At 39.7% G+C, this 144179-nt stretch overlaps 5 protein-coding genes across 9 annotated transcripts in view; 4 read left to right on the forward strand and 1 right to left on the reverse strand.

The window, feature by feature from the left end:
* The first annotated feature begins 12413 nt into the window (after nt 1–12413).
* Nucleotides 12414–95832, forward strand: LOC122651984 (ABC transporter B family member 25, mitochondrial). Its single transcript, XM_043845594.1, has 20 exons — nt 12414–12961; nt 13134–13364; nt 13488–13674; nt 13907–13968; nt 27758–27801; nt 33603–33705; nt 33811–33918; nt 34085–34168; nt 34304–34364; nt 35052–35197; nt 35310–35426; nt 47030–47115; nt 65696–65784; nt 73894–73949; nt 74826–74906; nt 75077–75142; nt 75231–75323; nt 76696–76760; nt 95344–95479; nt 95624–95832. The coding sequence occupies exons 1-20, from the start codon at nt 12638–12640 to the stop codon at nt 95765–95767; spliced, it is 2283 nt and encodes a 760-aa protein (XP_043701529.1). The 5' UTR covers nt 12414–12637; the 3' UTR covers nt 95768–95832.
* A 5491-nt stretch (nt 95833–101323) lies between these two features.
* LOC122652493 (fasciclin-like arabinogalactan protein 8) lies at nt 101324–101935 on the forward strand. Its single transcript, XM_043846249.1, has one exon. It carries the CDS (start codon nt 101382–101384, stop codon nt 101859–101861), a length of 480 nt encoding a protein of 159 aa, XP_043702184.1. The 5' UTR covers nt 101324–101381; the 3' UTR covers nt 101862–101935.
* A 7129-nt stretch (nt 101936–109064) lies between these two features.
* LOC122652566 (RNA-directed DNA methylation 4-like) lies at nt 109065–110149 on the reverse strand. Its single transcript, XM_043846350.1, has 3 exons — nt 110006–110149; nt 109804–109884; nt 109065–109246 (listed from the first exon to the last, which is right to left on the reverse strand). The coding sequence occupies exons 1-3, from the start codon at nt 110118–110120 to the stop codon at nt 109137–109139; spliced, it is 306 nt and encodes a 101-aa protein (XP_043702285.1). The 5' UTR covers nt 110121–110149; the 3' UTR covers nt 109065–109136.
* Nucleotides 110150–112804: 2655 nt separating this feature from the next.
* Nucleotides 112805–128598, forward strand: LOC122651463 (RNA-directed DNA methylation 4-like). 5 transcript variants are annotated; one of them, XM_043844857.1, is made up of 11 exons: nt 112805–112838; nt 113076–113201; nt 113318–113398; nt 113958–114052; nt 114271–114342; nt 116880–116924; nt 120111–120268; nt 120346–120464; nt 127833–127914; nt 128034–128104; nt 128187–128598. In XM_043844857.1, exons 2-11 carry the CDS (start codon nt 113087–113089, stop codon nt 128435–128437), a joined length of 1089 nt encoding a protein of 362 aa, XP_043700792.1. In that variant the 5' UTR covers nt 112805–112838; nt 113076–113086; the 3' UTR covers nt 128438–128598. The 5 variants fall into 5 exon arrangements, with proteins under 5 accessions (XP_043700792.1, XP_043700791.1, XP_043700794.1 ...); XM_043844856.1 differs by having other exon boundaries at nt 112808–112838; nt 116883–116924; nt 120346–120465; nt 127831–127914; XM_043844859.1 differs by having other exon boundaries at nt 112810–112838; nt 113958–114046; nt 116883–116924; nt 120346–120465; nt 127831–127914.
* Nucleotides 128599–130372: 1774 nt separating this feature from the next.
* The window catches only part of LOC122651465 (alpha-ketoglutarate-dependent dioxygenase abh1-like), a 109434-nt gene continuing 95627 nt past the window's right edge, over nt 130373–144179 (forward strand). Inside the window, exon 1 of the mRNA XM_043844860.1 lies at nt 130373–130539. Coding sequence (XP_043700795.1) covers nt 130501–130539 — 39 coding nt within the window. The 5' untranslated portion in view covers nt 130373–130500. The remainder of the gene's footprint in view (nt 130540–144179) is intronic.

Genomic DNA, 144179 nt, shown 5'->3' on the forward strand with positions numbered 1-144179 from the left:
GGGAGAAGAGATGAGGGAGAGAAGACTTAGATGTATAAATGAATACTTGTGCGGTAGAGTTGCAGGTCAACGATATGGAGGCAACTTCAAATTTGAGGAAGAAGAGGGCAAAGTTGGAATTTTCCACTGAGTATTAACAGGACATTAGAAGCGGGCAAGGGTGAAGATTCTTTGCACTCAGGGCAAAGTTGGTATTTAAAATGTATTATTTAACACCCTCCACTCACCATCCACTTAAGGGGTGTGGCTGTATAATTTAGAAACACAGGGGATCGTTCTGTATTTAATACAAATCTCAAGGGGTGGTAGTATAATTTTTCCTTAAAAGTTTAATTGATACTGTTGCGTCAAGAAATCGTCGAGCGGTCCTGCGAGTGCTGTCACCTGCAAGTGGACCAAGGGGTCAACAGAGAGAACCGGTGTGGTTCCGGCCTAGGGCTCTCCGATGCCAAAGTTAGATCTCCTGAGCAAATAGATGAATAGTGATTATTCAATATGAGTTTAGATGTCCCCCGATGGGTTTGTGTACCTTGCCTTTTATAGTAGTGTATGGCAGTGTGGAGAGTCCCAGTTTGATGGCGAGTGTGTCGTTGAGTGGATAGAGGCCCTGGGTAACAGGGCTCTATCCTGATTGGCCATCTCCCCGCGGGAGGGAGTGTCCTGGTGGTATCAAAATCCTTGGCGGATAGATACCCGCGTTTGGTGATAACGTCATTGGTGCTTGAATTCGTCTGGGTGACATAACTTCTAAGCGGTGGCCTAGAGTCCTGGTGGTGGCATGAGTCTGTAGTGACACGATTGGGTCATAGACGAGTGGCCCCGGTGTCCATGTACATCACGTCTGCGTCCACGATGCCGCGCTTGGGTGTAGGCCACGCCTGGGTGTAGGCTGCACCTGGGTGTGGCCGCGCCTGGGTGAGGCCGCGCCCGGGTGGGACCCCCGATTGGTTCTCCTTGGTTCTGGAGCGGGTCACTTTGTGACATGTGGTAGTCGCTGATTGGTTCGGTGAATCTTGGATGTATCAGATACGTTGATGCAGGCAGATTGTGATAGCTACTCACTCTTCTTGAACACTGTGACAATGGAGGCTTTACTCATGATGGGTAGATTGGCTTTGGGGACGCTCTAAGCCTCTGACCCGTTTATTCTTAATGCATCACTGAGAAAATACTTACCCATAAGGCTTAATTTGAAGTAGTTGTAGACTTGTAGTCGTTTCCTTTTAAGGCTTTTGGGGAGTGGGGGTTGTTTTATAGGCTTGTTCTAGCTTCTCAGGCCTAAATTCTATGGCCAAATGTTCTATGTGCTGGGGTGTAGGCCCAGACATATGGGGGTGGGCAAAATGATCACCTTGCCCCCTGAATGGTAGGCCCATGTGTCTGGGCGTAGGCTGCGCTACAACACAAAGAACATCAGCCCAAATTCTATTTAGGTGACTATAGTTTTTTTTTTGTTCGACAAGGGTTCTATGAGCCACCAAGGTTTCTTATGTCCTCCTATTAATTTTTTACGAGAGAGGAAATTAATTAATCGAAAAAAGATCTTTATCTAGGAGTGTAGCCTATGTCAACACTCTCATGAGTCTATCTCTCTCTTCCCCATATGAAAAGAGACCTCTGTCCCCTTGTTTTGAGGAGAGAGATAGACACATGGAAGTATTGGTGTAGGCCACAATCCCGAACAGAAAAATGTTTCCTTAATTAAGTAGGGTCTTTTCTAGGCGTCACTATGCCTAGTGATGTATAATGTTTCACTATTTGTCACTTAACAGTACAGGTTAGTGAATTCATGTAATAGAGGACCCACATACATCTCAAGGGCAAAATTTCAGTCCATAGTAAGTAGGGAAGGTTGCTCAAACTATTATTTAAAGTTTTAGTAAAAATACCGAAATGGCATCAAATGGAGATGAATATAAAGAACAATCCAATGCACAAGGCTCCCACTACTGCAGGGTTTGGGAGGGGCAAATGTACGCAACCTTACTCCCTACTTCATAGGAGAGGTTGTTTCCAGGTTTCGAATAAAATACAAAATGACATATTTTGTAATTTTGATTATTTCTGCTCATTTTAAGTTAAAATTATCCTCTATCACATGGACTAATTCGGGTACTATCATGTGGCAAATAGTGAAGCATTATACTTCACTAGGCATAGTCACAAAAAGAAACCCCAATTTAAGTAATTTTATGTGGAAGAGCATAGGAACCTCAACGATTCTGAGAACTTTTATTTATTTATTTATTTATTTGAACATCAAAATGAAATAAAATCTTTACTTGGTGCTAGCAAAAGGAGTGGAAACAAGCAAATCATCCTTTGATTGTTCATAAATTATAGGTATCTTAAATCATTGAAAAGGGTAGTGAATCTTTACTTGGAACTAACAAAAGGAGGACCGGAAAGAGGCAACCAGCAAAAAAGCGGGCAAAAAACAATTTAAAAGGGTATTTTTGGGAGTAGAGAACAACCCTTAGGTGTCAGAGGTAAAGATTGATGGTTTTAGAAGTCAAATCCAATTGAGGCTTCCAAGAAGAATGCATGAGGGGGAAGTTCCATAGTACACACTACACAGTAACTCAGTAACCAGACTAAATGGGCTAGAAGGCGGGTGCGAATAACGGGCTTCGTCGAGTTATTATTCACTCCAATTGTTAAGTCTTTGTGAAGTATCTACTGGACCCTTGCTCGTCGCCCCTCTTATTGATGCTTCCACCAATGCTAGTAAAAATGGTTAACTGCTCATCAATGCGAATTATCTACGACCTCGTGGACCCGTTCAGGTCCTATCAATGCACTATCACAGATAGGTTCTCTACTATGTATTGACTCATAAGCAACTAGTACTAAGAGTGTGCAACATGCTACATCCTCCTCAATGTCATCTAATTTATCATCGTCCATTTGCCCATTCCACGCAGTTTGATTATCAATTGACATATATGTTGCAAATTTAAACTTCATATCAAAACTTCAAACATCATAATTAAAATTAAAACTTCCAAGTCATCATCAACAATCTAAAATACTGTTTAAAAACACACAATCAAAAGTATTGTTTAACAATAAACAAACCAAAGTTATTGTATCATAAAGAAAAAATTCAAACATTCAAAGCATATTTAAAAGTAAATTGCATCTGTATGTGCGACAACAGATAAATGCCTCTCTCCAATTTGGGTCTTTCATAATCTTGGTTTGGGGATACTGAAGACCCCAAAGATCATGGGCGAATTCTAATGTAGTATTCCTCTCTCCTACTTTGCTACATTTATTAAAACCATCTAGCAGTCTTCCATGCTGAGTGGGCCAACCAAATAGTGTGACCTTATAGGGTGTTCCCACTAAAGTTGGACAAAGTAAGTCTAACCCATCTATGTTATTTATAGAAAAATTTATACGTACCTCCCCTGAGGTAAGGCCTAATTACAGATTCAATCATGAGTTTTTTATATTTACACATATCTCTCTTGTTTTTCAAAATAATTAGAGTAATTTATATATACCATCCTTGAGGTTTAACGAAAGTATAATTTTACCCCCCAGTTTTGGATAATTCTGCATACCCTCCTGAGGTTTACAAACGTTAACAAATACACCCATTCCGTTAGTTCATGACTAACAACATTAAAAATATATTGTAAACTGACAGAATCACCCTTACAAGAAAAAAAAAATAAAAAACAAACCTGCAACTCATCTTTCCCAAATTGATTGGGGAAGATGAGTTGCAGGTATGGGGTTGGAAAATCTCAAAGACGTATTGAGATGTTCTTTTCTCTCTCTCTCTTGTGTACTTCTTTTCTCTTTCTCTCACTCTTTCTCTGCTGTGCAAGCTGGAATTGAATAAAAGATTTTTGGACTCATCCACCAAGTCAATTGGAGACGCTTGCTTCAACATCTCTCTTTCCCCTACCCTCGCGTCTATTGTTGCATACCCTCTCTCTCTCTCTCCCTCACTCTCTGCGCTCTGCATTTCTTGTCTTTCGTTTGCTTCTCTCTTTTGAAGGTAGATTGTCATGTGGGTTCCGACATTCTCCGGAGCTAATCGTCCCTGGAACAAGGGGTTCTTTGAGAGGTCGATATTGTGAGTGAGCTAGGTCTCTGGTATCACATTACAGAGGGGAAATGGTAGAAAGAAAAAAACAAAAAATGGCACCATCGTTTGGTTTCTAGGCGAAAAAGAACCATCGTGGACCGTCGGTGGTCGTGAAGATGGAGAACCCTAATTGATCAATGGTTGAGTTAGAGGGTCCTTTGGAAGAAGACTTCCTCCTTGGCGGAGGCGGGAGTGACAAGGTTAGAGGGAGGAACGCCGAACAGCTCACTCTGGTTCTTCTCCTCAGAGCTCACAGGGCTGCTGGTTGTCTCACCTCACTCGCTTCTGCAATGTTCGGTATCGCTCTCGCTGTAAGGCGCCGGTTGGCTTCAGGAAGGACAGATTTAGACATTGGGAGCGAGATCGAGAATGATAATCCTAGAGTGAAAAGGTGAATCAATGCTTTTATCAAGGCCTTCTTGTGGATATCCCTATTATTGTTGGGTTTTGAGATTGCGGCTTACTTCAAGGGTTGGCATTTTGGGGCTCCCAACTTGCAACCGCAACACCTATTGTCGATGCCATTGGGGGTCTGTGGTATTTTCGATTGGTTCTATTCTAAATGGTGCCGTCTGCAACTTAGATTGGCTGAGGTCGAATCTACTTATCCAAGTATTGGACGATTCTGATGATCCCAAAACCCAATTGTTGATCAAGGAGGAGGTTCAAAATTGGTAGCAGGAGGGTGCCCCTATCGTCTACAGGCATTGGGTCATCAGAGATGGGTACAAAGCGGGCAATCTCATCTTTGGTCGAGCTTGATCTGTCTAATGGTATTGAGCTCACGGATTCTGCTGCAGCGGCTATAGCTGAGGCAAGGAATTTGGAGAAGTTATGGCTGGTTAGGAGTAAATTGATTTCCAATTTGGGTATTGCGGTTGGGTGCAAGAAGCTGAGACTGATCAGCTTGAAGTGGTGCTTAGGCCTTGGGCAGACTCTACTCCAAATCGCTCCGGATCCTTCGCTCGTCGTGCCACTGTCTCGGTTTCCATGGTGTTCCCATACCTGCAACTCATCATCCCCAATCGATTTTGGGGAAGATGAATTGCAGGTTTGTTTTTTATTTTTTTCTTCTTGTAAGGGTAATTTTATCCGTTCACAACATATTTTTAACGTTGTCAGTCATGAACTGACGGAATGGGTGTATTTGTTAACATTTATAAACCCAGGGGGGTACGCAGAATTATCCAAAACTAGGGTTAAAATTATACTTTCGTTAAACCTCAAGGGTGGTATGTATAGATTACCCAAATAATTAATAAGTAAATCCACACCGTTAGTTGCGAACGATAAGAGCGTTTTAGTCATTTTATGACCAATATACCGTTGATAGGGTAAAGATACTTACCACCTAGACCTTGTGTATGGCAAGAAAGACCACTCCAGGTCTCAAGGACATTGGATTTGTTATTGGTGAAGCTTGATCTCAATCTATAAAGTGTTGTGGTGATTCTTCAGTTGGCCGTTTCACCTTCGAAACGCGCCAGAATGGCCAAAGAGTGCTTACATCAGTGCCATTGGCATTGTGTCCTATAGAGCTCGTCGAGAGCTACGATTTGATATGTATTTCGACCTATTTCGGTTCAAGTGCGAACAGGGTGAATTACAGGTGGTAAATTTGTACTTTCTGGGATTAGGTTTTTTTATATAATGTTGTTGAGAGACGGGTGAGAGGGTGTTGTATTTTGCTTCACAGATTAGTGGATTCGTATTGTCACTCGACTATGGACGTAGCCTTCCTTCTTGGGGGTGAACCACGCAAATCCTATCTTGTGTATGTGTGTGTTTTCTTTTCACTTTACAATTTCTTCTGCAAAATCCCCATTCTAAACGTTGTTTTTCTAATAATTAGATGCTAATTGTGAATTTGTGATTGCGCTAATTGCCAGTACTGGTGTGATAACTATATTCGATTTTGAAACCATTCCCACTATCCACTATTTTCCAACTATTGTAATACTTCGATCTCTCTCTCTCTCCAACTATTGCACCAAATGGATAGTTGAGATCCATTCGTAGCTCAAATGGCAAGCTTGTGCTCAATACAAGGTAGGTTTATATCTGAAACGTTACATCATTAATGGTAAAAACAACTCTTAAAGTCACCAAACCAACCTCTAAGCAAGCAAAACCACTTTGGATGAGCAGAGGAGGAAAGAAAGATGAATAAGAAGAAAAATATTCTCTAAAACCCATACCAGTACAAAATTAGAGAGGTTGATTCTTGTAAATAATTTTCAAGTTGTTGCCGATGAATTGTGGTGGTCACTCTCAAACAATGTGACAGAAATTAGTGGGTTGGTGTTGGACCAGTTCTTTGAACTCTCTTAGTACTACTTATCTTATCTTCTATGCTTGACCAAGAAAAGTAATTGCCAAATACGACTTTTATTTTGAAATTGCCGGTTTTATGGCTAATAAACTATAATTAATCACGGCACCCAAAAAGACAGAAAGGATCAATCAAAAGTTTAATTGATGTACACGTTGATGCAGCCAGATTGTGATAGCTACTCACTCTTCTTGAATAATGTGACAATGGAGGCTTTACTCATGATGGGTAGATTGGCTTTGGGGACGCTCTGAGCCTCTGACACAATTCTAGTATTGTTTATTTTTAATGCATAAGTGAAGAAAATACTTACCCATAAGGTTTAATTTGAAGCAGTTGTAGACTTGTAGTTTTTTCCTTTTATGGCTTTTGGGAAGTGGGGGTTATTTTATGGGCTTGTTCCAGCTTCTCAGGCCTAAATTCTATGGTCAAATGTTCTTTGTACCAGGGCACAGGCCCAGACACATGGGGTAGACAAAATGACCACTCTATTCCTTGAATGACTAGTCCATGTGTCTAGGCACATGTTACGATGCGACATAAAGAACATCAACCCAAATTCTATTTAGGTGACTAGTTTTTTTTTATGTTTGGCAAGGGTTCTATGAGCCACCAAGGTTTCTTATGTTCCCTTATTAATTTCTTAGGAGAGAGGAAATCAATTAATGGGAAAAAAAACTTTATCTAGGAGTGTAGGCACTAGGGGTGTAAATGAATAACCGAAATTCGTTTTCGAATCCATCCGAAAGCTAAATGGATGCGGATATGGATAGGTTATAGCTATCTGAAAAGCTATATTTACATGTAAACGGATAAAATATCCGATCCGTATCCGTGTCCGTATCTGTTTGGCACTATCCGAATTCGTCCGAAAACTAATTGGATGCGGATGTGGATATAGCACTATCCGAGCCAAATCCGATCCGTTTACATTCCTAAAGTCTATGTCAACACTCTCATGAATCTATCTCTCTCTTCTCCATATGAAAAGACACCTATGCCCCCTTGTTTTGAGGAAGAGAGAGATAGACACATGGGAGTGTTGGTATAGGCCACAATCTCGAATAGAAAACTGTTTCCCTTAATTAATTAGGGTCTTTCTAGGCATCACTATGCCTAGTGATGTATAACTTTTCAATATTTGTCACTTAAAAATACATGGGTTAGTGAGTCCATATGTTGGAGGACCCACATACATCTCAATGGCCAAATTTTAATCCATAGTAAACAAGGAAAGTGCACAAGGCTCCCGCTATTGCAGGGTCTGGAAGGGGCAAATGTATGCAGCCTTACTCCCTACTTTGCAAGAGAGGTTGTTTCCATGTTTCGAATAAAATACAAAATGATATTTTATAATTTTAACTATTTTTACTCATTTTAAGCTAAATTATCCTCTATCACATTGACTAACTTGGGTACTATCATAGTAAATAGTGAAGCATTATGCTTCACTAGGCAGAGTCACAAGAAGAAACCCCAATTAAGTAATTTTATGTGAAAGAGCATAGAAAACCCAACGATTTAGACGACTTTTATTTATTTATTTATTTATTTGACCATCAAAATGAAATAGAAACTTTATTTGGTGCTAGCAAAAGGAGTGAAAAAATGCAAACCATCATTTTATTTTATTTTTGGTATAAAGGCAAATCATCATTTGGTTGTTCATAAATTGTGGGTATCTTGCATCATTGAAAAGGGTAGTGAATCTTTACTTGGAACTAGCAAAAGGAGGACCAGAAACAGGTAACCAGCAAATAAAAAAAAAAACAATTTAAAATGGTATTTTTGTGAGTAGAGAACAGCCCTTAGCTGTCAGAGGTATAGGTTGATAGTTTTAGAAGTCAAATCCAATTGAGGCTTCCAAGAAGAATGCATGAGGTAGGTTCCATATTATAGAGTAACTCTCAGTAACCAGACTAAATGGATTTTAAGCTGATTTGTTTATTGGGTATAAACATGTTGAAGAGATTGAGAGATCTAAGCTTCCTTGAATGGGCCTTACGAACTAGAAGGCCCATTTATAGGATCTTGACCCTCAATTGTTGACTAAAACCCACACAAAAAAATGGTCAAATGGGCCCAACAACTGCCCCAAACGTCCAATTAAGTGTCCTACTTGGGCTCTTGCCAAAGACGTTGTGGCCTGGAAAAGCAATGCCAGCATCGTCATCACAGCTACAATTTGGCAAAGGATGGTGGCTGAACCCTTCCCACATCCCTATTCTAAACACTTTTTGAAATAAAAAAAAGAAGCTACTTGGTCGCATGGAGCCTTAGCCCAGTCATTAGGGTGTTCAAAATTACAATCCAGCATTAATGAAATCAAAAATTTTATCCATGTTGATGTCTTTGCGTGTTCTCTCATTGGCGCCTGCCCTGGTGCAAGGGTCATGCGACCAGACAGCGATCTCTTGACTGTACTTCGTTTTTTTTTTTGGACTAAAGATCAGTAAATGGTATTAATCAAAAAATGAAAAGATTACATGATTAATGTTTAGGCATTCCCAGACGAAAAAACAAAATTACAAAACTGAGGTTATCATAAGCAAAAACTCGTAAAAACCCCTAATTGAAATATACTTTTACCCATCATATCCCAAGGTACATTAGCTCCTACAAAATTTAGATGTGTTGCCCAAGATTCCCATGTTTGAGATTTTGCAGCATTCTTAGCTAGAGAAGAGAAGCCCATACTTGTTGGAATTTTCATAGAATTGAGTTTGACAAAACAGGGAGCACTACAGATTCAGAATCAGCTTCAATCCATAGGTTAGAAATATCATTTTTCTCGGCCAAGTAAACACCATAAACTAAAGCTTAATATTCAACAAGAAAATTTGTCAGAGAATCAAGGAATGAAGAAAAAGAGCAAATGGAATAACCATCGTGATCTCTGATAATGACATATGCACTCTGCTATACCAGCTGGATTACCTAGAGAGCAACCATCAATATTAATTTCATGTCAACCTTGTTATGGTTTGCACCTAGGAACCTCTTGAATGGTGGTGCAACGCGCTAAAAGCCTCTGATTGATATTGAAATCTCTAAAAAACTTTAGGGAGAATGTTCTCTGTGCTGCAGCGCAGGCTACGCCCAGGCACAGGGGCCTGCCAATCAGGGGGTAGGGTGGTCATTACGCCCACCCCCATGTGCCTGGGCACAACCTGCACTGTGGCATAGAGAACAGCGCCCCAAAACTTTAAACTCCATAATACATTTGCAATTAATATTTTTCACCAAGATGGATGCATAACAAATCTCTTATCTTATCATCTTCTGAATTTGTTGGAAAGGATTCTACCCAAAAAAAAAAAAAAGAATTTGTCGGAAAGGAGATATTTTTCGATTATAGACGTGGTAGTTTCTTTCCATTCAAATTACAATATGATAGTAACACCAGCCCTCCAAACTTCCCTAACACCCAACAATATGATAGTAACACCAGCCCTCCAAACTTCCCTAACACCCAATCATTGGAATTCACAATTCAAATTTGGTTAAACAAATAAAAAAAAATGAGGAAATTACATGCACTTCCCTTGATGTTTGAAACAATTACAAAACACCCCCTAGTTTCATCTTTTACGTGCATCTCCTTGGATTATTGGGAAGCTTACAAATAAGCCCTTATCGTCAAGTTCAAACCGTTAGTTGTAGTTAAACTTTTCAAAAACCCTATATTACCTTTCAATTTTTCCCATAGACCATTTTCCCCTTATTCTTAGATCAAATCCTTCTGCTCCTAATATGTTTAAAAAAAAAATTTAATTTCATGGAGTGCCATGGCCGCCCAGCCAGCAAGGAGTAGCGTGTTCATCCGCTGTATCTCTCTCCCTTTTATTCTTGGATCAAACCCTTCTTCTCCTATTAAGTTTTAAAAGAATATATTTAATTTCATGGGCTGCCATGGCCACCCAGCCAGCAAGCGGCAGCAGATAAAATGGAGTGGAAAAAGAAAATATTAACTAGAAGAAATGGAGCCATGGTCGCCAGAATGAAGTTCTCCGGCATGAGGTAGCCCATTGAATAAAGAGACCAACAGATGGGACCTTCTTCTCTCCCAAAATGAAAATGGAGCCATGCCAGAGAACTTCATTCCGGCGACCATGGCTGTAGCCACTTGAATAAAGAGACCAATAGATGGAATGTGAAATTTATAAAGAACCACAATAGTGTTGTGGAAAAATAAAATCTTAACTGGAAGATATGGAGTGGAGAAGAAGTACCTGAAGCATGGAAAGCTCAAAACTCTAGTAGTTCCCAGTGTTCAAATTTCTTCCTTTAGAACAACATTCTGAAACTGTAATCGTTCAAGACTGAGAACTGCGAGGAAAGGGAACATTCTGAACATATTAGTTTCTGTGCAGCCATGGTCACCGGAATGAAGTTCTCTGGCATGAGGTAGGTCTTCGCTGGGGTTCGCGATGCCGTAGGGCATCAGACAGAGCCTCAATTGGCAGTGGAAAAACAACATAAACCCTTGAATTTTTCATTTTGGCGTGAGGTTGAAGACGGGGATAACCCCGTCATTAATGGTTCAGGTGTTTGAATTTCACAATGACATACAGAGAAAGAAGGGAGATGGAGAAACTAACCTTCACAGAAGGGTGGCTGGGCCAGGGGATGTCTGCAACCTTCGTTAGAGATGGTGTGAAGGCAAAACCCTAAATCGATTTAGGAATTTTCGTTTTGGGAGAAAAGAAGGTCATGAAGGGTAAAAATGTAAAATAGTACTTAATGTAAATCACTAAAGTATAAAAGGTAAAACTATCTTTGTTTACTTTCAAAACTAACAGTTCCATGGGGGTTATACGTAAAAGCTGAAACTAGGGGAGTGTTTTGTTATTGTTTCAAACACAAGGTGGTGCATGTAATTTGCTCTAAAAAATGATGCAAAACTAAATGCACAATTGGTTCCTTTGTCTTGTGTTTCTGCATTTTCTGATGAATCTTGGTCAACAAGTTCTTCCAAAGGCGGTCGAGGGGTTCAAATGTTAGATAGTTCGGGGGGCTTTTTGGTTGCTCGGTGCAAAGCTTCTTGGGCTAGTTCTGCCTCTCTCCTTGAAGTTGAGGCTGTCTGCGTTGCTATGACACTTGCTTGTAGTCTTCAAATTCCATGTCTGTAGGTCTTTTCAGATTACCGACTTATCATTTTAGCACCCTAGGGCCTGAGTACATCTTTGGATTGGGTCTCTTTAGTTGTTGTGAAGGACATTTTGTGTTTGTGTAATATTTTTTCTTCTATTTCTTTTTCCCATGCATCTCGAAACTGTATTAGGGGAGCTCACCTCCCAGCCAAGGGAGCTTCTAGGTTTTTCGTTGTCTCGCTTTGGTTGTTTTCGCCACCTCCTCAACAACCTCCTGTGCTTATACATTTCGACCAAAGTTTCTCTATTGTTGATTTCATCTAATAAAATTCTCTTTGTTCTTGATATGAAAAACAAAAAAAAGAAAGAACGCTCATTGGTGCTGTGTGGGACCATATACCTACACCCAGACATAGCCTGATGTGAAAAGACCATCACACCCCCTAGAAAGGTGGAAAGGTCCAAGGGTAGGACAATCTTTACGCATCGGGCTGTGCCTCGATGTAGATACATGTCTATACACAACACCTGTTCCTTTTCCCCAAAAAAAAAATATAAGAATTTTTTTTTGGTAAGAATTATATTTCACCCCATTTACACATGAGACCTAAAAGTATGAATACCTCCTCTTGTGTAATTTACCCATGTGTCAGATTATCCTATCCCATATTCCGTTCTAAACAAACGGACTAAAAGTGTGAATCTCCTCTATACTCATTTACCTCCCACTGCGCCACCACGAATCTAGCGGCTCTCTCTCCGTCTCCCGTTAACATCGCGATATGCTCGTTCTGACCAGCCAAATAATTTATTTATTCATATCTTCGCAAACCTATTTAATTTATTATTACCAGTCGTAATACTTTTTTAGGGTTCTCATATGTTTATTTCTCTGTTTCTACGTTTCTGCCAAACCTCTTTTATAATTTTCCTCCACTCCTCATCGTTTCGATCATGTCCTGCACTAAAAATTGAAGAATCGTAGTCGATGGCTACTTCTGCTTTGATCGGGGAATATTTCCGATAATCGCCAATTGCTCTGTAGCATGTAAATTCATTTAAAGTCCAGTGATAGTGACTCTGACTCTGCAACAATTGCTGGAAACGAGGATGCTAGCTGCTTCGAGGTGTTTTAGGGTTTCTGAGTTCCTCCGATGCAGAGGCCAGCAGAATGCGCAACTTGTTTATAGGAATTCAATGTCTTTAATCTCCATTGATCCTCATTGGAGTACTACGTGTCTCAGATTTTCTCGGCGGCAGTGTCTTGACATTAGACCTCAATGGCTGAACAGTGGAAGTCATACATTCGACGGGAAATCTTCCTTAAGGCGCACCCCGTTGGATGTCGGGTGCAAAGGTGGTTTCTTTAAACACTTGAATGGGTTTTTGTGGGATTCTGCGTCTCCCAGAAGGACTGGGCCTTACAGACAATCGGTAATTTCAACCTTTCCTGATTTATTATCTATTTTCCTCATCCTATACTTGTTCATGATTTGTGTTCTTGAATTGCATTTATTAGTGAACTGAACACATTTTGCTGCGGACCCCATATTGTGTACATATAGGACTGAACCTTACAGAGAATCCACAATTTTGTTATGGACAGAGCTATTTGCACCGTGGGCATGTGTCGTTATCAACGTCAGCTGGTGACTTGAGGGGAGCAAAGCAGGTTGGAGAGCAGGCACAATCCAACAAAGTTGTAAAAAGACCTCCAGAAGAAGAAATAGCAGACATAAAAATCCTGCAAACTCTTGCCAAGTATTTGTGGCTGAAAGACAACCTTGAATTCCGTTTGAGGGTGGTAATGGCAGTGGGTCTTCTAGTAGGAGCAAAGGTTAGAGCTGTTCTTTTAGTTCCTCCTCCGTTATCTTCTCTCAAGAGAATATGCTTGCTTTTACTTGGTTTTAGTTTAATCTCGGAAGCTGTTGCCTAATGACACCTTGCTCTCATCCCTCAGGTTCTGAATGTTCAAGTACCTTTCTTGTTCAAGCTTGCAATTGATTGGTTATCAACAGAAACTGGAACTGGCAGTGAGCTTGCCTCGCTTGCAACTGCTAATTCTACTTTTTTGGCACTTTTTGCAACCCCAGCAGCTGTTATGATTGGATATGGAATAGCAAGGGCAGGGGCATCGGCTTGCAATGGTAGTGTACACGAAGTAATCTTTGATTTGGATCAAGATAATTCTAACATTTTAATGTGAAATACTGAAAATACAACGTGTTTTTTTATCCCAGACATAGAACATTTGTGTTATGCTTCATTTTTTTCCACGGATATAGCGTTGTATAAAATTCTTGTCTTCTGCCTCTGTCTGGTCTTCATATTCTCTTGACTTATCATATGCTAATTATTGTACATATCATATTCTGGCAGAATTGCGGAATGCTGTATTTTCTAAGGTAGCGTTTCGGACAATCCGCATAGTTTCTAAGAAGGTACACAACTTTCTTTGACATTTCTTTTTGTGGAGTTTTCTGAAGCCAAAAATAATTTTCTTGTTTGCTAAATGTTATTTTTGAGTTAAAGTGTAAAACTGTCCCGATGTTATTTTTGGTACAGTCTGCTTTAGCCGTGCTCATTGGTTTTACCATTGCAACAGGTTATATGAATTGTTAATGTTGCTTGGTTACTTTTGGATTTGAGTGCTTGCTTATAAATTGGGAATTCTTATTGCCATATAGGTATATTGCTATGCCAAGTATTGATGTAATGTTGAATAATAGCCACAAGCAAATTGCTTCAAAAAATACAACATAGCAGGAGGTCCAAGTTTGACCAAGATTCAACCAAACTGATTTAGAAGCTTCAGTATAAAATGGAATCACATTAAATTGTAGGGACAGCAACCAGCTGCTGATGGCAGAGACCTGGGATGAAATCCTGCCTCACCTGGTGATGCAGATTTGAAGGTCTATCACAGGAAATCAAAGAGGCCAGCAGCCTAGTGTGGTCTTAATTTAATGCTGTTTTGTTTACTTAGATTTTTGGAAGTGTCTTTTGGTTCAGACTCATCGACCCTTGGTTCAATCCCTGGTTCATTTAAGTTGCATGTTATTTGTTTTTATTTTCTTTTATTTTAAGTTGGGTTCACATCATCTATTGAAGACAGTATAGGCTTGTTAGAAGTATATTTCAAAGGTGATTGTGTTATGTACAGATGGGTTGGTTGTACTTGTGGGATCTCCCACACCAACTATAACTCTGACTTTATTTGTCTATAAAAGCAGTCAATGGGCTCATTCCATATGATTTTTCAAAAGAAAACTGCAGCTTTGCTTGCCTCTTCTCCATTTAAGATCTCTTGTGTTTGATCAAGAAATCCCTTGTGTGTGATCAAGGTAGATTGGTGTCTGATCCAATCGAACACCTTGCGGTGTGAAGCCCGGTTGGATTGTTCTATTGCTGCATTTATTGATTCTTCTACTTGTTATTCTACCATTAACAAATTAGTTGAGTTTTGAAATTTTCTGCAACTTTTGTTCTACCCACAATTCATATGCAAGGGTTTTTTTGCATGAATTCTGAATAGAAGAATCCAGCCATTAGAATCTGTCCGTATTTTGACCTAATGTTCTTCAATCCAAAATATCTCTATTAAGGATGAGAGTCCTACTCAAACTCATCCAGCTGATAATGCACAACTTATTGCTAACCACGGCACCAACTCACCAAGTCAGCGGCTATCTCTAATCTGTAACCACTAACAGATCTCTCTCTTATCTCTATATGGTTGTATCCTATCTTATCAACTCTTGTAAAACCTCTATCGTATCAACTCTTGTAAAATCACTTATAAATACAATACAAACACCCAACGAGAATCATCGTGGGAATAACCAGAACTCATATTTTTACATGGTATATTAGGAATCAAGACCACGAAGTATGTGGAGAATGACATCCGATTCAGAAACCGGATAAGCAGCGGCAGCGAGATTATCGACGAGACCCTTGATGTGTTGGAGATAATCGGCCATGCTCATGGAATCTCGTTTTAAAGTGGAGAGTTGGAACTTCAATTGCATGATGCGAGCTTGGGACTGAGACGTGTAGATGCTCGCTAATGTAGACCAGGCAGCGTGGGAGGAAGTGAGTCCAACTATGTGCGCTAAGGCATGCTCAGTGAGAGAGGCAATGATCCAACTAAGGATCACCTGATCTTGGCGTCACTAGAGGGTGTAGGCCGGATTGGGAAGAGCCGGCGAAGAAGGAGGAGATTCAGAAGAGAGGATATTAGCAGGGGGACAGGGAAAGCTCCCATCAACGTAACCGAAGAGGTCATGGGCTTGAAGAAGGGGGATAAATTGAGATCGCCATAAAATATAGTTGGTGCGATTGAGTTTCACAGGGAGAAGCTGCACCACATTGGAGTGTGAAACAAGATTAGGAAGAGTTGCAGAGGATTGAGAAGTAGTTGTTGAATCAGTGGAGCCCATGATGCTGTTGGAGAAGACGTTAGTCTTGGGACTCTATGGATACCATGCTTTATTGTGACAATATTGGCGCCACCTACCTTGCTGCCAATCCTTTCTTCCACGCCCAAACCAAGCACATTGAGATCGATTACCATTTTGTCCGCGAACAAGTTGCTACCGGTCGTCTTTGCATTCGCTTTGTTGCCAGTCCGGACCAACTCGCCGATATCATGACAATGGGCCTGCCTGCTCCTCGATTCTGTACACTATGAGACAAGCTCACCGTTCGGATCCGCCCGCTTTGCTTGCGGGGGCGTATTAAGGATGAGAGTCCTACTCAAACTCATCCAGCTGATAATGAACAACTTATTGCTAACCACGGCACCAAGTCAACGGCTATCTCTAATCTGTAACCATTAACAGATCTCTCTCTTATCTCTATATGGTTATATCCTATCTTATCAACTCTTGTAAAACCACTTATGAATACAATACAAACACCCAACGAGAATCATCGTGGGAATAACCAGAACTCATACTTTTACAATCTTGATTCAATTTTGGCAAGATTCTGACCTGTCATTCTGGAATAATCCATTTTTTCCAATTCTGCCCCTGTTTCTTCTCAAGCTACTGATTTATACCCTGTCATATTGATATCGGTTCTGATTTGCTGTTCTATTTTATTTACTGATACAAGATTCATATGCAGAATTGATTGGTAGTTCAATGCCTAAATTCTGGTCTCTGTTTAACCTCTGAAATTACTGTATTACCCTTTTCCTATTAGTACTAGGATTACCCCTTTATTTTCTGTTTTGACCAACAGATCGATCTCCAACTTTCAGCAACCATTCCTCCTCCTAAATACTGAACTCGATAGGAGTTTCAGACTCATTCCACCATCTGATTTTGTTATCTGTGAGTTCTCTTAAATCTGGAAATTATTCTTTGTGAAAAGATCTTTGTTGATGAAAAAGCTAGAAAAACTTAAATTAAAAGAAAACTTTATACATCATATAAGAAAGGGGGGAAAGGGGTTTTGGTTCTAACTGACTGTAAGATGTGAAAAGATCTTGGCTTGGTATTGTTATGTTCTTTCATTAACAATGCTACATTACCTGTGGGGTTGGGTTGGGGGTGCTACGGGATAGGGGAAGTTTCCTTGTAATACCAAAAAATAGTAGTGGTGATGGTATAGCGTGGAATAAAGTGGCTAAAAAATCAACTGGAAAAGGGTAAACGCCTGGCTATGGTGTACAAGGAAAGCTGTAATTCTGATATAGAATATACAGAAACCAAAGGAAAATATGGTCTCAACATCCTGATGTATGCAAGGCCTACTTTTCCGAATCATAATGGATAGACAATATAATTTACTAAAAGTTGTTGACTGTACTCTAATTAGTTAGACTGTTTAGTCTTTGACTAGGATGCTTAAAACAGAGTCAAATCCATCTAGTGTTTCAAGAAACTATCATTATTTAAATTTTGTAGCATGAGCTTAGTAGATCCTTATTCTGATAAGAAATGGGCTCAGAAGTATTAGTTATCAAGCACAATTAGTTATTGAAGAGAAATTCTTAAATTAAGAAAAAACAAAATTCCACCAAATTCATAACTGACTCCCTGTCTCACCTGCTTGAACCATGGCTTTCAAACCTTAATGGGATCACAAGGAGCTTTATATGAACTTTGAAGTCAATAAAATTGATTGCCAATATAATCATGTAAATTTTATTGAATTGGAGCACTCCAAGTAGATCTAACCCACAACCAACTGGACTGTTAGTAGTTTTCCATTTTCAGAAAAAAAACCTCCTGTCTGATAAGCAAGGTTTAAAATCTCGTTTCGTTTCTGTGTTTCGGTCTGACCGAAATTTTCGAGATACCAGTCGAAATATGGTGTTTTTTCTATGAGTTTTGCTTGGCCATTTGTGGGTGTAAAATGCCGAAAGGACCGAAATGAGATGACCGAAATTACCAAGATTTCTGAAATTTCCGAAACGAGATGACCGAAATTTCCGAAAATTTCCAAATATTGCATTTTTTCAATTCGAACTTGCGTTTCGTTTCGACTCAACCGGAATACTCGAAATATTTGAGATTTCGACCGAGACGAAAAGAGTTTTTGAACAATGCTGATAAGTTTCACCAAAAATCAGAGAGAAGTCTAAATGTTTGGAGATTTAGAAGGTGCCTGAGATACCTGGTTTGTATTTCCCTGTGTTTTCAATGCGAACCAAACTCAGAACCAGTATTCCTTTATGGTTGGTTACCCAGGCCTAGGGAATAACCAGAACAAATTTTAAAAGGTAATAATGTGATTTGATAGAACATGTATATAACATTGCAAATGCAATCAAATCAATATTCAGCTGTAGTTGTGGGCACTCATCTTGGCTTAGATACAGCCAAATTCTGTAGGTGCCAACTGTTAGAAGTAACCGAAGGAAACAACAACTAATGCCTGATTTGGTATGATTTCTATTTCGGAAATTTGGTTTGATTTTTGCACTTTATTTCAATGAAATAGAAATCAGTGGAATAGAAATTCTGAAATAGCAGAGTAGCTGTTTCAGAATTTCTATCTCATTTGATTTCACTCTTGCTTTTTAATGAGCACATGGTTAATTTGATGGGCAAAGTAGTAATTTCATGTTAAAAATAAAACACCACCCTTCTTCTTCTCCTAATGGTCTCACCACCACCACCTCACCGCCACCATTGCCAGCACCACCCCGCCACCGTCACCACACTGCCGCCACCACTTCCATGTTACCACCGTCGTTGCCACCATCACCACCACCACCATTACCATTACCATTACCACTGTCGCCACCGCCACTGCCACCGCCACCGCCACCACTACCTCGCGACCACCATCATTGCCACCACTTCCACCGCCGCCAACACTGCCACTACCCCACCACCATCATTGTCACCACTTCCACCGCCGCCAATGCTGCCGCCATCACCACCACCACCTCCACCTTCTTTCCCAAAGAAATATAGAGAATCTATTCTCAAAAATTGAACTACCAATTGGATTTTTTTTTCTTTAAATATTTCATAACCAAAACAATTTCAAGTTTTTGACCAAAAATCTATTTGTTGACTATTTCATGAAATCGATCCGAAAATGAAATAGAAATCATACCAAATCTGGCTTAAATTTCAAAATAGAAGGAATTAAAAAACTCTGTATGCCTTCTTGTTTTGGCCTCTCTTCCTTGTGATTGGACATTGTACTTTCTGTCTCTATTGCTTTTGATATAATAAAATATTCTTTGTTGCTTATTAAAAGTAAAAAAAACCACTAAAATTTTCTTAGGGTTTTGTTTGTTTTGATGTAAAATGCCTGGAAGTAAAATAAAGTAAAAGAAATATTTCACTTTCCTATAATTTGTTTTACCTTTATTGGGCATATAGTAGTAGGTTCCACTGTAGAACTATGTGTCCTTTATGTTTACGTCTGATGAAACCTCTATTGTTGAGAAAAAATATATTCCTTTTGTTACTTTCGTCTGTTTTACATCAAAACAAATGGAGCCTAAGTACCTACGAATGACCCCTAAACTTATTAAAGAAATTTTTGCTGACAAGAAAAATGCCCCGTAGTACTGAATTTGAATGATCAAAACAGTAGCCAAACAAGATCTTTTCACAGAGAATGAAATCCAGATGTAAGAGAAAACAAATTAAACAAAATCAGATGGTTAAACAAGGCTGAAACTCAGATCGAGTTTAACAATTAGCATAGGGAAGATTTGCTGAAAATTTGAACCTAATTGGCTGGCCAGATCAGCTGATAGGCTAAGTCCTAGTAGCGATAGGACTAGGGGTAAAACAGTAAAATAGCCAATTGAATTAGGGTTTGAAGGTGAAGATAGGTTGCTGATTTGGGATAGGAAATTAACATATAATCAGTTGCTAACTAGGTTCATAAAATCAGAAGCAGAATTCAGATGTAAAACAGGGTTTAATAAGGTAAAGGGAAAAGTAGACATTTCACTCCAGCAGCCAATCGGCTGGTCAGAATTGAGTGAGATTTAAATCGAGTTCTTAAGTTACAGTTCTTAAGATTCAATCCAAATTTCAGCCAAATCCAATGGCTGGTTTGCTTAATCTCAAAAAAAATGCTACATATGATCTTCTAGAAAGTAGGGTTCCAGTTGCAGGAAAATAGAAGAAAACTTACTTCTTAATGGATGAAAAAGATGATGAAATAATAAGAACACCCGAAAATAACACCTGGGCTTCACACCACAAGGTGGTTCGATTGCATAAAAATCCGACCTAGCTTGATCATACACAAGGGGTTCCTTGATCAAGCACAAGGGATCTTCAATGGAAGAGAGCAGCAAAAGCAATAAAAAACTTATATAGACCACTCAAAAATAGACTCAAACACTAAAAAGGAAAGGCCTAACCCATTCCTTAACTAATAAGGTAATCTAAACTGACTAGGAAACCGATAGTAAAGGAAATTGACTCAAAACAGGACTGGACTTATAGAATCATAATGCAGTCTAACTAAAACACTTAATGACAACTAAAATAAAGAAATAAAGCTGCTAACTTAACTAATCCTGTATGCCTAGCCTATACCCATATTATAGGCCCATTGAAGGGGTCCATTACAATGAGGTTATTTCTGGAATTTTAAGCCCAACAATATATAATCCAACCCAAGGCTTATTTCCATTAAAATAAGCCTACGTAGGTGATCTAACTGCATCACTAGGACTTAAAATTCCAGAAATAAAATAAAACGATAAACTAAGGCCTGATTTGGTATGATTTCTATTTCAATTTCAGGGGGTGATTTCTATTTCAGAAATTGTTTGGTTTGATTTTTGCACCTTATTCGGTGAAATAGAAATTCTGAAATAACCAAGGAGCTATTTCAGAATTTCTATTTCATTTGATTTCACTCTTGCTCTTTAACGAGCACGTGGTTAACTTGATGGGCAAAGTAGTAATTTCATGTTAAAAATAAAACACCACCCTTTTTCTTCTCCTAATGGTCTCATCACCACCCCACCGCCAACACCACTGCCACTGCCACTACCCCGCCGCTGCCACCACCACCACCACCAACGTTCCCAAAGAAATATAGAGAATCTATTCTTAGAAATTGAACTACCAAATGGACTTTTTTATTCTTAAATATTTCATGTTGTACAACCAAAACAATTTCAATTTTTTGACCAAAAATCTATTTGTTGACTATTTCATGAAATCAATCCAAAATTGAAATTGAAATTGAAATCATACCAAATCTGGCCTAAACTACTTTTGGATGCTTGGACTAGCTTGTTCTAAGTTCTTCGACCTCTGCAGTCATGTCTTGCATGCTTCTTTTGTATACTAGCAAAATAACCCTGCCAAAGAAAAACCCCAGTTCTTCTGCAAATCAAATCACTTATATGAACCACTGGTTGATTGATAGGACCATGCGTCTTAATACGAAGCCTCTTATTTTTTATGCTCTTTTGAATGGAATCCCTAGTAGATGATTTGGTGATGCAGTTACAACTTACAAGGGTGGACCGACCTCAATAGGGTTTATAGGGGTTTGTTTACTTGTTTGGGGGTTATTTTTGTCATTTGCTATTTTATTATTATTATTTCTGTTAGCACTCGTTGGGTTGAGTTTGATTCAAACTCCACCTCCAAAGTAGAGTACAATTTGGAATGGTTTGAGACTCTTTAAATGTATGCATGTAGTTCATTGAAAGACAATGAAGTGAATTTAGATTTGAGTTTGATAGCTGCTGATATATTTTGACTGCTGGACGTGCTGTTCCTCCCCCTCTTCCTTCATCGATCCAAACCTGTTCTCCTCCCACGCTCCCAGGTACACTCTTATTCACTTCTTTCTCACTGAATCTCCTTTTCCCTTCCTCTATTATTGCTTTGGTTTTTTCCTTTTCTTTTCTTTTCCATTTTACTACTGTTCATTCACTCTCTTTGTTCTCTGTACCCTGTTCTAACGGTACCATCAGTCCTATTTTTGGTTTGACCTCTCTCCTCCCAACCCTTTCTTCCTAAGACTTTGGGATTAATATCACTACCCTAGGGGGACCTAAAACCTAGAATCCTTTCCCACAAATCAACCCGTATTGGAACCACAACCTGCAACTAGGCTGGTTCTAACTTCTAAGTTGTCCCCCTGAAGCAAGTTCAGTAATTTAATAACATTCTCTCTAATGTGAAAGTCGATCTTGAACCAGGGAAACCAGCAGGAGATCGATTGTAGCAGGATCAATAAAATAAAAGAAAAAGCTCAATAACTGAAACTGAATTTTTTATTGCTATTTTCTGTTTACATATGAAAGAAGAACATCTAAGTAAAGGAAAGAAGAATAAAGGGATATAGAAGGGGGGATGGGATCAGCTATCTCAGCTCATCATATTCTCACCCATGGTATCTCACCGTTGCCGGATCTCTCAGCTTCATCAATAACTCTTTTTCTTCAATCTCTGTCCCTTTTCTGCTCAGCCACATACATGTATTTATAATTAAGCAACCCAATCCTAATCTATGTAAGAAACTAATTAATAAAACCTATAGAAACTAGACTCTAACTAGGATTCCTAACAGAACTAGGATTCTCAACTAGGATTACAACTCAAATAGTAAACTATATGAGTGTCTAATAATAAAAATAACACCTAAATCGACTCCTCTAAGCCCGCAGTCTATATCATGTGAACAGTGTTGTGAGGACTGTTCACGTGAACAGTAACTTTTTCTTTCTTTCTTTGTTCTTCATGCTTCGATCTGCATCACTCTCCTTTACTATTTGGGTGCCCAGTGGTTGGGTTCATGAGGGTTGGGAGTGTGGTTTCTTAGTTTGAAATCTCTGATCAATTGGTGTTTGTATGGGCGAGTTTTTCTCACCTGAAATTGAATCCTTCTTCCTCTGGTTGGTTGTGTTGTAAGAAGAAGGGTATTATTACATAATTGCACATAAGGCCCTTGTTTATGAGAATTATGTAAAAGCCCTCTCAATCTGAATTCAGTTTTAACTTCTTCTATTCTTTCCTGAAAATTCAGTTTAGCCCGTTTCATTTAAATTAATCACTCTTCTACTCCTAGATTCTGTTCACCTCTTTGAAAGGTCTCTTAACTGTTTTTAATATATACAAAACTGCCACTAATTCAATTTGAGATATCTGTCACTTATGGGCCCATAACAATCCAAATTTAAGGGTTTCAGACCTGGGATTTCATTATGTGGGGCTAGGTGACCTTGATGACATAACCAAAAAACCTTCAACATCCTGCCCACTCTATTGATTTGGAATAATTAGAAATAAACCGGATAACTAATGATCTCATCACAAACTCCCTTGCTGCTTGGGTGCATTGCTTGTCTACTAGTCTCCATGTTCAGAGTGATTCCAGACTCAAATACCTCAATATCTTTGACGGGCTGTTGGATTGATTCTGAACGGATTCTTCTGATTGTGAGGAGTATAAGGGGTGCAACTCCCTTTGTAACAGACATATTTTGGTGCCATTTTAAAGCTTATCCAGTTACCTTCCAAAGAAGTCCAAGATATAGAAGCTCAAGTAATTTTGCAAGTTTACGGCCAAATTACTGGCAGCATATTAGTCTGTGACAAAATTTATGTTTGTTAGAGTTAACAGTCCAATGCAAAGCCTTTCTGGGAAAGATATAGATTGGATGCTCATACCCTAATGCAAAAGTCAACCTCGAACCAGGGAAACCAGCGGGAGATCGATTGCAGCCAGGATCAACGCAAAAAGAAGAACAAATTGAATATAACTGAAACTTTATTTATTGATTTTTTTGTTTACATATGAAAGAAGAAACATAAAAGGATAAGATGAAGAAAAGGGGATATAGAAGGGGGGGCGTTGGATCAGCTCTCTCAGCCCATCGCCTCTCACCCACGGTCTCTCACCGTTGCCGCGTCTCACAATTTCACCCATAACTCTTTTCTCTTCGATCTCTGTCCTTCTCTGCTCAACCTCATACTCTTATTTATAGTAACTCAATTACAAAGCAACCCAGTCCCAATCTAATTAAGAAACTAAATAAATCTAGAAAAGGGAACTACTAATTTATAAAACGTATAAAATAGAAATTCCTATAAAATCTAGCTGCCATACATCAAAATAACAACTTCTATTTTAGAGAACAAAAATAATAGTAACAAACTGAAATTAGAAACTGAAGCCTACTTTCTAAATATGAAAATAGAAACTAAAAGTTTGGCAGCGTTAGGATAGAAGCTTTCTCCACTTGATGGCCCGACAAGATCTTCTAAAAATCATCCGCATACAAGCCAAATATGGGCGGTGACACTGTTCACGTGAACAGTGTTTGATCCACAAATTCTACTAACAAATGGGTAAAAATATTTCTCTTTTTTCTCTTCATTTTTCGATCTACATCATACTAATGTAGTTCTAGATAGGGTAAAGCCCTACTAGAAGCCAATTAAACCAGGACCAATAACAAGGAACTAAGGGGCTGTTGGTTCTGCAGTTTCAGTAGGACAGAATTGCAGTTTTAGGTCAAATCTAGGGCTTAGGTTAGGATAATGGAAGGGGGGCTTAGGGGGTATGGCTAGGCAGGTTTATAGGACTCTAATAATGTAGGTATTATAGAGTTTTAAGTGTTTTGAAAAATTCTGGAAAACTGGGCAGCAAGTCAGGATCGACTATGGGTTTTGGGGAAATTAATGAAGGATGAGGGGATTAAGGTTTTGATGGACAAATATGGTTGGACAGCTAGATCTAGGGTTTAATGGAATTAGGGTTTATGGGATTCAAACAAAAAATAAAGGGGATCGATTGGGGGAAAGGATTAGAGGGTTAGAAGAAGAAATTGGGTGTCAAACTTACTGGAGATTCCACTGGCAGCAGTTTGAACAGATGTGAAGGATAGAACCACCTTCGAATTGAAGAAGATCCTCCTAGCCGTCACGGCGTAAGGAGTCAACCGGATTCCACCAGTCCCTTTCCACCTTGAGATCCGCAAGGATGCACACTCACAAGGAGCAGCACTCAACAGAGCAGAGCAGCAACTATGGCAGCAAACAAAAGCTTTTTCATTAATCAAATTCGTGTTCAAGGCTTTGCCCCCTTGCAACCTTATATAAAAGACTCAAAAATAGACTTCTACTCAAAAAAGGAAAGGCCTAACCCAATCCTTAACCTATTAGGTAACTTAAACTGACTAGGAAACTAAAATACTAAAAGAAATAGACTCAAAACCTGGCTGGACTTATAGAATCCTAATCCAGCCCAACTTACATCACATGACCACTTAGACAAGTCACATGATCACTTAAGTGATCAAATGACCACTAATTACATAAAAATCAAAGCTAAGGAATTAAAACAGCTAATCCCGTATGCAACCTAATTACCCATATTATAGGCCCATAAAAGTGGCCTATTACATAGATAACCCATGGGATCAAAGGCCCAACATACATATAACCCAACCCTAAACTTATTTCTAAAGAAATAAGCCCATTTCGGTGATGAATCTGCATCACATACCCTCTCCATCTAAGAGTGTACTTACCTTCCTTTGGGAAGAACTTTTGACTAGAATGTTTTCTTGCTTGTGAGTCTCCAAAGTCCAATTCTGAGATGGATTCTTATTATTTTCCATGGTAGGTTGTTTCCTGAAAACCTTTTTGTGGACTAGGAAGTTTCATAGACGGATTCTTTGGAAAAACTTCTTCCCCCCCCCCCCCCCCCTCTTTATTTCTGATGGGGGACCTTATAAAGAAGGCCTGCAGGTGATGGCCCAGGAAGAGAATAAGGTTAACACAAGATTATCCAAGTGGATACAGTGAAGAGGTATTCTGTCTAGTTTTGAACTTTTGACCAAACTGGGATTAAGCAACAATAGAGCTTCAATACCTTAAATAGAAGTATAGAACATCTCAGCTGTGTAATTGAAGTGCTAAAACAGTGAGGAGTTTCGAGGGAAATCAATAAATAACAAACTATAAGGGAAGCAGTCAACTAAGGTTCAGTGTAGCAACAACAAACATTATCAAGGGCAACAGCCACAAGAGCAGCGAAGAAGGGTGACAGCTTAACTTTATTTAAAAAACGAGCAAATAATATCACAACAACCTTGGAGGTCCCATTATGTTTATATGCTTACATTGCTTGGAAAGTTAAAGTCATGTTCTTGCTATTTTTGAGTGTAAGGCATGCACTTACAAAGTAAACAGCTTCAGAAACTACAGCCTTCAATTGCCAGATCTAGAAATTGCTTTATATCTCTGGATTACGATACTCACACACTCTTACTAATGCCTAACAAGACTGAAAAAAAAGAAAATTAAACAACCGTATGTGTCACCCCCCACCTAGTGAACCAATTTTTGACATGACTTTGACCGACTCCTGGATTTAAAAAATTGTAAAAATTCAGGAAACTCCATATTGGTTCCAATTGAAATTAAGCTTTCATGCAACCAATCACTTAATAAGACCATGCTTCTGTGCTGAAAGTTTTTCCGATCCTTTGATTCTTCTTCACCATGAATTCTTAGACTTGTTGCCTTCTCTCTTTTAACTCTTTGAACACGCAAATTTGTTCCTCCTCTAGAGTGATATGACCATGATGCTTCACTTGCTGCCCCTTGGTTTCTCTTAGAAGGTTGTATAGATGTAGGTTCTCAACTAGATGATTAATTTTGACCAGAAGATCTTTGATGCTACTGCTTCACTTTCACTATTACTTTTAATCTTCCCTTGCTATTTCTTGCTATTTAGGTATCTATAAAGCCTAATTGATTTCCTAACCAATTTCTTTCAAAACCTTCCTTTGGAACAGTGCAATTCCAATTTCAAAAACTTATGCAGAAATAATTGACTTTGATTCGTACTTCTTAGTTACATCAGCAGGCTGTTTTTCACTGCTGCTGACAGGGAAAAGATGCGTTTTTGTGAACTTCATTGATCAGAAGTTTTTCTTTCCAAGTGAGAGAGAAGACATACTTGTGTCTTCGAGTTAGGACTGGTAAACACTATAACATCATCAATTGTGTCTTTGTTCCCTTCGGGTAATCGTGTTAAATCCGTATGACCTTGAGAACTTTAAGACACTTCTAGCTTCTTGTCATGCAGTCTGACTTTCTAAATCATCTGTCTTCCCAATAATGATCAAAAACAAATCATCCTCCAGAGTCTTGGATATCCAGCATTGAACAACTGTATGACCTGCCATGGTGTACTTGTTATATGACAGCCAAGGATCCATTTTTTCACCTTCAAAAAGTCCCAAATCTTTTAATTTACATTATAAGGTGTCCATATTCCATAGACTCCTTATCTTGGTTCCCTCTAAACCTAGTTGTGGAGATAATGTGTGAATCTGTCAGATTTTTGTTTGGGTCAATATAGAACCTTCGCTGTCATACATCATTCTGGAATCAATTTTATGGAAATCAGTTGCAACGGGAGAGCATTATGTTGTTCCTCTTTTTCTTCAACCTCTTTTTGCATCTATGGAGCCATGGTTACAGCAGTTAGGTCTTTCTCTGTCTCTCTCTGTCTCTCTCTCTCTCTCTTGTGTATATAATCCCATTTCGACGTCAAAGTTCGACACCAATAAATCTTAGTGGTTAATTACAATTGATTTTATATCATACATTTTTTTTTTCTTTGCCACCATTATGTACAGATTTACACTTTCTATTTAGTTCATTATCTCTGCTCCTTAAAAGTCCGTCTCCATCAGTATCACGATTATGTTTTCCTTTGTATAACTTGGGGAAGTGATTTTATCTTGTGCAGGTGTTTTCACATTTGCTTGACCTTGACCTCCAGTATCATCTGAGGTACTTTTTGAGGATACATGATAAATTTGTGTTGGGTAATCTGCTTTGGTTTACCACAATTCCACTTGAATATAACATTAAATTTTTGCATGCATTTCTAATTTTGGTAATTTCGGACCACAAGATGGATTGAACTCTTTTTTGGATTGTGAACTTATATTAAAAAAACACTCTTTTTGGATAGTGAGTTTGTGATTGTTTTGTGTTGAAAACATGTAATTGTATCTTATCCACAAGGAAAACCTGTATAGATGCACACATTTACATGCATATGACTATCTTGTGATCCTGAAGTTCTTATTTTTTCAGATTTAAAACAGTGGTATTGGACTTCCTTACTATATTACATTGAAGTCCATAATTGATCTAGTCTCCTGGAATACCTTCTAATTTGAGAACATTCATTTCTCTTTAATTGAATTAGAAAGTTTCTTTCAAATTTTTATGAATCATTTCATTAGTGTACCATGTAAATTTTAAGAAGTTGTGCTTCTTTGCTGCTTGTATAGTCTTGTTTATTTTCTTCATAAATTTATGATGCCAATAAGAAAGGTAAAAAAATTGATGACTAGGAGAAACCTTATGGGTGTAAAGTTCCATGATGAGTCTACTTGAATATACAGTGATAGCGATTGCCACAACATATTTCTATATTCTGCTGATCTGCTCTGTTGGTGAAGGAGATTTAGTCAGACTTCAGAGTTGAGTCCCTTTCTTTGCTGCAGGGTCATATGTTCGTGTATTCCTTTTGGTTTGGAGGATTGTCATTAAAGTGATTCAGAACATGTTATTGATCCTGCATATGGCACAAATATGGGATCATGGGATATAACTTTAAATGCTAATCAGTGTTGTTAAATGCAACAGGTGTATTCCAGGTGCACCCTCTTGCGCTTGAGGTGCAAGGCATAAGGGAAGTTGTGCTCCTTAGTGAAGTCATGGACATTTAAAGCTTAAAATGTTTTGCACAGCATGGTTGGACAATCAAAAATCCAACTACACAAAAAAAGGGGGAAGCTCCTGAGGCTGCCGTTATTGAAACGTTCAGAACCTGGGAAGCGTTGGTTTGACTTTGACATTCCGGGGATCTTCCACAGCATGTAAGCAGCCTTTAATGTGAGAAAAAAGGTGGGATAATGAGGAGAAGAAGAGGAGAACAAAAAAAAAGAAAAAGGCAAGATTAGCTGAGTAGGAGCTGTGGAGAAAGAGGAAGAAGGAAAAAAGGAAATAGAAATAGTAAAAGCAGAGCAGGAGGAGGAAGAGGAGAGGCACTCACGTTGTGAAGTGGTACACCTGTTGTTGAGGTAAGGTCCAGGGTCTATGCATGGATGTACCTTGTGCCTAAGATGCAACTTTATTTGGATCTCAATGACACTGATGCTATTAGAATATGGGCTTCTGAATTTTAAATAGAAGACTTCAGAGAAGAGAAGAGATTTGAGAATGTGTTGGCTTGTCAGAGTGAAGGAGAATTATAAATAAGGTATGCTAGCTAGGGCTGACTCATAGGCCTTATCAAGACATTACATAGAGAACCAAACCTACTTGGTGAACCGGACCATATCTTCAACACTCCCCCTCAAGTTGGTGCATAGATGTCTCGCATGCCCAATTTGGAAACAATAGGATAAAAAGACTTAACAGATAAACCTTTAGTAAAACCATCTAACAAGTGGTTCACTGTAGTAACAAATGGAGTGCATTTCAGACCATCTTCAATTTTCTCCTTAATGAAGTGCCGGTCAATTTCAACATGCTTGGTCTTGTCATGTTGAATTGGGTTATGAGCTATACTGATCGCAACTTTGTTGTCACAGTAGAGCCTCATTGGTCCCTCAGGTAACATCTTTAGATCACTAAGAAGCATCTTTCCTGGAGCTGACTTTAAATAACGAAGAATTCTGTACACTGCCTCAATGGCAATGTCCAGCCTAGTGTGAGAGATATATATGAGCCTCCCTACAAGATGTTGATATTGCTCTTTATCCATAGAGTCACCACTTGTATTGCTAAGTTGGTGGTTAACTTCATTGGGAGATTCAACGGGTTTACAACCAAGCATCCCTGTTTCTTCAAGTAGGTCTGGCATGTACTTTTTTGGGAGATGAAGATCCCTTTGTCGGATCGGGCTACTTCAATTCCCATGAAGCATTTGAGATGTCCTAAGTCCTTGGTTTCAAACTTAGTTGTTAGTCGAGTCTTTAGAAGAGAGATTTCTGCCTCATCATCACCGATGATCACTGTATCATCCACATAAACGATACGAGCTGTGACCTTGCCAACCCTGTGCTTGACAAACAAGGTATGATCATCATTACTCTGTTTGAAACCAAACTGCTGCATAGCTTTTTGAAACCTACCAAACCAGGCATGAAGTGACTGTTCAAGCTATAGAGTGGTTTCTGGAGTCTACATACTTTGCCAGCTGTAGTTGCTGAATCAAAACCAGGAGGGATGTCCATGTGGACTTCTTCCTCGAGATCACCATTAAGAAAGGCATTCTTTTCATCCAATTGTTGAAGATTCCATCCAGGTTTGTAACACATGATAACAGAGCTTGAACAAAATTCATTTTTCCAACAGGGGCATAAGTTTCCTGGTAATCGGTGCCATAGGTCTGAGTGAATCCCTTGGCAACTAGTCTGGCCTTAAAACGAGCAGTGGTCCCGTCTGCATTCTGTTTCACTGTGTTGGAATATGTAATCCAAAATACCGTGGGGTATTCTGGTCCTTTTGGGGTAGTTTAATTCCTATGTTGTTAGGTTTAAGTCACTGCTCTTATAGAGACAGTTAGTTAGGGGTAATTATGTCCACAGTCGGCTATGTGGGTTTTAGTCCCACATCGCCTATTTCAGTCCCTTTGTATTTCCCCCCTCTATTATAAATAGAGGGGCTTACCTATCAATGAATAGAAGTCATTATTTTCTCTCATTCTCTCTTTCTAACCGACGATTCAGCCAACATGGTATCAGAGCTGGTCTGATCTCAGTTAGAAAAAGAGAAAAAACCCTACTCCATCTCTCCAATCGACCTCTCCTTCTTCTCTCTCTCGGCTTCTCTTTCTCTGGTTTTCTTCTTCTTCTCCTTGTAAGGGGGCAGCACTAATGAGGTAAAATCCCTGACCAATGATTTAGTTGCTGCCCTCCTCCTTTCTATCTACTGTTTTATAGTAAAATACTGCTGGAATCATCTTTGCAATTTAGGGTTTTCCAGAATTTTTTGGAGATTGACTTCCTATTACTATTGAAGGTTGACCTTCCACCATTGGAGCTCCCTATGCACCCTTCTCCAGCCCCTTTCTACCCTATTCCATTATCCTAATTCCGTATTTCCTTTTTCTCTAAGCTTTAATTAATTCCAGCCACCATACCCTAATCGATCTCAACTTGTCAGGGTTTTTCAAAACCCTGACTCCAATCGATTTTGGTGTTTCCTTTTTCAGATGGAGCTGATCTTTTGGGGGTGATTCCCTATTACTACAAGCCTACTCGACCCAAGTTCGGACCCTTTCTGATGGCTGGATTTGTTTCTACAGCAAAAATTCCTTAACCTGTTAATTTGGTTACCTGCCAAAAACCCTGACTTTCAGGTTTCAGTTTTTGCTAATTTTTGGAGGGCTGATTACTCCCACTTTAAGGACCAATAGACCTCAATATTGCACCTATCCAAGTTTTTTGAAGACCCCTACCCCAATCGATCTCTTCTTTTCAGGGTTTTCCAAAACCCTGATAAAAATCGATTTGGGCTAGGGATGTTTGCTGCTGTTCGAGTGCTTTGGAGGCGGTTCTAACATTAAAAGAGAACTCTCCTTCATCAGTTCAAGGCTTGAAGAAGGTCCTTTATGCTGGTGTAGTGCTGTAATGCGGCCCTGCTCTACTTCTGCGATTTTTTGGAGTCTCTCCCCTTTGAAGATTAGGTCTCACTCTTACTGGAGATTGATTGTTCACCTTGGAGGTTCCATTCTAGCAGCCTTGGTCAGCATCTATTACATGTCTACATCAGCAATTACAACCCCCTTTCCCTAAATCGATCTCAATTTCAGGGTTTTCTAAAACCCTGACAACAATCGATTTTAGGGTTAGGGTTTTCCTATCAAGCTCATATTTTGAGGAGAGTCTTATACATATCAGAGGAGTATTCAACCCATATTTCAACATCACTCATCAATTATTTTTGGAAAAAATTCAGGTTCATTCTTATGGCTCGATTTTTCCAGTTATCAACCTATTTTCCTTGTTCTTATGTGGCTGGCTGCTTCAACTACCTATTGGATCTACTGATTGATTATCTTATATTTGCTGGTTCTATTGATTGGCTTTTGTAAGCGTGACTGGTTGACATGTTATTCTTGAATTAAAATGGGAAAAGAAGGATGCCCCAGACGGCTGTGCCATTGGTGTAATTGATGTAGATGACTATGAGCCCGAAGAGTATGCGCAAAGATGGGAGGAGATGCTGCAGGAAGTTCTGGATCCAGGTAATTGAGTCCATCTTGCACCCTACCATATCCAATTGTTGCCCCCATCACCAGATCCTGAAAAACACAATGAGTAGAAAAAAAGTGAACAAAGCAGTTGAGGTCAACAATAATGCGATAAATTGAAAGCAAGTTAACACAGATTAGAGGCATGGAGTACAGACTGAAGAGATATGGTGGGAGAACAGGGAACAATGCCTTTACCAGAAATAGCAGCAACTCAGACCTTGTAGTCAGAGGCTCCGGAATCCAAGAGCCAAGAAGGGGTTGGGACGAAGCAATAAATATACCTGACTGGGCTAGATGAGTAGCTGAGGTGGAAGATGCTGTGGGAGGAGCAGCAGAACCCATCTGAGCCATCATATGTTGGATCTGAAGGGAACGACGAAGGAGTAGGGGCCATTGTAGAGGAACCATCAATAGTAGCGACCACATGAGCTTGAGCGCGTGTGACACCTTGTTTCCCACCACGTCCTCCCCCTTTAGGACGACCATGAAGCTTCCAACAAGTTTCTTTGGTGTGGCGTGGGCGGCCACAATAGTCACACTTAACCGACTCTTTACCAAGAGCAGCCGGTTTAGTCGAATCTGGCTGAGGAGTGGAGGCAAGGGCTGATCGAGCAGGAGTAATGGTAGGCATCATAACTGATTTACTAAACGACACTGGTCCTCATGCTGAACCTGATTATAAGCCTCAAGTAAATTGGGAAACTTATTATGGCTGAGAACCTGGACTCAGATCTGATCATATTCCGGTTCAGTCCGGTAAGGAAGTCATACGCACTCTATTTCGCGCTGTCTGAAAAATACTGGCATCAGCAGTACAAGACATGGAAGCAGGGTGGTAGAAGTCCAACTGTGCTTAGTCCTGCACCTAGCTCTTTTAGCTTCTTCAATCAGAATTAGATTTCTCCTCCAGTCCTCCTTACTGGGGTGTCCCCAGGCCTCCGTTGCACATGGCCAAACCACCTCAGACGACATTCTTGGAGCTTGTCGCTGATCGGGGCCACTCCCACATCAGCTCTAATACATTCGTTCCTCACTTTATCCATATGCAATATGATATATGACAACCGATTCCTTAATTCTGCCATTTTATCAGCTGAATGAGGTACCCATGAAAACTGGATCTTCGGTTCGCAGCAAGCCAAGTATTTCTTTCTTTGAAGAAGTGTGACAGTTTGTAGTAAATTCTAGTCACATTCTTCCTGGTCATCCATATATCATTTACGTGATACTTGTTCCTGTGACCTTGCTAAAAGCTAATACTGTATATTTGCACAGATGTTTGCTTACCTATCTGACGTTTCGTTTGTATTTCCAGTCGGCAAACAGGGGCACTGAATCGAATCATTGATCGTGGCAGCCGGGCAATAAACTTTATTCTTTTATCAATGGTATTCAATGTTGTTCCCACCATCTTAGAGGTCAGATTCTATTAGCTTATTGGTATATTTTATTGGCTTTTCGTTCTTTATTTACTGCTTTTCCACTTAGAACGGTTTTGAGTTTTATAACACATACTTCTTCAGATTTCTATGGTTTCAGGTATACTGGCGTACAAATTTGGAGCATCGTTTGCGTGGATTACATCCCTCTCAGTTGCCGCATATGTTATTTTCACACTGACTGTAACCCAGGTAAGAGTTCAATACCCTTGTATTGACACTTTAAGCTTGGTGGTGAATTAGCTTTATGTTTGGGAAATAGTTCATCTAATCATCTCTTGATAGTAATGTTGGCTGAAAATATTATTAAGACCTATGTCTTACCCATGGGCCTAACGTTCTTCCTTGTTCTTTGCAGTGGCGCACTAAGTTTAGGCAAGCTATGAATAAAGCTGATAATGATGCAAGTTCTAAGGCAATTGATTCATTGATCAATTATGAGGTGAGTCCAAAATGCATGCTTTTCTTTACCCCTTTTTATTTTTGTTCATTTCTTTCTAAATAAAATTCATACCATTTTGGTTTTCCTTGATAGAGCTAATGGTGCCTTTTTAATTTTTCTTAACTGAATCTGCAGACTGTCAAGTATTTCAACAATGAGGCTTATGAAGCTGAGAAATATGATGAGTTCTTAAAGAGTGAGTTGTTAAGCTATTTTCATGTTATTTAACACACGATTTTCACTTTTACCCATTTGGTAGAACTGAATCAACTGATGAGTAAAATAAAATTTCAGAGGTAAAGTAATGTTAAAATGAAATGGAAAACAAAAAAAAAAAACTTTTAACTGTGATGCTTGTTTGGAAGTGGGGTTGATGTAAAGTGATGTGAAAAATACTGGGGCCCACGATATAAGAAGGTGGCAGGTGAAAAATACTTCATGGATATGTTGGTTGAAAATTGAAGGGAAAATGGTTTCTGTGGGGAGCGTGGTTCCTGTGCCCAGGCAAGGGGGGGGGGCAAAATGACCGGCCCCCCATGAAAGTCGGAAATGGCCATCCTGCTGATGCTTCCGTGCACGCTCCCATTGCCCTGCGTGAGCACATGGGCCACACTCCCCCACAGAGAATTCTTCGCCAAAATTAAATTTCCGTAGTATATTTCTGAGGTAGTCAGATAATTATGCTAGGTAATGATGATAAAATTTTCCATTTTATTTTATTATCACTTAACTTCTTGCCAAACAGGGCCTCCAAAGTTTGAGAGAATGTTTTTACTTGTTACAATGAGTAGTACTTGTTAATGATATATTGATATTAGACTTATTTATTTATGATCTTTTGTATTTATGTTACTTGACTGATGATAGTGACAATATTTCTTAGGGTACGAAAATGCTGCTTTAAAGGCGCAAAGTAGTCTTGCATATCTGAACTTTGGCCAGAATGTTATATTTAGCACAGCTCTGTCAACAGCGATGGTGTTATGTTCAAATGGAATTATGAAAGGCGAGATGACAGTTGGTGATCTAGTAAATATTTGATTCCTTGGTCTCTCTTGTTTTACTTTAAATATCAATTATTTTATCCCATGGCATGTCTCATTCACTGATATAACGATGATCTTTAAAATTTATTTGATAGGTTATGGTAAATGGGCTTCTCTTCCAGCTCTCTCTTCCTCTGAACTTTCTTGGCAGTGTGTATCGGGAGACAAGACAGAGTCTTATAGACATGAAGTCAATGTTTCAGATACTCGAGGTAGCTTTCATGAACCTCCTTTACGCACATCTATCCTCATGTTTGTCATGTACTGGTAAACAACGTAAAAGGTAAAGGAAGTTTGAAACTCATTTACTGTTTTCCAGTGAATTATGGGAGACATTTGAGTGGCTCCTTAAAACAGATGGAATTTCAGAAGCTTCTTTGACTTCTGTTGATTTTCATGACAAAAAAGGAGTTAGTTTTCTCCTTGCTATAATTATTCTTTGTTTTCATTGCTGTTAATGACAATTAATCTGTGGGTAACGAAGAAAAGCAAACTCAAGTTCCACTAACTGTATCCCAAATGGAAGAAAATTTGAACAATGATTCCACTCTATACCGTGTTGAACTAATTTAAGATAGAGATACTTGTTCATTTGAAGCGGCATAAGATTTAACTTCTTTCATGTTTGGTAAATAATATTTAAGTTAACTATGAGATATGGTTACACAAGTAATGAATACAAATTTTATGTCAAGGAATATACGAAAAATGGAAAGGAAAAGGAACTATCATCCCTTTCCCATGGTAGTCTAGAGTAGTTGTAACTTTGTAACCTATTAGTGCAGTGCTAATCCGAAACCAGTGAGATCCAATGGGGGATCAGATTCGACAGGATCGCAGGGAAAAAGAACAAAACCAGATTTGAGAGAATATTTACAACTACCCAAAAAAAGAAATAAAAAAATTTTGATCGAATGATCAATCAGTTAATAGAACAGTACTGCAAAAGATAATTCAGGTCTGATGGACAGATTTCAATTTATGGAAGAATCCAACTAGAATTAGGAAACTGAAAATCCATGCAGTAATTTCAATTATCGATAGCAGGCTTTTAGTGGTTCAGAAGAGAATCAATTGATGGATTGACTTAATGATCATCATCACTTTAAAGCCTTATCAGAATTCTGAAATCAGAACTAAACTATCAAACCGAAGTCGAGAATTTTGAAGAAGTAGACTTCAAGTAGGAAAGATGAAATTAGGTTTGAAGGCTGAACTTGAAACCAGAACCTAGGACTAGAATTCAGAAACAGAAGCTGAAGCAGAATAGGGCAGTATAGCAGCCATAGTTGTCAAGGTGTGGCCTAGACATCCAGTCGACTTTGTCTGGATTGGCGCCTTGGTCGCGTAGGCGGTGCCTAGGCATCTTGCTGGTGTCGCCTTAAATTTTACCCGCTTCGACCACCTTGGTTCGCCTAGGCACCGTGACAACTATGATAACAGCTGACATAATAGTATTTTTTTTTAAGTATTGAACTAAGCATGCACAAGAGGGATCTGACCTGTGTAACTGATGGAGATGAAGAATTGAAAGAGAAAGAAAGATATGACAGTAATCCACCTGATTTGTAGGCCTGGAAGCCATCAATACTCCTAACATGGAACCCCACCAAGGTTCACTACAGAATCTTGTTAAACACTCTTGAATTCCCAAAAGACTGCACACCTGAATCTTACAGTTGCAAGCCTGAATACACCATAGTTGTCAAGGCGATGCCTTGGACACCTTGGTGATCTTGGTGGTGTCACCTTGCATCCAGGCCCCCTCCAGTGCTTTGGGTTGTGTAGACGCCGTGACAACTATTGAATCCACAGACCAAAACAAAGCAAAAGCCTTTAATAAATTTCAGTTTTAATTCGTGGGTAGGGCATATCCCTTATATATGTTTAAATCAAATACTCTAAACAAGACTCAAACTAAACCTAAAACTCCTTGATGCAGAATTATCTCCAAACTGGCTTCTTTTATTAGGAATAAGTCTAGGGTTGGGATATATATATGTTGGGCCTTTGATCCCAAGGGTTTTCTATGTAATAGGCCACTTTAATGGGCCTGGAATAGAGGGGTATATAGGTTGCATACGGGATTAGCCCAATACTTAGTCTTATGTTTATGTTTTTAATTGAACCAGTTCAAAATTGGTTGCATACAATTGGTTCAATTGGGTCAATTTAAGTTATTAAGCTAAGTGTCTTTTAATTTAAGTTATTAGGGGTAGATAGGTTATTTTACTGTTTTAAGTTATTAGTTTTAATTTTGATTCCTTCCCTTCCACGATTTATCAAGGGAGAGGTTAGATTGTACTAGGATTTGGCATTAGCCCTCTATTATAAAATTAGAAATCGTGGAAGGCTCCCCCACAGTTTATTTGAATTAAAAAAAAATCGAGCTTTGCTTGTTGGCTGCCATTGTTGCTGTTCCTCGCTCCTTTGTGAGTGTGCATCCTTGTGGATCTCAAGGTGGAAAGGGATTGGTGGAATCCAATTGACTCCTTACGCCGTGACGGCTTGGAGGATCTTCTTTAGCTGCAAGGTGGTTCTATCCTTCTATCACATAGCTGCTGCCTCCATTGAAGACCTGCTCAATCTAGTGAGTTAATTATCAATTACAGTCATTCCCTTCTTCTCCTAGCCCTCTACAGCCTATCCCATCATTCCTTTTATTTTATTTTATTTTATTTGAATTCCCTTAGACCCTAACTCATCTAGAACCTGTCCACCCTTCATCCTTCATCAGTTCTCATCCAAAATTTAACCACAGATCCCTTACTGCCCTCCCTCCATTCGACCTAACCTGCAGCCTCTACTGTCCATAAAAAATCCTAATCCCCTCACCCAAATAAAACCCAAAAAACCCTAAAATTCAGAAACCATACTTCCAGCCATCCGTTCCCCTTCAAACTTCAGTCGAGCCTTCCCCTCACTGTTTGGGAAATTCGATCCCAAGTCCAGCCCCAAAATACCACTCTAAACCCTAATTTCAACCTAGATTCTAAAACCCAAAACCCAAAACCCTAACCCTAGAATTTCAGAATTTTAATTTTTCGTTTAAACCTACTTAAAACCTAAGTGAGTAGGAAGAGGTAGATCAATAGCAGAACTGCCCATCATTATCATATATCACATTCACTCATTCCCCTTACCTAACCCTAATTTTGAGTCAAATCAGTCTACTTTGCCCTAATTGGCTGGTCAATTTCAGAACCATTGTACACCTGGCCTCTAGTAGGACTGCCTCCTATTTAGAGCTACATTACTCCTCCAGCCAATAGCTTGTTATCGAGGTAGTCTAGTGCTACTAAAACTCTGAATAAAATAGGAAAGAAACAACTTAAACAAGGCTAGACTCAGAGAACTAATCCAGCCTAACTAAAACACTTTAATAACAATTAATTATTAAAAATAAGATTCTAAATAGACTAACTAATAAAGTAAATCCCGTATTCCTATATCTTATCCATATTTTAGGTCCATTAAAGTCGCCTATTACTAATAAAACCCATTGGACCAAAGGCCCAACTCATATGTAACCCAACTCAAGGCTTAGTTCCACTAAAATAAGCCCATTGTGATTTATCGGCATAAATTCTCAGGGCTTGACAAAAACTTGTCCACGGGTTTTGAAGAGATGCAGAATCAGATTCACAGTTATCCTTCAATCTGAAATTTGGAGAAGAAAATCAGCAAAATTTTGCAGTCCTAACATAGTTCTGATACCAAATAATGCAGTGCTAATTTGATGGACAGATTCAAGGTATGGAAGTATCCAACTAGAATTTCAGGCAGTAATTTCAGAAATCGATAGCATGCTTTACTGGTTAAAAACAGAATCAATGGATGAATTGACTTAATGACTATCAACAGTTTCAAGCCTTAACAGAATTCTGAAACCAGAAATAAAATCTCACACCAAAATCTGAGAATTTTGAAGTAGACCTCAAGTTGGAAAGCTGAAATTCTACTCGAAGAAAGGTTTGAAAACAGAACTTGAAACCAGAACCTAGGACTAGAATTCAGAAACAGAAACTGAAGAACAGGGCAGTATAACAGCTACATAATAGTATTCAATGTTTTTTTTTTTTGGATGAATAAAAATTTAATTACGAAGAAAGAGGGGGAGGGATATACAAGCCCGAAGGCCAACAAACCCAACTAGAAAGAGGCTAGGAAGGGCGCAAAATAGTGGAAGGGATACCCTAGGAGACAACAATAAGCCTGTTCCTTGGGGAATCTATCACACTAGTTGGGGGGAGGGAATTAACTTTAGATGAAACATCAAAGAAGATGGCCTTCCAAATTGTGTCTAAAGAGCGGGAGTTGGACATCCATCTTCTAAGGTTACGCTCCATCCAAATGTGGGAAATAGTAGCACAAAAGGCCAGCTTTCCAACCGTGTCACAGATTGACTTGCCACCAAAAGTCATATGAATCCAAATCCATTCCCGAGATAGAGGAAGGGGCCTTCTACTAGCAGGCCAGCAATTGCGGAGAACCCGGTTCCAAATGGATGCAGCAAAGGGGCAAGTGAAGAAGAGATGGTCGGTGTCTTCTTGACCATTCCAACAAAGGCAGCATCTAGGGGAGACTTGCATGTGCCGGTGGATAAGAAAGGCCTCAGTTGGGAGGCAATTCGCTAGGGCACGCCAAGCAGTGAAGCTTTGTCTAGGGATGTGGCCTTTGTACCAGACCACCTTATGCCAAGGACAGGGGGTCCCTTTATGTCTGACCATGTCCCAAGCGGAGTGGGAGCTGAAGTTGCCTGTGGAGGAGGGAAGCCATAAGATAGTGTCCCCTCTGCCTCTGTGTCCTGGAGGAATGGGGGGGAGGGAGCTCCAAAGATCAGCAAGTGGGGGAGGGAGGTGGGGAGGGGGACCAAGAACCATCGGTGATGATGGAAGCCACAGTGGAAAGCCTGTCCAAGCCCGAATCATAGATGGTACGGTGGCTGACTATGGAGGCCAAAACACCAGAAGGGTGCCAGTTGTCAAGCCAAAGATAGGTCTGCAACCCATCATCAATCCTGCAAGAGATTGCCCCCTTGGCGATATGCCTCACTTGGAGAATTCTGCGCCAAATCCAGGATGAGTCAGGGCTAGGGCTGATAGTCCAAATAGAGTCTCTACGAAGAGGCCCCGCATACACCCAAGAAGTCCAGATACTAGATTTGTTGGAGAGGATCTTCCGGAGCGACTTGATGGAACCGGCTAGATTAACATCTCGATCCTTCGAGCCCCGGACCTCCTTGATTTGGGGAGACAAATGGAGGACCAGCTCTTGGGGTGAAGGAATCAGCAGTGTCAACACCTTTCCAGAGGAAAGTACACATAATGGACTCGATAGCCTTGATAGTAGCCTTGGGAAGGCCAAAAACACCGCTCCAAAAGATATAGCAAGACTGGAGAAGCGATCTGATGAGCTCAAGGCGACCTGCATAGGATAAAAGTTTGGCTTTCCAAAGCTGCAGTCTCTTGCTGAGAAGGTCAAGGATGGGGTTACAGTGATGGGCTGAGAGCCTGGCTGGAATGAGGGGAAGGCCAAGGTAGCGGACAGGGAGAGTGGCAATGGGGAAGCCAGCAATGTTGGAGAGGGCCACTTTGGTCGAGTCAGGAACCCCAACAATGAAAATTTGGGATTTGAGAAGGTTTATGCGAAGCCCGGAGAGACCCTGGAAAAGGTGGAGGGAGGACATAATATGCTCAATGGATGAGGGGGTGGCCTTGGAGAAGATCATTAGGTCGTCCGCAAAAGCTAGATGGGTCAGGTTGGTGGGTTTACACTTATGGATGGGGGAGATGAGGTGGATGTCAGTTTTGGACTGAAGACTGCGAGAGAGGACCTCGAGGGAAAGACAGAAGAGGAAGGGGGAGAGGGGGCATCCTTGGCGAATGCCAGCAGAGGAGGGGAAGAAACCCGCAGGGCTGCCGTTGAGGAGAACGGAGAAGCGAGGGGTGGAAATGCAGAAGTGGATCCAACTGACGAAGGAGGGGGGAAGGCCATCTTAAGAAGGACTTGGGTGATGAAGTCCCATCGAATGGAGTCGAAAGCCTTGTGGATGTCAATCTTAAGGAGGGCTGAAGGGGAAATGGTTTTCCGGTGGAAGCCTCGGACAATTTCCTGACAAAGAATGATATTGTCCGAGATACTTCTCCCAGAGATGAAGGCGGACTGATTGGGACTAACAAGGGAGTCAATGACAAGTTGAAGGCGGTTAGCAAGAATTTTGGCGATGAACTTATAGAGAAGGTTGCAGAGGGAGATGGGTCTGAAGTTAGCCATGGAGGAGGCACCAGAGGATTTTGGGATGAGGCAAAGAAAGGTATGGTTGATGTTGAGGATCTGGTGGGGATGAGGCAAATAGTATTTAATGTTTGTGAGCAGAATTAAGAAAATAGAAAGAAATGAACATGCACAAGATAGATTTGTCCTGTTTAACTGATGGAGAAGAATAGAAAAAGAAAGGAAGTTATGATTAGGAATCCACCTGATCTGTAGACTGTAGGGTGGAATCCCAACTGTTAAACACTCTAGATCCACAAGAGACAACACACCTGAATCCACAGACTAAAACAAAGCAAAAGCCTTTCATTAATTATAAAAATCCGTGAGTAGAGTATATCCCTTACACTTGTTTAAATAAAAGATTCCGAACAAGATTCAAACTAAACCTGAAACTCCTCCTGCCAATAGCTTGCTATGGAGGTAGTCTACTACTATTGAAACTAAAAGGGTATACCCAGTGCACGAGGCTCCCACCACTGCGTGGTCAACTCTAATTAAAATAAAAAATAAACAACTTAAACAAAGCTGGACTCATAGGGACCTAATCCAGCCTAACTAAAACACTTTAATAACAATTAAAAATAAAGAATTGGACTCTAACTAGACTTAACTAATAAAGTAAGCCACATATTCCTACTGATGTAGTAGAAATCTCATGCATGGACCGCCTTGACTCAGTCTAGAAATCCAGGCTGAGAAGAATCAGGTCCAAGTCTGGATTTTGGTTCTGTAGGGATATTTAGGGAATCTTCTTTTAGTTGGGGTTATTATGTGAATAGTAATTGTTTTTTCTTCGATACTTCTGCTTTGCATCGTTACTTGTGGAGTTGAATGTGTTTTGAACTCTTATCTCTGTTTTAGATTACATGTAGGATTTTCTGTTTTCACAAGTTATATATGTAAGATGTAACCCTCCATCGATATTAAGATTTGAATTTGAATCAGTAGAGTCATGTTTTAATCATGGCTGCTGGTTGCTCTTGTTGGAGACCACTTGGCTGATCGCTTGATTCCTTCCCCTCTTAGTCCTCTGTCATTTAGAAACTGGTATTGTCCGTCCAGGTGTATTCTTCCCTGTTCTCTTTCTCTTATCCTTCATATTTCTTCTTGTTTCAAAGCTAATGGATCCCCTGTTTTTTTGTGCTAGTTTTCAGCTACCTTAATCCTTTCATATCTAACTGATTAGTATTCTGTTTGCTTCCATTTTTGGTAGATAAGGGTTTCTTTTGACCTTCTCTCTTATATATCTTGGCTTTAGTTGTGTGTTTATTCAGCTGTTTTATTTTCTTACAGAAAAAGACCTGCTCTGTTTTCTGAAATTTCTACAACTCACCCATTGATCTGTCCATGTGGCTTTGGAAATCTATTTTCTGGTTTGGGAATTACTTTCTAGGCTTGGGCGATTCTATTGGTGAAGCCCTATTCTGATCTCTTAGAATTTCAGGAAGTTACAGCTTACCTTACGGAACTGGTTTGCAGTCCTTACGGTTCAGTTGTGAGGTTGAAGGAGAACTGCTCCTTATTACAAAGTGGGACATATTCTGATCGGGGCCTAATTATGCGTCATAAGTGTTACATAATTCGAGTTTTTAATTGAATATCTAGGAGCAAATTAATACACTTTCGTTATTTATTTGGATTATAGGATAGCAGGGTTAAGCTAGCGATTTGAGAAGAATTAGAGTTAATTATGCATCAAAGTAGATCGCTGGGACCTACAAGAGTTTGGTTTTCCCTATGGCGCAGATAGAAGAGTGCAATGAGGGCAAATTTGGTATGTCACAGAGAAGGTTGCATGAAGGGTAGAAGTGGAATTTCCAAGAAGAAGTTTGGTCTCCAAGCTAATTGATTCTAGCTAAGGAATCCAAAAGAATCTTTTTAATTGCTAATGTGAGTGGGCCCTCACCAACGATTATCTCTCCCATCTCCTAAACTCTCTCCCATCCACTTTCCAATTCACTTTTCTATTTTTTTTTATTTTGTTTTTCCCAAACCCTTCCATGGTTCCCATCTCTCCTCTAACTCCCCACCGTGTTTTCTCTTTCCATCTATTTTAAAATCCTAAAATCCCATCTATTCTCTAATTCTTCCAGATGTCTATCTCCCCTCAACTCTCTCCTTTTTTTCTCCCATTCCAATACATTTTTTTTTCTCTCTCCCATTTCTCACAAATCACTCCCTTCCACGGAATCCCTTTCTCTCCGAGAGCAAACACTACAGCTAGCAACTCTTTCTCAGTGGTAGTATAATTCAATTGGGCTTCTGAGAATGTCCGACTAGCATAATATATGACAATGGGTTTCTTGTCGACTCTCTGTCCTAACACAGCTCCAACTGCATAGTCAGATGCATCACACATAATATCAATTGGCAGCGACCAATCCGAGGGCTGGATTATGGGTGTTGCAGACAATGAAGCTTTAAGGGTATTGAAGGCTTGGAGATAGGCATCATCAAAGACAAAATGTGCATCCTTGGCAAGAAGATTGCACAAGGGTCTCGATATATGGCTGAAGTCCTTAATGAACCACCTATAAAAGCCTGCATGGCCTAGAAAGGAACGGACCTGCCGAACAGAAGTGGGGGTTGGGAGGTTGGCAATCAAATCAACTTTAGCCCTATCAACCTCTATCCCATGTTGAGACACAATGTGACCAAGCTCAATCCCTTGTTGAACCATGAAATGGCTCTTTTCCCAACTCAAAATCAGATTTGTCTCTATGCAACGTTTCAAAACTTTAGTCAACTTGGAGAGAATCATCAAAGGAGGAGCCAAATACAGTGAAATCATCCATGAAGACTTCGAGAAACTCTCTCACCATGTCAGGAAATATAGACATCATGCATCTCTGGAAGGTGGCGGGTGCATTACACAAACCAAAGGGCATCCGCCTAAAAGCGAATGTACCATAAGGGCATGTGAAAGTGGTTTTCTCTTGGTCCTTTGGGCACACAGACACCTAATTATAACCTGAATAGCCATCTAAGAAACAATAATGGCTTTGGTCTGCTAACTTCTCAAGTATTTGGTCTATGAAAGGGAAAGGGAAGTGATCCTTGCGGGTGACAACGTTCAATTTCCTATAATCAATGCATACCCGCCAACCTGTGGTTGTACGAGTAAGGACCTTGTCACCCTGGTCGTTCTCAACGACAGTGATGCCCGATTTCTTAGGCACAACCTGAGTGGGACTCACCCACTTGCTGTCAGAGATGGGGTAAATAATGCCTGCATCTAACCATTTCACCACCTCTTTCTTGACAACTTCGCGCATGTTAGGATTCAATCTCCTTTGCGCATCCCGGAAAGGTTTAGCCCCATTATCACAGTAGATACAATGCATACAAATCGATGGGCTAATACCCTTCAAATCAGCCACGGACCACCCGATGGCAGCCTTATGTTCTTTGAGAACACCCAACAGTTTGCTTTCTTGATCAGATGTCAAGCTAGAGGCAATGATGACAGGTGATGTCTCATTTGATCCCAAGAAAGCATACTTTAAAGAAGCTGGCAATGGTTTAAGCTCTAACACTTGTGGGGACTCAATAGAACCCAATAGTGGTTTCTCAGCCAGGGGAGGAAGTGACTCATACTTGACAGTCCACGAAGGATGTTCTGGAGGAGTAGGGGCATCTAATAACGCATTGACCTCAGCAGTATATGCATCAATATCAAAATCATCACCTCCAGAGAAGGCCAGACACTGCTTTAATGGATCATATTCTTCCAGTTATTACCCAAAAGTCCCCTATTTATAAATTGTTTCTGTTTTGTCCCCATACCTTTCTGAAATTCCAGAAAAGTCCTTTCAAAATTCAGTTCCTATTTAGTCCTGATTCTGTTTCCTTACCCAAAGGGTTCCTAAACTATTCTTAAATTACCATTGCACCATTTATTCGTGTTTTAATCACTTGTAGTGGGCCCATAGCGACCTAATTAGGGTGTTGGAACCCTAGGTGGCATTACCTACTTCCTTTCCATATTTTAGGTCCATTAAAGTGGCCTTTTACAAAGAAAAACCATTGGACCAAAAATCTGCAAAGGCTCTATCAAGGCCTCCACCCATTGGAAAGTGATTGAAGGCCAACTGCTGAAACCGATTCGATTGATCACTCCCCTCTTGTAGCCTTCACAGATTTTTGCATCTGAATGACCGAAAAAAGAGAGCCGAACTATGTTTGTTTCGGGATCAGAAAGGTCGGCCGATCAGGATCAAAGATGACTGACTAGCAAAGTTTATTACTTGCTAGGAAGACCCGCCTTTCAGAAAAGATAGACACAAGGAACGTGAGGAAGCAGGCGACACGAAAAGGAAATCGCCCTCCTGAAACCCTTACGACGCCTCGTACGGACTTGACAGCTTCTGAGACCATAGAGATAGATCACCATAAGTCTCAGGAGGGGTCATCCCCGTGGTAGGAAACACGTCCTAGTAAATGGAAACTCACTGTCATCTTTGTGAGATCGTCAATAGTGTACTGAGGGTGTCTTTGGAGTATACCGAATCAGTATAGCTATCCTTCTGACACAACAACGCAATTTCAATTGGTATAAAAAAGTACATAATTATTTTCTTGCTTTCTTATTGCTTATCGATGCGGAACCATGTCCCATTCAATATTCAATAGAAAATTCCTAAAATTTGTTTCGTGTAGTATAGGATTTTTTTGTATTACTGGCTTCCGACTAGAAACTGAAGATTTGGTAAAGTGAGTCCGACGAGCTAGGTTCTAATAATTCATAAAAGAGATTATCATATTATCACAACACAATTTAATTAGATGCGAAATGAAATATAGAAATCCCTTCTCGTGGTTGTACAAAAGAAAAGGTTTTTTTCTTCGAGCTATCGTGAGATATTTTTTTCTTTGAGTTAACTAAGTTTCAGATCGACCAAATTGAACTAATGATAGATCAAGATCATGTTGTTCATTGGGAATTGAAGAGGGGAGAACGAGCAGACATCGAACGATTAATTTCTATTTCTCGTTATCATGGAATTCGTCATCAAGATGGATTGCCCTTATGCGGTCAACGAACTCATACTAATGCAAGGACTTGTCGCAAGCGAATTCGGAAATGCAAGAAGGCCACCGAAAGCCCTTGGTACTTGTCTGATCAATCACACTGATAGCTTCAATAGTTCACTGAAATTTTTTTGACTGGATCAATTACAGATTATGGTATTCCAGCTTGGAAACAAATGTCTTCTGCGTCTGGGATTTAGAAATCGCTGGTCATCTATTTCTATGGGGGTGAAGTAGCTTTTTGCTTCTTCCTTTGGGGAACATATATTCTTCTAGATAGTCTTTGGAATCTGTGCAGAAGCATGATGTTAGAAGTCACCATAGAAACTGTTTATGATCATTATTCCTGCATCCTTTAATTGTCGTTGAGGAATTGTATTATGCTTCTTTTCAATATCTCGTCTTTTTTCTGTGTGAGCTACCTGGGTCATGTTCCAATGGTTCAGCTTTTGAGTTTGAATTTTCTTATTGATAGGGCAGACAATTTTTTTTGCTATTTCTGTAGGAGAAGCCTGAAATTGAAGATAAACCGTACGCAAAGCCTTTAAAGTTATATGGAGGGAACATCGAATTTGAGAATGTTCAATTTGGGTAAAATACTGGACTCTTTCTTTTTAGCTGATTTATCATTCATATGTACATGTGTTTATGTGTGTACGTGCATGTGTGCGTGCTTGTTCTGTGTGTGTGGGTGTGTGTGTTATGTTGCTTTACTTTGAACTGTTGCGCTACTTAAGGCTCCTTGCGGACCATTGTTCATGGTGCTACCTAGGCAACAAGGTGTGCTGCAATCCCTGTTGCCTCATGTATCAAGGTGCCCGGGCCTAGAAGATGAAGGAAATGTATCTGGAATATGGAAATGTACCTGGTATACAGCTCTTGCCTTGGGTACCTTGGCCTCACATGACACCTTGATGACTATGTTCTCTACTTCTCTAGCATAGTAAATTGTGTATGGAGTTCATATATTTTGCTTTTGGGTCATCCCCCCTGCAAAATTCTAAAGAGATCTCTTGGCTAAAGGTTTTATGAGTGGCCACCCTCATATAGTCATATGGAATGTATAACCTATCTAGTTGTGCCTTTGTGCCACGTGCAAAGCTGACGTAGCAATTCTTGCTACGGTCATTGGGTAACTAGGGAATGGTCTAGATTAGCTATATATCAAATTTCTGCTTCAAATTTAATTATTTACCCTCCCTTGTTAATGGCGTACCCTCCCATGTATTTTCCATGCATCCACTCTGTGGTCCCATGCACTCGCTTCACGGTCCTGGATTTTTTTAATAATTAGTTTTTCCATGTGGACAACTTTATTTGGGCTGAAATTCTTTTGCGTAGAACTAAATCAGAAATAAGATACCAGTAAGGACAGTAGCCCATATGTAACATAGTAAGCAAATTAAAATCTCATGCAAAACTAATAACGTCTATAAAGAAGGAAAATCTTGACCAGATAATACTCTACTTGGGAGCAGTTATTGGAATTAAATAATCACTTGCCCAATTGTGGAATAAATGCAATCGCACAAATTCAAAATATAAATGTCTCATTGGTCATACAATGAATTAAATTTAACTCTACTCAACAAGGTACTAAAACTCGGGTCTCGGTGCCAACTCGACTCTTGGAAAAACCAAGATGAATCGAGATCTCGCCGAGTTGGTGCATTTTTTTTTTTTTTCTCGAAGCCTCAACTTTGGGTCAACCCGAGATCTGGACCCGAGATCCGAGATCTCGCCGAGATATGTCGAGTTTTGTCCAATTAGGTAAGGTATTTAAGTGGTAGGTGGGTTAAAATAATGGGTCGAAACCGAGATCCAACCGAGATCTCGCCGAGATATTGCACTTTTGAGACTCGCAGGCAATCTCGTCTCGAGATTTCGAAAATCCGAGAAACTCGGCGAGATCTCGCGAGTTCTCGAACCTTGCTACTCAATTGAAGAATATATGTAGAATTTTTAAAGATTCAATCGTGGCATATTCCAAACACACAAATATAGAAAATTAGAAATTCCCCATATAATGTTGTATAATGACATGATTCTTTTCCATATAATGTTATTTAATGACATGCTTCTTTCCTAAATGTTGTTGATTATATCCAAAACTTAAACGTTCTATTTTTTTACTGAGAACTTGAGAAGTATTGTTAGAGAAGAGGGCAAAAGTCTACCTAATATGATCAGTTATGTCCTAATCATGATAGTAAGATCTAGTTTTAATCCATTTCGTAGAAATCCCATCAAATTCTGAATTATTCTTGCTCGAAAAATCTATCAGGTCCCTTATGTCCTTTTACACTTCATTGCTGTCTCTGAACTTGCTTTATTTCTTGTATCTTTCCACCTTTAGGGTCCAAAACTATAGAATGTGGGATTAAATGAAAAATGAATAGGCCTATCTTATGTAGATCAACATAGATCAACAGCTTTTTAATCTGATAAGAGTCCTTTGAAGTTGCCTGGAACAGGATGCATTATCTACAACAACAACAATAACTCAGCCTTATCCCAACTAAATGGGGTTGACTACATGGATCATTGCCCTCCAATCAGCTCTATTCGAGGTGATACTTGATACAAGGCCTAAGCTATGCATGTTTTTCCTCACCACTTCTCCTAAGGTCATTTTAGGCTACCCCTGATTCTTTTAGTTTCTTCATTCTGAATCAAATCACTCCTCTGTACTGGAGCATCTAAGGCCTCCATTGAACATGGCCATGCCACTTCAAACGGCTTTCTCATAGCTTATCATGTACCAGCAAGGAACTAAAACTCGGAACTCGACCAGGTTTTGACCTTGGGAAAAACCGAGTTGACTCGAGATCTAGGGAGATCTCGGTCAAGTTGGTGTGTTTTTTTTTCTAAACTCGAAGGCTGGTTTCGGTGGGGTGTTAGACCTAGTTTGGGTCTGAAACTTGGTACACAGCCTATTTTAGGCAATTTAAACACAGTGGCACTATCAGATTTTGCAAAAACAAAGTCCAAATAGGAGTTTCATTTAGTGGGAAACCAGGACGGACACTTATGCCAGAAACCAGGACAGACACGGGACAAACACTTATTTGTGCCTAATATCATTTAAGTAAATGTTTTTGTATTTCATTTACTTAAGATATTATTCATAAATATGCTAATACAGTTGGAAGCATAGTTGTCATGGTGTCGCCATGGCGCTGGAGAAGGTTGCATGGCGACCTACGCCATGGCGTCCCTCTTTGATTTATTCTTCCTGTCTCTCTTTCCCTCTTCGATTTCTTCTTCCCTCTTCGATTTCTTCTTCGATTTCTTCTTCCTGTCTTCTTTCCCTCTTCGATTTCTTTCGATTTCTTCTTTCCCTCTTCGATTTCTTCTTCGATTTCTTCTTCGATTTCTGAATTTTCTTCTTAAAACTTGAGAAACAATAGAGAAAAAATAAAACATGGCTTGAGTATACATCTATTAAAACATTAAAAATAGAGAAAATAAAAAATAAAACATGGTCGACATGCTCGCCATGGCAACGCCATGGCGGGCGACATGTCGATATATCGACGTGACACCCCTCCACTGACTTGGATCGCTATGACGCCGTGACAACTATGGTTGGAAGTTAAAGACAACAAATGAACAAAGGAAAGATGAAGGTAGGAGGTTGAAGAAGGAGAAGAAGAAGGAGAAGAAGAGAAGAAGAGAAAATGGTGCAATGTTGTGTGTTGGAGAATAGACTCCACCACACCTATATTACTTCACTAATGAATTAAAAGAAATTGCATACACCTCCCTAGGGAGGTAAAAGGTAAAACAGAAGAAATACAATATAAGGCAACTAGTTAACTACCTAGTTCTTAAAGTACCCCTACCATATATAAACTCTAACACTCCCCCTCAAGCTGGAGAATAAATATCATACATTCCCAGCTTGCATAATAGGGTACCAAACTGGAGAAGAAAGCCCTTTAGTAAAGCTGTCTGCCAATTGATTGCCAGTCTTCACAAAAGGGGTGCAAATGCAACCAGAGTCTATTTTCTCCTTAATGAAGTGCCTGTCCACTTCGATGTGCCTTGTTCTGTCGTGTTGCACAGGATTTTTGAGCAATGCTTATGGCTGCCTTGTTATCACAATAGAGCCGCATAAGATCATTAGTATCAAACCCCAACTCTTGAACCAATCGTTTCAGCCATATAAGTTCACAAAGTCCATGAGCCATTGCCCTAAATTCTGCCTCTGCACTGGATCTAGCTACAACAGGTTGTTTCTTGCTTCTCCATGTGGCTAAATTACCACCAACAAATGTGCAATAGCCAGATGTAGATCTTCTGTCTGAGATGGATCCAGCCCAGTCAGCATTTGTGAAGCCCTTTATCCTCAGGTGATCATGTCTGGCATACAATAGTCCTTTCCCAGGGGAGGACTTCAAGTATCTAAGGATACGGTATACAACATCCAAGTGCCCACTCTTGGGGGCATGCATAAACAAACTCACAACTCCCACTACATAAGCAATATCTGGGCAAGTCATAGATAGGTAGATGAGTTTCCCCACTAATCTTTGGTACTTCCTTGCATCAACAAGAGAGGGACCACAATCTTCTCCTAGTTTGTGATTCTGCTCAATAGGAGAACTTGCTGGTTTGCAGCCCAACATTCCTGTCTCTTTCAACAAATCAAGGACAAACTTCCTTTGACATGTTGATTCCTTTCTTGGACCTTGACACTTCAATTTCCAAGAAATACTTCAAGGGACCCAAATCTTTAATCTCAAACTGTTGAGCCAAGTAGGTCTTCAGCCTATCTATCTTAGCTCTGTCATTTCCAGTCACAACAATGTCATCAACATAGACAATAAGGGTTGTGATGGTATCATTACCTCTCTGGGTAAATAAGGTATGGTCAGCTTGACTCTGGGAGTAACCATTCTTCAGAATAGCCTGCCTGAACCTCTCAAACCTTGCTTTTGGAGATTGTTTGAGACCATATAAAGCCTTCTTCAGGAGACACACCTTGCCTTCAGCTGAAGGAAACTTGGAAGTCAGGAGGGGGCTGCATGTACACTTCCTCCTCTAAGTCACCGTGGAGGAAAGCATTCTTCACATCAAACTGGAATAGAGGCCAATCTCTATTGGCTGCCAATGATAAGAGGACTCGAATAGAATTATGCTTAGCCACGGGAGCAAATGTCTCCTGATAGTCAATCCTATACACTTGACTATACCCTTTGGCCACCAACCTTGCCTTGTATCTATCGATTGTACCATCTGATAGGTACCTGACTGTGTAGATCCACCTGCATCCAATTGGAACTCTCCCCCTGGGAAGGTCAACCAGTTTCCAAGTACAATTCTTCTCAAGAGCCATCATTTCCTCAGACATGGCTTGCTTTTACTTTGGGTCAGACATAGCTTCAGTGACATTTTTGGGAATAGAAATAGAAGAGATGGCAGCAATGAAGGCAACACCTGTAGGAGAAAGAGCATCATAGGAAACAAACTGGGCTACAGGATTAGTGCAAGCTCGCTTTCCTTTTCTAATAGCAATAGGAAGGTCTAAATCAGAAGGAAGAGGAGGGATGCCACCTGACTGAGGAGGATGTATCTCAGGATGTGGATCCAAGGAGGACTCTTGGCAGGTCTTCTTTTGCTTGTTCTTCTCTCTGTGGTACACAATGTGGTAATCCTTCTCTTTACCAGAATCAGAACCACCACCTGAACCAGAACTATCAATAGCACCAACAGTATCATCAATAACACCAATAGTCCCTTTTTTATGTTTCCCAATATCAAACAGAAATGGAAAAGTAGGCAAAGGTGGGAGGAGGGGAAGATCAACAACCTCTTCATTCCCACTATTTTCCCCCTGAAGAGGATGTTGAGAAGAAGTGAAGAAAGGTATAGATTCAAAGAAGGTAACATCTTTGGATAGAAGGCGCCGTCGGGAAGAGGGATGGTAGCACTTATACCCCTTGGTAGAGGAGGAATATCCCAGGAAATGCATTTGAGAGCCTTGGGATCAAGCTTAGTCCAAGCAGATTTATTGACATGGACATAGCACACCCACCCAAAGACCTTGGGAGGAAGAGAGAAAGCAGAAGTTTGGGGAGACAATGTTTCCAAAGGAGATTTGGAGCCAAGAAGTTTAGTGGGCATGAGGTTGATTAAAAGGGCAGCAGTGAGAAGGGCATCAGACCAAAAAGTTTTAGGAACATGCATGCCAAATAAAAGACTCCTAGTGACCTCCAATAAATGGCGATTTTTTTCGCTCAGCTACCCCATTCTGTTGGGGTGTGTCAACACAAGCTACCTGATGGATGATGCCATTATCAATGAAAAAGTTTTGGAGGCCACCATACATGTACTCCCCCCCTTTATCAGAACGAACGATTTTGATTTTAGTGTCAAACTGAGTGAAAACCATTTGATAGAAATTTGTGAAGGCAACATAGACATCACTTTTATGCTTCATCAAGAAGATTCAAGTGGACCGAGAATAATCATCAACAAATGAAACGAAATAACGGTAACCAAATAAAGATGTAGTGGGAGAAGGTCCCCAAACATCAGTATGCACAATATGGAAGGAAACTGTGGATCTATTATCATTGAAAGGATAAGAAGAGTGACAATGTTTAGCAAATAGACATGGTTCACACTGAAATACGTGGGAAGAAGGAATGGAGGAAAACAAATGTGGCAATTTTTGCCTCATAACACTAAAGGAAGGATGGCCCAACAGTTGATGCCACAACATCACAGAGTCAACAGTACTATTGTTGCTATGCCCACATACGTAGGACTGAGCAGTAGGTAGGGGTGATGATCCTGGATCAAGAAGGTAGAGTCCATTTTCCTCCCGTCCAGTACCAATAATCCTCTTCGTCACCAAATCCTGAAAAACACAATGAGAAGGAAAGAAGGTAACACAACAATTCAAGGATTTGGTGAGATGTTTTATGGATAACAGGTTAGTAGCAAGGTTAGGAACATGAAGAACAGAGTCAAGAGAAATAGTAGAAGTAACTCGACCAGTACCCTTACCAGAGATAGAAGAATGAGAACCATCAACAATTCTAACCTTATCCTTACCAGAACAAATGGTGTAGGAATCAAAACGCTGAGACATCCCAGTCATATGGTCTGTGGCACCAGAGTCAATGACCCAATGGTGGGAAGATGTAGAAGCCAGTAAGGCAGAGGCCTAAGAATTGAACTCTGTAAGAGTAGTAGAAGAGTGGTGGGGCTGCAATATCCGGTGTAGGGCTGCATTATCATCCTGAATGGTGTCTGTCTGCAGTCGAGATGGAAGTCCCATAGGCTCAACCTCAAGCCTCATAGAAGATGTTCTAGCTTCCACTCTCCTACTGCCATGCATACCAGGGGGATAGCCATAAAGTATCCAACATCTCTCTTGAGTATGTCCATATTTCCCACAATAGTCACAGCTGAATCTTTTCCTGGCACCTCTCTCTTGAGTGTGTCCATATTTCCCACAGTATTCACAGCTGAATCTTTTCCTGGCATTCCCTTGGGGTGGAAATTGACCTCTTCCTCTAACAACTGACATAATGTAGGAATACACAAGAAATAGGAAAGATACTCAATCCAATGGGGAGTACACACTCTACCCAAACAAGCTAAAAAACAAAGCTTTTCAAACACTGGTAATTTCAGTCCAGCAATCAAACAAGATAAACATCTCAAAGAAAAGCAACTCCATCAAGACTGTCAAGGCATATCTTCATCACACAGCCACTAGGGAAGCTCAAACAACACTTCTCATCAACACCAAGAGCTCAAACAACACTGCTCATTAATACTATGGGCAAAAAATAATCCTTTCTTGGCTGGTTGTGATCGATTTGACCTCTAAGCCCAATTCTTTACCAAAGGAAATGGGGAGTCATTGCTCAACCCAAAAAGAGGATATCAAACACAGGTAACCACAGTCCAGCTAGCAAATCAGGTAATACTTCCACCTAGGGCTGCAACAGGGTCGGGTTGGGCCGGGCTTTATAGAACCCTAGCCCAACCCTAAGTCCCCTTAGCTGGGCCCAAGCCCAACCCGACCCGACCCTGACTCAGGGCCAGAAAAATCCAACCCTGACCCGCCCTCAGGGTCGGGCCGGGCCGACCCTAATTGGCCCTGATCATGGGGAGGGGGAAAGAAATGCATGGGTTGAAATGGGCTGGGAAGAACTTATTAATTTTACATAAAATAACAATATAATAAATTATATTATAACACTTATTGTCTTCATATATAGTATATTATATAAAAAAATGTGGGTGAAATTTAAAGTTCATAATGTATAAATTATATCAATATATATTTTATAGTATAACTTAAATCAGGGTCGGGCCGGGCCAGGCCAAGCTTAGCTCGAGGCCTCAACCCTAACCCGACCCGACCCTAACTCAGGGCCAGAAGTTTCCAGCCCTGACCCGCCCTCAGGGCCAAATATCTCAGCCCAGACCCTGTTCGGGCTCAGGGCGGGCCAGGGCGGGTTCGGGCCGGCAGGGCCAAACTTGCACCCCTACTTCCACCAATAAAAAAAACTCCAAATATATAAGTCTCAAGGCACAATGATCTCATCCATCAACATAAAGAGCCCAAACAACATAAATCATCCAAACCAAATAGCAAGAAACAGCATAGTCCGTCAACACCAGCAAAACAGACGAAAACAGAGCCTGGCGGTACCTTAAAATCCAGGAAGAAGATTTTTGAAGCAATTACTCTTGAGGATATGAACCGAGACCATGGGGGTGTTCAAGTAGACCGTAGGGCGATTCAAATGAGCTATAACTCAGCTCCAAGGACAACCGAATGAAGGAGATGAGGAGAAATTACCAAAAAGCTGGCGGTAACTTGCTGCACAGCTAGATTGAGCTCCAAACCCTTATTTCTTCAAGTAACTTCTTTTGTGGCTCCGTGGTCTTCATTCATTCCTCTTGTAAGATATCTTCAAGCTTTTCACATAATAACTCCTTCCTTGGAACCCCTTTGTAACCTAGGGTTCCAAAGAGAGGATAGAAACAGAACAAGGAGGTGAATCGACTCTCAAACCAACAAATTAAGCTCTGATACCAAGTTGGAAGTTAAAGACAGCAAGTGAACAAAGGAAAGATGAAGGTAGGAGGTTGAAGAAGGAGAAGAAGAGAAAATGGTGCAATGTTGTATACTTGTATGTTGGAGAATAGACTCCACCACCTATATTACTTCACTAATGAGCTAAAAGAAATTACATACACCTCCCTAGGGAGGTAAAAGGTAAAACAGAAGAAATACAATTTAAGGCAACTAGTTAACTAACTAGTTCCTAAAGTACCCCTACAACATATAAACTCTAATAAATACCCCCTATTTGAATCCAATAAAAATAGTTAAAAAATAAATTCCAAAAGGAAAAAAAGTCAACCCCCCAGTTCAAGTACAAAAAATGGATTTTCGGCGGTAGATGCAATTTTCAACTTTCTAATGCTGGGGTTTTTCTCAAATCTAAAAATTTCATAAATCTTAATATAGTAAAACATTGCTAAAAACCAAAAGTGTGGTAAAATATTCATTTGTTTTGATGTCCAAAAAAATATTTTCATTCAGAGCTAATTTGACAGCATTCGTGCACACCAAATTAAGTTTGACCGGTACATAATTCCTTCAATATAAATCAGATTTAAGCAATCTTGGACTTGTTGGAAAGCTATCAAAACAAAGCTTTCTAACAAATCGAAGATTGCTTAAATCTCATTTATATTGAAGGAGATATGTTCCGGTCAAAACTTATTCGATACCATGTCCAAGAACAATATACAGTATCAAACTTGGATCAAAACCACAAGTAATATTTTTAGTGTTCTCTATGTGAAACAAATGCATGGATTGTGTTTAAAATGTCAAAAATAGGCAGCACAACAAGAATCAGGGCAAAAAAACAACTTTTGGGCCTTGAAACCAAGGTTCGAGTTATCTTGGAGAAAGTCCTAGGTTTCGACTAAGATATGGTCGAAACCGAGGCGAACTCGGTTTCTGGCTCGTCGAAACCTAGTCGAAACCCGAGTTTTAGAACCTTGGTGATCGTTGATTCCTTCAGATTTAAATTAAAGTGGAAAGGAACCGATCTCAAAAACCTTAGAATAGATCTTTAAATCTGAAAACTCAACAATTCTAAAGCTTCTTGGCATGAATCAATCGTGTCAAATTGATCAAAATCAGGATTCACCGATCCAATTCCCAATTTTAGAAACCATGCCTCCGATTCATTTGGGACTTGGGGTGAAGTTACCTTTTTTGCTACTAATCCCAAGTCTCACTGCAGAATAAGACCTTACGCCCCATTATCCATAATTCCTCATGGAATTCCGTCTGTGTCATATGAACGGGATAGTTACCCTAGATCCACTAGATAAGAAAGAGTATTGCAAAAACAAGTAGGTTTGTTTGACTTTGTTTTACACTTACTATTTGTGTTCCCTAATACCCTTATTGGTAAGTAAACCAAGTTGTTGAAAAAAGGCGCAGTTGGAAAAAGGTATTTCGATGGGACTGGCCTAGTTGGATCCGGATCCTCTACTTCCGTTGGCTGTACTTCTATCCTACTTCCCGGCCTTCTGAGTGTACCACCTGTTGTTAGTCATATCCAACAGCTGAGTGTAGCCAAATTCAAATTTATTTATAATTTACATGTCAGATCATGTTGAACCAACTTAGCCAAGATAAACCACAGATTCCTAAGCTCTTCCACACTTCTATTGGGACCTCATATGGGCCTTGTGCCATGCCTACTTTCATCTTCCTTAAAGTTTCTTTTACTTCAGACACCCTAATTTTTTGTATGTATCTACAATATGAGGTGTCTAGATAGGTAATGCAGTCTTCTAAAACACTATTACTTGAAGTGCTTTCATTTAGTAGGCTGCAAAAATAACCTTCCCATCTCTTCTTAATGTCCTCATCCCTTATTAGTACTTTACCATCTTCACTTTTAATACATCTAACATGGTCAAGATCTCTACTCTTCCTTTCCCTTACTTTAGCTGTCTTATAGATAAGTTTTCCCCTTCCTTTGTGCTCAGATTGTTATAAAGATCTTCATATTTATTCACCCTTGCTTTTCCCACAATCTTCTTAGCTTCATTTCTGGCAATTTATACCTTTGTAGATGCTCTACATCCTTGTCTTTAAACTAGCTTTCTTAGCCAGAATGGTTGCTTGAACCTCATCATCTCACCACCGAATCTCTTTAAAGGAACAACGTTTTCCTTTCGATTCGCCTAGGACATCTTTAGCAACCTTCTCAATACAAGTCATCTCATTCCACATCGTATTAGTGTCTCCTTCAAAGTCCGACTTTCTTTGTTTGACCACTTGACCAGTAAATGATTTCAAATTATCTTCTTTTAAGCTCCACCACCTTATCCTAGGGCAAGTAAGCTTACCTTTCTTACGATTCTGTGTAGTAAAGCACATATCCATCACCGCTAATCTATGTTGTGCAGTTAGGCTCTCCTCTGGTATAACCTTATAGTCCTTACATAAATCCGACAGTTAGATTGGAAGATCTCAAGGAGTTATGAAAATAGAAAGTGGCTAAAATTTAGAAACTTAAGGCTTTTTTTTTTTTGGTAAAGAGAAACTTAGATTAGAAACAGCAGAAAACAGCAACTAAAGTAAAGAAATAGCAAGTGTAAAAATAGAACATATGGGAATGAAAATAGCAATCAAGGAACAAAGTACTATGAGAGTATAAGAATAGAAACTAGAAGATAGCAACTAAGCCAGTAAGTTGCTGCCGCAGGACACCACAAGAGGAAACATAGTACTACCATTACCAAGGTTTTGATGGACTTTTTGTAGTGGTCTTCACACTAAAATGAGATCTGAAACTGAGAACAAAACCCTAAGAGGTTATTGAACAGGATATAAATCAAAATCCAACAGAAAACTGAGACCAAAGTTGGTATGTGCAGGGTGTAGATATTGGAGAAATCTGACTTGGTAATGGAAGAAGAAGAAGAAGAAAAAGAAGATAGAAGATAGAAGAACAAAAGAAAGGATATGTTAGGCCTCTCACCTAACTGTGGAGTTGGAATCCCACCAACTCCAGCCTTGGCATCCCACCAAGGTTTCCCTATTGCACGTCACAGTTGAGCATTTCTGAGTCCCACAGAACCATGCTTTGTCTCTCATAGAACTCAAACAAGCTCAAGGTTAAATTGTTTCTCAAATCGTATTATGATCCACTCATCTTTATTTATAGAAATCAGCAAAATAGGAAACTGACCCGTTTTCCACAAAATAGAAACTCTTCTAGAACTTAACAAAATAGGAAATAACACCAATCCCGTATAAGACTGAAATCCCTTATATTTGGGCTTATAGAATTGGTACATTACGATAATAATCCCGAAAATACTAACCCCATGACCCATATAACCCATTGGACACTCAAAATTAATCATATTGGTCCATTCTTGGTCCAGTCTAATGGCTTGGTTTGCTGCTGGCCATTTTGTTCTTCTGAACTGTATCAACTCTCTCCATGTTGAAAAAAACTTGTCCACGAGTTTTTTAGTGATGATGAATCAGATCCACACAATTGTTCTTCAATCGAAGATGGAATTCAGCAACCCTCGATATCGCCCCATCACGTAGTGGCTCTGCTGTCCCTCCATAGCTTTGATACCAAATGATAGCTATCTAATTACCCAAAGGCTGAGATTAGAATACCATCAGTGATCTAGAACAACAGGTCAATCGATAATCCTCAATTAGAGCAGTATCAACAACCTAGTCAAAGGTGATCAGATTTGGTTGGAACTCTGGTCACAAGGCCTTCTAGACTTGTGGAATGAGTTACCAAACTGAGAAGTGAACCAGACGGTTAGATTGGAAGATATTGAGGAGTTTAGAAAATAGAAAGTGGTTAAAATTTAGAAACTTGAGGTTGGAGAAAACAGCAACTAAAGTGAAGAAATAGAAAGTGTAAACATGAGAACAACTGCCTAGCGCAGTTGGTAGATATGTGGAGTGTAAAAGCCCACCCTACCAGGAGGTCTTGGGTTCAAGCCTCTTGGTTCTCATCTTCCCTCCCTCCCCATAGAATTGGTACCTGTCTTAAAAAAAATAGCTAGTGTAAACAAAATAGAAACGTTGGGGAATGAAAATAGCAACAGTAAGATGACAGTTTATGGATAGAAACTAGAAAAAAATAGTAACTACTCCATGAAAGTTGCTGCCACAAGACCAAGGTTTTAGGTCTCGGTTTTGCCCCTAGTTTCACCAGGCCATGAACCGAATTCTGCCGAGATCTCGGCGAGTTGGTGTACTTTTTCCCGTTTTGACTGGGTGGTGGTTTCGAAGGCCATATGGCCAAGATAGGTCCTGAAACTTGGCTTCCATCCTATTTTAGGCCTTCTAAACACGATGGAAACATTAGTTTTTACAAATTCAAACCCAAAATGGCACTTTGACTTCGGACTCTCGGTTGGTATTCTACGGCGTAGGTGAGCTCTACCCTAGGCTATTCCACACTATATTTGGAACACATATAGTTAAGTAGAGGTGTAAAACAACTTAATTAAGCATTAGGAATTAAAAAGCATCAAACCATAAACCATATAAGCATTCTGCGTCATATTCATAATCGTACATGGTGATGGTTTGACGTTTTGTTAATAGTTGTTAGAAACTTGGAAGAGACATAGATTAAACAAATGCAAGTATAAGTGTGTTACAAGTCCTACCATTTAAGAGTTGTCTAGACTGAAACGAGTGTCGGGTTGGATCATCAAAACGACCATGTTGTTGTTATCGAATCAAGCTCTACTCTTCTTTTTACCTAAAACTGTTATTGAGATGCAATGTAGCTCCCTCTCTTGATGTTGAAGCTTTAATCTTGAATCTCCAAGCTTTAATCTTTAGTTGAGGTGAGATTTGCCAAAAAAAAGCACCAAACCTCACCTCCAAGTGTTTTTCCTTCACAGCAGAGTGAGAGAGGTGAGATTTCGAGTTGAGGTCGAAATCTTGTCGAGAGGGTGCTTTTTTATAGCTTGGTTTGATCCCGAGTCGAACCGAGATACCAAGATCTTGCACAAATCCTGTATTGCCTACTGTCTTGTCTTGAGGCTTCACGAAACCGAGATATTTTCGAGATCTCGCCGAAATCTTATACTATGCATAGGACACCACAAAAGGAAACATAGTACTACCATTACCAAGGATTCGATGGACTGTTTGGCATAGTTATCAAGGCGTCGCCATGACGTCCAGCTTCCTTGGACGCCTTGGGAACCTTGCCACCATGGCGTTGTCGCCTTGCTTTTTGGTCCTCTAAAACACCATGTTCACCTTCCCGCCTTGATAACCATGTTGTTTGGTTGTAGTTAGTATGCTACAATATATGCCTTACATAAATAAAAAACAACAACATTAAGCTTCCTCAAGTCATAAAAAATCAACATTAAGCCCCCTCAATTCATCAAAAATCAACATAGAACTAGAAGACAGCAGAACTGAAGAAGCAAGCTATTGGAAGCTTGAAACAATCAAAACATACATTTGGTTTATACTATTCTTCGAAAATATGGTCTTATTTTTAAGTAATTAAATTGCTCTCAATTTAGGGAAATGTTCTTGTTGTCTAAGAAGTTTGACTAGTCAAATGATTTTATATTTATATTAGGCTTTTTCTATTAGGTAGAGCCAAGGTTTAAAGTATCGGTATCGGGTATCGTATCGGTCGGGTGATTTTAAGAGAAGTATCGTATCGGAGATACGCATAGAAATGTTCAAGATACACATGGAAATACACTTTTGGAACAAAAAACAATATAAATAAGCAATATATAACAAGTGTCATGCATAAACACTAAAATGGTGAATAATGTATAACCAAACAAGTGCATTAAATTGAAACTGTTATAAAAGATGAGGTTTCTTACATGTTGTAATCGTCTATAGCCATGAAGAGTATTGGATGATGCAAAGGATGATGTTGTAGCACTCCTTGATTCTTTTTTTAGTCTAGAAGTGTGAAAAACCAAGATTAAATGCAAGATTTTAGACTCTTGGTTGAGAGTTTTCTTTCATATTTCGTTAGTTTAGGAGTTGTATTGAGTCTGTGAGTGAAAATGGTTTTTTATGGAATGTACTGGTATGTATCGGTATGTATCGGTACATATCGATAATGTATCGGTATATATCAAGCCGTATCGATATGTATTAAGCCACCCACAGAACCCTTTACTGGACGTATCGATGGTATCGATATGTATCGGTCGTATCGTATCGTATCGGCCCGTATTGGCCGATACGTTTTGATACAATTTGAGACAGTCCATGTTTAAAAAAAAGAGACATATCGGTACGTATTGTATCGGTATCGATCGATACCGATACGTATCAGTCCGTATCATATCGTGTCGGTCGATACTTTAAACCATGGGTAGAGCATAAAACCAGCTTTGCAACAAATCCAAAATTGCTTAATTCTGACTTATATTGAAGACGTTATGATCTGGTCAAACCTTATTTGGTATGCGCGAATGTTGTCAAAATCGCTATGAATGGAAATATTATTAAGATATCAAAACAAATGAATATTTTACCGCACTTTTGGTTTTTAGCAATATTTTACCATATTAAGATTTATAGAATTTTTAGATTTTAGAAAAACCCCAACATTAGAAAGTTGAAAATTTCACCTACCGCCAAAAATCCGGTTTTTGTTCTTGAACTAGAGGGTTGACTTTTTATCCTTTTGGAATTTGATTTTTTTGCCTATTTTTATTGGATTCAAATAGGGGTATTTGCTTATTTATGAATAATATCTTCAGTAAATGATATATCAAATATAATAAATATGTGCCAAAACCGGGTCTAGGTTTGATACCAATAAAACCAGTGCAAGGCGCCTTGCAATAAGGTCCTAGACTCCTACAAAACCGCCTGAACGCCAAGGCGACACCTCGACAACTATGATGAGATCTAAATCTGAGAACAAAATCTCACAAGTGGTTAGTGAACAAGATATAAATCAAAATCCAACACAATACTGAGACCAAAGTTGGTATGCGTAGGGGTTAGATATAGAGGATAGAAGAACAGAAGAAAGGATATGTTTGGCCTCTCACCCAACTGTGGAGAAGGAACCTCACCAACTCTAGCCTTGGCATCCCACAGTAGGGTAGTTCTGATTCCACAGAACCATGCTCTGTTTCTCACAGAACTCAAGCATTCTCAAGGCTAAATTGTGTCTCGAATTGTTGGGGGTAGTATGACCCCCTCCTTTTTATATATAACTTCATGGAAATAAGCAAAATAGGAAACCCCCATGTGTGGAAGGATGAATCCCTTGCAACCTTAGTTTTCCACAAAATACAAATTCTTCTAGAACTTAACAAAATAGAAACTAACACTAATCCCGTATAGAACTCGGTCCCTTATATTTGAGCTTATATAATTGGCCAAATACAATAGTGAACCCAAAAATACCAAGCCCATGGTCCATATAAGTCATTGAACACGCAAAATTAAACATATTGGTCCATTCTTGGTCCTGTCCAATGGCCTGTTTTGCTGCTGGCCTTTTTGTTCTTTAAACTGCAATGCTGCATCGTCTTTTGGTAACAATTGGTTAAAGCAGTGTTTTTAAGGACCGTTGGACCGGAGGGTGGGACCATGGTCTGACCATCTTGATCGGTTGACCTTTGTGGAGGAATGATGCATACGTGTGTCCTGACTGGAGTGTCTTGGTACTGTTGAATAGTTAGCAGGTCATCTGGTTCTGATGGTTCGACTGTTGGGATATTTGCGACTATAAATAAACCATTAGAATACTTGCTGTTATTTTAATATTTTCAGTAGAATGTGAATGGTGTGGAGTCTCGAACTTGAGACCCAGTGGCATGCGCAACAGCTGGTAGCAATTTGCCGAAGGCTTGCTGTTGCATTTAATGTGATTGTGAATTGATTTTGCTTTTACCAGATTAAACCCTCATGACCTTCCCACTGAGAGAGAGGGGATGGTTTGAAATTTGGAGTTATCTTCTGGAAGAGCCCCTTGGAATTTGGTCTGCTGAGCCTAACAAAAAGATCACCAAAGAGTATGAGCTGGTGATTTCATTATAAATCAATCAAGAGCTACTAAAAATTTGGCAATTCATAGCCTGATGTGTCAAGCAATTCATGCCTGTCGTATTGTTTCATTTTCCTTTACACATTTATTACAGGACTGATCTCAAACTGATTGAAAAGTTTATATTGGTTGAGGGAACATAGGAATGTATATTCTTTAATCAACTTTACTGGATCCCACATTGATTCTAGGCAACCAGCTCAACAAGCCACATCCGCAAATACTAAAACACAATGATTGTCTAACCTGTCTGGTTATGAATTTTGAACCTCTATAGGTAGTACCTCATTAACAGAAAACCAAATAGGCACCAATTGAAACGTCTGTATCAATTAGCTGAATGAATCTCTCAGCCTCTAAGTGTAAGGTTAAAACTAACCTATATTCATAGAAATTAGCAGCTGGAGAAGATTAGAGATCATCTGTGATGAAGTAAGTTCATAATGGACGTACTGTAATTTGACTATTCTAGGATGCGCTAGTTTCCATTCTAGAAATTCAACTCTACATCAGATGCAGATTTTGAAGTGGCAGATCCAGTATAGGATGTGGAGCCAAGAGTCTCCAAAAAGATCAAGTAAATTTAGTTCTCAATCATGATATTTGAAAAGAACTGGTGCTCTGTCGGGAAACAGTGAAGTGTAATTTCATGAGGATGGGGAAGAGTGTAAGGGGGAGGAAATGCTTCATGAATAAGCTAGGAGGAAATAGAAGAGGTGGAGCTTGGAGGTTTCCAAATTCAAAGCAAAATGGGATTTGTGAGATTGATGCTTGATGAAGCAGCTGATCTATCCAGGAATGAAGAGACATGATGGAGCAGGAGAGAGACTGAATATAGAGGTTTCATACGTGGGAAAAATTAAAATTGGAAATAAAACTGTAATTAAAATTGCTGAGGCTGGTCAGTGATGTGGCCCCTTTATTTGAATTATATATATTAGTTTTGTTTGAAGTATTTGGAAAAATTAAAACACTGAAAATATAGATAACTAATAAGATTTATAACAAAATATAATGGAATGTGCATTTTCTTATATTAATGCCTCACTAGTAGGTCTAAGTGATCCTATTTCATTAGTACAATGTGGCATAGTTATCAAGGCGGCAAGGCGACCAAGGTGTTGGAGGGGGTCCAAAAGTTAGGCGACACCAATAATGAGGACTAAGGCGTCCAAGGCGCCTGTCTAGGCGACCAAAGAGCCTGGACGCCTTGGCGACGCCTTGATAACTATGCGATGTGGCATCAATGGATCATATCACTCACCAAAGGATGCCCAATCTGATATGTATTCAAAGGATTGGATAATCTAAAAGGAGAACCTGCACAACTTAGTCATTCCATTCATGTCAAAAAACAAAATGGAATCAGGGGCTACCAGGCAAAGGTCCTATTGTTCCATGAGGTGCTACATGTCCACATTGCTAATGTCTTCAGCAAGTCTGATCTGATGGACTTAGCTTGATCATCAGAAGCTCTGAAAACCATTTTGGGAAAGAACCATGTGGTGTTCTGATAAACCTCATTTCACTAGATACAAGAGAATTACATGGACATGCATGCCCTAGCTTAGTAAAGCAAATAGCTTAATAAATAGCTTTGCCGTCCAAGATATCCTATTCATAGAGTATTGAAACCATATATAGAAATGGATGTGGTCTCTGATGTCATTAAATGCTTCTTACTGAGACATATAGCACTTCTAATGTTTGGATTCTTAATAAAAATTTGATTCTCATGGTCAGTCTTAACAATTATTCTATTATTGCAGTAATAAGTTATACCTTTTGGCTTTTCAAATGGCAGATGTATGTTTTTTTTCCTTTTTCAAAATATATTCGGCCTTTTCATTCTTCCATTATTGTTTTCTGATGTATGATAGTTGTCAAAGCGCTAGGTGATCCAAGGCGGAAGGGGGGTCGAAAACTAAGCGACACCAACAAGGCGCCCATCCAAAAAAAGGTGCCTGGATGCCTAGGTGGCGCCTTGACAACTATTGTATCATTGACTTAGTCAAATCTTCTTAATTTTTACTGTTTTCTTTGTTCTAAATTTTCAGATACTTGACCGAACGGAGGATTCTTGATGGGGTTTCTTTCAGTGTACCAGCAGGAAAAAGTGTGGCTATTGTTGGAACAAGTGGCAGTGGTAAGGTCATGAAATTGTCACAATTCTTTGGTTTCAAGGCATTGCAACGTTATCTCGAAGAGGAATTTTCTTAGTCCTTTTGTGATATGTTCCCACGTCTATGTAGGGTTTTTCTGATAATCTCTTTGTGGTACAGCAAGGTTTTACCGCAAATACTGAAAACTTGCTAGCAATGTAGCATATAAAATTGGGAAAACTTCAGGATAGGATTTCTAATCACATGAAGAATTTTATAACCCTAATTTCTAACACGTGGTAGATGGATGGTGGCTTAAAGCCTTAAATGGGCTGAATGTCTCCGTTAACCTTTTTTAAGTGACAAGTTTCAGACTTCAGACCAATAGCCCCCAATATTAGATGCCTAAATACCATCTTTTTTGGCAATTTTGTTGATAACTTGATATTCTTGATGGCTGCTGTGAAATGGCAATTCTGCACTTCAGTTATAAAATTTCTTCTGGTGATGTGCTCCTAGTAAGGGTGTCAATTGTCGCGGTTCCGATTATTCAATCCGGTTCCAATGTGGTTTACATTTTGACAAGGTGAAATCAAAATCGAACCAGATATGAATCAACCAAAATCAGAATCGTTTTGCATACGTTCCGGTTTTACCGGTTTCTATTCGGTTTTCGTTATCCGATTCACAACCGGTTTACATGCGGTTTATGGTGCCAGTTTTAGGAAACAATAATGAAGACAACCTCAGTTTTTTCAAATCCTGTATATTCCCGTGTTTGTCCATTCTTTCCCGATCTCCCCCACTCATCCTATTTCCCACCCTTACGTGATAATATAAAACATATCCCTATCTTCACCCATCCTTCTTTTCCTTCCTGTTCCATGTTTTCCTTTCTTGTTTTTCCTTCTCCATTCTCACATGATAAACAAACTATTCCATTCATTTTTTATTTTTTTTTTGGTGAACAAGTATATTTTACCAAACCCCAGGGGGGGCAGGAGGAAAGGGGGAAAAAAGGGGGGGGTGGAAAGAGGTCAAGTCCTCCGTAAACTAGAAGGGGACTGCAACAAACTACTATCCAGACCCCAGGTAACAACAATGTGCCTGTTCCTTGGGGTATCCATGAAGGAACGGTGAGGGATAATGCTGATCTTAGAGGAAACTTCGAAGGAGATGTCTTTCCAAATCAAGTCGAAAGATCTGGATTTGGAAGTCTATCTCCTTAGATTCCTCTCCATCCAAATACGATGGACAGCCGAGCCGAAAACAAGTTTGCCAATACTATCACAGATGGTGCTGCCTTTAAAAGCGTTGGTCAACCAGATGCATTTCCGGTCAAATGGAAGGTGTCTCCTGCTTCGGTACCAGATGGAAGAAAGGGCTTTTTTCCAGATGGTGGAAGAGAAGGGGCAAGCAAAGAAGAGATGGGCAGTGTCCTCAAAACCATTCCAGCAAAAGGTGCAAGAGGGATGGACGGGGATGTGACGGTGCAGGAGAAAGGCTTGGGTAGGAAGGCAAAGGTGGAGCGACCTCCAGGCTGTAAGGCTATGGCGAGGGATGGAGCCTTTGAACTAGACTAGGTTGTGCCAGGGGACGGGGGCGGAAGGGTTACGGACATGGTTCCAAGCTGACCTAGTGGTATAGCGACCAGAGGGGGAGGGAAGCCAAATTGCCATGTCCCTATTGGCAGGAGAGGGTAGGTTAATGGGGGGAGGGTAGGCCAAATTTGGGTTAGGATAGGGGGAAGGGGAGAGGGAGGGGACCAGGAACTAGACGAAATGATGATGGCCAGAGGGGCAGATTTGGGGATGCCAGAAGTATAGACAGCTTTAGGGCCAAAGACATTGTAAAGGATGCCTAATGGATGCTAGGGGTCAAGCCAGAGAGAGGTAGAGGAGCCATTAACAATTGCGGAGGAGATGGCTGTAAGGGCAAAAGGCCGGAGAAGGAGGATCTTACGCCAAACCCAAGACGCGTCCCGGCGGAGAGGAGCAGTCCAAATGGAGTCATTCTTAAGAAGATGGGAGTAGACCCTGTTTACCCAGATGGAATCGTGCTTGGAATAGATTTTTCAGATGAGCTTGAGGATTCCGGCAATGTTGGAGTCCTGAATGCGGCGGATGCTAAGGCCACCTTCAGCTTTGGGAAGACAGACTGATTTTCAACTGATTGGATGCAGGAATTTAGAGGTTTCTTTCCCTTTCCAGAGGAAAGCGCAGAAAAGGCTCTCAATAGCTTTGATGGTGGCTTTAGGGATGGCGAAGATGCCACACCAGTAAATGTAGGAAGATTGAAGGACCGATCTGATACATTCAAGCCTACCCACATAGGATAAAAGTCTGCCTTTCCAGAGCTGGAGGCGCTTGCGGATATTATCAAGCATGGAGGTGCAATAATGGCTGGAGAGCCTGGCGGGGATGAGCGGCAGACCAAGATGTTTGACAGGGAGGGAGCCGAGAGAGAAGCCAGTGAGACGGAGAAGAGAATCTCTATCAGTCTCAGGGATCCCAGCGAGGAAGAGCTTGGATTTAAGGAGGTTGATACGGAGCCCAGAAAGATCCTCAAAAAGGTGGAGAGAGTCCATGATGGCAGCAATAGAGGAGGGGGTGGCCTTGGAGAAAATCATCAGATCATCAGCGAAGACCAGGTGGGTAAGGTTGATGCGCTTACATTTGGGGATGGGGGAAATGAGATGGAGATCAGTTTTGGATTGGAGGTTCGTAGAGAGGACTTCAAGGGAGAGAGAGAAAAGGAAGGGGGAGAGGGGGCAGCCTTGGCGGATGCCAGCTGAGGACTTCAAAAACCCGGCAGGGGAGCCATTGACAAGGACAGAGTATGAGGGGGAGGAGATGCAGGCAAGAATCCATCGCACAAAAGCATTGGGGAATCCCATTTGGGTGAGCACGTTGCAGATGAAATCCCAACGGATGGAATCAAAGGTTTTGTGCAGATCAATCTTCATGAGAGCAACAAGGGAATGGGATTTGCGATCAAAGCCACGAACGATCTCAGAGCAAAGGATGATATTGTCCGCGATGCTTCGGCCCGAGATGAAAGCGGATTGATTAGGGCTGACCAGATCAGAGATGACTCGCTGGATCCTATTGGCAAGGATCTTTGCGATGAACTTGTAGAGGAGGTTACATAATGAGATGGGTCTGAAATCAGTCAAGGAAGAGGCTCCATCCAATTTGGGAATAAGACAGAGGAAGGTTTGATTGATTTGGGCAAGTTGACTGGGTTTGAAGAAAAAACTGCGGATGACTTTGAAGAGTTCTCCTTTGATTGAGTCCCAGCAACTGAGAAAGAAACCCATACTAAAGCCATCAGGACCAGGGGCTTTGTTGGCTTTATGGGAGAGAATGGCGATGGAGATTTTGTCATCCGAGGGGATAGACAGAAGGAAATCCGAAAGAGAAGGGGGGACAAATTTGTTGATGAGATTAGGGGGAAGGGGGGAAATGGGGTGCAAAGAGGGATTGAAAAGAGAAGAGAAGGAGGAGGCAGCTTCGGCCTTGATCCCAGAGATGGAGGAAATAGGGGTCCCATCAGCAGAGATGAGTTGGGTGATAGAGTTGGAACTAAGCCTGGCTCGCAAAGAGCGGTGGAAGAAGGCAGAGTTCGAGTCTCCCAGCTCGAGCCACTTGATTCTGGACTTTTGACGCAGAAAGCTTTCTTCGAGGAGGGAGAGGGAGGCGAGCTCCTCAGAAAGCTTTTTCTCCTCCAAAGCAAGATCCAGAAGAGAGGGGTCTTGTTGGAGGGAAGACTGAATGCGGGCTAACTCAGAACGGCAGGAGGAGAGGCGGGAAGGAATGTTGCCAAAAGTGGAAAGATTCCAGCGCTTGAGGGCCGCTTTGGTGCGAGGGAGCTTAGAGGCAAAGGCGAGGAGGGGAAGGGAAGGGTAATAGACGGGGGGCGCCAGGCTTGAAGAACGGTGGATTGGAAGTCGGCATGGGAGGACCACATGTCAAAAAATTTGAATGGCTTAGGGCCAAAAGAAGAATAGGGCTGGATGAGAATTTGGCAGGGACAGTGGTCAGATAGGCCCTGAGGGTGAAAGGTAGCATGGGAGTGAGGGAAGGTGGAGAGCCAGGAGTCATTAATGGGAAGGCGGTCAAGCTTATAAGCAACCCGCTCAGGGCCAATCCTTCTATTGTGCCAAGTGAGGGGAGCCCCGACCACCGGAGGTTGTCAAGACCGAGGTCTTCAATGCAATCATTGAAGGAATTGACAGAGGGGAGGTCAATGGGCCGGCCTCCGAATTTTTCAGATTGGAATCTAACCACATTGAAATCACCACCCACACCCCAAGGGAGGGAGTTAATCCCAGATTTGAGGAGAGAGAGATCATTCCAAAGGGCTAAACGATCAGTAGCCAGATTGTGAGTATAGACCACTGAGAGGAAGATGGAGGAGGGGGAGTTAGGGAATGAGAGATGGAGGTGAAGGAGTTGGGAGGAGGAGTGAGAGATGGAAATATGAATTTTGGAGGGATTCCAGAGGACCCAGATGCGTCCATCAGGGGAGTGATTGTAATTGGAAAGCATGGACCAAGAAGGGGCTATAGAAGCAACTATACGGGAGGAATTCTCATGTAGGACTCGGGTCTCCAGAAGAGCGCAAAAGGAAGAGTGGGAGGCATTGATGAACGATCTGATTTCATGATGCTTGGCTAGGGAATTAAGGCCCCTAACGTTCCAAATGAAACCAGTGGACATAACTAGAGGGTAGGGGGCAGGGAGTACCTAGGGGGAACACTTCGGTATCGTCTGCGGGAGAAGACAATAGCCGGGTCGCGAACATAAGGGCGCTAAGGAGGGGAGGGTTTAGCAAGACCAATGGGCTGGGGGGCGAACTACGGGTGAAGGGACAGGCATCGGGATGTCTAGGGGAGCAAGAGGGGGGTCCACAGGAGTGGTGGGGAAGAGGGAGTCAGATGTGGACCGGGTTAAGAGAGGCCGGGTAGGAGAGTTAGGGAGATGGGCTAGGATGAGATGAGCAGGGGGAGTAATGATGGGAAGATTGTATGCAAAGTAGGAGTTGAGGGTTCGGTTGCGGAGGGAAGAAGGCTCTAAGGTTGGAGTGGGTGGGTTTAAGGGGGATGGGTTTAGAGGAGGGTTTAAGGGCTTTAGAACAGGTGGCCTTAGATGAATGGGTGGGCTTAACAGGAATGGGTTTAGTTTAGGGATTACGGGCTTTGGAATTGGTGGGTTTAGAGGGACGGGTGGCCTTGAGGGGGCAGATGGGCCTAGAAGGGGAGGTATTAGTGGTGGTTAAAAGGTCTTTGGGACTAATGGGCCAGGGAGAGGGTGAATGGGCTTGGATGGGCGTGGGCTTGATAGGAGAAAAAGGGGAATGTAAAGAAACAGTGGGCCCAGAAGCAGGTGGGCCAAGAAGTATAGGGCAAGAGGTTATAAGGTTGGAATTTAAGTTGAGAGGACACATGGCAGCGGATGAGAGAGAGGGGTCAGGGGGGTGAAAAGAGAGGGATTAGGAAGCAAGGGGGGTAATTGGGTATTGGGAAAAGGTGGAAGGGGAGGGGATCTGCTAAAAGGGGATAAGGGTTGAAAGGGGGGGGGGAAGCAAACTTGACGAAAGCTTAGGAGGCGAGCTTCCATTTCCGAAGAAGGCACCATTGACCGGATCTTCCAGGGCAGAGACATCGACAGCAGCAGAGGAAGCTTGAAGCGGCAAGACATGATTCAAGTGTTCAATGATAGAGACAGATCTTGGCAAAGATCTTCCACGATCAGCAGCAGCCTCATAGTCCAGGTAGCTCGTGGCAGGCTCGAGAGTCATCATAGTGGAAATCGCTTCAACCGAGGTGCTGGCAAGGGTTGGTGAAGAGCTAGAAATAGCCAGACCACAGACTTTGCAGGCCAATGAAGAGGGCAGGGGCTCATACTACAGAGACTTTTTTTCTCGAGAAGCAGCGCAGACCGGCCCAGAGCACAGAGGCGCAGCAGGTTCCTCAGAGTAGGCTGACATCTGGTCATCTCTTCTAGTAGACTTCTCCGGCAAGGCTACAGCTTGACGAAAGTTCTTGCGCCGGCGGGAGGATTTGCGACGGGAGGTGGATCTTCCACGAGAACTCAGGGCATCGGGAATGGGATGCTGGGGAAAAGCGGGATCATCAGAGGTGTGCGAGGGGACAGAAGGAACGTCAGCAGAGATATCGACGCAGATACGGGCGAAAGATAGCCGGAGCAGCTTGGAAGTGCGATCGTCAGAATACAGCGGAACACCAATGACTGAGCCAAGCCGGTTGAGACTCTCTTGACTCCAATAGTGCACCGGAAGGCCAGGGAGGGTGATCCACAAGGGAATGGTGCTGAGGACCTGAGGTCGACCTTGTGGAGCTGAATGAGTGGAGTCCATTGGCGAAGGAAAATTGGTTTGGGACCAACCATCCAAGGGGCACCAGCAAGGGCTCGAGCTTTGACATCAGAGGAGAAAAATTTGAAGATGAAGACTCCATTATCAAGAAGGAAGAGGTCTAGTTCTCCTGGAGCTTTCCATTGCTTGGAAAGGGAAGCTTTGACGATATTGAAGGGGGGTCTGGACCCAAGGAAGTGACCTACAAGACAGTCATTCCATTTGTTGATTTCAGGGGCTAGCAGGCTGTTAGGACAGTGAGCGTAAGTAGCGCCATTCTCGGAAGAAGGTGGGACAAAGTGGAGGGAAGTTGCAGAAGGGGATGATTCACGGTGGAAGAGGTGGTTAGCCCAGTTGTTTGTATGGGCAGGAATGCCGGTAGGAGAGGCAATAGACGTGGTGGAGGAGGCGGGGGGGGGGGGTTGGTAGAGGTGGTGGAGGGAGGTGGGATGGCCGGAGAGAGTGGCGCTACCATCAGGTCAACATCAAGTTCCTCCTTGACATTCTGTACTTGGTTTGCAATCTCTCCACCTTTGGTTCGGTTACTCCTATCAGAAGTCTGTTTTCAGACCCAGCCGATTACACATGACTTGTATATGACGAAGAACACATTCTATGGAAGCCAATCCCGTTTTTCTGTTGAGGTTTATGGAAGGAAAGAAATAGGAGAATATATCAAGGGGACTTGGCAGTATATGTGCTGAGATTAGATTTTATTGGACTGGCATATGCCTCTGAGCAGCTTGTAGGGTTTTGTTAATCCATTATAACATGACCCATCATTTTCAATACGTACTTGAACATACATATTATATATAGATAGTCCCAAGATATTTTACTTGTTTTATGTTTCAAGTATGATGCAACAATTGTTGATTATTAAATTAATCATTATTTTATTAATTAACCTAATTGATGCATGGACTAGTATTCAAGTGAGAGATACCAGTTTCTATTCGGTTTAGAACCGTCGGTTTTACGGTGCAAATCAAAACCGAACCAGAAAGAGAAGCTATAAAATCAAAACGGATCATTTTTATGTGGTGCGGTTCGGTTCAATCGTAAACGGTTGGTTCTGGTTCCGATATTCGGATTCGGTTCCATTTTGACACCCTTAGCTCCTAGAATTGAATTTTTCAATAACTCAGTAATTCTGATCTTATTAAAGGGTAGAAGATTTTAGTAAACGTCAACAAAAAAATAGATAAGGTATGATAGGATTAAGATAATATAAATCCTATTTGCATACCTTACTGTACAAAAGGAAAAATATTTCAAAAGAAGGTGGGGACAGTTGAAGAGAATGAAGAGAAGAATCTCGTTCCTGGATTCAAGAGGAGAGTCTGAAATGGGTAATAGTGCTTCTTCCCTTCTAAGTTCTAACATTCTCTCGCCATTCAGCCCTTCTATCCCTAAAAGTCTTCACTCTTGCCATTCAGCCATCTCAATATCCATATCTCAACTACACTTTTTATCTATTTTTGGGGGAAAGCATAGCAGGTCTTTAAAGTTTCCCTTCCATTTCAATGTGTGCCAATCATGCCAATCAGACCAAAGTACCTCTCCAGTACATCCAACCCATTCTAATTCAATGGATGACATAATTTTCAATCTCCCTCGTTGTAGCAATTTCATTTCTCGACTTCTAGTAAGCAAGGACATTATGCCCATGCCTAAATAAATGAAACTTTTGCTTACTGTAAGAACTATTTTTGTGTTGCTGTTCTTAGTTTCTTTCCCCCATCATTTGTATTCATCATAACTTGTATGTGCAGGTAAGTCAACCATACTTAGATTGCTCTACAGATTTTTTGATGTCCAAGCCGGAAGTGTAAGAATCAATACTTCTCTTTCGCTTTTACGGTTGTCTCATACTAGTAAAATATGCTACCAAATTCCAATACAACTCCATCTTTCTATGTTTTATTATGTTAGTTTATATCTAGAGAACCATTTAGGTGGCATGCGTTACAATTACTAATGTCTACAAAACACATAAGAAGCTATATTACATGTATCTTTTTTTTTTTTTTTTTTACTTTTTCACTAGTAATTTAGTGCATATACAGTATGTAACAAGGACCATGTCTTGAATAGTGATGTATCACTCCAATTTGCAGCATTTATAGAATGCATTGTCGGTAGAGAGACAACTCAGAAGGATATTACTATCATGGCCCAGGGTTCAAATCTTGTAGTGATCTTCAGTTTCTCTAATTCCAATTTCAATTGGTTTTCATTTTTTAATTTTTTATTTTATTATAAGTCTTCATTTTTCAGCTTTTGTTGGCGATTCCCTTTTCGCCCCCTGAATATGTACTGTTTCTTTCTGAAAACTTCCTGAAATGTTATTAGCTTGTTTCATATTAAATGTCATGGTAGTTCAATTTTTTTTTTATCCCTTTCCATCCAAATTGTATGGAATGATTGGCTGTTTTACACTCTGCTCCTAAAACATACAAGTAACCTTTTCTTGCTTCATCTTTAAAATGTAAGCAATTTATGGAGCTTGAGACAAATTTGTTCTAACAAATGTTCATTTTTAATGTTATGGATCTTGTCAGTCAATAATTTTCCTTCTCGTAGCAAATTTGGTTTGTAAAAGCTCAATTTATAACAGTTATTTTGATATATTCTTGAAGGCTGAGCTGGATGAACTATCATTATTTATCCCCCAAGTAACCACTTGTAATCGACTATTGGACAGATCAAAATAGATGGCCAAGATATAAGAGATGTAACATTGGAGAGTCAACGGAAGTCTATTGGTGTTGTACCACAAGACACTGTAAGTTTACTGACACAATAACATGATGTCTCTTCATCATCTTTCTAAATGAATTTGTTCATTACAATTTTGAACCTTTTCAATGTATAATTTTCATGTTTGTAATCCATTTGATTAGTTCGATCATTTCTTCTTTGGATAAGTACTGTAATTTGATTATTCATGTACAGGTGCTTTTCAATGATACGATATTCCACAACATACATTATGGTCGCCTCTCAGCAACGGAAGAGGAGGTTAATGATGGGTTGTTCCGTTGATTTAATCATCCAACTTCCATAGCTGTAGCCTAAATTTTTTTTTATTTCTGATTTGAACATTCAGGTGTATGATGCTGCTCGACGTGCTGCTATCCATGACACAATCATGAACTTCCCAGAAAAATATTCAACTGTGGTTGGGGAAAGAGGACTCAAGGTTAGATGTTATCTTGTGATTAAATGGGGTGCGTATGGTTGGGTCAAGGTAGGATGTGAGGATTGTATGTCTAAGCTGAACCCTCCCTATGATGAAATGAGTTGGAAAGAGCATACCCAACACTAGCAAGGGTTCAACTAGGTTAGCAGGGAGGGAGGGTTCAGCCAGACTAGGTCAGCCATGTTTATTTGTATGGAGGTAGGGTGATGAGAACTATATTTCCCAACTTGGCCATGCATGTTTATCAAACAGGCTGGTAAAGGCAAAATTGAGACTACACAATTCATCAGTTGGTTTTGAGTTTGGTTGGGTTTGAGAATTGCAACCTGTAACATGTGTTAATTATCTATCTATTTTCCTTGAGCCAAAAAAAGGACAGTTGCGTTAAGGGTTTTAAGTATCGGTGCATATTGTACTGTATCGGGTGATACACATCAGTGTCGGTGTGTATCCACTGATATGATACTTATTTTAAAAAAATGATTTGTATCTTCCCTGTATCAATCGTTACGGGTAGATACGGGACCAATATGGATCGATACTGGTAAAGAGATAATCGATACGCCTCCTTCAAACCTGCAAAACAGAAACCATGAGTGAGATACGAAAGCGAGAGCAACCAAAGGCCTTGGAAACTTGTTTTTCTCTTTGGTCTGAGTTGGGAGAAATCATCTAGCATAAAAAACGACCATAATAATCACCATTTCAGCAAGTTTTGGGGATTTACAGTGTTCAAATCACGGATCAAATCAGATTTGGGCAAAAAGAGGTAAAGTTGCAGGCATTTTTTTTTTTGGGGTTATGCATCATTAGATTAGGTAAAAAACGACTTAAATCCTTGCATCAAACTGATTTATTTCATATTTCATAATATGGTGTTTATGCTTCAAAACTGTATTTTACATGTAATCCTAAGCACATCCATGCGTTTCTTGAACATTTCCATGCGTATCTTGCGTCTCTCCGATAAGATACAATACGTCTCTTAAAAAGCACCCTTCCAATAAAATACCCGATACCGATACTTTAAACCTTGTTTACGTTCATTCATGCTTTTGTGTGTGTATGTGTGTGAAAAATAATAAACTACCTTCTTAATCTTTGAACAGTCAGTATCTTGGTATCTTGGCCAATGCTAAAGTCTAAACGCTGATTGCAGATTTTGAGTAACATACTCTGGGTATATATCCATTTATTATAATACATGTAGAGGACAAAGTTAACCTCATAGGGAGTTGCTGATCTCCATCTTGTTGCTACCAATTTTCAAAGAGAGAAGTAGATATTTTAGGAAATAAAGAAAAGTTTTTTTGCCAGTGTACTTTTTAGAAGCTGCTTTTGAGCCGCGCTGAATAATTTTCTTTCCTTACAGTTAAGTGGGGGTGAAAAGCAACGTGTGGCACTTGCGCGTGCATTTTTGAAAGCACCTGCTATTCTGTAAGTCTTTCTTTGATTGTCATTTCCTTTCTTGCTCTTTGAACCATGTTCTTGAGCGGTATGATTTTCAATAGCAACAACAACATAGCCTTATCCCAACTACATGTATCATGGTTACCTCTTGCTGTGTTTCATCTGAATGATGGGCAGATATTACTTTGTCTTTCATTGGTTGAATTCAAGAATGCTTGGTAAGGTGATGATTAAGTATTTATCACAAGGAGATAGTAGATACACCCGCTAAACAAAAGAAAGGCGGTTGAGTGAGTAAAGGTATGGGAGATTAAAGAACTTTTGGAAGGTGCAGAGAATAAGAAAGAAAAAAAAAACCTAAAAGAAAAAAATTTCTTCTAGTAGAAAAAAGAGGACAGAGAGTGGTGTTGGGATTTCAGTATCTCTGCCTCTCTGATGAAATCAAAGTTAAGTTGTAACCTGGAATTTGAGAGGTGTTGGAGATTTTCCTTGTGGAGACAAGTGAGGAGTTCTATATGTGATTACTAAAAAACACCTCGTGCAATGCATGGGTGTTACATGTGTGTGCACACACACTACACATAGGCGCGAGAGAGAGGTGTTATCTGTGTGGTCGGTGGGGGACAAGGATATGCAAGGATGGAGAGATTTTTTTTGTGGAGAGTGTAAAAGTAGGAAAGAAGATATTAAAGGAGAGGATTACATTCCTAAACTACGGTATATTCTTTTATTTATCTTTGATGGATTTTTAAGAAATTAACCTAGGAAAAACTATGATATATAATCTTTTGATTTTCTAGAAATTGAAAAGCCAAAAAAAGTGGTGCAAGGGACTGTTTCCTTTCAATACATAGTTATAATATAGTGGATGTGGTGATGCAAGAAACTTAAATGAGATAACCTTGCAGGCTGTGTTTTGGTATGCAGGGTTCTTTTGTTGTGGGCTGGATGGACAAATTTGGGATGTAACTTTTATATGAAATATTGAATTATTTTTAGTAGAGATCCGTTCTGAAATGATGATGATGGATGGATGGTGTCAACTATGTATGATTCTAACAAGGAGGGGGACAGAAAATACTATACCAATTGATAAGGTAAGCTAAGCTGAAGTAACAAACACTGGCTAACCTATGACAAACCAGAGTCACAGTGAACCAGAAAACTGATGTTACGAAACCAAGGATCTGTCTAATTAGTACCAAGTAAAGAGAAGAGAGAGAGATTGAGGGAGAAGAAGAGAAGGGCAGCCGACTATGTTAGCTCTCAGTAATGTGAGAGTAGTCTCTTCTCCCTTTGTCTTATTTATAATAAAATCAAGAGAAAGTTACATTAGAAAAGGAAACTAACTCCTTGTCAGCCAAGGAGAGAAATTAGGAAGTTAATCTAATAAGGAAACAAGAGAATCTAATCTAGAGTAGGAAACATAGAAAAGAAATAGCAATTAGACTATGTACTCATGATAGGGACAAACCCCCTACTCGTGATATCTTAACACTCCCCCTGAAGCTGGAGTATACATAAATCAAAAAGCTCCAGCTTGGAATAACAAGAACATAGATTAAGAGCTGCACCAGTCTTGAGCATAAACAATAGTAGTAGACACCAAGGTTCGAAAACTCGGGTCTCGGAGCCATCTCGGCCCAGGCAAAAACCGAGTCGTGTCGAGATCGGCGCGAGATCTCGGCGAGTTTTTGCAATTTTTTTTTTTTCCGACTCGAAACCCCATCTCGGTGGGTTTTAGATAGGGATGTAAATGAATAGCCAAAATCCGTTTCCGAATTCGTGTCTGTATCTGTTTAACACTATCCGAATCCGTCTGAAAGCTAAACTGATATGGATACGGATACGGATAGGCTATAGCTAGCCGAAAAGCTATATTTACATGTAAACGGATAAAATATCCGATCCGTATTCGTGTCTGTATCCGTGTAGCACTATCCAAATCCGTCCGAAAGCTAATCGGATGCGGATGCGGATGCGGATATAGCATTATTCGAGCCGAATCCGATCCGTTTACATCCCAAGTTTTAGACCTATTTTGGGTCTGAAAGTTGGTATTCAGCCTATTTTAGGTCATTTAAACACAATGGCATTATCAGATTTTGCAAAAACAAAGTCCAAATAGGACTTTTACATCGGACTCTAAGTTGGTAGGCGACGATGTACTAAAATACCATACTCTATACATTAATGACATAATTTAGTAATAGAAAGCTAGCAAAACATTCAATTAATAGTAAAACAACTTAATAAGCATTACAAATGTTAAAGTGATACATCAAATTGTTTAAGTTTAACAATGTTACAACTTACAACTATCATCACATAAAATGAGATTGAATCACATATTCATTCCCCACTTGTCCCACATAGTGTGCCCATGACATATTGTTGCTCCACTGTTGCATATAGTTCTCCACAGCATTCATATAAGAGTTGTCATCCACATATAGCAAGGCCCCTATCCTAGGGTATAGCTGTTGCCATGTGGCGTGAGGCGGTTGCCATGAAGTGTAAGATCCACTGCTTCTGCTACTATCATATTGAGGCATGTATGGGACTGGTAATGTGGGCCCAATACTAGACCCAATGCTTTGATTGTCAAACTTATGTGTTGACTGGCCAAACTGACCATAGGCACTATATTCAGAACGGGTGCTCTCTGGGCCATAATCATAGTGATGATGAGGCTGAGATGAATGCCACGACTGATTCTCACTACCAGTATCCATACTCATGCTTCCAAAACTTGCTAGCATGGTGTTCATACTCGTGTCATCATGCTGAGGTTGGTTGTGTTTGCGACCCGTCCTTCTCTTGTACGTTTTACTGTGGCCACCATGGTCTTGATCTTGTGTAGCATGTGTAAACTAAGACTCACCTGTGTAACGCACAGGGTCCTCCTACGCTCCCACTTCATGCTGGTATTGCTCGCGCATCCCCTCATGACGATCATCATAATAACCACCACTCTGCATGCCACCACCACCACCACTAGCAGGGTCATCACCATCACCATCATCATCATCATCATCAGGAGCAGTTCCTGTTGCAGCCTCAAAAGGTCTCGGTGACTCTGAATGTGCACGCCCCTCTTGCGACATATAGTCCTCAACATCTGTACCGGTTACGGACGCAATGGTGGAGTCGGGCCCAAGGATTTAAGTATCGGTATCGGGTATCGTATCGGTCGGGCGATTTTAAGAGACGTATCGTATCGTATCGGATCAGAGATACGTATCGATCGGTGCAGAAACGTATGAAAATGATCAAAATACACATGGAAATACACTTTTGGACAATAAAAACAATATAAACAAGCAATTTGTGTCATTTATCATGCATATATACTAAGAATTGTGAATAATCAATAACCAGACAAGTGCAACACTTTGAAATTGTTATAAAAGATTAAAACATGAAATTTCTTACATGTAGAGTCACTCTATTGCCATAAAGAATGTCGGGGTGGATCAAAGTCATGTCTGTAAGGGTCTTCAGCCAATTATACATTTTATCAAACTATAATGAAAGAGTATAGATGGAAAAATCATGATTTTTGACATTTTTTTAAGTATTTTATAAATTCAGAAAATACCCAAAAAATAAAAAAAAATACAGATTTTAGGATAAATGTATAATCTTATTGGGATGTCATAGATCTATACATAATGTACTACATATATTATATACATTAGCATTTGTTTTAAATTTTAGAAGAAAATAATAAAAAAATCATTTTAAAGAAGGAATTTTCGGTTTTGGGTAAAAAATGCAAAGAAACATGGATTTTGAACTCAAATCTTTGTAAATGTATACAAAGAATGCAATTTCTATGTTAGTTTAACATATTCCTTTTGATTCATACCAAAAAACATACCAAAAATCAAAGCTTTAATCAAAAGAATCAAGTTTTTTTCAAAAAACTTACCTTTCCCTTCAAGAACACCTTTTTATTTCGAATGTGGGCTGTTAGATGCACCAAATGATGAGATTTCAACTCCTTTAGGGTCGTTTTTGGCAAAGGAATGAAAGCCCTCAACAAATCTTACCCAAAAACCAAGTTTAGATATGTTTTTTGATGGATTTCTCAAAGCTGGAACCAGGTTTTTTCCGCCAGCCTGCGAGGAGCTCGATTTTCTGTTCTGAGAATGACTTGGGCATGTGGGTTTTAAGTTAACATACGTATTGAGTCGTCTCGATATGTATCGATATGTATCGGTCGATACATAGACTCGATACGTCTTGATACGTATCGCTATTTTAAATATAATAAAATAATGTTTTAAAAAAGTCTCGTCTGTATCGATACGTATCGTATCGGTACGTATCGGTCGATAAGTCTAGATACAGTCGAGACATTTGCATTTAAAAAAAAAAAAGATACGTCTCGACCTGTATCGTATCAACCACGACCGATACTGTGACGTATCGGCCGAGACGATATGATATGGTCCGAGACTTAATTCCTGGTCGGGCCTACCTCCAGATTCATCCATATCTGGTGCACCACGATCCCTCACCCACTGGAATAGGGGATCCTCATCATCAGAGTCCTCCTGGAATATGTTGGCTAGTTCGATGGGATCTTTGCCATTGGTCTCAAATTCTTCACGTATGTGCCTCATCCTTAGTCTCATTGTATAATGCACATACACCAGCTGCTCTAGTCGTTGACTACCCAATCTGTTCTGCCTCTTTGAGTGTCAATGCGGATGTACTCCAGTTGCGCTCGCACCCAGAGGATGAACAAGTTTGTGAGAGTACTTTCACTGCTATCTTCCTCAGGTTGGGTGAACTTGTACCATAAAGCACCCACCAGTCAGCTGCATTATAGACATAGAATATTAAGAATATGTGCATTCTAAAGGGATAAAATTATAATTCATAAATGTAATGTCATGCCACCTACCAGGGTCTGACTTTTGTCTACCCTCCACTGCAGCTTTTCGACTGAAACTTGGTGAGGCCTCTCTAAAGAATTTGATCTATTTTCATTTTAAATTTCAAACATTGTTAGAGGCATTAGTATTTGCTATTTAGTAATTACATTCCTTTACTTGCTACCAAAGTCCCATACTCTCACCTCGTCATTGCAGTCAGCTTGTGTCTTGGCATTGGGCTCCAACTTCTCAATAACAGTTTGAACTGCCACTAACAAATCTGTGTCTAGCCCAAGATCATACGAGTACTGGTACTTTGGATTCAAATAGTATGCTAGTAAAGGGGAAACCACAAATATAACTTGTTAGTGACTTAATACTTTTGAGTTTTGAATATGTAAATGTAAAAACTCATATAAAGTGTAAAGTATGTTGAAGTGTTGAACTCACCAGCTTTATGCAATGGATGAGTGCTTCTCCTACCGCTCATCAATGATGTTAATGTATGACCGAACACTTCGGGGTATTGCAGCTCGGACCATTTCCTTCATCTTCTCCAGGGCAGCATATATGTGGGGCAAGGTAGGCTTCTTCTCCGTGTCAACCATCCTTAGTACTGGCACCACTGGCTCTAATATGGCAACAACTTTATGCAAGTCCTTCCAAAATTGATCACTTTTAATGGTTTGTTGTGCTGCCTTCCCTTCTTCTGACCTAGAACCTTGCCAACCAAACAGCTGTTCACTTGCAAACATAGACCTCAGACCTATCACCTTCGTCTGAGAGCTCTTCAATGTAATGTCATTGGTGACAAATCGAGTGACACCAGGCCTCACTAAATCCTCCTTGCATTTTTCCCTCATCATGGCTAAAGCATAACCATGGTTATATACAAAGTTGGTCACTTGCCTTGCCCTATTGACCACACCAGCCACCAAAGCTTTTTTCCCTATGTCTTTCAGCATTAAATCAATGGAATGTGCTGCACATGGAGTCTAAAAGAGGCGGATCCTCTTACTCTTCTTGTTCATCAACTTCTATTCAGCCTTCTTAAAATTAGAACCGTTATCCGTCACAATTTGGATAACGTTCTTTGCTCCTATATCTTCCTCCACCACTTGCTTCAGTAGCTTATACAAGTATGATGCATCTTTTACATGCTTTGATGCATCGACAGACTTCAAGACAGTCTTCCCATTATAACTTACCATGAAATTTATAATGGACTGTCTAGTAGGTCCAGTCCAACCATCAGCCATAAGAGTAACCCCATATGTGTCCCACCTTGGCTTCAGACCCTTTATGTACTCTTTCATCTCTTCTACCTCTTGAGGCAAGTATACATTATATAACTCATAAGGTGAAGGCCCCTTCCATCCTGGGCCAGCCCTCCCTACTGCGTCAAGGAATGCATTATAGTATGTTCCTTGTGTTACATTAACTGGAATGCCATTGTATAGCATAAACTTGCTAAAGGCTTTCTGTGCTTCCTCTTGTTTACCACCAAACACTTGTGGGATGGTTGGTTGGTAGGCATCTTGTTGCCTAAAGGTAGATGGATCCTGCTCAAAAATAGGATCTGGGGAATGTGCTCGTGGTCGGGCTGGAGGCCGTGGGATATCTCTTGTGCCAGTGCTTCTCCTCCTCTCAGCTTCTTGCACTGGTGCAGCTGAGCCAAATCCACCAGCTCCTCTTGCTTGCTCATATCTTCTCACATTCTCAAAATGCAAACTTTGTCTACTCTCTGCCAAAGTCTGCTGGTAAATCCTCCATTCAGCCTCTGATTCGAACTCACCACCTGTAGGCTTATATTCAGTAACATCTCCTCCACGGATCTCTACACCAGGCCTCTCTAGAACTGCCTCATCAAAAGCTATTTGTTGTCTTTCCCTCTCAACTTTATTTGTTCGTACTCCTCTCAAGTTTTGTGCCATAGCCAGTTTCACTTGGCTCGAAACATTTCGGCATGAGGCAACATCCTTATCTGTACCAGACAAATGTTGCTTTAACCTAGTTGCTCCTCCAGAATTTAGAATCTTGCCACAGTAGTTACACTTTGACTTCTTTTTGTCCTCGGACATCGGGACTCCATGTAGCCATGCTATATCCCCCATTGTGTAAGAAATATCTTATTTTTTACACTGTTACATAAAAAAGCATGTATTAATAACTATTACAGACTTAAAGTAAAATATTAAACACTTAAAGTATTGTATTCATAACTATTAAACATAATGTGAAGCTACTAGAACAATCAAATAGCTATCTCTTATTTATTTTCTAACCCTAGTATTTATTTTTTAATTAAAAATAATATTTACATTTTTTATTAAAAATAATTATACCTTAAAGTATAAAATATTATAACATAATGATGTATTTGACACCATTTGAAGTTGGACATTATGTACATATGTTGTGCATAATTTTTCAAGCAAAACAGGTATTTTTTCTTAATTTTATATATTTTTTAAACACTTTAATAATATTATTATTAAATCTGAAAAATAAAATATATTTTTTAATGGGTGAAAAAAAAATGACTCCATGAGGCTGTAGAGCATCCAAACTTATCTAACATATATGAAAATCACATCCAAACAATAAGTATTTATCCTATTTTTTTAATTTCTTTTTTGAAAAAAATCATTTTTTTTTCCAGAAATTATATTAAAAAAATTCGGACTCCATCAAGTGATAGATCGGCTAAAGTTGTGTGACATAACTTAAAATCACATGAATCTACCAAGGTTTCATCAATTTTTTTTGAAAAAAATAGATTTAGGGAAAATGGCTTACCTTTCAAAAACTTGATGAATCTTGCAAAAGTGAACTTCAATCTTTAGTTTGGCAGCAAAATCACCCTCCAAAGCCTTCAATCCATGAAAAAAATGAAGAGTAGAAGAGAGGTAAAAGAGGGCTTCTTGACAGAACTCGCCGAGATTAGCAAGTTCTGTCGAGATGGCTCTTAATATATTAAATTAAATGGGAAAAACCCATAACCGAGACCCGAAACATGCCCCATGACCCGAGATCTCACCGAGATATTGCACTTTTGTATTTCGATGGTCATCTCGTCTCGGTTTTATGAAATACCGAGAAACTCGGCGAGATCTCGAACCATGGTAGACACCAGTGAGCACAAGGAGAACTTCTTTCAAGTAGTAGTATCAACTCAAGTATACCAACCATTAGCAATTTTAGTAGATAATAATCTTCCTATCAAATCCAATTAGAAACAAGCAAAATAGACGGTAGTGAACACGAACCGCAACCCACAATATCGTAGTAGCAACATCAACAACAAGAGTGTTTTGGCTTACACTCAAACCACGTGGTTTTCATAGGAGGCTCACCACATAAACCTCAATATCAAAAAACCTCAAAAGGGCACAAAACCCCTCACAAGGGTCACAAGGCCAGAAAGCCTCAATATCAAAACCCACGATTGTAGCATAAGGTTGCTACGGCCCACTGGTAATATGTAGCATAAGGTTGCTACGGCCCACTGGTAATATGTAGCATAAGGTTACTACGGACCAGACAGCATCAGGTTGCTGGAGACCAGATAAACATGAATTGTTGTTGAATATCATCTTCAGATAAAATTGTTTGAGTTGATGACTTGAGAAGATAAGAGAATAATAATCTTCAATCTCCCGCTCACGTGTAGCATTACACGTGGACAAATAATGACCACCAATAATCAGCTTCACAAAATATCCAATAATCATGAGTAGCGCTGCAACAAGATCACAATAAATAATTTCCAATCTCCACTCACTGTAGCAAATAAGTGTCATGCAAGTGCCAATCTTCAAAAAAATGGGAACCCCAAATTGATGTGATCAAGGGCCCACCAAATAATAATATGGTAAACATATCTGTCCAATGGTATTTCTGTAATTACTTCATGCAATCCCCAAGTTATGCGAAAACCGGGTCAAAATACCCAATTGGGTGCAGTGTGGACCCACCCAAGTACACAATAGACAATAGCAAGTGTTAATGGCAGAACCGTAATTAGATCAAAGTACATCCCCAATTAAGAAGGTAATGGCATTCTGGTAAATAACCAGAAATTTTAAGGTTTTGGTAGGCATGTAGAGAACAAGGGGTATAATGGAGATTACAAATTATTATCTGGGGCCAAACTAGGAAGGGCTGTAAAATATAGGCTAAGTGGAATAAAGAGAGAAAGGAGGGGTAATATAGGAATAAAAATAAGATATGAATTTAAAAGGCAAAGCACAAAACTAGCAAGATAAAAAAAGAAAGAATGTCTTCAACCTTACAACTGAGAAACCAGGGAAAGAAGGAGGAGCGGCAGAGATCAGATTTGAGACGGAATCCAATACCCTCATCGACTTCAACCTATCAGGCGGAGATCTGAAACCTGTAACAACCAGCGAACGAGAACAGTGAAGAAGATTTCTTCTTTCTCACGATACGAAAGGGAAAACCTTCGACCAAGAGGCGGAACCTAAAGAACGACCAGCTATCTGTATCATAACACAAGTAGAACCAGCAGTGCTTGGTGAAGGAGGAAAGTAGCAATATGGTGTGTCGCAGGTCTTCTTCTCAGACCCAATGGTACCACCAAACAGTAATAGATATCAGCAATAAACTTCAACAGAGATTGAACATCGATGACAGACCTTGTTCAGAAAATTGATACCAGAACTTCGCAGACTCAATTGATCAGCAGTAGAGGTAAATAAACAATCACAGCGAAGCAGAACCAGAACCACAGGAAAATAAAGGATTTGCAACCAAGAACAAGGATAAAAAGGTGTTCGGCCAGTGACGGTAACAGGAACCAGAACCTGTAACAGCAGAGGTATCACAGTAGCAGAACTGCATCAGGGTATCACGCAACCAGTAGAGAAGCAGAAGCCACGATCAAAGATAAATGGGAACAGCCGAGAGCAAAGATTTAACGATCCAGTATGATTATCATACATCAATCTTCAACAAAACTTATACGAAACCCCAGTTCTTCTTCTTCGTTTATGAACCAGGGTTTCACCTCAAACCATTGAACCTTGAAACGACTCTCCAACCAGCTAAAATCAAGGATAGAATCAGGTATTGGTTAATGCTTTGATACCATGTTATGAAACCAAGGATCTGTCTAACCAGTACCAAGTAAAGAGAAGAGAGAGAGAGAGAGAGATTGAGGGAGAAGAAGTGAAGGGCAGCCGACTATGTTAGCTCTCAGTAACGTGAGAGTAGTCTCTTCTCCTTTTGTCTTATTTATAATAAAATCAAGAGAAAGTTACATTAGAAAGGGAAACTAACTCCTTGTCAGCCAAGGAGAGAAAATAGGAAGCTAATCTAATAAGCAAACAAGAGAATCTAATCTAGAGTAGGAAACATAGAAGAGAAATAGCAACTAGACTATGTAATCACGATAGGGACAAACCCCCTACTCTTGATATCTTAACAACTGAGAAATAGGGGCAGTAACTAAATGGAGTTGGAACTAACAAGTCTACATTCGATGGAGATGAAACTAATATAAATTAGAGGCCCTAATGGGATTATTATGTGCTTAAAATATCAAAGCAAGATGATTGTTAGATTGGGAGAAACAAGCAAGGATAGAAAATAGAAACTAAAAATCCATAATTAGAAACTCAAGGAAAAACAACTAGAACTCTCAAGTTGCTGGTTGGACGAACACCAAACTTGGATTGAATGGAGAGGGGAACGAGTAGAACAACATACTAACAATTGAAGATCATCTGACCAGGGGTTAGAGAGGAATGCATGTCTGAAATTCTGTTGCACAGAATGGACATAACAGAGTATCGCATGGAGGTATACTTGATGAAATCCTGCAGAATATTAGATGAGAAGCAAAAGCAACAATAGACTAAGAATAGAAGCTAAGATATAAGTTAGAAATCGCCATTACAGGCCATGGTTGACCGTATATGTAATGTAGTCCTAGATAGATGATAGGATCTACTAGGAGCCAGGTAAATCAGGACCTGTTAAGCTACTGGTTCGGTAGGGCAGAATTGATGTAATAGGGCAATTCTAGGGTTAGGTTTATGATAATGGAGGTAAGTCTTATATGGTAGTAATAGGCAGGTTTAGGGGAAGCTAACCGTGAAGGTTTGAAGGAAGTTTGAGTGACTATTCAAAAATAAAAAAGTTAGGGTTAGGGTTTCGGGTTTTGAGAAATAAGAAAATAAGTAAAACTAGGGTTTAGGATAGGAATTTGAGGATGAGCTTTGGGTCGAGTGTTAGGAGTAGTAAGGGGGTGGTTCGGTTGTGATATGGGCAGGTTTGGATGGCTAGATAGGTCTAGATGAATTTTTAGGGTTTTAGGGTTAAGGAGGGATAAGGGGAATTGGGGTTGCAATGATGGGAATGGTCTGAAACTGAGGTCAAGTGGAGGAGGAGATGAGAGGGGGCTGTGGTTGAAATTAAATTGAATTTGGTTGGTGGAATTGGGCTGGGCAGGGCAGATTCTAGATGACCTAGGGTTAATATGGATCGATGGGAAATATGGGGTAGGTGATAATGGGGGTTTATAGGCTTAGGTTAGAGGATTAGAAGAAGGGCGAATGCAGAACTAATAAATTACTTACTTGAAAACTGAATCTTCAAAGGCAGCAGCTTGAAGAAGATAAGGTCTCCCAATCTACAAGATGCAAGGAGATGAAAAAGAGGATCCTCCCGGTCTACCAGACGCAAGGAGTCGATTGGAGATCCACCAATCCCTTTCACCTTGATATTACTCACGAGGCAGCACTCTCAAAGGAGCAACACAGCAGCAGTAATGGAAGCAACAGAAAACGATTTTTTTTAAGTCTGAATTGTGGGGGAGCCTCCCACGATTTATTTATTTATTATTTATAATATGGCCGTAGGCCCAAATCCTAATACAAATCCAAATCACTCCTCTTCTAAAATCGTGGAGGGGGTGGGACACTTAATTTAAAAGCTAAAACTTAAAAGATTCCCTATCTACCAATAGGAAATACAACCTAACAGCCAATAGGATTAATTCACTTAAATTGAACCATGGTCTGAACCGGTTCAATTTAAGTTTACAATTAAACTGATAAAAAATACTAAGTATGGGAAATAACTGAAGCTGAAATAAACTAAGTATGAAAATAAACTATGGCTCCAACTACTAGGCCCTAATCTTAGGGCTGCTGCTTCTTGCGGATGCTTGGATCTGCATCAATATGGTTGCTGGAATTTCTGCAGAATAATGAAGAAAAAGAAGAAAAGAAGATGAAGTAGAAGAAGCAAAGGAAAGAAGGGGATATGACCAAAGGTTTTACCACCTATGGCCTGCGGGAAAGGCTTCACAACCACTCCCAAACCAAGGATTCACCACCCTGGGTTGCCTCTTGCTTCACCATAAGGGCTACTCTCATTATCATTACCAAAGAGAAGACATTCAAGTGATCAAAAGCCAAATTCATGGGCTAGTGTGCCCCATATGCTTAATTTATAATACCAAATGAACTGATTACAAGAATAGAAACTCTCCTTGCTACTCAGTTACCAAGTAACTCTAGAATAGAAAGTAGGATGGAATCCTTCTAGAGGATCCATTACTATCACATGCAAAATAGAAAGTAACAAAATTAGAAACTTCTACTTAATATCTATCTTGACCATCAAGTAACTCATTACATGGAATTAGAAACTAAATATTTAGTAACTACTAAGATGTACTTTGTAGTCCCAAATCTCCAACCCATGCAAGTTGGCCTAATGGGGCCCACACCAAGTCCTTTTGAACAAGTATCACGTGAACAGTACCACCATACCTTCTTCCTTGAACTGCATTGGATGAAGAAAAGGTCCTTCGATTGTAGTTCATGATTTTGTTCACATTGTTGTTTAAGCCTTGCCTAGGCCACAACGCATCTTGGGATGCCTTAGGTGACTGCTCATTTTTAGTGTCAAGGCACCCAAACCATTGAATGGGAAGAGGGAGAAAAAAGGGGAAAGAGAAGAATCAAAAGAAAAGGGAAAATAGGGGGAAAAAACCCAGAATTAGCATAAAAATGGGGCAGTTAAAGCGTTACCTAAGGCTCAAGGCCATCTTGGCTCGTCTTGGCACTCCTGTGTCGCTAACTGGGGTCTCTCCCCCTCTGGGGAAAGTCACGCTCCCAAGCAGGAAGTCATCCAACTCAATAAGGTGATCATCTCAGAGCTGGGAATGGGGTTCGGGTACAATCCTGGATCGGCAAAATCCCGCCAGTTGACTCAGGAAAGCGGGTTAGTTGACTGGCAAGTTGATTTCGGTAGGCTATTTTGGCCTTACCAAGATACCGAGATTTCGGTGAAATTTTGCCGAAATCTTGTCCTTTTTCACGCGATATTTCGGTTGGCTGTTTCGGTGGGCTTAAGGCCAAACCAAGGCCCGATACTTCACAGAAACCCTATTTTAGATTATATTAAACATATATAAATGTTCATATTGCAAAAATAGTCACCCAAAGTGCGTGTTTTGGATTTGCACCCTTGATTGGTAGTGTACAGTCAAATCCTAATGTATACTTACACATTGTCTAAGTACTAGAAGATATAATAAGCAAGTTAAACAAGTAAAACATACAAACATAGAGTCAATGAGTCATAGGATTAAGTACATAATGTGGATCTCAATATACTTTTTGTCATGACCCGGACCCCAACCCAAAGCCCGGACTGAGTGATAGGTCCCACTCTTACGAACATTAGCCTCAAGAGGCACAAATATCCTAATTACAAATAAAACATTCTCAAAGTTATAAACAGTGGTGGGTAATTTACGAGTACATAATATTCAGCCCATAAAAGGCTCAAAAGGCTAACTATATAATTGTTTCAGGGTCATTTTCTAATACATGCCACCTACTGCTCCTTCTCAACACAACAAAAAGAAAGGAACTAAATATCCCTAAGGCTTATCGCCTTCAAAACCATCCATTGGATAAACTTCCTCCAAAGCTTCATCATCGGTGAAAAGCATCAACTTAAAGGAATGAGCTTACGCCTAATGAGGTACTATGAATAATACATACATATGCATGAATAGAATGATTGAACATAAAAGCATAGATAACAAATTTGCAAATCAATTCATTGCAATTTGCTAGGTCAAGTCATGGCCATTTTGTAGTCTACCGAGTGCACAATAAGTTGAGGGTGGTATTTGACCTCATATCACTATTCACTCTTATTCTCGGTAACTACAGCCCGGGGAGGATGATACGGTAGCAATAGGACGGGTTCTACTTCCTTGTGTCCAGGCACCGGAGCTCTAGGAAAGGAACCCTTATCCATCTCATTAGTCTATTTAGATGAGCTCTACTCCCATGTACCCAGACACCAGAGCCCTGGGGAGGAATCCTCATCTAATAGGTAACATACTAATATAGACGAGCTTTACACCCGTGTATCCAGGCACCAGAGCCCTGGGAGTGGAACCCTCATCTATCACATCTCCATACTAGACTTGTCTACCTCCATGTATCCAGGCACTGGAGCCCTGGGGAAGGACTAGCTCTAGATATATTGTAGGCCACATCTACACCTTGTTCTAGGTGACTGGAATCCTGGGACGGATGTGTCCTACACCTCATAAAGCCCTCATCCAGTATGTTACCCCTACTGGAAAGGGGCACTCGCCACAAGGGTATTCTAAAAGTTACAGTTAATTAGAAATACATGCATTATCTTTCATCTCATACTTTTTCTCTTAATTTGGTTCTTTCACTCATAATCATTCCTTTAAAGTCACAACACCTTGTGTTGTCATACCCCCAACCCAAAGGTGTGGTCAGAAATAACATTTATAAATCAATTCATAGTAAATTCTATTCCATAACACCTTCCCAAAACATGTACACATCGTCAAGTATGCAAGCATGCAATTATCATCATATATACAACATTAAATATAGTACACACCATTCAGTAGATACATCATACCATACCAATCTATGTCATACACTTCACTCACATTACACATAAATAATCACATTACATAGCCATAGATTCCTCACCTCACTTCATGTGATTCAAGATTGAAAGTCAACGGTTGAACAATTGGGGACGTCGTCTCACTCGTTACCTAATGCAAAAACATAACCAAATATGTGTCATGTGCCTTTAAGAAGTCAAATCCCTAAGTCCCATATGGTTCAGCCCTTCAAAACAGGCAAAACAGTCAATAACAGGGTTTATCAGACTCGTTGGTCTGCCGGATCTCCGGACATCTGCCGGACTCCAAGCCGAGCTCGCCAGATAGGAATCTGGATGGGTTCTGTTGTTTGATTTCTGTAATACTTTAAAGATTCCATTCCACCGGAGGCTCCAGTGAATTTTACCGGATCGCTGGTAAACTTACCGAACTAGCCGGATAGTCGGAAAAAGAATCCGAGAAGGCTTTTCAGCCTAGGGTTTTGGGGATTTTGGGGATTCCTTCCTCTGTTCAAGGTGGATTCGAAGGGATTCAAACCCCAACTCAAACCACCATCAAAATGGGGTTCAAACACATCAAAAAGGGGTATCTAATCCTTTACTAACATTGAATCAAAGCCTTAACACAGATTACCAAACAAATCAAAAGAAACAAAAAAAACTCACCTAATCCCCAGCTCCTCTCTAGTTACAGTAGAAGAACCCTTCACTCTTGACTCCAAAGACTAAATATTCACTTCAGCCTCTCACTTTCCAAATGATTCCTCCAAGTTTCACTCAAATTTCTTCAATGTTCAAAGATCATGCAACATGCAAACCAGTCTCTTCCTCCCTTCTTGTTCTTCTTCTTCTTCCCCCTTCTTCCTTCTCTATTCAAGTTGCTGAGATTTTCTCAGCTTAATCCTCAAGTGGCCCCTTTATAGACTCTTCACTAATCTTCAATTAGTCCACTAATGAACATAATAACTGAAATAACTAACAACTAAGCTAACCCAAGAATAATGGCTCCTTTTGTAATATTTCAAATCCCCTTAGTAATTCCCAAGTTTGCCCATGGTAAATAGTTCCCCAAACAGTTCCCCCACTACAATTTGGCCCAATAAGCTCTCATGCATCCTCACCAACCTCTTTCACTCCCCAAAATGCTCCTTTCTGAAATCATTTATCACATTGCCCAGTCATCCACTTAAATTGAACCAACACTGACCCTAGTCACTTAAATTGGACCAACCCCAAGGGTTGAACCCAACTTCACTTAAATTGAACCAAGGGTTACCATACCATATACCAACTGCCCACAGTATATGTACTATTCATAAATGTGCTACTATAAATATCATCCATATTTCATACATTAAACAATAGTATATTAATCACATTATAATCCCATAAATGGTAGGAATCAAATGTAAAATAATGAAATAACATTCCTCATATTATCATGGTATAAAATATTATAATGCACGTTAGTATATAATATTGTAGCATGGTAATCCATACATTTGTCATTTAAATACAAGTCCTATCTCATAAATAATACCTAAAATTACTATCATGCCACTGAACAATAACATAGCACATTTATCAATGAAATGGTAATACACAACTACATTATCCAAGTGTTAATAATATAATCACATTTCATTAAAATAGTAATAAACTTCAAAGATATGTATAAAATATTACCACAAGCATGAGGGGTATTACACTTTCCAAATATAAGTGTCTACTAATTATAATTACTGCGTCTTCCAGGATCGATCTCACTCATAATTCGATGGAGCCGACGTGCATTGTCCTTTGATTGTAGGACAAATGAATGCCACTTCATAGTCTTAAAGAAGAAACGAGTATAATCCTCCACAGTTGCCATGTAAATTGCATTAAATGTTGTTTTCCCAAGTGATTACGGCGTTGATGCGGTGAAAAATCGAAGAAGAAAGCACAAAACAGCAAAAGTCAGCTTAAAAAGTCGAAATGGGAGTCACCAAAGAGCTCTTGGTCGAAATTTTGACTGACAGTCACGAGACCTTGCTTTCTTATACTTGGCCTTTGTAACATCTCGGCGATATTTCGGCAAGATGCTACACACAGCCGAAATTTTGATATCTCGCTGAAATTATCTCTTTTTTTTTGGGGGGGGGTCATTTCGACTGCATTCCATCTAGGTCACACCGAAATTTCTGAAATTTCGCCGAGATTTACTACTATGCTAACAGGGCCCCGTAGTGCCCAACTAATCGTGGATTGCTAAATGCTTAACACACCGACATCAAATATTGCATCCCGCATTCACCACCCCCACATGCTGCTATCCCCTCTGCAGGTCAGTAATGGAATAATCGCACTAGTGGGATATTGTCCAAGCTTTGGGCATTGGGCACAGCAAGAAGTTGCTCTACTAGCCCTGCCACACTAGTTAGTAGTCCTAGCATAGAGGCACTCCTAGCTGTCGGTAATGGAAGGAACAGAGGAAGACAACCCGCTTTTCAAGGCGAGGAAGGATAAATGATTTGATTCATTCGGATCAATAAGAAGAAAAAAGAGTACCGGGGCGGATCGAAAGCTTGTTGAAGCTAGCGCTCTGAAACATGGGAACAACAAGGCGGATAAGCAAAACTCACTCGAGAAGGGCGGCTCCATCGAGAAGAAAAGTATCCGGACTGATTGGCCAACATCATCCCCATAAAGAAAAAGAATGAGTTGATCCAAGTCTATTTGACTTTCGAGATCTCAACCAGGCTTGTCCCAAAGATGATTTTCCATTACCGATCACCGAAATGATGATCGATAACTCCATAAGGTTTGGGCCTATGTCCTTCATGGATGGATTCTAAGCGGCCCTGACAGGCCCCCTCATGTACCCGAGCGATGACCAATCAGAGTTGAAAGACACCTATAAGGACATGCTGTAAGCTCAAAACTTCACTTGGAGGAACCAGCTTGGAAGATGGAATCACTGCTCGGAAGAACTGTGACAATCATAGATTCTAATGTTGTAAAGATGTATTAAAGAAGGTTTCAGTAATGCCAATGAGTGAATTAATGAAAGTGGCAAGCTGAAATTGTCCCTGATCGTTTGACCTAGCAAGATTTACTCCCTTGAAAGCCATAGTTGTCACAAGTTGGGATCCTGTTCTCGTACGTACAAGAAGGGGATCCCACTAGTTGTCACATCGTCTAGGCGACCCAAGGCATTGGAGAGGGTCCAAAATCAAGGTAACACCAACAATATAGTGAAAATCTCAGGTTGCCACTTTCAAATAATGTAGTGACAAAGTTTCATCTCACCACTTTCAAAGAATGTGTCGTGATGTTTTCTGTTTACTAATTGATTGATGTTTGTTGGATGAATTCAATGGCTTAGGCAGATCACGAGTTCAACAGCTCTCAAAGGGGGGGGAGGAATCCTCTGGACTCTGTGGATCATCTTGTTTTATGTATATGCTTTTTGCCTTTGCTTTATGCCTCTTCAGGACTATTTGTTCCCTATTTTTGTGAAGTACGGTTTTTCCACGTTATATTACTTAATGAAATCAGTTTATCTTGTATAACCACCCTTTTAATAAGATATCTCCATTGGAGAGGGAAAATATGAAATTATAAGGATGCATGCATAGGTTGTAATCATGGTTTGTATTTATTTCATAATTTCTGTCGTACTTGTTACTGATAATTGTTGAGTACCCTGCTGCCCCTCCTACTTGTTTTATTACAATGAAACACTCATTAGTATGAATGCATTATCAAACTTTTTTCCTGTCCTTTTGTCCCTTCAGGCTATGTGATGAAGCTACAAGTGCTCTAGACAGTACAACAGAGGCAGAGATTTTAAGTGCACTGAATTCTCTGTCAAAGAACCGTACATCAATCTTTATTGCTCATCGTCTCACAACTGCAATGCAATGTGATGGGGTAATTTCTTTCGTGGAAATATTCTCGAGTCTTTACCTATTCAATGCTTGTGCTTTCCTTCAGAACTGAACCTCCAAATATGTAGTAGGGTTGGTAGGTGAATGGGTTTGTCTATCTTATTCACTTTTCGCATTGTAATTTCAGATTATCGTTCTGGAGAATGGGAAGGTGGTTGAGCAAGGTTCGCATGAGACTCTCTTACCAATGGCAGGAAGATATGCACAACTCTGGGGACAGCAGAATAACAAGTCTGACACAATTGATTCGACTGTCAAACTAGAAGCATGAGTTTCTTAATTAATTTCTTGTATTATCATGACATAATAATCTCGTTAGATGTTTCGAGCTCTTAATAGTGTTTATTTTTTAAATAAATATTTTAATGCTCCTGTAAAAAAAATTGTTTAATTTTGTGAAGAAAATTGTACAATGTTCCTCCTTCATCCAAAGACAATCCCACACCATAAAAAAATCCCTCTCCAATTGAATCTTAACCGAATCAAGATCTGGAATTTTACTTATTTCTTTATTTATTTTATCTGTGAAGGAAATCCATTAGTCGACATCTCTATAGGCAAAATGTGAATCAGTTCTCCAAACTTTCTGCTAATTTCATAGGTGGCGGATGTTGCTTTGGGGGCGGAATAACCCATGAGATTTGACATGCGAAAGTGATCTCCCCGGGACTCCTTTTGTGTCTTTAAAGCTCTTGAATTGGTGATCTGTGGAAATGAACCTTCAGCTGTCGCAAGCTATAGCTCCTCTCAATGTTCTTGTCTTTATTTTTGGAGAAATTTACGTTTACCATCCCTGTGGTTTCAAACTATTATATTTACCACCTCCTGAAAATTTTCAAATTACGTCTGTACTTCTGAGTGCTAACTACATTAGTTTTGGGTGGGAATGACAATTTTGCCTTTGTCCCGTTCTTCTTCCCTTATTTCTACTCACCACCGCCACCGTCGTCGTAACCACCCCCTCCCCTTTGACCACCACCACCGTAATTACGATAACCACCACCTCCGTTTCCAAAATTGTAACCCCCACCATGGCTGCCCCTTCCCCCATCGCCACCGAAACCATCAGACTTCCTATTTCCTTGAACATAATCGATTAAACCCTAATTTGTTTTGCTTTATTTTCATTTACCTGGGTAATAAACTCACATCCCTTGTTATTAGGCTCATTCACTTGCACTGGTCATCCATTACTCATCTTCATCGAGGACCATTGCCGCTGGGCATGAAGCTGAGATCGTCTCCAGGCACCATTTGGTGAGTTATGTTCAAAATGGGTTGTTCTTCTTATCTGTGATGATGGAAAGATTGACAATAAGATTTTAGGTGAGAGAAGGAAGGAAAGTAGAGACGAACCAGTCTTGAATCGGAAGAACGGCAAGAGAAAATGATGAAAAAAGCTAGATTTAAAGGGTATTATGGGCATTTAGTTAATATTTGGGATCGTCGTGGATCCATTTTTTACAAATGAGGGTAAATATGGAAAAGTACCTTCATTAAGGGTATTATGCGCATTTAGTTAATATTTGGGTGATGACATCATCACTTAATTGTTCTCATCTAACGGTAGGGGTACTTTTGTAAGAATCTTTCAAAAACAGGGGTGGTTTATGAAATAGATGAAATTCTAGGGGTGCTAGACATAATTGTTTGAAACCTCAAGGGTGGTAAACATAAATTTCCTTTTTTTTAAAAAAAAAATTACTTGTACACTCCTTATACTATAGCCCGATTGCTTGATAACCGTAACTTTTCAAATTATTATTTGAATAGCCCCTGTATATTATGATTTCTTACAAGTAACCCCTGTCTGTTAGTCAATGATGTCATGGTTTAGAAAAATCCTAAATGCCCAAACTACCTTTTTAAGGGTAGTGAAGTGACCATTTTACCCTTCTTTTTCTTCTTGCACCCCCACCGCCCTAGAAACTAAGTCGATAGAGCTTGGCCTTGGTGGTGACGATGTCGTCACGGACGATAGGGTAGGGGTGGCATGAAGTTCAGGGTGTTGGGGTGAGTGGGTTGCAACATGAGTGTGGTTGCAAGAAGTAGTAGTAGTTAAAGGGTAAGTTGGTAATTTTAACTTCACTATTTTCAATTGAATAGGTGATAAAGGTAAAATGGACTTTTTCATTCGAAGAGTTTGAAGTAGAGAAGCTTGAAGACACAACTGTAGAAGACCCCATGGTCATGACTGTTGATTTCGAAGTTGAGCATATAAGAGTTTGTCATGCCACCAGAGTTCTTTGAAGAGAAAGTTTCATGTTTTGAAGATTACATTCCTAACATCCATGAACTACCTGAGTACTATTATGGGTTGAAGACAAATGTTCATCACACAAAGTTGATTCCTCCATTTTGCAAAATTTGAGGATGAATTTTTTTCAAGCAGAGGAGAATTGATGTAAATAAGTCACTTAGGGCTTATTTTAGTGGAAATAAGCTTTCGGTTGGGTTATATATGTGTTGGGCTTTGGATCCCATGGGTTTATTTTGTAATTGGCCAATTTAATGGGCCTAAAATCAGGGTAGAAAGTTAGAAAACGGGATTTACTTCCTTAGTTTAGTTAGAGTCCTATTTTGAGTTTGTTTTCTTTATTATTTAACTTTGTTAGTCAATTTAGGTTACCTTATTAGTTAAAGATAGGGTTAGGCCTTTCTTTTTTAGTATCTAAGTCTATTTTTGAGTCTTTTATAGACATTTGTAAGGAATGTCAGCATTGAACACGAATTTGATTAATGAAATATTGGATTTAGCCTTTGTTAAAAATCCTGAGATAGGTTGGGTACTTGGGTGAGATGCCCAAGGTGAGCTGCGATAGCAATCCTCTTTCCCATCACCTTCCATCGGTTATTGAATCCAAACCCTAATTTTGTTCAAATCGAGTTCAAGAGTGCTACAAGCGGCTAGGATTTCTTTCAACTAATTGTCACATTGGTTTCTTGAAGATTATTACATCAAGATCATTGCTGCTTCAACAGGTTACAAATTTGTGGTTTTTTTTGGGTATTTGTTACTTCAACCAAGGAAATTGTTTCCTCATTTGAGTTTCCATTGTTCTCTTGTTTCCCTTATTCTTACTTCCCATTGTTCTCTTGTTTTTCCCTTATTTTTAGTTTCCAATGTTCTCTTGTTTCCCTTATTCTTACTTCCCATTGTTCTCTTGTTTCGCTTATTTTTACTTCCCATTATTCTCCTGGTTCCCTCAAATGATTTTTTTGTTTCCTTTGCTCTCTTTCTTGTTCTTTGGAGACATTATATATGAATCAACATCAAAATATCCCGACTTCCAGGTCTGACAAACCGGAAGACTTTCTATCTTTGTATTTTCCTTTTGATCCTGCCTTGGATTAGATCTATTCAGGTTCTAGCCTGACATTAGAATTTCTATATGGTGATCTCTACAAGGAGGTGTACATAGAGCAAACTCCATGGTATGTTGCTCAAGGGAGAATTCTCATAGAGTTTTTAAGCTATAGAAAGCAATATATGGTTTAAAACAGGCATCCAGAGCCTGGTTCGACAAGTTCAGTACAATTGTTACTCGGTTTGGATTCTCACAATGTTTCCTGATCACTCTGTCTTTGTTCTACGACGGAATTCTAAAGTGGTTGTTCTAGTTGGATATGTTGATGACAATCTTGACATTATTATATCTGGGGATGATGGATCTGGGATCACAAAGTTACAATCTTATCACCATTAGCATTTCAGATGAAAAACTTGGGTATTCTCAGGTATTTTCTTGGTATTGAAGTATTACAGAGTAAAAAAGGTATCAATCTATCATAGAGAAAATATGTGTTAGACCTCTTGTCTGAGACTGGTATGCTTGCTTCCAAACCAGTTGATACTCCTATGGATCCACACCAGAAGTTTAAGACAAGTAATGGCGAGGAATTTGAGGAAATGCATCGATACAGGACATTAGTTGGGAAACTCATGTATCTGATTGTTACTAGACCTCATACATCCTCTGTTGTTGTTGTTAGCCAGTTTATGCAATCACTTAAGAAGAATCACTGGGAAACAATGTGTTGTATCTTAAGGTATCTACAGGGGGCTCTGGGAAAAGGATTCATTTATCGCCCACATCAGCACATTGATCTGGTTGGGTTTTCTAATGCAGACAGGGCTGGTTTTTTTATGGTGATAGGCGATCTACCATAGGTTATTGTACATTTATTGATGGCAATCTTATCACGTGGAGAAGAAAGAAGCAAACAACTATGGCTAGATCTAGTGTCGAGGTTGAGTATAGGGCTATGGTTCATACTGTAGTTGAATTGATGTGGTTGAAGTCCCTGCCTCAAGAGTTGGGTTTTTCTGTTACTAAACCTATGTATATGTATGGTAACAATCAAGCTACTAACTACATTGCAAGTAACTCAGTACTTCATGGAAGGACTAAACACATTTCAGTCCACTGTCATTTTGTGCGGAATGCAATTATGAGAAAGTTGATTGTTACTCCATTTGTCTCTTCTGCCGATCAACTGAGTGATATATTTACAAAGCCTCTATTTCGTCCTACTTTCCTGAAAGACTGTTCAAGCTGGGCATGGGTGATTTATATGCTTCATCTTGAGGGGGAGTGTTAAAGTTGTATATATAGCACAGGGGCATTTTTATCTTTTCCCCTTTGATACTGTTGGCAGTAGGCTTACTTGTTAGTGATCACGATAGGGGGAGTGTCCCTATCATAATATGTCTTTGTTTATTTTCTGTTTTTTACTTTCCTTATTTCAGTTGTAATCAATGTTGTATTCTAAGTAGGATCCCAACTTGGAATACAACTCTATTAGACATTTAATAAATAAGATATTGCCCATGATAGACAAGTTATTCAGAGTCTATCGTGGTTTTGGAATATTTTCTCATGTTCTTCTCCTTCCATTGTCTCTCTTCTTTCTCTCTCTCTCATCTTCAAGCATGGCTATTGGTTGATTATTGGATTATCAATTGTAAGTTGTAATTGTATAAAAACCACTTTTTCCTTCTTTTTTTTCTCCTCTCCCTCCTCCCTCACGTATGGAGTCGTACACTTTTTCTCCCTATGCACCTCTTTTCTTCCCTATTTCTCTCTCTTTCCTTTAACAATTCCTTGGATGTAGAGGGAAAAAACTACATCTGCGCTCTTCAGTGAAAAAAGACAAGGACTTAGCGCACTACCTTCTTCAGCTCTCCTTGAGCCACCTTTTCGTCAGATCTCCGTGTACAACCCCGGAACAATATGCCGAACCTCACTTTGATACCATTTATTGGGGACGAATGCATAACCACGAGGAAGTAACAAGCAAATAATCACACAAAACACGAGGAACTTAAAGTGGTTCGGCACGAATGCCTACATCCACCCAAGAGAACCAGATATTTTCCACTGTGGGACAAAAAAAATTCTCCATACCACTCTCCACCTCACAATGTGATCTCCCCTTAATTGGGTCTCGGGTTTTTCACAAAGATAATATATAGGAAACCTAGAAACCCTAATCCCCACACAGTTACAATTTTACCCTTGTACATGTAATAGACCCAAAACCCTACCCAATTACAAATACAACCCCAATAATCATTAGGGTAAAAAACATGGACCTCCCCTGACGAATGGCTAAGGTACACTTCCCCCTTGTGTTTCTAAAAAGTACATAGACTACCCCTACCTCCCAAACCATTTAACACTTAAACCCAAGCAGTTAGTGAGTTTTGTTAGTTGCTAACGGAAGGAGTTTTGAATGATTTTTATGATTGCTCCACCCTTGAGAGGGTAGAATTACATATTTGTCCTTATACTTACACCGCTAACATAATTGACCAAACGAAGTTCACTAATGAAATCAACATTCGCCAAACCATCACCTGTCTCGTGCTTCCCAATGCTGTCATGTCCTCGCTTGTAGGCAGTCACCCACTCTCCGTTATCAAGAATGCCCTTAGCCTTCTCGTCCTTCTCGACTACTATGATACCTCTAAGCTCCACGACATCTCGAAGGGCACCACCCTCACCACCACTCTTTACTATACCACCGGCAATGCCCTCAACGATCTCGGCTTCATCAACATCACCGACCTCAAGGGCAGCAAAGTCAGTTTCGGCTCTGCTGCAACTGGATCCAAGCTCGACTCTACCTACACCAAAAGCGTCAAGCAGATCCCCTACAACATCTCAATTCTGGAGATCGGTGCCCCAATCATAGCTCATGGGATCCTTACGGCTCCTACTCCCTCCGCCGCTGACGTCAATGACACTGCCCTGCTCGAGAAGCATGGCTGCAAACCTTTTGTTTTACTCATCCAAAGCTCTAGAGTTCTCAAGGTCTACCAATCAGCGATGGCTAAGGGTTTGACGGTGTTTGCGCCATGAGGCGTTCAAAGGCCCTGGCACACCGGATCTTAGTAAGCTAACGAACGCTGAGGTAGTAACATTACTGTAGTACCATGGATTAGTTGGGTACACACCCATCGGGACTTTGAAGACCACCAAGGCGATGAGGATGAGTTTCAGAAAACTTTTCCTCTTCTCCCTTCTCCTTTCTCAATTATCATTAATCTGCTTAGCTCACTTACCTCATCATCATCATAATCATCAACATGGCCATGGTAAATTACCAAAAAAAAAAACATGGCCATGTTGAAGAACATGTTACAATAACAGTCAAGGTTTAAAGTATTGGTATCATGTATCATATTGGTCAGGTGATTTTAAGAGACGTATCATATCGTATTGGAGATACGTATTGAACGCTATAGGTACACACGAAAATTCGCTTTTGGAACAAAAAACAAACAATATAAATAAGTAATATATAACAAGTATCATGCATAAACACTAAAATGGAGAATAATGTATAACTAGACAAGTGCCTTAAATTGCAATTGTTATAAAAGATGAGGTTTCTTGCATGTTATAATAGTCTATAGCCATGAAGATTGTTGGATGATGCAAAGGATGATGTTGTAGCACTCCTTAATTCATTTTTTGGTCCAAAAGTATAAAAAAAACAAGATTAAATGCAAGATTTTAAACTCTTTGTTGAGAGTTTTCCTTCATTTTTCCGCCAGAATAGCAGCTATATCGAGTCTGTGAGTGAAAAAGGGCTTTTTATGGAATGTATTGGCCGTATTGATGGTAACGGTATATATCGATCTGTATCGACCGATACGTATCGATACATATTGTTATGTATTAATGCATCCACAAACCCATTTATCAATGTTATCAATGGTATCGATAAGTATCAACGTTTCGTATTGGCCCGTATCGACTGACACCAATACGTATCGGCTGACACTGATACATATCGGTTGATACATATCAACCGATACGATATGATATGGACTAATACTTCAAATTCTGGTGATAGTGAAAGGTGCTACGTCGATGCAGAAACTGAAAACAACTTCGTCTGTGCAACTTTGGATTGGTGGCCATCCTTTAAGTGCAATTATGCCCCTAGGCATTGTTGTCATGAGAAACCATATTTTTCAGGTTATTTTTTGAAACTTCTATTTCTTTTTACCTCCACAGATTTACAGTGATTCAAGACATAGAAAAGAGAATGGGATTTATTCATGTTTACTCAGTTAGATTAGAGTTTTCCATTATTTTTTTTTCGTTTTATAATCATTTTACCTTTCTTTATAGGGTTGCTGCGGATTGAGCAGCAATGGTGGTTCATTGGTTCAGCTGGGAAGTTGAGACGATTAAGAGTCGGAGTCATAGAGTGAATAAGTTGTATTGAGACGATTGATTGCAGAGATTATCCAAATTACTTACAGCCAGGTTAAGTTGAAGTTCACAGGGGAGTAGTAGAAGCTCTCAATTTGCAGGTCGTCGCCGGAACACTTAAGCCCAGGCCGGTGGTCAGTTGCAGGTCATTGGAGAGACTGGTGGTCGCCTGAAATGGAGTTGCAGGTAATCGGAAGGGGCTGGCTGCTCTTCGGTTCCTTCATTTCCAAGTGGTTTGAATCCTCCACAGTTGAGAGAATGGGGTTGCAGTTAGGATTGAAGTCATTTACATGAAAGGGCAATTTGGACATATTACCTAATGTTTTTAGTCATTAACTCCACCAAGAATTTTGAGCTTGGTGGTAACGTTTGATCCCAAATCCCGATGCTCCTGCCACTTGTATTGTTATAGACTACCCGATCAGCTTAGTGGGTCCCCTAAATTAACGTAGCAATACAATGTGCGGCTCATGATTGACGTCATCGGATAGTTAATATAGTGGAGAGAAGTAGATATTCAGGAATAGGACCGCGGATATAGCGCCGCGATTTACAACAGATCCAGTTCAACCAATTCTATCAAGTGAACCAACCGGTCGACCTAAGCGTCGACTGGGACCGGGGATTGGTACTCTGGAAGAGAGAGATGGGGCAGAAGATGAAGAGCTCTCACTATCAAGCTAGCGCCACCAACTCTCACCTTTCCTTCTACCAAAAAAAAACTCTCACCTTTCCTTCCTTATCCTCTTGTTATTTTATGTATCTCAGTCTCTTTATGTATATCTCTTTATTTTTCAATCCTTTAATTGAAAGAATAATTAGTTGTAACTAGGGCTGCAAGTTTGGCCCTGTCGGCCCGAACCCGCCCTGAGCCCGAACAGGGTCTGGGCTAAGATTTCTGGCCCTGACGGCGGGCTAGGGCCAGAAATTCCTGGCCCTGAGTCAGGGTCGGGTCGGGTCAGGGTTGAGACCTTGGGTCAGCCCGACCCTGATTTTGGCCCTGAAGAAATTTATTTATTTATTAAAAAATAAAAGGTATTATATGTATATCAAGTACTTAGTGCACTTGGCAGTTTGAATTGTGTAAAATCCAATAGCTACTAAAAGGTCTTGGGTTCAAGCCTCCTTCCACACATCTTTTGTCTTGTAATTTTAATTTAATTATTGCAGGGCCAGGGCCAATCAGGGCGGGCTTGGGCTGGGCTTGGCCCGTCAAGGTCAGGGTTAGGGTCAAGGTATTTAGGCCTTGAATCAGGGTCAAGGCAGGCCTGGGCCCAGCTAAGGGGACTCAGGGTTGGGCCTAGGGTTTTAAAAAGCCCGGCCCAACCTGACCCTATTGCAGCCCTAGTTGTAACCACGTGTATTGAATCTCTTTATCCCAAAAAAAAAAAAATCTTGTATAGAATAATAAAAAATTCACAATATGAAGAATGCTCTCATCTCAGACATAGGCATATTGTCTAACCACGTCTTCTACAATCTAACACCAAATTGACCAATTAGTAAATGGCCCGATGCCAAACCTAACCAAATTACCAATTAATCAACAACGATATTTGATTGTAACCCAATAGACGCACAAACGAGATTGACTAGAACCGTTAACTGGCCATTTATAACCCAAGTACCCATTTAAGGCCGTTTTATAGCATGCTTAGGAAAAAAGACCGTTTAAGGCCCAATTAGTTTGATTACCATGACCCTGATTATGTATTGGTAACCAACAAACCAAATAGAAGAATGACCATGCCTAGCCTATGAGGCCCGATTGCTTGAAAAATCAATAATGGTGTGGGGCCTTAAATTGTTGAGGACCAACTAACCCAGTGCATGTACATGAACACCACCCTTTACCCAAAGCCCAACATACCCAAATCAGACATCTTAAACAACAACACAAACACTCCCACCTTCTTCACAATAAGCCTGCCCTCGCCAACTTAAAATGACCTTGTTGTCCTCTTATGTATTTTATTGATTTGTCACATCTCATTGGTGCACTTCCCTATTCCGCTTGCTCAAAGAACCTCTCCCCCAATTTATTATGGGTTTCTAGTGTTAGGCGCAGCAAAGATTTTTAACCGATGCTTATAATTGAGTATGCTTTTAGGAAAAACTTCTTTGAACCATTAAGGGAGGGTATGCTAGCAGCCTAGCACTCTCTATCTCTCTCTAAACCATCCACCACATCTCATTGGTGCGTTCCTCTATGTCGCTTGGTATTAGATAAACCTTTCCCATGCCTTTTTTAGCCGTTTGACTTTTGAAACCTAGTGAAGCGTTATAAGCTTTTCAACATACGTTTTGGTGAGCCGTGGAGTTGGATTGGGTTCAAATTTTGTACATAAGTAGGGGAGGAAATTGAGACCCACATCCTACCTAGGGTTTAATAACATGGGATTGGGACCCAGATCTATCTTGACCAATTCTGATTCTCAGATCGACTTGGATGCCTTGAAATCGGCATCTCCATACATAATCAAATAGGGGAGAATCAAAATCGACCAAATTCTTATCCTACAAAGGTTTGTAATCTCAATCTCGGATCAGAAAAATCACCCGGATCGGATTGGTATTGGCCAAGACCGATCCCAATCCCGACACCGATCCAATACACCTGGACGGACTAGGGTAAAATGGTAATAAAATAGTTTTTTATTTTTGAGTGAGTGGTAGCAGCGCTACCCCTCAAAACCTTAAACGCACACCCTTAATCCTAACCGTTGAATCTCTAAACTTTAATCTTAATTGTTAAAATATAATTTTAATTATAGGAGTACTGGCGTAGACCACACTCCTGGAAAAAGATCTTTTTCCCTTTTAATTATTACTTTTTTACCTCCACAGCCGATTAGTTTTGGAGAGAAAACCTAATAAAAAGTAGTAGAGGATTTCTCACCGAAGCCGGCGGAGATCGAGAACTATCTGCACAACTCACTCACTTCACTCAGGTATCATTCTCTCTCTCTCTCTCTCTCTCTCTCTCTCTCTTTGTCTCACTTTTGGAGTAGGATTCATCAATCGTAAATTGAACAACCAGAAATCAGCAGTTCCAAAGAAGAAAGTAGAGAGAGAAATCGAAGGTAAATCAGCCTTTGGATTATTCTTTCAATGGGTAACGGTTTCGGGAAGCTTAGTGTCTGTTTCTCCGGCGCTGGAGGAGCACCTCGTCAGAACGACTTAGTTGTAATGATATTAGAGCCTCTGGATGAAGGGCTTAGCCACTCTTTCTGCTACATTCGTCCTGATCCCTTCCACTTCTCTTCTTCTAAGGTTCATTCCAAGGAGACCACTACCCTTTGCTCCATCTTCGGTGCCTCTGTAAGTGCCAACACCTCAACCACTCTCTGCAGAAAAATGCACTCAAAGACATAAGTGGAAATGGGTATCAACGAAGCTGCTTTCAGAAGAAACTCCAAAGCCGAAGCAGAGATCTTTGTTGCGTCCAGACAATCCATGGCTATTGCTCAATAAGAAACAATGAAACAAAATACCTTAAAAGGCCGTGAACGACGAAACCAAAGCTGTTAGCCAGTTTTTTCAAGCTTTCTATTCAAAATGTTTGAAATAAGAAAAGGGTGAGTGGTAGCAAAGATTATCAACCCTCACCACTGGAGTAGCAAGCAGCAGAGATTAAGAGGGTCACCGCCAAAGAAGAGAGAGAGAGAGAATGGTAGGATCCCGATGTTGCTGGTGAAGCCTGATTTGGTCTAGAAAGTGCGGTTGAGACCTTCGGAGGGCTAGGAGCATTTGTGTACTTTCTGGGGTTAGGGTTTTCCTATATATTGTTCTTATCTCTTTGAGATAGGGTCATTAGGGTTTTGTAACATTTCCAGAGAAAATAGTGAAATCTGTTCTACTGCTCGGCCGTGGACGTAGCTTCCATCTTGGAGGTGAACCACGTAAATCTCTGTGTTGTGCGTTGTGTGCTCTTTCTCTATTTTCGTTTTTCTTCTGTAAATTGCCATTCTGGGCGTTGTTTTCTCAACACCCAATACATCGAAAGGGTAACCGGCAGAAGCAAAGATGAAGAGGCTCACTGCCGGAGAAGAGAGAGAATGGTAGGATTTGGTAAAGTTGGTTCACCGATAGTGCCAGTTAAACGAAGAGGGAATGAACGGCTAAGATTTGCTTATTTGAATCAATGGTTTAGATGAATGGTGGTGCGTTTATAGGTGAGGTTAAGGGTAGCGTTGCGACCTTTTTCCCTTGATTTTTTATTTCTTTTATAAAAAACAAGTATAAAACTATAAAGGATAAATTACACATCATCCCCTGGTTTTCAAACAAAACTCAAATCAACCCCTATTTTTTGAAAATACTCAAATTATCCCTGTATTAGACCCCAATATGACAAATTAGTCCCTACCATTTTTTATGTTGTTAAGTGATGATGTGTTAAATAAATTTAAATCCCTAAATTACCCTTGACATCCAAACATAGATTTTGAAGGGTAGTATTGTAAATTTAATTATAATGTTTTAGTATGAGGATGAAACAGTCATTTCACACCGATAACTAATAATAGACTAACGCTACGTTTGATAAATGTCTAAACAACGTTCAAAACTGTTTTTCCGTTCTTTGAGAATTTGAGAACCAAAAAACATGAATTTATATTTGGCTTGACGGTTCGTTTTTTTGGTCTTGTAGAACAAACCGGAAGGATTTTGGCCTCAAAGACGGTCTGTAAAGAACAAGAACGACAAATTGACGAAAATGTCGAGCAAAACCCGTGAGCACTTGGGGGTTTGAGAAAGTTATCACTTGCGAACAGTAGGGGAAGAGAAGGATTCAGCCGGAAGAGTTCATGACCTGCAATCCCTTCAAGGTAAGTTGCGAAGCCCTCTCTCTCTCTCGCTTCCTCTCTCACTCTCTATCTCGCTATCTCTCTGTCTCTCTCTGCCTCGCTCTCTCGCCATCTCTCACTCTCGCTTCCTCTCTCACTCTCTATCTGTCTATCTCTCTGTCCGTCTCTCTCTGTCTCTCTCTCTCTGTCTCGCTCTCTCTCTCTCCCTCTCTCTCTCTTTTGCAATTTCTGCAACTCTCTCTCGCTCTCTCGCTCTCTCGCTCTCTGATTTTTGCGAGATGTAGGCAGCGTTTTGGGTCTTTGATCTGACTTATTTGTTCTTTCTTCTCCCATTTTGTCTCAGAAATTGGTAAGAATCAGCCTGCTGTAAGCCCTCTGGTATTAGATTGAAGAAATCAGAAACAGAAAGGTATGGATTTAGGGTTCTTGATGAAGTTTTTTAGGCCTTTTGAAATCTTTAACTTTGTTTCACTATAATATGTGTAGTAGTCCGTGAGATAATTTGAAAAATGTTTAGATATTAATTTAAAAAAAAGAAAACAAAAAAAGGGTCTCCAACCAGAGTCTCCTGTGGTCCTATCAGAGTACTGAGTACTGTGAAGCTCAAATTCTAATCATCCAGTTTGTGTGCAACTACTGGAAAATTTTCCCAACCCCCCCCCCCCCCCCCAACGAACCTGTCTCGCTCTCGCTGGACTGTTTATGCTCGATTGGTGACGCAAGGAACCAGGTAACGCATTCTTTCTCTGTGTTCTGTCGCTAACTGTGTAGGCAAATCGACCTCTTTCTTCTTTGATACCGGAAAATTGATCTCTTGTCTGAGAATTTCCAACCCCAAACCCTATAATCCCCAAATTGGTTTCTTTTGTTTTTTGGTTCCTCATCCAAATTAACCTGGGAGAAATTGATATTGGATGTAAGCACCACATGTTCTTGCTCTTACCTTCGATACATGAGATTAACAAGAATTGACAACTTGGTAACGAGCACAAAGCTCATTTCCAAAAAACCAACTCAGTGGACATAATCTAAGTTGGTCTTTGGCAGTCACTACTCACGAGTAGATCAATAAATAAGGGAAGTATAGAAGAGATAATCATCAAGAGACCATCACACTGACCACAAATGAATGCAAAATATCAACTGCAGCCTCAGTACTGCTAACTGTCTCCACGTGCTGTACAAAAATCTTTTTGGTCTTCAATTCATCTAGACAAAAATTATGATATTGCATCAGCAAAATGAAAATAAATTATAAAACAAATAAACATATAAATATCGCTAGCTTGAAACAGAGTTCACCCGTATGGCCGTAAAGTAGAAGATGCAAAATTTGATAGATTAAAGAACAAAAGTATATCTCTGTAGACGTTGAGAGTTGAGACAGAAACAATGGATGACAGGGAAAGTCGGTTTTTCAAATACAATAACTAAATTATGGATACACAAAGTTACACTGATTGTATCATCTGACTCATTTTGAACTTGCCTAGTACAATATGAAACAGATGAAATGTCAAATATTTTTAGCAACATTGCATATGCAGTTAGTGCTTTCAACACAGTCTAGAGAAAAACCATATCAAGTAGGGGTCAGAGAACACAAGCCCTAATAAATCACCAACATACTACATATACCCATTCGAAAAAAAAAAGTGGAACAAACTATTGCTTCTGTAAATTTCATTAGTTCTAGCATAATTCAACTAGATTAGGAAGAAAGTACACAAATAAAAAATAAAAAAAAACTTAGTGCCTCCTCTCACCTTTCCCAGTCGAACCAGAGATGGATAGCTTCCCAAAATCCAATAAAGGCCGTTTGACTGGCCTCTCAGTTATCTCTAGCCCTATAACAGAGAGGGAAGAAAAGATAACCCAAAAATAGTGAAAATACTCAATACCATCAAGTGAGAACAACGCCCCCGGTGGGGGGGGGGGGAGTGAGAAAACTAGAGAAGTCAAACTCACAGAGCCCGTCAACCCTCGACTGGGAAGCTTTCCTTTTTAGCCGAACAACCACTGGCTTTCCGTTCATGGGCTTCGATGATGAAGGAGAAGAAGAGCTTTCCCCAATATCTGCCATTGTGAACGCCCTTGCAGAAACAATGTAAATTGGGGTTTAAGTTGGGGTTTTGTAATGACATCAAATGATCAAGATGCCAATAAGGCTTTCATGCATGAAAATTTTTGAGAGAATCAACAAAAGAGGGGGAAAAGGGGATATGAGAGAAACTAATACCAGAAATAGTTGCCTCCAACAAAAGGTCGAATATCAAGTGCCAAAGAAGAAAATTAAAGTTAGATTGTGGTGTGAACTATGAAGGTCTGAACCAGACGGATTGTCTAAGCGGGAGAATTTGGGTAGGATTCATGGTTTGTAATCTCGGTATCGGGATTGGATATCGATAGATCACATTGGTGTTTCGGATTAATAAAATAAGACATCTTTGGGTAAATAACACGTCACCCCTTGATATTCAAACGAAACTTAATTCACCTCTTGCTTTTTTAAAATACTCATCCGTCCCTTCTACAGTAACTGATAGGCTACGTTTGGTAAATGTCTGAACAAAGAACGTCCGTTCTTGATTAGAAACGTTAAAGAACGTTTTTGGTCTGGAACGGCATTTTGAGACCGAAAATTAGGGCTGTAAACGGATCGGATTCGGCTCAGATAGTGCTATATCCGCATCCGCATCCGATTAGCTTTCGGACGGATTCGGATAGTGCTAAACGGATACGGACACGGATACGGATCGGATATTTTATCCGTTTACATGTAAATATAGCTTTTTGGATAGCTATAGCCTATCCGTATCCGCATCCGTTTAGCTTTCGGACGGATTCGGATAGTGCTAAACGGATACGGAAACGGATTTTGGCTATTCATTTACACCCCTACCGAAAATGACTGTTTGGTAACGGTCTCAAGAACGCCGTTCAGAACGAAAATGGTGTTTGATAAAACCTGTTCTTCCCTATTTGATATTAATAGGGTTGATGGCAGGAGATTCTTTTGGCAGGGTTGATGGCTTTGTTGGGCTGTTGGGCTTTTCTGAGTTTCTTTTGGCATGGTATTGTATATATATTTTTTCTTTTCTACAATAATATCCTCTTGGGATATCGAAATCTATCGAGTCACATTAGACTGCTAGCTAGCTGTGTTGGTCTATTGGGTGCTTGTGTTATAAAGTGAGGGGTCTCCATGTGGGGGACTTTGAGAGTTTATTTTGAGATGAGAATTGCAAGTATAAATTCTGGGGGTGCCCACCATAAAAGTATAAACAAGAGTTTATTTTGAGATGCGAGTCATGTAATTTATCCAGAAGAAGGGCACCATTCCCTTGTCTGATCTGAAATAGTTTAATATATAAACTCTGGGGGTGCCCACCAGATAAATATGAACTGATAGGAGGATTCAATTGAATTCCTTTTTGGGCAGAGAGATAGGATCATGATATAGAGTGATAAAGGGTTGTTTGGGATTTCAGTTTTCAAATTTTAATGATGGGAGGATTTGTCAGTGTTGTAAGAATAGAAAGACAAGTTAAGGAGAAGGCAGAAATAGGTTAATGCAGAATGTTTCCCCTTCTTTTTTATTTCTCTTATCTTACATGATATCTTTTGTTTGATTCAATAAATTAAGTTATATTATATGATATAGTCCTTGCATTCGTATGTGGGCTGTTAGACTTTTCTGAGTTGCTTCAATGCCATTAAAATTGAGAGTCCAGACTCTAGATTAAGAATACCATGTTATTCTATATTTTTGTTTCTACACTAAGATCCTATTGGGATATCTGAACTTTAATTGATCAAGAAAACATAGATAAATGTTTAGATATTCGAACCACCATCCCCTTTAACTTTGTTTCACTAGATGAATCTGGATTAATTGGATATGGTTTTGCTGACCTGATGTATGTACTGGATATTTATCGATAACATAAGGCATATTTTTCATTGTTAGACATACTTTGGCACTTTATACCGTTTGTCCACACAAACTGCTACTTATTCACAAAGCTCTACTTGATGGGTCTTTAGCTCAAATTGGTAGAGCATTTGGAACATGAGCATGTTCCAAGGGGATGGTGGTTCAAATCCACCAAAGGCCCTTTTTATTCAATTGTTCATACCATTTTAATGGCACTATGACACTAATCCACATAAAAACCCAATTTTAATGGCACCTTTGAAATTTGACATATTTTATAATTATTTTGGTTATGTTAATGAGATATTTTATTTTTATGCTAAGGTTGGTAAGATAAAAGGATTTTACAAGTATTTTTTGGTATAATTTATAAGGAAATTGCATTATTGTAATTAATATCAAATAGGGAAGAACAAGTTTTATCAAACACCATTTTTGTTCTGAACGGCGTTCTTGAGACCGTTACCAAACGGTCATTTTCGGTAGGGGTGTAAATGAATAGCCGAAATCCGTTTCCATATCCGTGTCCGTATCTGTTTAGCACTATCCCAATCCGTCCGAAAGCTAAACGGATGCGGATACGGATAGGCTATAGCTATCTGAAAAGCTGTATTTACATGTAAACAGATAAAATATCCGATCCATATTCGTGTCCGTATCCGTTTAGCACTATCCGAATCCGTCCGATAGCTAATCAGATGCGGATGCGGATGCAGATATAGCATTATCCGAGCCGAATCCGATCCGTTTACAGCCCTAATTTTCAGTCTCAGAATGCCATTCCAGATCAGAAACGTTAAATTCTCCCGCTTAGACAATCTTCTGTTGGAGCGCTCAAATTCTTCCGCTTAGACAATCCTTCTGGTTCAGACCTTCATAGTTCACACCGCAATCTAACTTTAATTTTCTTCTTTGGCACTTGATATTCAACCTTTTGTTGGAGGCAACTATTTCTGGTATTAGTTTCTCTCATATCCCCTTTTCCCCCTCTTTTGTTGATTCTCTCAAAAATTTCCATGAATGAAAGCCTTACTGGCATCTTGATCATTTGATGTCATTACAAAACCCCAACTTAAACCCCAATTTACATTGTTTCTGCAGGGGCGTTCACAATGGCTGATACTGGGGAAAGCTCTTCTTCTCCTTCATCATCGAAGCCCATGAACGGAAAGCCAGTGGTTGTTCGGCTAAAAAGGAAAGCTTCCCAGTCGAGGGTTGACGGGCTCTGTGAGTTTGACTTCTCTAGTTTTCTCACTCCCCCCCACCAGGGGCATTGTTCTCATTTGATGGTATTGAGTATTTTCACTATTTTTGGGTTATCTTTTCTTCCCTCTCTGTTATAGGGCTAGAGATAACTGAGAGGCCAGTCAAACGGCCTTTATTGGATTTTGGGAAGCTATTCATCTCTGGTTCGACTGGGAAAGGTGAGAGGAGGCACTAAGCTTTTTTTTTATTTTTTATTTTTGTACTTTCTTCCTAATCTAGTTGAATTATGCTAGAACTAATGAAATTTACAGAAGCAATAGTTTGTTCCACTTTGTCTTTTCGAATGGGTATATGTAGTATGTTGGTGATTTATTAGGGCTTGTGTTCTTTGACCCCTACTTGATATGGTTTTTCTCTAGACTGTGTTGAAAGCACTAACTGCATATGCAATGTTGCTAAAAATATTTGACATTTCATCTGTTTCATACTGTACTAGGCAAGTTGAAAATGAGTCAGATGATACAATCAGTGTAACTTTGTGCATCCATAATTTAGTTATTGTATTTGAAAAACCGACTTTCCCTGTCATCCATTGTTTCTGTCTCAACTCTCAACGTCTATAGAGATATACTTTTGTTCTTTAATCTATCAAATTTTGCATCTTCTACTTTACGGCCATACGGGTGAACTCTATTTCAAGCTAGCGATATTTATATGTTTATTTGTTTTATAATTTTATTTTCATTTTGCTGATGCAATGTCATAATTTTTGTCTAGATGAATTGAAGACCAAAAAGATTTTTGTACAGCATGTGGAGACAGTTAGCAGTACTGAGGCTGCAGTTGATATTTTGCATTCATTTGTGGTCAGTGTGATGGTCTCTTGATGATTATCTCTTCTATACTTCCCTTATTTATTGATCTACTCATGAGTAGTGACTGCCAAGGACCAACTTAGATTATGTCCACTGAGTTGGTTTTTTGGAAATGAGCTTTGTGCTCGTTACCAAGTTGTCAATTCTTGTTAATCTTCTGGGGATATGTTGAACTTAATTATAAGCTCCCTAACAAGTGACTGTTTTAAACACAGCCTGAATCTTCAGACGCATCTGGATTCAGAACAAAGATTGAGGAGCGAAGACACATCTTCATACAAGAGAATGTAGGTTCATTTTCTCCCTCTAAAGTATATCCTCAGCAGCTGAAGCTAGAGAACCTTTTGCCATTCTCATTGTGGTTTCAAAAGAAACTCCCCCCCCCCCCTCCTGCATATTGTTGAGTCAACCAGATAGATTTGGTCCAAATTAAAATTCCTTGCTTTTTTTCCCCATTTTCAATGAGGGATGCTGATAAAATATATTCTTAGTAGATAGAGTTGTTGAATTGTAACCTGTGAATTTTTAAATTCAGTAGTCTGTTGATGATTCTCTCTAATTCAAGTAAACGATAGGTCAATTAAATTAATTGTGAAATAAGCATTGTGATCTACAATACATCTTACTTTTACTAGTTAAATATCACACATTCAAGCATAAAGAGCAATATAGTCGTTGCCCATTGGTTGGTATAATCTATAGCCGGTATTGCTGGTGTGTATACTTTAAAGGACAAATATCTGTTCACTCACTGACCTTGTGCCTAGGTTGTTGTATTTTCATCCCCCTTTGCGGGGTAACCTTTGTGGAAATCATTAGGGGGAAACTGGACAAGGCTTCCTCAGTTCCATCTCTGGGCTGCTGGGCTTAAAGTCAAATCCAGCCAGAGACAGCCCCATAATGTAATATGGGCTTTTATGGCCTCCATGCTATGGATTAGGGTGCTCGTACTCACCCAATGGTCCAGTGTGGCCCAATCCTGAATAAGTCCATGCATATGCTCACTTTGAAAATTTTAATGTACCCTGAGGGCTAATAGATGATTTTCAAGTAAGTGTTTCCTTTTTAAAGAATTGATCAGATATCAATGATGATTGAGGGAAAAAGAAAAAGGAAACTCTCATATTGATGGATCTAGGAGAACTTATATTCATATAACTGCTAGGAGATCTACTAACACTACAATCAGGTTGCAAAGAATGAAAAGTACACTGTACCATTAAATGATATCAGAGGTGGTAACCCAGGTTCCTTGAAAATCTGTAGGAGCATGGCAACTGGCCACCTAAGTGTCTGCTAGCTCTATGATGGTATGACCCCAGCTAAGAAGGGTCCAAGTCTTCTGATAAACTGATAAAAATAGACCACTTTCCAGATGAGTGATGTTTGTCTCTCTATACTTAAGTGGAAATTGCTTGATGTGAAATTGTTTTAAGTCATTTTATTTGGGACTATTACTGAACTATTCAGTAGTTCTTGTTTAGTGAATGGACGATTTTATTAGCTACAGGAAACTCTCTACCCACGTTTCCCAATTTCTTTTTCTCTTAATAATTGTTGCTTTGCAAAAAGAAAGAAACTGAAATTGAATAAGGTGCAATTGTCATCTTTTGTATTTTGGTAATATCATGGACTTACAATTTGATAGTATCAAATCTATGGGACGGTTTTCCACTTTCAGGATAAGTGGGGAAGAGATGGAAATTTCGTGGAAACTTTAGGCCATGTGAAAAGTCAAAAGAGGCATGGTTGTACAGTCAGGATTTGAAAAAGTTGGGATTGGAAACTAGGTAGTCTAGGTTGCAGGTTGAAGGCTATTGGCATGTTGGTTAAGGTGTTGGGGTCAACTTTTCCATTTTTTGCCAATTTTTATGATTCTTCAGGAGAGTTTGTTCCTGTTGTTCTTATTATTGTATGGTATATTCTTAAACATTCTCTACTGATGTTTTGTGATGCTACTGTGGTGCTGTTTGATAAGCTGTGTTCAAAACTAGCCTACGAAAGAACTAGATTGTGGCTTTATAATGTGGATTTACTAGATGGTCCATGCTACCATATTGACGTCATATTTTTTATGCCTAGCATTGTTCAATCCCTCTGATTGTATATTTTTGGATAAATATATCCACCTTGTTTTAATTTTTTCGGTAGATAATTGTTTGAGCTTAGTTTCCATGCAATCAATCTTCTTCTCCGATTGTGTTTTCCTTTCTAAGTAAGAGAAAGACATCAAATCCATTCCATTGCCATTAGAGGCCAACCCTTGTGCTCTTGTTGCTTGGTGCAAGAGGGTATGAGTAATGATATGTCAGTCCTGAGGGCCGTTAAAAGTAAATTTCAACCAGAGGTTTTGGTGAAACGCTAATAGTTGCATTTCATGAGTTCTTTTTTGTTCAATCATTGTATCGAAAAAGCAATTGGCATACCTGATTGTATTACATTTTAACCAACAAAATGCATGCATGCAAAAGTCCCTTCCAGTTAAAATTGATAAATTGGACTGGGCATTCAGCAACATTTTCCAATGCTTCAAAACTGATGGATCCAAACAAGGTGATGAATTGAACCTTAGCTTACTGAAAACATTTTGTGGAATCACACTTATTTCCATCATATCAATGATTGTCCTTTTTATTTGGATCTGTTCATTGCTTGATCTTAAGGTTACTGGCATGGAGTGTTGAAAATAAAATCTACATGGTTCTCTCTTTAATATTTGGTTTACCTTTTTCAACTGACATTGACATAGGATTTCTATTTTCTTAAAGTCAGGATTTAAATTTTCAGATGTTTCAACTAATACTTTTTTCCCTCCTGATCCTAGAAAAAGCGAGATCAACTGTTATCAAGGGCCAGGCAGAAGCATGAGGTATATTAACTGGTAAATTTAATGCCTACTTATGTTCAGCGTTTTAAGTACTTGTCTCTTTCTAGGCGACATTTTCCATGTTTATTTTGGAGAGGGTTTCTCTTGTGCTAGTTTTGTTACTTTTGTAGCGCATCTGTTTTACTTGTATAGTATCAAACATTATGTTTTATGGTACAATAGATATATTGATATCAATATATCATATTTGAAGGGATTTTTTTTGGGGGGTATTAAAAGGATTCCACTTATTTGGTCCTTAAGGATAGATGGTTTTTATTCCTTGTGAGACATCCTTATCAGCTATTTGAAAACCTTTGAACATACCAGACAATACATACTTTTCCTGTTTGACACTGTGCCTTCCATCTGAATCAAATCACTCCTCCATACTGGAGGATCCCAAGGTCTCCGTTGAACATGGCCATGCCACCTGAAACGACTTTCTCAAAGCTTATCATGTATCGGAGCTACTCCCAACTCAGCTCTAATATGGTCATTCCTTACTTTATCCCTCCTAGTTTTGCCACACATCCATCTCAACATCCTCATCTCCGCTACACTTAATTTATCTTATGACGTTTCTTAACTGCCCAACATTCTGCACCATACATTGTAGCCTATCACATAGCACTCTGGATGCACCTCTCTACTTCATCCATCTTATTTTAATTCTCTGAGCAGCATCATCTTCTATGTCACTTTCTTTACTTATGATTGAGCCTAGATACCAAAATAATCACTTTGTGGGATCTCCCTCTCATCGACATTCACCACCTCATTAACCGTCCCAGTGTAACTAAAGTTATACACCATGTACTCCGTCTTTGTTCTACTTATCGTAAGACCTTTTGATTCCAAGGTTGATCTCCAACTCCAACTTGGTGTTAATCCCTGCTTTTGTTTCATCCACCAAGATAATATCATCAACAAATAGCATACACCAAGGAACCTCATCTTGTATGTCTCTGGTTAAATCATCCATGATAGGTGCAAACTTTTAAGGGCTTAAGGCTGATCCTTCATGTAACCTAGTTGTAATTGGGAATTCACTACTTTGACCCCCCACAGTTCTTATGCTTGTCACCACACCAGCATACATATCTTTAATTATGTTCATATATTTACTTGAAATCATTATATTCAGTATATGCTAGATTAACTCTCTAGGGACTCTGTCGTAGGCTTTTTCTAGGTCAATAAAGACCATATGGAGATCCTTCTTGCCCTCTCTATATCTTTCCATGAGCCTCCTAAGTAAGAAAAAGCTTCCATTGTGGATCTTCCTAGCATAAAACTGAATTGGTTCTCCGGTTGTAATTGTTTCATTTCTAAGGTGGGTTTCAATAACCCTCGCCCATAATTTCATCGAATCACTCATTAGTTTTATGCCTTTGTAGTTATTGCAGCTCTAATATCACCTTTATTTTTGTAAATCAGGACCCCAATACTTCTCCACTCATCTGACATTTCTTGGTGCTCATAATCTTATTGAACAGCTTGGTTAGCCAAGTTAAACCACAACTTCCTAAGCTTTTACACACTTCTATTGGGATCCCATCTGGGCCTGGTGCCTTGCCTACTTTCATCCTTTTAAAGGCTTTTTTCACTTCAGGCACCCTAGTTTTGCGTATATATCTACGACAAATGGTGTCTTGAAATTCTTAATGAGTAATACAATCTTCCAAGGCACTAATATTCAAAATGACTTCATTTAATAGGCTGTAGAAATACTCTATCCATCTCTCCAGAATGTCCTCATCCCTTATTAGCACTCTAGCATTATCACTTTTATTAAAAAAACTATTATTCTTTACTCAAATCATCTCTAGTTGATTGGGGGTGTATTACATAGACAACTACTTTTTAAAATTCCTAATTTGACTTGTAAAGGATTCCTAATCACACTACACATTCAATAAAATGAATAAACTCAAAACAGAACTCTATCAAACCATTAAGTATTTTTTTAATCTAACTACACTTGACTACTAATCCAATGTACTAACTTTATCCCCACTTTATGAGCTTATAAATTAGGCTCATTTCAATGAAACCTGACAAAAATAAAAGGCCTAACCTATAATGTAACTACCCAAAGGTCAATTTCATTCTATTGGATTGCCACCAACCCCTTATGGGCCTCCCAAGCTTGCGCATAGGCCTCCATACGGGATTAATGTCGAATGCAACTGCATCAATTCCTCCCGGTGTTGAGAAAAACTTGCCTTGAGTTTTTAAGAAGGGCAGAATAGAAGAACTCAGGTGAATGTCTCATGCTTCGCACCAGTATTATGAATCAAGTTCAGAAGATTAATTGTTGATGGCATATCCTCGTCTTGAAATATATGGGGAATAACCACCTCAATATGTAGAACATTCATCGTCATAGTAGAGTCTGTTGCTTCACCCATATTGACCATCTTGTTCCCCTTTACCATTACTTATTGTCCCACATCAGAACCAACTGATGGTATATGAAAATCAGATTATGCATCTCAGATGCAAGCAGGCCCCATGGTCAAATCTATGTTCAGATCTGAGATAAAGGAAGGGACTCCGGTGTTAAGGTAAAAAAATCAGATCGATAGAAGGGGAGGAAAAAGAGTTGAGATCGATCTGCTTGGGATGAAGAAGAGGAGAAGAAATCAGGTCTGGGATACCAATACTATATGCATTGCTCAACAGTACCAAAACTCTTAAAAAAACTCATTCTCAAATCATCTCTAATTGATGGGGGTGTATTATATATATAATGTTCTAAATTCCTCAATTAACTCGTAAAAGGACTCCTAATCACACCCACACTTAATTAAGTAAATAAACTCAAAACAAACTCTATCTAGCCATCAAGTATTTTAATCTAACTCAAACACTTTAACTATAATCCTGTGTAATAACTTTATAATTTATAATTTAGGCCCATTACAATGAAACAAAAAATAAATAATAAAAAGGCAAACTATAATGTGACTACTCAAAGGTCAATTTCAGCCCATTGGACTGCCACTAGCACCTTATGGGCCTCCCAATCTTGTGCATACTGGTTTTCTTGCTCTGGTTTTGTAACAATTCAAAATGCCTAGTATTTTCCTTTTCTTAATTTCTTTCTTGCTCAAGGATATGGACAGTTGCTAAATTAATTTTAATTGAATGCTTTCAGTATTTCAAATCTTTTGTTCTTGTCAGGTTCTTGCAAAAAATGCTCGCTTTGAACAAATATGGAAGAGCCGGAAAGAAAACAAAGAGACCGTACTTGATGATTCACTACGAGAAATATGTCATCTCTATGATGTTGTTCGTGTTGAGGCAGAGGAAGAACCATCCATTGAGGCAGAAGAACGGGTGTAAGTTGAGCTAGTTTGTATTATTTCTGTATACACTATTCTATTTGTTGCAATGATTTATTTCCTGTTTGATGCAGGGATACCACTTTGGAGGATAACATAATTTTGTGTAATTATTTGCCTCTAATAAGAGAGTTCCTTCCTAATGCTATAGCAGAAATCGAATCTGATATTCAAGCTTACATGTCCAAACAAGGTACTTGTCCTGTTATTTCTACCTCTAAGGATAAGATTTTAACTTTGTATATGTTTGTCTTAGCATACCTTTTCAAGCAATTGGTGTTGAACTGCCCCAAAAGGTTATAGGGATGACCATGTGAGTAAATCTTCAGAAGTGTCTATATATCAACTAATATGTTATGTAGGACAATGGATGATAAACCCTGATACAAGCAGGGATCCAAAGACCGTCAAAAAGCCTGTAGGTGATGGGCCCAATTAACAGAAGACTCAGGCTTCCTAGGGAATCTGATTGGACCAAATTGTAGTTCTGGTCAGATTTCAGATAACAGAACTGAGTATGAATGTCTGTGATTGAAATATGTAGCAGCAACCCAGAAGGTTAAAGAAGAAACAGAAACATAAATAGAGAAGAAAAGGGGAAGATGCCAATGGAAAAGAAAGTGGGAACAAAGGATTCGATGGAAGAAAAGAAGGGAAGAAACAGAAGGAACAGAAAATAGATCTAAGGAAGGAATAGTACCAGCAGACATTGGTTTGAAGTAGATCAAACGGCTGGATTTGTCTGCAGCATGTTAATTTCTATTTCTGGGATCTACTTTCTGTTTTCAAGACCTGTTCATTTCTCTGTATCAGACCATCAGAATCATTTGAGATTTGGAAATCCAACACCCCTCCACCAGGACCAAAACATGATGGGAGTTTGAGGCCCATCAGGTGGCTATAGATGCTGATCTGGAGTTCTTTAAGTTCTTGAGTTTTACTCTCAGGTTTATGCTCTGCGATAGGCCCTCTTGGGCTGCTGTTGGTATACTCTTTGACTGAGTTTTTTATGTAATATTGTCTCATATTATTTAGGGGTTGAGGGGTATTTTATCTTATTGTTAGTTAGTAGTTTATATACTGTTATTAAAGTTTGAAGTCGGTGTTGGGAAGAGGAACGAAGAGGGTACCTTAATCCTAGACTTTGCGGTAGCTTATGATCTTTCCATTGTGAACACTCTCTTTGAAAAAAGAGAGGAGCACTTAGTTACCTATGAAAGTGGGAATCATACCAGCCAAATGGACTTCTTCCTAACAAGAAGGGCAGACAGATTGGTGGGTAAGAACAATAAGGTTTTCCTTGGGGAGAGCCTCTAACCACCCAACATAGACTGGTGGCCCTGGATATGTGCCTCAGTGCACAAACGTGTAGGAGGAGGGAGCCTAAGTACCCTAAGATAAGGTGGTGGAGATTAAAAGGAGAGTCCCTAAGGACTTTACTGATAATGTGATCAAACAAGTAAAGTGGGACTTTGAAGGAGACACCAATGCAATGTGGAATGAGATGATGACTTGTATTAAGAGGGTCGTCAAAGATGTGTTAAGGGAAGCGAAGGGTATTCATCAGGCCCCTCGAGAGACTTGGTGGTGGAACGATGAGGTTCAAGCAGCCATTAAGACCAAAAAAGATTGTTTTAAGACATGGCAAAGGACTAAAGAAATAGAGGATAAAAAATGGTATAATGATGCCAGAAACGAAGCTAGAAAGATTGTGGGTAGGGCTTGGGCGAAGAAATATGATGATCTCTATATTAACCTAAACACAAAAAGGGGAAAAAGCTATATATAAGATAGCTAAGATGAGAGAAAGGAAGAATAGAGATTTCGATTAGGTGAGGTGTATCAAGGGTGATGATGAAAGAGTGTTCGTAAGAGATGGGATGAGTATGTTTGTGATCTACTAAATGGAGATAGATTGAGGAGAAATGGCCCAGAGGAGTACATTTTTCAACAAGACACCACACGTCATAGATATGTACGAAAGGTTAGTGTGGCTGAAGTTAAAGAAGCCTTAAGAAAGATGAAAGCATGGAAGGCACCAGACCCAGATGAGATTCCAATATAAGTGTGGAAAACCCTAGGAGGTTGTGGGGTATATTGGTTAACCAACATGTTTAACATGATTATGAACACAAAGAAGATGCCAGATGAAGGGAGGAGAAGCATTGTAGTCCTGATCTACAAAAATAAAGGTGATATCCAAAGCTGCAGTAACTATAGATCATAAAGCTATAATTATTGAAGTAACTTTGGGAGAGTGTTATTGAAGCCCGTTTGAGAATAGACTCATATATTGGTGAACCAATTCGGCTTTATGGCAGGTAGATCCACTACATAAGCTGTCTACTTATTTAGGAGGCTCATGGAAAGATATAGAGAGAGCAAGAAGGATCTCCATATGGTCTTTATTGACCTGGAAAAAGCCTATGACCGAGTCCCTAGAGACTTAATCCGGCATGTTATAGTGAAGAGAGGGGTATCGAGTAAATATGTGGATGTAATTAAAGATATGTATGAGGGCGTGGTAACTTTTGTGAGATCTGTGGGAGGTGAGGGCAATGAATTCCCAATTACGATTGGGTTACATCAGAGATCAACTTTAAGCCCTTTTCTATTTGTGCTTATCATGGATGATCTAACCAATTGCATTCAAGATGAGGTGCCGTGGTGTATACTCTTCGCCGATGATATCGTTTTTGTGGATGAGACAAAAGCATGGATTAACACTAAGTTAGAGCTATGGAGATCAACCTTGGAAACAAGAGGCTTTAAGTTAGTAGAACAAAGGCAGGGTATTTGATGTGTAATTTTAGTCATACTATAATGGATACAGACATGGTGCGAATTGAAGAAAGAGAGATACCACAAAGTGACTATTTTAGATATTTGGGGTCAATCATAAATAAAGAAGGTGACATCGAGGATGATGTGTCACTGAGAATTAAAGTGGGATGGATGAAATGGAGAGGTGCGCCCAGAGTATTGTACGACCGGCTATGATGTATGGGGCAGAATGTTGGGCATTTAAGAAGTGTCATATTGAGAAGCTATGTGTGTCAGAGATGAGGATGTTAAGATGGATGTGCGAAAAAATTAGGAAGGATAAAATAAGGAATGAACATATTAGAGCTGACTTTGGAAGTTGCCCCAATCAATGACAAGCTCCAAGAGAGTCGTTTGAGGTGGTATGGGCATGTTCAACAGAGGCCTAGGGACGCCCTAGTAAGGAGAAGTGATATAATCCCAATTAAAGGAACTAAAAGAGCTAGGGGCAGGCCTAAAATTACCAAAGGAGAAGTTGTGAGGAAAGACATGCATAGTCTAGGTCTTGTCCAAATATGACCTCGGATAGAGCTTACTGGAGGGCAAGGATCCGTGTAGCAGACTCCATTTAGCTGAGCTTCTCCTGACTTGTTGGGCTGTGCCTCTTTCCTCTTACTTTCTTCTTTCATCTCGCATTTTTCTTATTATTTTCCATCTTTTATTTGTCATTTTCCATTTTTTCATTTCTCATCTAATTTCCCATCCCTCTTTTCCCATCTCTTCATTCGCCTTTTTTGCAGACCTCAGTTTTTCCTACCTTGTTTGTTTTTTTGTATCGATGTAGCCCACCCCATTTAGTTGGGATAAGTCTGAGTTTTTTGTTGTTGTTGTTGTTGTTGTTGTTGTTGTTGTTGAAGTCGGTGTTTGTTTTGGGGCACAATTGTGATCCTATCTGGGGATAGGGTAGTTCATACCTAGCCTTACATTAGTAGAACTCTTAAAATCTGACTCCTATTGTGACTGGAACTTGTTTAATCCTAATACAACTTGAACCACCGCTGACCAATAATAGATTGGAAAGAACATTATTCGATTCCTCAAGTCACAAGGAAAATTACTACTATAAAATACTAATAAATGGAATAAAAAAACCCTTCCAAACTCCTAATGCTACTTGGAAAAGACTTAAAATCCAAAAATAGAATTTGTGTACCCCCTTGGACTAAATGTTGGGGTTTATAATTGAGCCCACTACGATAAATAAAAAAAAAAAAACATTTGAAAAAGGCCAGCCCCATAACCATAAAACGTCAAAACCTTCAGTGTGCTTAATGTGAGATTGCATTTGACGTGTTAGGGGGTGGGGCTTGAATTTGGAATTTACAGCTGAGAGTGGTGTGTAAGGTGAGAAGAGAAATTAAAGAAAAGATAAGTAGAATGAAGCTCAAGAAAACAAAGTCTTAGGAGAGGACCACCATGGTGAATGCTCAAGAAGAGTTCCCCCCCCCCCCCCCACAAGAACTGAAGGGCCCGGTATAGGCTTAATTTCTTTGACAGAAATCAGTTCTTGATCTATGGGGCTCTGTCTGGTTGGATCTTAGATGGATGATGAGAGGAACTGTGAGTAAGTGCAACAAGTATTTTGCATTTTCCTTATTTTTCGCGCTTGATTGAAGGGAACTTTTCCTTCACTTTCCAAATTGTGAACATTTTTTTTTTTTATTACTTATCCATTTTCATTTTCCTTACATAATCAATGGGAAATCCCTCATTTTTTCATAAAACAAAACACCTTTTAGAACTGAAGGGTCTGGTAGGTATAAGATTCATTTCTTTCTCCTCATCTTTTCTCAATTTCCTTTGCCTTCCCATCATAGTTATCATGGCGTCGCCATGGCGTCCAAATTCCTTGGTTGCCGTGGACGCCTTGGGCGCCATGGCGGTGTCGCCTTGTTTTTTTACCCTCTAAAACACCATGGTCGCCTTCCCGCCTTGATAACTATGCTTCCCATCCAACCAAATGGAGCCTTAGAGCAATAGGGCCCACAAGAGAAGGTATTTTATATTTTAGTTCTTCAATCAATCAAGAAACTCATAAACATAATAATTACTGAATTATTGAAAGAAAACATTAATCTGATCAAGAGACTGATAGAAATGGTATAGAATAGATTGAGACTCAAAAGAGTGGTTCTCAGATTCATGGACCAAGAAAAGGATCTATTAACAGCAAAGATTTAGTATATGAACTATTAACCAAGAATTGTATATAAAGATTCGGGTATCTGATCATAAAATAGAATCTAATCATGAACTGGAATGCTGTGAATTAACACACCTAGGGCTGAAAGCCTGTGAACAAATCCAATGCCCCATCCATTGTTCTTTTCACCATGATCGGCAACCTTTTCTCACCGAAAATCTTTGTGACGAAAACTAAATGTCAATCCGCTGGTCCTCTGTTCACTATTTCATGTCCAATCAAAAGTCCTTCCTCTTCTATAATATCATCCAAAGCTTCTAGTGGATACTCCAATGAAAGCTTGTGAACAAATCCAAGGCGCCATCCGTTGATCTTTTTTTTTCCTCACTCAAGTTCAAGCCAATATCTGTGTTCTAAGATGAGAACATCAAGATCGGCTCCTGTATCCAATCGTATTACAGAGAGTGCAACTTAAGAAAACTCAAATAGAAGAACACTAAAAGAAAAGAAAAGCAAATTAAAGGTCTCACAGTGGGAGAAAACCCACCAGGAAGACAAAACAGTCGGTCTGAGGAAGAAAGCTCTCAGATGGAAAAGGGGTGCACACTCGAGTAGATAACCCTTGATCTTGATATTTCTGCAGCCAATTTATGTCCTAGTTGTGCACTTTTGTCAAGTCATCCCTTTACTCCATAAATTATGAGTTAACTGTTTGCTTAGCAGGCCTGGGTGTCTTGGTGCAGAGATTCTAGATGCACCTCCGAATTACGATGATCTCCCTTCCATGGGTCTTCCTGTCAGTGTTACATTTCTTGTTTTTATTTGTTGCCAAGTAGTTATTGGTGAATATTTGTTGCCAAGTATACAGCTGGTTTTCCAAGGGGATAGTTCAGTTGGCAAAGACCAAAACGTCACAATTAAGAAGTCATTTATTCAAGTCTCCTTGGGACCTAACTTTCAAAAAAAAAAGAGTAGTATTCAGTTGGCATTCCATTAGATCAGAATTTTTATTAATATGTTAAAATAATTATGTTATTGACAAAATAATTGTTAGGTGAAAACCTTACCTAATAGCCCTGTCATGGAAACCTTCTCATGACAGTCAACTTTTTGGGCCACATGGAGGTTGTTCTTGGGGGTTGGATGGCTTTCAGACTTTCACACCTTGTGGATTTGCCATATGTCAAATTTGGGGTTTCTTCTCATGATGGTCCACTACTTTTGGGACATGTGGAGGTTGGATCTTAGGGAGTGGAGCGTGTGGATGGCTTTCTACCTGTGTATTAGCTACATGTCAAATTTGGGGTCCCTTTTCCACATATCTAATTTTTCTATGGTTGAGCCAAAATTTCCTAAGTTGAATTTTCAACCAGTTTTTGGAGCTTTATCTGGCTTCTCATCTTGTGTTGCTTATGGTGTTGCTTTGTGGCAGCCGTCGTTTTTCTTTGTTGTTTCTTTAGTTTTCTATGTTGTCTCCTATGATTTTTTTTTCTTAAATAAAATGGTTTCTTATCAGCCAACCTATTGTTTATTTTTGTATCTCCACATGGAAATTTGGTTTGTACCAAGCTTACCAGGCTGATAGATGGTACTGTGGGTAACTGGTCCATGAAATTTGAGCACCAATGAATTGCCACGAGGCGGAAACTTGTCTTGAGGAGCTTCTCATGATGTTCCATCCAAGAGGGCTTTGCTCTAAATGTTGTGAGGGAGAAATCAACTACTATATTATTTTGGATCATCACACTATTATATTATTGTAGTTGTAGTGCTTTTACTTATTAATGGATGCTAGTTTATGGATCTCCTTTTTATCTGTGCCTTTCCAATATGTCCATCAAATAAGTAATTGAAAGCCTTGTACTGACTCTCTATTTTTATCTAGGATCATCTTGTGCTTTTTTTCTTTTTTTTTTTTGACTCTGTGGACCTACTTTCTATCTCCCCTCCCCCTTCACCATGATGGAAAGTTGTCATGAATCTTAATCTATATTTCGTCATGGTTCAAGAATGTAGACATCACCCGTAAGACGTGGAATAATTCTCCATCACCTGTAAGGTGCAATAGTGGAATTTTTCTCAAATTGCCCATCATTTCCTGTTGTGTGCTCATCAACAGGCATATTAGATGGATGGACAGATTCGAAATGTTGTACCTATGATTACATTGGGGTCCTGTTGCATAGTCTGTTTTTTGTCAGACCTATCTTTATGATTCCGCTTGATTTATAAAAATGTTGCTCTTAAGACTTTAAGAGGGTGGGCCTTGGTGCAACGGTAAGTTTGCTCCATTGTGACCAAGTGGTCATAGGTTTGAGTCTGGAAACAGCCTCTCTGTGAAAACAGGGGTAAGGCTGCGTACGTTATGACCCTCTCTAGACCCCGCAGTGGTGGGAGCCTCGTGCACTGGGTACGCTCTTTTTTTATTTTCTTTGTTGCTCAAGACTTTAATATGGTGAACTGGTGATGTATAATCTCTCTTTCGACATGGCAGCTTGGAGGACTATGGACCTATCCCCTTCCCCCTGCTTTCTTCAATTATTAGATTCCCCGACTTTCGATGCTTTCAGTGAATCCTCTTTATATGTTTTGCAGCATCAACAGATAGCTACGTATATGACTTGTACACTGTGAACGATAATCTGGATGCAACTGATGTCTCAGATGCATATCCTCTGTAAGAGATTTTCAAATTGTTGTTCCACTCCCCACCCCCCCCCCCCCCCAAAAAAAAAATTCTTTTTCTTTTCACTTGTCATTATATCTTCTCAAAATGAATCCTTGCTGTTGGTCCAGGGTTCAAGTTGATGAGGAGGATTTCTACGATGGCCAAAGTCATTCTGAGTATGAAAGTGATGATTCAAATGGTACACTTCATTTGTTTGATTTCTTATTCTAAATACAGCCAAGATGCTCTCTCTTGATTTTCAAATCTGCTTTGAAATTCAGCTGAAGATAATCCATTGAATGATTATCCCGATGAGGAGACATCTGAAGAGGATGAAGTCCATTCCCATAGTGAAGCGGAAGAAGGTGAAAGCAGTGTCTCGGGTAATCAATCTGAGCATCAGTCGGAAGATTCAGGTGCATTATATGAGGAAGAAGTTCTTGTTGATGATGAGCTTGGTGTTATCGTCAGTTATGAAGAAGATGATGATGATGAATATGATGATGAAGACTGGAGGTCAGAGTATCGTTGAGGTTCATCTCTAGGGGGATCCATACTTTCACGTGGTCAAGAATATCCTCAGTTCATGTGTGAACATTGTTCATCCTTTGGATGTTACATCCCTGATGGATGTATGTTTTGTTGTCTTGAGCAAACAGTTGAATGTAGTGCCAATGGTATATTATGGTAAAGGAATACAGAACACCCTCTACAAAACCTTTTATCTTCGGCCATGCTTGTTCCTAACCATAATAACTTTTGTCCTTGAATTTTTGGTCCAGTTGTTGTTTCCTTCATGCTACATTTGATTATTCAGAACAGTGGGTGTCATATGTTTGGATATAAAGTGCTTGTGATATAGTGTAAATATTAATTCGTAAAAAATACTAACAGCGTAGCTGAAAATGATGGCACTTAGACACTACTTGAGCAGTGAAGTAATACTTTTAAAAAAAAAAAAAAAATCTAAGTAATATTGTTGAAAATTTTGGTTAACATCTTTAGCAAGCTTTGGACTTCTAACACAGTTACTGACAGTTGGTAAAATTTCATTTTGTTCTTGTTTCAATCTTAGAACACTTCACATCCAATAGGATGCAGTGGTAAAGTTTTCTGGTAGAAGAATTCAGAAAGCCGAACTCTATGTCCAGTGTTCAACTTTTTGTTACAGGAAGTTACTCTAGGTGCTGACAGCGGGGGTGGTGCAACTAAAAAAGGGGCAGTGTTGGTGGCGAGTTGAAGATTGGCAGAGAGGGGCTTAGATTCTCTGTACGCAGAGATGACTCTCACCATTTTCCGTTTCTAATGGCTCTGGTGCAACGGTAAAGGTTGCTCCATTGTAACCAAGTGATCACGGGTTCAAGTCTGAAAACAGCTTCTCTGCGACCCTCTCCATACCCTGCAGTGGCGGTAGCCTTGTACCCTTTTTTTTTTATGGCTCTGATAACCTGTTAGAAAATAAATATTTGCATATTTCATTCATTATAGAGTTTGGTATGTATACAAGTATTTTGAGTGCTTTACATGGTAGGTACAGACCACAACAACTAATGGTAGTATATTACAGATCACTATGCATTAATATAAGCCAAATGCATCCTTTAATCGAACTGGCTGAAGGTATCGCTAGTCAAGATTGTTTCTGTTCTTTGTGATTTTCATTCATTGACAAGGTTCAGGCAACAGAGTTTCTTGAAAACACCAGTCATACTCACCTAATGTATTAATTATGTTTTACATTCAGAAGTTACTAAGTTAAAAAGATGGGATAAAGTCATAAAGTTCTCTACATTGGGGGTGTAGGGCGTCTGAACACATGGGGTAGAGACGAAATGATCGATCCGTCCCCCTTGAATGACCTAGACCCCATCCCTGTCCCACCTCATGTGTCTGGGCATAGATACACTCCTAGACAGAGAACATGCGTGACTAAGACCCCATGTGACTAAGATAAACTAAAAAAACAACCTAAAATACCCCCAACATCCTCTCTGTCTCTCATGCTTCTTCTCTGGGTAAGGAACATCGCCCCAACCACTCCCTCCTCCCTCCTCCCTCCTCCCTCCTAACTCCCCACTCCCAACCTGTCCCTACAAACCCACCCTGCACCGTCATTGATGCCATTTTTGAAATGTACAGTCCCTTCGTTCACCTCTCTTAAACCCCTTCAAAGCCAAGACCAGAAACTGATAAACAAGAGACCTCAAATCTGGCAAATCCATTCCATCCATTCCGGTTGGAAAAACTCTGTTGCCAGGCTCAGGCTCAGGCTCAGGCTCAGCACAGTCAACACCAGTCATACTCACCTAATGTAGCTTCTGCCAACCAGCGTGATAGGTTTTCTATTAGCAAGGACATACCTTCCCCGGCTGGAAAAACTAGTCATGAGAAGATATCCTCTGAGAAGGAAGCAGCAGATCACCTTGGAACAGAACATTCTGAGCAGTTACCCATGGCTGTTCCTTTTGATATATCCCAAAGTAAAAGTGGGTCTCCATTAGCACTCAAACCTTCTTTATTTGCAAAAAACAAAGAAAAAAAAAGAAAGAACATGAGTGCTTCAAGAGTAGTGAAAAACTTATCCTGAGGCAAGGAATGGTGCTTCTAAAAAAATACATCAGTCACAGTAATCAGGTACTATCTCCTTCAATTCTTCTGAGCTTTAGTACTTTTTTTTTCTTTCTTCTTTGCAAATATTGGTGCTGCTGCTTTCCATATTATTCCAGAAATGTCACGGTTATTAGATACATTAATAGGGAAGAATTAAGAAGGGAACCATTAACTTACTGCGGACTCCATTAGGTGACTCACCGTTGAATTATTTCAGCCTCATTTGCATGAAAATTAATTTTTACCAGATAGTATCACTATCTGATTTACTGCATCCTCTGGATGGTCATAAATATATGGTGCAAAATGTTATGATGTAGGTTGTGTATTTTTCTTGTCTGTTGAATCATTCAGTTAGTACCCCCCCCCCCCCCCCCCCAAAAAAAAAAAAGTACACACACTTTTACACTTCCATCCAGTTGGTTACTTGTGGAAACATTTGGTTGAAGAAGCAATTCGAGATTCCCATGCCTTCATAAAGCAAGATCCGAAACTTCGCAATGTAGAAGAGGTACTTCCTGGGATGTCACCAGACATCTGCATTGTTAATTTCTACACTGAGAGTGGGAGACTTGGTCTCCATCAGGTGTGTAATTTACTTTCTGCATGCTTAATAGTACCCTGCTTTGTAAGATTTCTTGTAGTGACATTTTCATTGAAAAGAATAACATAGCTTCAAGCATTCGAGATGACAAAATAGTCAGTGTATGTGTGTAAATGTAAGTGTAAGTGTAATAGGCATGCGGAGCGGAACTCATGAAAATGATTTGGGGAATAATGAATTGTGTCTCAAGAGAGCACAGCCATGTTCTATTTATAATAGAAGGAAAAGGAACATATTACAAGTATACCCTTAATACAACGTACACTTACAAGCATACCTGAAATACCCTTAAACCCAAATTACTACATGATAACTTTGGGAATTGTGACTTGTGTCAATGAGACACAATCACATGTCTATTTATAATAAATGCAAGGAGAGTACAAGGACAGAAATGCCCCTAGGGCAACACAACATAAAACACCGAAGATAATTCTACCCTTTAATCCATATTACAACAATCCCCCTTAGGTTGGAGGATGGATATCACACATTCCCAACTTGCATACTAGAGGAAAAAAAACTTTACTATTCAATCCCTTAGTGAAGATATCGGGCAACTGGTCATCAGACTTGACAAAGGGAATACAGATCAATCCTTGCTCGAGTTTCTCTTTGATGAAGTGACGATCTATCTCCACTTGATTGGTGCGATCATGCTGGACAGGGTTATGGGCAATACTAATAGCAGACTTGTTGTCACAATACAATATCATGGGCAGTGAAGTAGGAAGTGCCAAATCGTTCAATAGTCCCTAAATCCACATCAACTCACATATGCCATAAGACATGGCACGAAATTCAGCCTCAACACTAGAACAGGCAACACCAGTCTGTTTCTTACTTCGCCAGGTCACCAAATTACCTCCAACAAGAGTATAGTAGCCAGAAATGGACTGGCGATCATCAGGAAAACTAGCCTAATCAAAGTCTAGCTTCCACCCGCAAATGATCATTAGGAGAAAATAAAATTCCCTTGCCTGGAGCAGCCTTTAAATACCTAAGGATACGGATCACAGCATCCCAATGAGTGGAATAAGGATCATGCATGTATTGGCTCACCATGCTGACAACAAAGGCAATATCCGACCTGGTATGGGAAAGGTAAATGATGTAGATCACAAGTCCATATGTACCTGCAGGAACAAGCCCCAAAACCAGCCCAGCAAGGTTGTGGATTTGATTGCAGTGAGAAGCAGCCTGGTTTGATGATGTGGCAAGTTTTCGTTGGTTCGATGGAACATCACCTATGGCAGCCCCAGCCCAGAGAGAAGCATGAAGAAGAAGAAAAGAGACCAAGACAATTTTTTTTTTAAAAGCTACTGTTCACGTGAACAGTGATTTGGGGGCTGATATGGACAGCTGGTGTGAAGATCTGATTTTATTTTGTTACTATTCTCTTAGTAGTACCTAGTTACAAAATCTAGTTGATGCAGATTCATTATCAAATAGGGCTTGTTTCATTGGGAATAAGTCTAGGGTTGGGTTACATACATGTTGGGCCTTTGATCCCATGGCTTTCTAATGTAATAGGCTACTTTTATGGGCCTAAAATATGGGTATATAGGTTGCATACGGGATTAGCCCAATATTTGGTTTATTTTTGTGTTTTTAATTGAACCGGTTTAAATTGGTTGCATCCAATTGGTTCAATTGGTCTAATTTAAGTGAAGTGATCTTATTGGCTAAGAGGTTCTTATATCCTATTGGCTAGTAGGGAATCTTCTTTTATTTTAAGTAGTTTAAGTTGTATTTAAGTCATTAGGGTCAATTGAGTTTTTTATGCTTTTTGTATTGTTTTAAATCACTTAATTGTACTTCTCCACGGTTTTGGATGGAGATTAGAGTTGTATTAGTCCTAGGAATTAGGCCTTTGGCCTTTTATTTAATAAGAGATCGTGGGAGAGGCTCCCCCACCTATTATGCTTTAAAAAAAATCATTTCTTTATGCTGCTGCCATGAATGCTGCTGCTTGCTCTTTGAGAGTGTTCCTTGTGGGTAATATCAAGGAGCCCTTGTGAGTCATATCAAGGGTGAGGGCTGGTGGACTCCGGTGACTCCTTGCATCTTGTAGATCGGGAGGTCCTTTTCTTCAATCAAGCTTCTTCAAGCTACTGTTGTTGCAGATCTGCAAATCCAGTAAGTGTTTACAGTTTCTGCAAGTTATCCTTCGCTTCTTCTTCCCCCCATCTAACCTAATCGATCCCATAAACCCTAGCTTCTTCTATAATCAGTCCAGCCCTATTCCCTCCACTGTTTGCTTTCAAATTTTAATCACAGCATCATTGAGTCAACCCTTCCACTCGACTGTAGTCTCAAACCCATCTCCTCAATCAAAACCCTAATCCCCTTCCTTCTCCATTAAAACCTAAACCCCTAAAAATCACCCAAACCAATCCAACCATCTAAATCTGCCCATTGTACAACCGAAATACCCCTACACTGCCCTTAACACTCGACCTTAAGCTCCAGCCCTAATTCCAGCTCTAAACCCTAAATCTCATCTCCCCCTTCATTCCCAAAACCCGAAACCCTAAACCTAAAATTTTTTAAATTTAAAAACTTATTCAAACCTAACCAAACCTAGTTCATTAAGACCTTTAAAACCTGCATATTAAAACCCTATAAACCCCATTACCATTAGTTAACCCTAACCCTAATTAGCCTAAGCTGTCCCAATCGGCCAGCCTTGTTAGGTGAACCCATTCCCCTGGCTCCTAGTGGGATTACTCCTACCTAGGACTACATCACTATTAGTTTCTATTTTTGTTTCCTTGCTTGTTTAGAAGGCTGGATCAATAAATCCTTAGTAGTTTCTATTTTTCATTAGTTGCTATTTTCCTAGGTTTTCGGAAGTTTCTATTTTATACCCTCTATTTTGTGAGCTTGCCTAAGCTATTAATAGGCCCCCTATTATAAGAAAGAATCAGATTTGGAGAAAAGAATTTTCAGGCCTTGTTGCCATCGGTTATGGGAGAAATTCCATGTTTCAACAGCTGGGATAGCTATGGGTGAGAGACCCAGGCTGAGAGAGCCATTCCCCTACCCCCTTCTCTTCTTTATCTTCTTCTTATTCTTCTTCATATGTAACAGAAAAGTACCAATAAAAAAAAGAGTTGCAGTTTTTATTTTTGTTCTTTTAATTGTATCGATCCTGCTGCAATCGATCTCCCGCTGGTTTCCCTGGTTTGAGGTCAATTTTGCATTAGTAAATCAGCTCCCAACCAATCTCTGATATCTCCCTTTGTCTACAGGGTCACCTGTTTTACTAGAGATGCGAACATTAGCTTCAAGAGGGGTATCAGCTGGCTTGCACCCTAGCATTCCAATCTCTGATAGTAAGTCCAGGGTGTATTTCTGCTGAGAGAGAAATACCCCGTTGGTAGAACGGGCAACCTCAATGTGACTGCGTTGGCGGTAACGAGACCTTGCTAGCACACCAAGCGACGACCGTCACATTTGTAAAAAAAATAATACATATATATATATATATATACATATAATTTATTTTAAAGATGTATGACCAGTGGGCGAGCCTTAACACAACGGTTAAGTAGCATTGCAACCTGTTGGTTGCAAGTTTGAAACTTTGAAACAGCCTCTCCTGCGAAGTAGGGGGGTAAGGCTGCCTACATTTGCCCCTCCCAGACCTTGCAGTAGCAAGAGCCTCGTGTACTGGGATGCTCGTTTTTTAAAAGATGTATTACCACCTCAATTGAACTATCCTCATTGTTACCTTTTGGCTCCAAGGTTATCAAAGTTTTGAATTGTTGCTTTGGCCTTTGGACCTCTAGAGACAAAGCATTGACACCTAGGCATACTTCGTTGAAAACAAGAAATATGATACCATATTATAACAATAAAAAGGACTAGAGTATGCAATTGGATATATGATATAAGAAGTTAAGTACTTTACTACCGAAAAAGGGGGTGGGGGGGAAAAAGAAGCAATATAACTTACTGGAGTAGAAAACGAGAAAAGAAAAACTGAAAAAGTGAACAATAAGAACTTGTTTTCTCTTTTGTTGTTGGGAATGATGCAATCCTAGGTCACAAACCCTGCTTTGGGATCACTATAGGCCCACAAGCATAGTTGTCACGGTGTCTAGGCAATCCTAGGCATTGAAGGAAGGAAAAAACTCAAGGCGATCAAGGCACCCTTCCAGCAAAGGACGCCTAGATGCTGACGCCTTGTCAACTAAGCCCAAAAGAGTAATACATAATTCCAGTTAGGGCTCTAGTGGCAAAATTTTAAATAAATGGAAGTTTTGGGTCCCTTTTGGTAAGTTAACGGGAGCAAGGACAAACGATGAATTAAATTAAAGAGAATGTACTATTCAGGAATTGGAATATTATAGTGGGGATAAAATAGAAAAGGGCGTACCCAATGCATGAGGCTCCTGCCAAAAATAGAATAAAATCTGAAAACAGGGGGTATTGTGTAAAGTTGTCCTTATATGTAAATAACAACATAAGGTTGTCTTCAACCTCACGATCGAAATGGGCCAGTGGTAAGGGCAACTCTCCATAAATTGACTGATGATTCCAACAACAAAGGAAATATCCGGACGAGTGACAATCAAATAAATAAGTTTTCCAACCAATCTTTCTTACTGATGTTTATCCTCAAATTCTTTGCCATCACACACCCCAAGTTTCAGATTCAGATCCATAAAGTTGTCAACAGGCTTACAACCCAATATACAAGTTTCAAAGAGAAGATTTAGAACACACTTCCTCTGAGACAAACTGACACCTTTCTTACAATGAACAACTTTAATCCCCAAAAAATACCTTAGCACACCTAAGTCTTGCATCTGAAAATTCCGATGGATATATACCATGACCTCTTCAATGCCAGAAGAGTCGTCACCTGAAATTATGATATCATCAATGTACATAACTACGGTCACGACCTTATCTACCCGACGACGCTCGAACACAGAGTGATCAAAGAAATACTGAGTAAATGCATAGCCACCAATAACTTTACTAAACTTATCAAACTAGACACGTGGAGACTATTTCAGCCCATATATAACCTTGTGAAGACGGCATACCTTGGACGCATTTTCCCCCTGAGCAACATATCCTGGAGGTTGCTTTATATAAACTTCTTCCTGAAGATCACCATAAAGAAATGCATTTTTTATATCTAGCTGAAACAAAGGCCAATCAAGATTCACTATTTCACTGCCAAGGAGATAAGAACTCACACTAAATTAAGACATGCCACTGGAGAGAAGCTCTCAAAATAATCAACACCATAAGTTTGAGTAAAGCCTTTTGCAACCAACCAAGCTTTGAGCAGCTCAACCGAACCATTATGAAGGTATATAACTGTGTACACCCAGAGACACCTCACAAGCTCCTTCCCTAAGGATAAGTCAGTAAGAGTCCAAGTCTGATGATCCCATAGAGCATCCATCTCAACATCCATAGCATGTTTCCAATAGATAGAGACATAGTAGATAAAGACAAGGTAAAGTTGTGAAGTAAAGGTGGAAGATGAGACACGATAACAAATTGAGACACACGATAAGCAATCTGAGACTGTTGAGTATAAGTACTAGAACTTTTACGAAGAGCAACAGGCAAGTCCGGAGATGGAAGATACTCAGGTAAGGAGTCTGATGATGTAGAGGGCGGTTGTGAAGGAGCAGCTTGATTCGTGGAAATGGATTTGGGACGACGCTTGTAGACCTGCAACTACTTAGTTGGAACACTATTAGAGGGAGAGTCAGTAAAGGGACTAAGGATTGGAATTGGTGGAGATATTAGAACATCAACATCCATCAGACAACTCTCAACAAAAAAGTAAGGTGTAGACTCAAAGGTCACATCAGCAATGATAAAGTGTTGACGGGTAATTGGATCATAACATTTATAACCTTTTTGAGTGCAAGCATAGCCAAGAAACACACACTTGGTAGCACGCGTAGATAATTTATCAATTCTAGGGCGAAGGTTTTGAACAACACAAACACAACCAAACATCTGTATCTCATTCCCATCTCGTGATCCACCTCGTAGTTCTTCCTTGTTTTCTTTGGTTCACTCCGATGTTTGGGGTCCGTGTTGTGTAAAGAATTAGGTTTTGTTTCTTTTGTTACCTTTGTTGATGATCACTCTCGTATGACGTAGTTATATCTGTCAAAAGATCGTTCTGAGTTTTTTTTACCTTTAAACTGTTTTATTTTGAAATTAAGACACAGTTTGGTGTGTCAATTAAAGTTTTTCATTTAGATAATGCCTTAGAATATACTCAACGTGAAATATTTGAATTTTGCTTTAATACCATGAAAGTATATGAGAATTAAGCAAACCAGAGAAGAGAACCATAGAAAGAAAGAAGAGAGAAGAAGATGGGAGACCGGAGGAGGCTATGTGACCGGAGGAGGCTATGTGATAGATTGTAATGAGATCTATCGCCAGCCAATAATATTTATACTCAATTGTACTGATATTACATAACTGAAATAAAACTCTTTAGCTAGTTAACCCTAAAGCCTAATTACAATAGGAAACTCTAAACTACTTAGATAAGCACATTATCCCACGGTACAGAGGTCCATGGACACCCATGGACCTCCAACCGATACAAACACACACACTCTCTAACACTGTCCTTGTTGATTTCTAAAGTAATCTAATATAGCTCCACTTAGGATTTTGAAATCCCATCCGGCATCATGTGCACGGTTTACAAGATAGAATAGGAAGTTTTTCACTAGGGCCTTAACTTATAGTGATAGTGTCCATAGGCTTAAGAGCCACTGGGCTTCAGGATTTTTCTGGTCCAACTTATCCATTTTTGTGTGTGTCAGAAACTAATATTCTAATAGTGATACTTGTTTGTTATTAAGGAGAATGGACACATCATTTTTATAACTGGAGCCGTCCAGCAGTTGAACCGTATAATACTCCCAACTTTCCACTTTGATCTGAAAATATACACAATGCAATACTGAAACAAAATCATACCGTAAAATTTTTGAAAAAGAAGGTGCACCGAAGAAGACTTGAACCTGAAACCAACGACTAAAGCAGTGAAACTCCACTCACTGCATCAACCTGCTTCCTTGATGCAAGTAGCTTCATTTATTTAATAACTTATTTCTGTTTTGACTTTTCTCAAAATTGTAATTATATTTTATTCTTTTTTAAACCACAGTTTGACTGGTCAGAACCTGATAGTACCTGAACCGGGCCACTTTTCTGTTTAATGCCCAGTCTAGTTTTAATAAATATGAATGGACATGAGAATATTATAGATTCAAAGGGGGTTTTAATCTCAAGGTTCCTAGATTATGGATTCCATGATGAACCCAACTGCAACTTGTATCTCAAGCTACCAAGATGAATTCTGATTTCAATTGGTACCTCTTGCCTGCTTGCTTTATGAATTCTCTGTTATATGCACAGTTTATAGTCATGTTGACCCTTCTGGCCACAACTGTATTTCTTTGTGTGTGTGTAAGCATTGGATTTCATACATGTTGGATCCATGTAGGTATATGCATAATCTGTGTAGAACATGAGTTAAAAGCTTGAGTTTTAAATGGGTATTAATACAACTCCAATTCCAAGTCCTAAATATTTTTAATAATATTCAAACAAGTGCTTTTTGATTTCTCATTGAATTTCAAATATTTTCATTGACAAGATACCACTCGTCATAGATATGTACGAAAGGTTAATGTGGCGGAGGTTAAAGAAGCCTTAAGAAAAATGAAAGCAGGCAAGACACCAGGCCCAGATGAGATCCCAATAGAAGTATGGAAAACCCTAGGAGGTTGTGGGGTATAAGAATTGGTTAATCGATCTGTTTAACAGGAATATGAACACAAGGAAGATGCCAGATGAATGGAGGAGAAGCATTGTAGTCCTGATCTACAAAAATAAAGGTGATATCCAAAACTACAATAACTATAGAAGCATAAAGCTAATGAGTCACACTATGAAACTTTGGGAGAAGGTTATTGAAGCCTATTTGAGAAGAGAGACTCATATCTCAGTGAACCACTTTGGCTTTATGTCAAGTAAATCCACGACAGAAGCTATCTACTTATTAAAGACTGAAGAAGCTTATGGAAAGATATAGAGATAACAAGAAGGATCTCCATATGGTCTTATGACCTGGAAAAAGCCTATGACCGAGTCCCTAGAGATTTAATCCGGCATGTTCTAGTGAAGAGACGGGTGTCGAGTAAATTTGTGGATGTAATTAAAGATATGTATGAGGGCGTGGTGACTAGTGTGAGATATGTGGGAGGTCAGGGCAAGGAATTCCCAATTACAATTGAGTTACATCAGGGATCAGCCTTAAGCCCTTATTTATTTGCGCTTATCATGGACGACCTAACCAAGAACATTCAAGACGAGGTCCCGTGGTGTATGTTCTTTGTCGATGATACCGTTTTGGTGGATGAGACAAAAGCATAGATAAACGCCAAGTTAGAGCTTTGGAGATCAACCTTGGAAACAAAAGGCTTTAAGATTAGTAGAAAGAAGATGAAGTATATGATGTGTAATTTTAGTCATACTGTGACGAATAATGACATGGTGCAAGTCGAGGAAAGAGAGATACCGCCAAGTGACTATTTTAGATATTTGGGGTCAATCATAAATAAAGAAGGTGATATAGAGGATGATGTTTCATAGAGAATTAAAGTGGGATGGCTAAAGTGGAGAGGTTTGTCCGGAGTGCTGTGTGACCGACGTATTCTTCCTTTCAAGCTTAAAGGAAAGTTTTATAGGACTGCTTACGACCGACTATAATGTATGGGGCTTAATGATGGACAATTAAAAAGTGTCATATTGAGAAGCTATGTTTAGCTGAGATGAGGATGTTAAGATGGATGTGCGGAAAAACTAGGAACGATAAAGTAAGAAATGAACGTATTTGAGCTGACTTGGGAGTTGCCCTGATCAATGACAAGCTCTGAGAGAGTTGTTTGAGGTGGTATGTTCATGTTCAACGGAGGCCTAGGGATGCCCCAGTAAGGAGTGATATGATCCCGATTGAAGGAGCTAAAAGAGCTAGGGGCAGACCTAAAATGACCATAGGATAAGTTGTGAGCATGGAACAAGAACTTGCCGAGATCTCGGTAATATCTCGGTTTTTTGTAAAATCGAGACGAGATCAAAGGCTAGATGGGAGAGTACACTGTCTCGGTTGAGATCTCAGTGGAAAATCTTGGTATACAAACACTTATTTAGGTAGTCTTGGTCATCTCGGTGGGAACCCTTGGTATATAGACACTTATTTATGCCAGAAACCAGGATAGGCACTTATTTATGCCTACTGTCATTTAAGTAATAAGATATTATTCATAAATAAGTAAACACCCGAATTTTTATCACCTCAAATATAGTACACCTCAAGTGCACTAAAAAAGTACATCTGACGGTGCACCTTAAAGTGCTTTTGTTTAAAACACTCCCCTAAGTGCATGTGCAGCGTCTGATGTACCTTTTTGGTGCACTTGAGGTAACTGTACTTGAGGTGATAAAGGTCCCAAACACCCTCTATTTGAATCCAATAAAAATAGTTAAAAAATAAAATTCCAAAAGGATAAAAACTCAATCCCCCAGTTCAAGAACAAAAATTGGATTTTTCGCGGTAGGTGCAATTTTCAACTTTTAAATGCTGAGGTTTTTCTCAAATCTAAAAATTCCATAAATCTTAATAGGGGAAATATCATCCCCGCCTCCTCTAAGTATCCATAATATCAAACCCCACCCCTAAGTTTTGAATAATGATAATGCCCTCCCTTACTTTTGAAAGATTCTATCAACCGTTAAGTGGCTAACGGTGTTAAAACAACAGTTCAAAAGACGATATTACCCTTCTTCTTCTGGAGAGTTTTGGTTTGGGAACGGATGAGGATCGGTGCAACGGTGTTGAGTCGTCTACCATTCAGCGGAAAAAGTTTCTGAGGTAATTCGTCGAGCATGGAACAAGAGAAGCAATGGAGCTTCTGGGCCTGGACCCTAGCAGCGATTTTGCAATATTTTGTGACAAGAAATACCAACAACTCATCCACCCCACGATGGAATCGTCCCTCTTCAGAAACATGGAGGAAAACGAAGTGGTTTTGGATTCGTGGAGGTCATCCTCTGTTTTCTACAAGTCGTTTGTAACCATGGCTAGCTCAATTTGGATGCTTCATAAGCTGGCCTTTGCGTTCGACCCCGTGGTTGAGATTTTTCAGGTAGAGAGGGGTTGATTTCTCCATAGTTTATATGGAGAATGTCACAAGGAAAGCTGTGTCACCTGGTAAAACTCGACCCAAGGTGGGATTCACAGTGATTCCAGGCTTTCGAATTGGAAGAACAGCCATCCAATATCGATTTGGGTTGGAGATTTGGAGTGATCATTGTGAGAGAAGGGTTCTATTTATTTCTGCAATTTTTTTTAAAATTTTTATGGGGAACAAATATACAGTTCTAGACTTCTGATTCAATTCATGGTTGATGGGATCTTTTCCATTCTGCCCACAACAGAATATGAAGCTGAGATTTATTGAGATCAATTAATCATCACCATCAACTTTCTCTTTCTCTCTCTCACATGAGCCCCAACGAAACACATGATCTCCTCCAGCACCACCCCCACCACCACCACTTCTACTACCACCAAATGGTGGAGCAACCAGAGGAATTGCAACATCCGCTTCCATTATCGCTGTCTCAAGTACAGCCACAAGAACCCTTCTCTCTCCCTTCGATGCCCGAAATTGTGGTTTTTCGAGATACAATCACCCCAACTTCCGCCTTCCACCCTCCACCCTCCACCCAATTTCTATTTGCTTCTCATTTCCATTTCATCAGAAATGTGATTGCAGTTAAAAAGTAGAGGTCCTTGTCCATTAGCCAGCCTAGTGTAATATAGATTCTACATGTGTTAATGTTATTGTAAGAATATCATTTTTAAGTGTCTATCCTTCGATCTTGAAGCCTGTATACATTAATAAGAAGATGAAAAAGGGGCGATGTTGTAGGGTGGGGCATGCGAGGAAGAAGAAGAAGAAGATGAAGAATTGCAAAAGGGGTTTTTGGGGGAAGAAGATGAAAAAGGGGTTTAAGAGGGCAAAATTGGAATAAAATTATATTAAGGGTAATCTAGGGTTTTAGAAAATTAGAAATGCCCACGTCATCACTTAATGGCGTTTTTTAACGATTAGGGTACTATCATTATTTAAAACATGGGGGTGGGGTTTGATATTATAGATACTTAGAGGGGATGGGGATGATATTTCCCCATCTTAATATGGTAAAACATTGTTAAAATCAAAGCGGGAAAATAATCATTTGTTTTGATGTCTACAAAAATATTTTCATTCAGAACGATTTTGACAGCATTCACGCACTCCAAATAAAGTTTGACCGAAACACAACTCCTTCAATATAAATCCAATTTAAGCAATCTTGGATCTGTTGGAAGGCTTTCCAAGACTTTAATCCTCCCTTCAACAGAACTGGTTTGATTCTACTCTTTCTGATCAACAAAGCTTCCAAACAAATCCAAGATTGCTTAAATCTGATTTATATTGAAGGAGTTATGTTTCGGTCAAACCTTATTTGGTGTGCGCGAATGCTGTCAAAAGCGCTCTAAATGAAAATATTTTTTTAGACATCAAAACAAATTAATATTCTACCACACTTTTGGTTTTTAGCAATGTTTTACTATATTAAGATTTATGGAATTTTTAGATTTGTGAAAAACCTCAGTATTCAAAAGTTGAAAATTGCACTTACCGTCGAAAATCCAGTTTTTGTTCTTGAACTGGGGGTTGACTTTTTATCCTTTTGGAATATTTTTAACTATTTTTATTGGATTCAAATAGGGGGTATTTGCTTATTTATGAATAATATCTTAAGTAAATGAAATGACAAATATAAAAAGGCATAAATAAGTGTCTGTCCTGGTTTCCCACCAAATCAAACTCCTAATTGGACATTGATTTTCAAAGTCTGATAGTACCACTGTGTTTAAATGGCCCAAAATAGGCTGTTTTCATGACCAAATTCAGTCATAAACCCACCGAAACCATCAACCGAGTTAAAAAAGAATACACCAACTTGCCGAGATCTCGGCCCAACTAGGTTTTTTGGCTGGGAGAAACTAGTACCGAAACCAAGTTCTCGAACCATGGTTATGAGGAAGGACATGCATAGTCTAGGACTTGTACCAAGTATAACCTCGGATAGAGCCTATTGGAGGGTAAGGATCCATGTAGCAGACCCCATTTGGGTTAAATACACATGCACCCCCTAAATCCTCCAAATATTCCACATGTCCCCCTGAGATTCTGACAATTCCACGGGCACCCCCTACTTTTCAAATTAATCCCATTTAAGTCCACGCCATTAATATCAGGCGTTAAACGTTAAAAATAATTTTTTATTGGCCAAACTACCCTTTCTTCTAACTACCCCTGTAATTTGAAAAGACATTTTTTGCCCAAGCCTCATCTTCCCCAAATCATCTTCTTTTACAAATGTAGATACCCAATACCATCACCACCACCCACCATTGCTGCATCCACCACCACCCACCATTGCCGCAGCCACCATCACCACCACTACCTCCAGCCACCATTCCAGAAATCGAATCCTGATTTGGGGGTAAGAAAAAACACATTTTTTTTTTATTTGCGGACACAACAATGGAATCACTTACCATGGCAACCATGTACCTAGCGATGAACTCATTCTTCAATGTTTCCAAGGCCGCCTTCCCTCGAAATCCTTCTTTCCCTTTTTGATTCTTTTCCACTTCTAAGATCTGCAATTTTTCCTTCACCACCTCTGCTTCCAAATACTCTGAGGTATATAGACTCTTATATATCCTAACAGTATCTCTCTGCTAATTATTTGTGATCCATTTAGTTTTTGTACTATTGCAGGGTCGAAATGCAGCAGAAGAGGCAAACGATTCAGTGAAGGAAGGGAAAGAAAGGCGAAGGTTACAGTGAAGGAAGGGATGGGCAAAGCCAAAGAAAAAGCAAAGGAGGTGAAGGATACAATGAGCGATAGGGCTTCCAGTATTCCT

This window comes from Telopea speciosissima, chromosome 2, assembly GCF_018873765.1.
Source record: "Telopea speciosissima isolate NSW1024214 ecotype Mountain lineage chromosome 2, Tspe_v1, whole genome shotgun sequence".
Taxonomy (NCBI): domain Eukaryota; kingdom Viridiplantae; phylum Streptophyta; class Magnoliopsida; order Proteales; family Proteaceae; genus Telopea; species Telopea speciosissima.

Excerpts from the sequence above, each read along its gene's own strand:
- LOC122651463 (XM_043844855.1), top strand. The coding sequence starts at position 113,087 with ATGGCTGATACTGGGGAAAGCTCTTCTTCTCCTTCATCATCGAAGCCC. Across the intron at positions 116,925-120,110 it reads GGGCCAGGCAGAAGCATGAG|GTTCTTGCAAAAAATGCTCG; the intron begins GTATATTAACTG and ends TGTTCTTGTCAG. Across the intron at positions 120,466-127,830 it reads GCTTACATGTCCAAACAAGG|AGCATCAACAGATAGCTACG; the intron begins TACTTGTCCTGT and ends TATATGTTTTGC.
- LOC122652493 (XM_043846249.1), top strand. The coding sequence starts at position 101,382 with ATGTCCTCGCTTGTAGGCAGTCACCCACTCTCCGTTATCAAGAATGCC.
- LOC122651984 (XM_043845594.1), top strand. The coding sequence starts at position 12,638 with ATGCTAGCTGCTTCGAGGTGTTTTAGGGTTTCTGAGTTCCTCCGATGC. Across the intron at positions 13,675-13,906 it reads AGGGGCATCGGCTTGCAATG|AATTGCGGAATGCTGTATTT; the intron begins GTAGTGTACACG and ends ATATTCTGGCAG. Across the intron at positions 33,706-33,810 it reads TTGTTCCCACCATCTTAGAG|ATTTCTATGGTTTCAGGTAT; the intron begins GTCAGATTCTAT and ends ATACTTCTTCAG.
- LOC122652566 (XM_043846350.1), bottom strand. The coding sequence starts at position 110,120 with ATGGCAGATATTGGGGAAAGCTCTTCTTCTCCTTCATCATCGAAGCCC. Across the intron at positions 109,885-110,005 it reads GTCGAGGGTTGACGGGCTCT|GGCTAGAGATAACTGAGAGG; the intron begins GTGAGTTTGACT and ends TCTCTGTTATAG. Across the intron at positions 109,247-109,803 it reads CTCTGGTTCGACTGGGAAAG|ATGAATTGAAGACCAAAAAG; the intron begins GTGAGAGGAGGC and ends ATTTTTGTCTAG.